Below are 127,797 nucleotides of genomic sequence, written 5' to 3'. Positions count from 1 at the left end.
AGAGCATGGACAAAACAAAGTAGTGAATATAACAAAAAAGAAGCAGACTCACAGATACAGAGAATAAACTAGTGGTTACCAGCGGGGAGAGGGAAAGGGGGAGGAGCAATATAGGGATAGGGGAGTAAGAGGTACAAACTATTAGGTATAAAATAAGATACAAGGATGTATTGTACAACACAGGGAATATAGCCAGTATTTTATAATAACTATAAATGGAGTATAACCTTTAAAAATTATGAATCACTGTATTCTACACTGGTAACATATAAATATGTACAGCAACTATACTTCAATAAAAAATACTGTCAAGCATGGTTCTTAGTCACTGTTGCATAGAGCCAAAAAAGAAAAACTTTCTGAAAATAAACCATGATTCCTGCTGCAGCTACTCTGCTAGCCAGAGAGATCTATGGGTCTGTGGACAGATTAGGATGTACTTTCCCTCGACACATCTCTGGCCACCTCTCGACACCAGCAGCCTCAAAAAGCCTGCCTAACCAAAACCTCAGGACACTAGCCTGAGCCCTTGTTAGGTTGCCAATATTCTTGAAAGGATGGAAGGGTGAGAGGAAGGGAGAGAAGGAGGGAAGGGATCACACCTTTTAAATAAGAAAGAAAAATTATTTCAGAAAACAACGGCTTCCCTTAATTGGTACCTAAACTTTGGTTCTGTCATTCTAAGTGTCTATATTAACAGCAGTGATTGCTATGTGAGCTCTGTGCTGTCAATCTAGGGAAAAGAATCTTGCCCTAGGAGGAGGAATTTCAGAGTTATAGAGTTTGCTTTTGATACAAACATTTGATACAAAGTTGCACAAATACAGCAGAGGAGGGTGGGAAAGGAGCTGCAAGTGTCTGCTCCTGCCCCTGGGATGCTCTCAGTCTCACTTTCTGCAAATCCAACACTTGAGCCAAACTGGACCAAGGGCTGGTCCCCGAATACATACCCAGATCCCCACTTCCAGGCTTTTGCTCCTGTTTTTCCTTCCACTTAGAATTTCCCACCCTCACATCTTTCTTTTAAATTCCTACTTCTACTTCAAGGCTCCTTTTCAGACGCTTTAGCATTTTCTGTGATTCTAGTCCCATTTTTACTTTGTTTTAGTTGCATGTTTATTTGACATATTTTGTCCATGGAACACAGACTCCTTGAGGTCTGGCATCATTTCTTTCCTCATCCTTGAGTTCGCTGTGGGTCTAGGGCTGTGTGCTGAGCAAAGAAGTTACTCACTCAGTAGATGTTTGTTGAACTGGAAGCAAGGATTTCACTTAAAATAAAGGAGGCTGAGTTGACTCGTAACAAAAGTGCCCCAAATCTCCCTATTGTTTCAGTCTTCTGTTTTATCCCATCACCTGTGGGAACTCTGTCAGAAGTACTAAGCGCTAGCGTTCATCCACCAGCTAGTTGCTGGTGGTGGCCGTTAAGGTGCTGAGTTCGAATCCACCCCATCTCTTTGCTGCCAGCACCCCACTCCAGGTCACGGACATTTCTCTTCTGGACAGATGCAGTGTCTTCTTTACTGACTCCTCTCCTCACTTCCACCGACGCTGACACAGAACCGTTGGAGTCAACTTCTTAAATCACATACCAGATCATGTCGTTCCCCAGCCTAAAAGCTTTCTTCCTAGCTCTTACTGAACTTGTACATTATTCCGTTTGTTAGCTTGCCTCGTTTCTGTCCGTCTCCTCCACAAGCTGTGTGAGGCAAGAACCATCTCTGGTTCCCTGTCTGCCTGGGCTCTAGCATGGTGCTTGGAATATAGTAGATGCTCACAGACATTTGTTGAATGAATAGATAAAAAGCGCAGAGTTTTTATCATTCTCCTTCACTTTAGAAACCTTGCGCTACCTCGCATTTTCCTGGTTTCTGCACTTTGCCTGGGTCTCACTGGACAAATGAGCGTGGTATGGCTCTGGATCTGAGCCTTCCAGTGGAACCTCAGTTCTTAGTTTTGCTGTGGAATCAGCGAGCACATCCCTGTGCTCTGTGTGTGCCCCGCCCGTTGAGGACCAGCCAGCAATGATGGCACAGACCCACTCTGGGAACTTCAACTGCATCCCAACATCCCTTGTGAAACCAATCATGAGACGACATTCCAAGGCCCCAGAGAAGTGAGGAAGTTTCATTGCCTGCCAGATAGGATAGCATCCACTCCACTAAAAATATCATGGTAGAGTTTTGTGAGAAATTAATAATACACGGTTCCTCTTGTGTTTGGGGCAGACCTTAAAGATTTGCTGTAGGCAGATATTTTTGTTTTCTTAGCTTGATGAAATAGGGCACAAAAGAAGAAAGCGATATTGAACGAGAGAAGGGACATTTGTGCATGTGGCCAGGAATGATGCACATTTTGCCACTGATTTTATTTTTTACTCTTTTTTTGAAACACGGTCTAGTAAGTACACTTTCAGGGCATCCATATTTCCAAATGCCTCTTCCTTTACTCTTTTTTTTTTTTTTTTTTTGGCTGCATTGGGTCTTTGTTGCTGTGAGCGGGCTTCCTTTACTTGTGGCGAGCGGGGGCTGCTCTTTGTTGAGGTGCACGGGCTCATTGCAGTGGCTACTCTTGTTGCAGAGTACGGGCCCTAAGTCACGCGGGCTTCAGTCGTTGTGGCGCGTGGGCTCAGTATTTGTGACAAAATACTCAGTGGCTCAGTAGTTGTGGCACATGGGCTTAGTTGCTCCGCGGCATGTGGGATCTTCCCGGACCAGGGCTCGAACCCGTGTCCCCTGCATTGGCAGGCAGATTCTCAACCACTGCGCCACCAGGGAAGCCCCCTAGTTCATCTCGAGGAGACAGGATATAGCGACAGCATTTTATCATGGTTGTTGTGGCTTCTGAAAGCACAATTCCAAACCACAGGAGTATCCAATGGCCATTTGGAAGGAAGTGGGCTAGTTAGAAAGGTCTGGGGTCTCAGAAATAAATTCAGGTGATGCTAAGGCATATTTTTCAGATCTGATAGAATTTTGTGAGACTGACTGTGGTTGGGTGTAGTTTTGCCCACTGCTCACACAGCAGTGGAGTGCCTGTATTCCACCCCCTCCTCTCCTGGCCTCTTACCTTCACCCATTCTCACACTATCTCTGGTCATAAGTGTGGGCATTGTTTCCCCAAATGGACCATGCAGCAGAGTCATTGGAGGGACTTACTTTTTTTTTTTTTGATTCTCAGAGCTTGCTCTAGACTATTGAATCAAAATTTCCTGGGCTAAGGCCCAAGAATCTGTATTTTTACAACATTCTTCAATGATTCTGACAAGTAGCCTGGATTGGAAATCACTGGTCTGGCGGAAAGAATTCTATTTTCCCCTAAGCTCAACCACCAACTGCCTAACCAACTTTAGACAAGTCACCTCTAGGACTATCAGGAAAACAGAAGAAATGACACCTACATAACAAGGATGCACAGAATTAAAGGAAATTACATACGGGATCAATCCTCATGGGTATTTAATAGGCCAAGTTAGTTAATACTCTGCTGGTGACCTAGAGGCTTCCCAGAATCTTTTTCTGAAATAGTGTTTAGCTTCCTCTTCTGTGTTTAATTCCTTATGGAACTTCATTTCTCCCTTTGTCAGTCACTAAGAATAAGGCCATATGTAGATGAATCATAAGACCATTACGCCATGTGTTCTAAGAGCCTTCCAATTTCATTGCTGCAAGAAATGCTCAACATTTAATGCATATTGCTTCTCGCTATCTCATTCCAAATTGCCAGTACAGTTTCCATTTCTGGGAAATTACATAGACATGTTTGGATCCAACTCTTTTATCTTTGCATTTCCAACTGCTCTGTTTTCCTTCTTTCTTCCCATCAAATTCTCATATTTTGACAGTTTTAAGACCAGCTCTTCCTTGATCTTTTCCTTCCTATAATATATTGAATCGAAATGAGCCCATTCTCCTTGGTATGCCTTCTCTCCAAACACAAAATATTCTGAAGTTCAGATTCTCTGTCCGTGAGTGGGTTAACATCACAAAAAGTGTGGTTTCCTCCATCATAAACAAGAGTGTTTTAAATGAACTGTTTCTTTCCTTCCAAGCATCACAAAAAGGTTGGGACAAAATGAAATGAAGTTTCAGTAAGAAAAGTTACATGTTAAAAATAGTGACAAGAAAAGTATGTAAATTGATTCAGGAGAAAGAATTTGTAAAATGCTTTAACTTAAAAGGAAATACTCTGGTAGACATTCACAATGAATCAGGAGGAAAACACTCTAGCCTCTTGAAAAAAGCTGTTACACTGTTTAGTATTGACAAAATGTATCAAAAAAAAAAGCCCTTTCCTCTAATGATGTGAGGGAAGAAGACAAACTGCATGTGAGAGCATCTGATCATACATACTTCGTTGGGGAATGTATACCCACTTGATCTGAGCCTATTAACAAGCATAGTATTAGCTGCTGACAGTGTTTTGTATTGAACACACCCATTTGTAAAAATAAAAGAAATACTCTATTCACATTTTCAATTCTCCTCTTTATTAAAAAAAAACTGCAATGTGGTTTGAGTTGTGAATCTATTGAAGACAGCTTTGATGAATCAACAGTCAAGACATATGTAAAAAGTGATTTGGAAAATTTCTTCTGGGTTATGGGAGGGGTGGGTAGGACATTGGGGCATCTCTCCACACTCTTTCTGGCTTTTCCATTGGCCCCTTTCACTCTCTAAGTTCATCTGCTGTTACAATAAAAATAACTCCCTCCCTCCGTTGCTAAACTCAGAGTTTTCTGGGGGTATGATTGACTAATTGAAAAGTAATCTGACCATTTTGGATAATGGGTGTCACCTGGATATGATGATGATTCCCCATCAGACACTCTAAAATAGCATCATCCAATTTAAAAGCTTCCCAAAGCTGTGGAGGACAAATAAGGTAGCAGCCCAATCCAAATCTCAATCAAAAAAAGGACAAAGTATAGTGAAAAATGAAAAAGAAAACCCTCCATTTTTCACTTTTTTCATTCATACCATTGTACAAATGGGGGAGATGGCTCTTAGGTCAATACCAATGATAAAGCTTGAGTCTGATTACATCTTTGCTGCAATTACTCATTTTCTTTAGAATACATTTTTAAATTTTATTAAACAAGAATGTTGTTTTAAAAAAAATAGTAGTTGAAAATTCCACAGTCTTCTATTTGGCCAGACTTTCTCCTGTGGAGCTATTATAAAATGATGAACTGATGGCTAAACTGAGATCAGGTCAACGGGCTCTACTTGGACCTTTGACAGAGCATTCAACAGACCTGTGCTTCAGCCACTCCTAGATGGACAATATAGATTTCCTGATGATTTACTTGACAGAGTGGAGCAAGGAAATGTGATGTGGACTACCTTTACTTCTAAGAATAATAGCTTATGAATGCTGGCCTAAATTTGTATATCTATTAATCATGATGATTAACATTTAAGATCTCTTATGTCAACACTGTGCTAAGTAGTTGAAACATTGGATGTGGTCAACTGGCACACAGTATTTAGTCCCATCACCTTCCATGTGCCTTCTTGTATAGCAGGCACTGGAAACCTCAAAACTGCATTTGCTAACTTGTGGGCAGTGAGGATTCTGGAAGCAAAACAGAACACCAGATAGATGCACTCCCACAAGTTTTGGAAGAGGAGAGAGAACAACTATTTTTCTGCTGTTCTGCTATGAAAGACAGTAGCTGAAGGCAAACTCGGCACACCTGTGTCAAGACAGCTGCTTTGGGGGTGTCATAGCAGTGTGGTGTCGGCAGTTACAACAGTCACCGTTCCTGACCTCTGGATCCTGGTTATGCTGTTAACCTTGAACTGGCTAAGCCCAGCCATGGGCTCCTGCCTGCTCCTCCATATCTTCAAATAATTTTGTAAGCACCTAATTCTTTTCATTAAATTGCTTTCATCTGGAAATATCCAGAGTAGGGAATTCCCTGGTGGTCCAATGGTTAGGACTCCATGCTCTCACTGCCAAGGGCCTGGGTTTAATCCCTGGTCGGGGAACAAAGATCCCACAAGCTGCATGGCATGGCCAAAAATTAAAAAAAAGAAAATTTAAAAAATGGAAACATCCAGAGTAAAGACTTTGTTTCTCATACTTTAATCTGACTAATTCTGAATTTGGCACCCAAATCAAGGTTTAATACAGGTGTGGTATCACAAGGAATTTGTCCTCACATCAGTTTAATGATCTAAGTATTATATTTCCCATTTGACAGATGAAAGAATTAAAATTTGGTGAGATAAAATAACTTGGTCAACATTCGTTCAAGATGGCAGAGTAGAAGGACGTGCTCTCACTGCCTCTTGCAAGAGCACCAGAATCACAGCTAACTGCTGAACAGTCATCAACAGGAAGATACTGGAACTCACCAAAAAAGATACCCCATATCCAAAGACAGAGGAGAAGCCACAATGAAATGGTAGGATGGGCATAATCACAGTAAAATCAAATCCCATAACTGCTGGGTGGGTGACTCACAAAATGGAGAACATTTACACCACAGAAGTCCACCCATGGGAGTAAAGGTTCTGAGCCCCATGTCTGGCTTCCCAACCTGGTGGTCCAGCAACAGGAGGAAGAATTCCTAGAGAATCAGACTTTGAAGGCTAGTGGGATTTGATTGCAGGACTTCGACAGGACTGGGGGAAACAGAGACTCCACTCTTAGAGGGCACACACAATGTAGTGTGTGCATCGGGACCCAGGGGAAGGAGCAGTGACCCCATAGGAAACTGAACCAGACTTACCTGCTAGTGTTGGAGGGTCTCCTGCAGAGGTGGGGGGTGGCTGTGGCTCACCGTGGGGACAAGGACACTGGCAGCAGAAGTTCTGGGAAGTAATCCTTGGCATGAACCCTCCCAGAGTCCGCCATTAGCCCCACCAAAGAGCCCGGGTAGGCTCGAGGGTTGGGTTGCCTCAGGCCAAACAACCAACCCAGCCCCACCCATCAGCAGGCAAGCAGATTAAAGTTTTACTGAGCTTTGCCCACCAGAGCAACAGCCAGCTCTACCCACCACCAGACCCTCCTATCAGGAAGCTTGCACAAGTCTCTTAGGTGGCCTCATCCACCAGAGGGCAGACAGCAGAAGCAAGAAGAACTACAATCCTGCAGCCTGTGGAACAAAAATCACATTCACAGAAAGATAGACAAGATGAAAAGGCAGAGGGCTATGTACCAGATGAAGGAACAAGATAAAACCCCAGAAAAACAACTAAGTGAAATGGAGGTAGGCAACCTTCCAGAAAAAGAATTCAGAATAATGATAGTGAAGATGATCCAGGACCTCGGAAAAAGAATGGAGACAAAGATTGAGAAGATGCAAGAAATGTTTAACAAATACCTAGAAGAATTAAAGAACAAACACCTAGAAGAATTAAAGAACAAACAAACAGAGATGAACAATACAATAACTGAAATGAAAAATACACTAGAAGGAATCAGTAGCAGAATAACTGAAGCAGAAGAACAGATAAGTGACCTGGAAGACAGAATGGTGGAATTCACTGCTGCCAAACAGAATAAAGAAAAAAGAATGAAAAGAAATGAAGACAGCCTAAGAGACCACTGGACAACATTAAACGCAACAACATTTGCATTATAGAGGTCCCAGAAGGAGAAGAGAGAGAGAAAGGACCCAAGAAAATATTTGAAGAGATTATAGTCGAAAACTTCCCTAACATGGGAAAGGAAATAGCCACCCAACTCCAGGAAGTGCAGAGAGTCCCAGGCAGGATACACCCAAGGAGAAACATGGCGAGACACATAGTAATCAAATTGACAAAAATTAAAGACAAGCAAAAATTATTGAAAGCAACAAGGGAAAAATGACAAATAACATACAAGAGAACTCCCATAAGGTTAACAGCTGATTTCTCAGCAGAAACTCTACAAGCCAGAAAGGTGTGGCAGGACATATTTAAAGTAATGAAAGGGAAAAACCTACAACCAAGGTTACTCTACCCGGCAAGGATCTCATTCAGATTCGATGGAAAAATTAAAAGCTTTACAGACAAGCAAAAGCTAAGAGAATTCAGCACCACCAAACCAGCTCTACAACAAATGCTAAAGGAACTTCTCAGGGCAGGAAACACAAGAGAAGAAAAGGACCTACAAAAAGAAACCCATAACAATTAAGAAAATGGCAATAGGAACATACATATCAATAATTACCTTAAATGTGAATGCATTAAATGCTCCAACCAAAAGACACAGGCTCGCTGAATGGATACAAAAACAAGACCCATATATATGCTGTCTACAAGAGACCCACTTCAGACCTAGGGACACATACAGACTGAAAGTGAGGGGATGGAAAAAGATATTCCATGCAAATGGAAATCAAAAGAAAGCCGGAGTAGTAATACTCATATCAGATAAAATAGACTTTGAAATAAAGAATGTTACAAGAGACAAGGAAGGACACTACATAATGATCAAGGGATCAATCCAAGAAGAAGATATAACAATTATAAATATATATGCACCCAACATAGGAGCACCGCAATACATAAGGCAACTGCTAACAGCTATAAAAGAAGAAATTGACAGTAACACAATAATAGTGGGAGACTTTAACACCTCACTTACACCAATGGACAAATCATTAAGAGAGAAATTTAATAAGGAAACACAAGCTTTAAATGACACAATAGACCAGATAGATTTAATTGATATTTATAGGACATTCCATCCAAAAACTGCAGATTACACTTTCTTCCCAAGTGCGCACGGAACATTCTCCAGGATAGATCACATCCGGGGTCACAAATCAAGCCTCAGTAAATTTAAGAAAATTGAAATCATATCAAGCATCTTTTCTGACCACAACACTATGAGATTAGAAATCAATTACAGGGAAAAAAACGTAAGAAACACAAACACATGGAGGCTAAACAATACGTTACTAAATAACCAAGAGATCACTGAAGAAATCAAAGAGGAAATCAAAAAATACCTAGAGACAAATGACAATGAAAACACGACGATCCAAAACCTATGGGATGCAGCAAAAGCAGTTCTAAGAGGGAAGTTTATAGCAATACAAGCCTACCTCAAGAAACAAGAAAAATCTCAAATAAACAATCTAACCTTACACCTAAAGGAACTAGAGAAAGAAGAACAATCAAAACCGAAATTTAGCAGAAGGAAAGAAATCATAAAAATCAGACCAGAAATAAATAGAAACAAAGAAAACAACAGCAAAGATCAATAAAACTAAAAGCTGGTTCTTTGAGAAGATAAACAAAATTGATAAACCATGAGCCAGACTCATCAAGAAAAAAATGGAGAAGACTCAAATCAATAGAATTAGAAATGAAAAAGGAGAAGTAACAACTGACTACAGAAATACAAAGGATCATGAGAGATTACTACAAACAACTATATGCCAATAAAATGGACAACCTGGAAGAAATGGACAAATTCTTAGAAAAGCACAACCTTCCGAGACTGAATCAGGCAGAAATAGAAAATATAAACAGACCAACCACAAGCACTGAAATTGAGACTGCGATTAAAAATCTTCCAAAAAGCAAAAGCCCAGGACCAGATGGCTTCACAGGCAAATTCTATCAAACATTTAGAGAAGAGCTAACACCTATCCTTCTCAAACTCTTCCAAAATATAGCAGAGGGAGAAACACTCCCAAACTCATTCTACGAGACCACCATCACCCTGATAAAAAAAAAAAACCAGACAAAGATGCCACAAAAAAAGAAAACTACAGGCCAATATCACTGATGAACATAGATATAAAAATCCTCAACAAAATACTAGCAAACAGAATCCAACAACACATTAAAAGGATCATACACCATGATCAAGTGGGATTTATCCCAGGGATGCAAGGATTCTTCAATATACACAAATCAATCAATGTGATACACCATATTAACAAACTGAAGAATAAAAAACATATGATTATCTCAATAGATGCAGAAAAAGCTTCTGACAACATTCAACACTGATTTTTGATAAAAACTCTCTGGAAAGTGGGCACAGAGGGAACCTACCTCAACATAATAAAGGCCATATATGACAAACCCACAGCAAACATCATTCTCCATGGTGAAAAACTGAAAGCACTTCCTCTAAGATCAGGAACAAGACAAGGATGTCCACTGTCGCCACTATTATTCAACATAGTTTTGGAAGTCTTAGCCATGGCAATCAGAGAAGAAAAGGAAATAAAAGGAATACAAATTGGAAAAGAAGAAGTAAAACTGTCACTGTTTGCAGATGACATGATACTCTACATAGACAATCCTAAAGATGCCACCAGAAAACTTGTAGAGCTAATCAATGAATCTGGTAAAGTTGCAGGATGCAAAATTAATGCACAGAAATCTCTTGCATTCCTATACACTAATGATGAAAAATCTGAAAGAGAAATTAAGGAAACACTCCCATTTACCATTGCAACAAAAAGAATAAAATACCTAGGAATAAACCTACCTAAGGAGACAAAAGACCTGTATGCAGAAAACTATAAGACACTGATGAAAGAAATTAAAGATGATACAAACAGATGGAGAGATATACCATGTTCCTGGATTGGAAGAACCAATATTGTGAAAATGACTATACTACCCAAAGCAATCTACAGATTCAATGCAATCCCTATCAAATTACCAATGGCATTTTTTACAGAACTAGACAAAAAATCTTAAAATTTGTATGGCGACACAAAAACCCTGAATAGCCAAAGCAGCCCTGAGGGTAAAAAATGGAGCTGTAGGAATCAGGCTCTCTGACTTCAGACTATACTACAAAGCTACAGTAATCAAGACAGTATGGTATTGGCACAAAAACAGAAACATAGATCAATGGAACAGGATAGAAAGCCCAGAGATAAATCCATGCAGCATTGGTCAACTAATCTATGACAACGGAGGCAAGGATATATAATGGAGAAAAGACAGTCTCTTCAATAAGTGGTGCTGGGAAAACTGGACTGCTATATGTAAAAGAATGAAATTAGAACACTCCTTAACACCATACACAAAAATAAACTCAAAATGGATTTGAGACCTAAATGTAAGACTGGACACTATAAAACTGTTAGAGGAAACATAGGCAGAACACTCTTTGACATAAATCACAGCAAGATCTTTTTTGATCCACCTCCTAGAGTAAAGAATAAACAAATGAGACCTAATGAAACTTAAAAGCTTTTGCAAAGCAAAGGAAACTACAAACAAGACAAAAAGACAACCCTCAGAATGGGAGAAAATATTTGCAAACAAATCAATGGACAAAGGATTAATCTCCAAGATATACAAACAGCTCATGCAGCTCAATATTAGAAAAACAAATAACCCAATCCAAAAATGGGCAGAAAACCTAAATAGACAGTTCTCCAAAGAAGACATACAGATGACCAAGAAGCATATGAAAACCTGCTCAACATCACTAATTATTAGAGAAATGCAAACCAAAACTACGATGAGGTATCACTTCACACCAGTTAGAATGGGCATCATCAGAGAATCTACAAACAACAAATGCTGGAGAGGGTGTGGAGAAAAGGGAACCCTCTTGCACTGTTGGTGGGAATGTAAATTGATATAGCCACTATGGAGAACAGTATGGAAGTTCCTTAAAAAACTAAAAATAGAATTACCATATGACTCAGCAATCCCACTACTGGGCATATACCCAGAGAAAACCATAATTCAAAAAGACACATGCACCCCAATGTTCATTGCAGCATTATTTACAATAGCCAGGTCATGGAAGCAACCTAAATGCCCATCAACAGATGAATGGATAAAGAAGATGTGGCCCATATATACAATGGAATATTACTCAGCCATAAAAAGAAATGAAATTGGGACATTTGTAGAGACGTGGATGGATCTAGAGACTGTCATACAGAGTGAAGTAAGTCAGAAAGAGAAAAACAAATATCGTATATTAATGCATATATGTGGAACCTAGCAAAATGGTACAGATGAACTGGTTTGCAGGGCAGAAATAGAGACACAGATGTAGAGAACAAACGTATGGACACCAAGGGGGGAATGTGGCCGTGGGGGGGGAGGGTGATGGTGTGATGAATTGGGAGATTGGGATTGACATATATACGCTAATAAGTATAAAATGGATAACTAACAAGAACCTGCTGTATAAAAAAGTAAATAAAATAAAATTCAAATATTCAAAAAAAAAAACTTGGTCAAGGTCACTCAATATGAAAGTAGCAGAACCCAAGGTCAAATGCAAATTTAATTACAAAATTTTTGTGCCTAACTACTCTGATGAACTCTGATGGTACAGGGTCAAATACATAATAATAGTGTACAAATAGCTGAAGAGTTTTTATTATTTATTTGTTTATTTTGCTACAAAGTACATGAGGGAAGAGTCTACATCTTATACATCTTTGTATAAGAAGACTCCCAAATCCCAGAGCATGGCTCAGTATTTGGCACCTAGAATAGTTCCTTGATAAGTTACTGCTGAAAGAATAAAGGAATTAATAAATGAACGGTATTGTGATGAATACTACCAAGGAAAGTGACACCAAAAGATGACAATTCATATGATGGCCTGCTTGTGGTTTTATTAAGTTGTCAGACTGGTTTTATTAAGATGTTTCTCACTCCTCATGTGTTCAGTTGCCTCTACTAGGAGCTATTACAAATATTTTTCTCTTTCCTGTGTATATATTTTTAGTTTCTGTTGGGAGGAATAGCTAATCGACAAGCTCTCCTGCCTCATCAAAGGCATCAAACAATAGAACATTCAGTCTGTTAGTATGGACTCCCAGGTCTATTTATCTCATCCCATCCTGTAGCAGTTCTTTCCTAAAAAACCTCTTTTCAAGGACCTGTTTCTACTAGAACCTTTGCAAACACCTTGCCTTTGCTTCCGAAGCCAAAAGGTGACATCCACAAATCTCTTGCTAGTTTTCTCCAGTGTTTCCTCTGTGCCCATTAGCAATCCAGTTTTCTTTCACTAGTTATGGTAATTTTCAGAGGCCCCTGCCTTCTTTTAGGGCTGAGAGCTCCCAGATCTGCTATATTCTATACATGTTCTTTTCATTGCCAAACCCATGTGTATTGTAGGAGGAAATTTGATCCGTCTCTTTCTGATTCATCTACAACTCAGTCACCAAACTGGGGAGAGCAGCCTGACAGCCACAAAGTCCTGGTAGAGTCTCTTTTCTCCTTTAGAAACAGGAAGTTATGGATGTGAAGAGCGAGCCCTCCGAATCCTACTAGGCTCAGGCTGTTGGTAAAACCAAGGTTTCGGGAGGCTTCAGGGAATAATACTTTCTCAAAATATATGCCTCTTCAGAAGACCTAAATAGACATTTCTCCAAAGATATACATATTGCCAACAAACACATGAAAGGATGCTCAACATCACTAATCATTAGAGGAATGCAAATCAAAACTACAATGAGGTATCACCTCACACCGGTCAGAGTGGCCACCATCAAAAAATCTACAAACAACAAATGCTGGAGAGGGTGTGGAGAAAAGGGAACCCTCTTGCACTGTTGGTGGGAATGTAAATTGATACAGCCACTAAGGAGAACAGTATGAAGGTTCCTTAAAAAACTAAAAATAGAACTACCATACAACCCAGCAATCCCACTACTGGGCATATACCCTGAGAAAACCATAATTCAAAAAGAGTCATGTACCACAATGTTCATTGCAGCACTATTTACAACAGCCAGGACATGGAAGCAACCTAAGTGTCTATCAACAGATGAATGGATAAAGGAGATGTGGCACATATTTACAATCGACTATTACTCAGCCATACAAAGAAATGAAACTGAACTATTTGTAGTGAGGTGGACGGACCTAGAGTCTGTCATACAGAGTGAAGTAAGTCAGAAAGAGAAGAACATATATTGTATGCTAACACATATATATGGAATCTAAAAAAAAAATGTTCTGAAGAACCTAGGGGCAGGACAGGAATAAAGACACAGACATAGAGAATGGACTTGAGGACACGGGGTTGGGGGAAGGGTAAGCTGGGAAGAAGTGAGAGAGTAGAATTGACATATATACACTACCAAATGTAAAACAGATAGCTAGTGGGAAGCAGCCACATAGCACAGGGAGATCAGCTTGGTGCTCTGTGACCACCTAGAGAGGTGGGATAGGAAGGGTGGGAGGGAGACTCTAGAGGGAGGGGATATGGGGATATAAGTATACGTATAGCTGATTCACTCTGTCATACAGCAGAAACTAACACAACATTGTAAAGCAATTATACTCCAATAAAGATGTTAAAAAAAAAAGACACATGTACCCCAGTGTTCACTGCAGCACTATTTACAATAGCCAGGACATGGAAACAACCTAAATGTCCATTGACAGATGAATGGATAAAGAAGATGGGGTACATATATATTATGGAATATTACTCAGCCATAAAAAGAAATGCAATTGAGTCATTTGTAGAGATGTGGATGGACCTAGAGTCTGTCATACAGAGTGAAGTAAGTCAGAAAGAGAAAAACAAATACCGTATATTAATGCATATATGTGGGATCTAGAAAAATGGTACAGATGAAGCTATTTGCAGGGCAGGGATAGAAACGCAGAGGTAGAGAAAAAAAAGAAAAGAAAAAAAATATGCCTCTTTAAGTAGGGCTGGCTTTCATTATTTTTTGTGATGAATGTCCTGGGTGTTGCTTTTGAGGGGTGATGGAACTGACCCACCCTCCTGACTTCACCTTGGGGCTCCTCTGTGTGCTAAGCAAGCTTCCATGGATTGGCCAATGTTTCCCAAGGTCTCACTGTTCTAATTCCAAAAGCAGTTGCCATAGCACTTGATATAGTTAAAGGCTGACATATGCTCTGTGTGCTGTCCACATGGCTACTGGATATTCCCCTGGTCAGAGGAGCACCGGCAGTTGAAAGGCCATGGCATAACCTGATGCTGAGATCTGCCAGAGATCTGCCCTCGTGGTAAGCAGGACCACTACACTGGTCTCGTCTATTTCCCTGATGATTAAGTCATGCACAGCCATCGTTTGAGTACAGCAAATGGAGGTGCCTGACACTCCCCAGCTGTCGACATTTGGGCAGTGACTCAGGGAAGTAGGCAGCAGTCGTATCAGATGATTTTTAAAAGGACCTGACAATCGTATACACAGCTTATTGTCAGTCTGTCAACCAATGCAAAGTAAGAGGTAATGCCAGTAATACCTTTCCTTCTTTTTGTTTTTGTTTTTTTTTGGCCGCACCATGCAGCTTGCAGGATCTTAGTTCCCTGACCAGGGATTGAACCCGGGTCCCAGCAGTGAAAGCACCGAGTCCCAACGACTGGACCACCGGGGAATTCCCCCACCCTTCCTTCTTTATACATAGTCTAAAATATTCAACCTTATATGACTTTTAAAAACATTCCATAATATCCATTCATTCAGCAGTTATTGCATTTGTCAACACCTAGGTAAGTACCATGATAGAATGAAAAATAAGACATAGTCCATGGCCTCAAGGAGTTTATAACCCCGTAGAGTGAGGCAGACACATAACAAGCAGACAAGTATTGGGTAGCCGTGTGGTACAAGGAAAAGAGTATTAACTGTGGAGATCAAGAGACTAAAATTCAAGTTCCAACTCCGCCACTTACTAGTTGTAGAGTTTTGGCTAAATTATGTAACCTCTCTGCCTCAATTGCTTCATCTAGAAAATGTAAAGAGGGAGAATTAAATGAACCACGTATACATAAACTGCCCTACATATATAATAACTCTTATTATTATTATGCCCTGTTACAGGGACTGAGTGGAAGTATGTGTGAGGTCTCCTAGGAACACAAAGGGTTATAAAAGGGTCAACACTACTTGATGTTGGGGGGCAGAGTGACCCCTGACCTGACTGTATTTCCAGGTGAAAGTTGCTGGGAAGAAAATCTACCCAGTATGTTGGAGTTCATATCCTCTTAGAATGAGCCTTAACTATTCGGACATAGTGAGGTGGAGATGGTGCACTAGCCCAGCGCTGAGTCCACTTAGCTTTACAAATAGCTCCCAGGCATGACAAGACCTGGAATTTCTATTTGCCCTGACATTTCAGTATTTCTAGTTCCCTTACCCCCTTCTCCTGTTTTTTGTTGTCTAGATTATAAACTTGAACAGCCTTTGGCCTGGCCCATACACTATCACCAGCGATCTTTCTAAAACATGAACTTGGTAATATCCCTACCGCTTACGAAATCCTCCTGGGACTTTTCATCCTTCGGGATGAAATCCATACTCTTTAGTGTGGCCCATTTGGCTCTTCATGACAGTCTCTTCCTCCTCACCAGACTCCTCTCTTAGCTTTCCCCTCCGTGTTACCCTTAAAACTATCACCAGACTGGGCTCCCTCCACACGCTATTGTCTCTCTCTCCTCTGGAGTTTTGAACATGCACTCCCTTGCCTGAAACATTCTGCCTTCCATCTCCTTCCTGGCTTTGAAGAACTCTTTTGAGACTCAGCTCGGGTGTGACCTTCTGGCTTCCTTTCCTAACCCTTTCCCTCTGGGTCAGCTGCCCCACTTCTGGGTCCTTGTGTTACCTGCACGGATTCTGCCATGACTCCTGTCACCCTATCAGTCTCTCTACATGGAGAGTTCCTCGGGCTCATAAATCATTTCTGTCTCCCCACCTGGCTCAGTCCTGACGCATAAAATGCTTGTGACCGTATCACAGAACCTGAGAGAATCTCAGCCATCATCCTACCTGGAGGTGCAGGAATGCCCTCTCCAGAGATTAAACTGAGTGCCTAACGAAAGGGCTGCTTCAAATGTCAGCTTCTTCTGTGTTTAGGGGGAGAGTGTGAAGACTGTCTGGAGCAGAGACCAAAGATGAGAACCATCACGGGGAGAGAGGCCCTTGGCTCTTCTTGAGTATCTAAGGGTCCCGGGAAAGGGTGTAACTGGACCTGCTCTTTGTTAGCGTGGTCCTTGGAGATCGGGCGGGGGAGAGGGTGATGGGGTGGCACGTGTTGGAGCAGCTCCACATGCTCCTGGACTGTGCTGTAGAAAGCAGCTGTTGACTGTGAATTGAGAGTATTTAACTCCATCGCCCAATCATGGAGCCCCATATCAGCCATCCTGTGGCCTGAGACCAGCATCCCACTAGGCAAGTGTCTATGCATTAGGCAAGACCAAAGGTTTACCAACAAGGCTGTGGGGTAGCAAGATGCGTGCGGTAGCGGACAAGGATCCAGAAATCCCACCCCACCCCACTGCAGACGGAGGAAGCACCCTGGGGTTCTTAAACTGTTGTTTGGAGGGGCCCAGAGGAAGGAGATTGTGGACTACTTGCTAGGTATGTGCTTGAATGGTTACTGAACATATAAAAGAACTCTGGAGTTGATAGAGAGTTCATGTTGATTGCACAGTGGTGAGGAACCCAGTAGCCCACCGGGTGCCCCTTGCAGATCTGATGCTCTGATAGCGCATCTTTCCCTCTGAAATAGGTGTTCACTGACTCCCAAAGGGCTCCAGGTGAGTTTTGGCTAAACAGGATACAGCTAAACTTAGAGTTCTTAGGTGTCAGAGGAAGGGCAGTATCTATTTTCTTTCGGTTTGCTTTAATTTTGTGGGAATCATGAGATTACTAGAGTCTAGAAGTGAGGGCTTTTGCAGATATGGAATGAACCAGGCTCTGAACTGCAGCTGCTACAACATCCTGCCCAATCCCCGCCCCCCACCCTCAGCCCCAGCTCGGCTCCAAGACTCCATCATCTTTATTCACTGTTCCACTTGACTCTGCAATGTCACCCCGATAGGTGGGTGTGGGCTTGTCTGAACCCTCACGTGCCTTTGCACTCTGCATTGGCTTTATTGCTTTAGTTTTACTGCTGCTACCTTCCCACCTTTTAGTAGTGTTCCTCTCCACCCCACACACGTTATATCTAGATCGGTATTTTCTGTAAGTCATTTAATGGAGAATCCCCAGAAACAGGGCTTCTCAATCTTTTTCAACCCACACCCCCTCCTATGTTTTCTCACTCTCTCTTCTGTGCATGCCCGCCTGCCAAGTAGTAGGTATCTTGCTCTCCTTGTGAGTGTGTTGGGGGAGAGGGTGGGGATCTACAACCACCTTCCTTTTTTTTAAGATCCTTGGCTGAAGCATTGTGGAAAAATTGATGGACCTCAGAGGTGAGGTAAAGACCCTTCCAGCACCCAGAAAATTTAGTATTTCTGCTGTAGATGCAGCCCAAACTCCACCAGGAGGAAATGGTCTTTCTGAGTCTGTCATTCTGATGGAGGGTCCCTTTCCTTCCTGCCTCAAGTCGTCATCCTCTTTCCAGGAGGATCTCTTCTCCTCCCAGGGACTCTGACCCCTCACCATCCAGCTCACTGCCACCACCAGATTCTGTCTCCTAGGAAACCCCCTGCTACTTCCTTCCCCAGCACCCCAGGGAAACATCAGTCTCCGTTTTTGCTTCCTCACATTTTCCACAGCCTTACCCAGTAAAGCTTTATACCTTGTCCGACATTGCTATTTTACCATTAATTGTGGTTTTATTGTGGAAAATTTCAAATATACCCAAATGTAGAGACAGAAGTTCAATGAACCACCATGTGCCCATGACCCAGCTTCAACAATTATCAATTTATGGCCAATCTTGATTTATCTATACCCCCAATTCCCTCCTTCACTATCACTACCACTGGATTATTTTAAAGCAACTCCAAGATATCTTATCATTTTATCTGTAAATAATTCAATATTTATCCCTAGGAGAATTGTTTTAAAAAATATAGCCATATACAGAAGTAGACACATGGAGCAATGGAACAGAGTAGAGAGTCTAGAAGAAAACCCATATACCTACAGTCAATTAATCTATGACAAAGGTGGCAAGAATATACAATGGAGAAAAGACAGTCTCTCTAGCAAGTGGTGTTGGGAAAACTGGACAGTCACATGTACATTAATGAAGTCAGAACACTCCTTCTCAATATACACAAAAATAAACTCAAAGTGGCTTAAAGATATGACATGATACCATAAAACGTCTAGAAGGGAACATAGGCAAAACATTCTATGACATAAATCATAGTAATTTTTTTTAGGTCAGTCTCCCAAGGCAAAAGAAATAAAAGCAAAAATAAATTAATGGGACCTAATCAAACTTAAAAGCTTTTTTACAGCAAAGGAAACCATAAACAAAATGAAAAGACAACCTACAAAATGGGAGAAAATATTTGCAAATGATGTGACCAACAAGGGCTTAATTTCCCAAATATACAAACAGCTCATACAGCTCAATATCAAAAAATCAAACAACCCAATCAAAAAATGGGCAAAAGGGCTAAACAGACATTTCACCAAAGGAGACATACAGATGGCCAACAGGCACATGAAAAAATGCTCAACATTGCTAATTATGTGAGAAATCAAAACTACAATGAAGTATGGTATCACCTCACACTAGTCAGAAGGGCTATCATAAAAAAATCTACAAACAATAAATGCTGGACAGGGTGTGGAGAAAAGGGAACCCTCCTACACTGTTGGTGGGAATGTAAATTTGTACAGCCACTATGGAGAACAATATGGACGTCCTTTAAAAAACTAAAAATAGAGCCATCATGTGATCCAGCAATCCCACTATTGGGCATATATCGGAGAAAACCATACTTTGGAAAGATACATGCACCTCAGTGTTCATTGCAGAACTACTTATTATACAATAGCCAAGACATGGAAGCAACCTAAATGTCCATCAACAGACAAATGGATAAAGAAGATGTGGTACACATATACAATGGAATATTATTCAGCTATAAAAAAGAATGCAATAATGTCATTTGCAGCAACATGAATGGACCTAGAGATTATCATACTAAGTGAAGTAAGTCAGAGAAAGACAAATGTCATATGATTTCACTTATATGTGGAAACTAAAAAAAATGATACAAGTGAACTTATTTGCAAAACAGAAACAGACTCACAGACATAGAAAACAAACTTATGGTTTCCAAAGTGGAAAGGGGAGATGGATAAATTAGGAGTTTGGGATTAATAGATACACACTATTATACATAAAATAAACCACAAGGTCCTACTGTATAGCCCAGGGAACTATATTCAATACCTTGTAATAACTTATAATGGAAAAGAATCTGAAAAAGAATATATATATGTATAACGAAATCCTTTGCTGTATACCAGAAAGCAACACAACATTGTAAATAAACTGTACTTCAATAAAATAAATAATAAAAAATTAAAATCTCATAGTATCTCATAACACTTAAATACCACCAAATATCCAGTCATTACTCAAATTTCCCCAGTTGTCTGATCAGTGTCTTTTTCATTTGAGTCAGGATACAATTAAGACTCACACATTGCATTTGGATTGTATGTCTCTTAAGTCATTCTAAATCTATAATAATAGTTCCCCATCTATTTTTTTATTCCTGCCATTTATTTGTTGAAAAATGCTGGGTCGCTTGTCCTGTAGAGTCTCCCCCATTCTGGATTTTGGTGATTGCTTCCTAGTGTTGTGTTTAACCTGTTTCTATTAGCAGGGAGTTAAACCCAGTGGTTCAGGTAAGATTGTTTGGGCAAGAGTATTTCATTGACAGTGCTTCATATTAATCACACCAGGAGGCACATAATATCTGTCTCTTGTTTGATCTGATTGACTAGTGGGTTCAGGTGCTGCTGGCCTGGTTGATCTATTAGCAAATAACTCTTTGGTCTTTCACCTGGTGGTTAGAAGCCATTGACGATTATTGGCTCTGACAATTTTCTTTTGAAATCCACATAAGAGAAGTTACTCTACCCTCTTCTTTCTTTCTCAAGGGCCCCTCACGACAAACTTTACTGTTCCTCAGTGACGACCAACATGGCTCACACTACTACTCTCAGCAGTGATTTCTAAACTTTTGTGGGGTCACAGATCCCTTTGAGAATCTGGAACTTCTAAAGAAAAAAAAAAAACCCACCAGGTATGCATAGGCACACAGAATGCCAGTGTCAGAGGCTCTTGGACCCCAGATTCAGCCTGCACTCTACAAGCCTTGTGTGCAGCTTTGACCTCATACGGAATCTTACTCCCCTGACCTCCCCCTCTAACTCGAAGACTTTACCTCTCGCATTAGTGATCCTGTCTTTTGTTCTCTGACTTTACAGTTTTTCTACTTCCTCAAGCCCATTGATCTTCAGCTCCACTCAACTCTGTCTCCTGTAGCTGTCACAACGGAGATGTCATTCATCGTTGCTCGAAATTTTTCCTTTGCCGAGAATCCAAACTCAGCTTCCCTCAGGTAACCAACTCTTTACCTTTCCCTCTTGTTTTCTTTTGTCCCTATTGAAGCTTATTTCAAGTCACATCATTTCCGCTAATCTTTTGACCTTTCTCAGATCATTGATCCAACCCGACCCATTACAGAGCCTCATGTCTATAATGGGGCATCTCAGGGTTGCTTTCCCTCATGTTTTAGAATCTTGACTCCTTGACGTTCTACCATGTGCCAATCTGTGGGGCTCACTCTCACGTCTGCCCTGTCTGCTCTTCCTCCCAAGATACTGACAGTGGCTGGAGAAGGTTACTAAACAATGTTGGCAGGGTCCTTACGAATTCAGACTAAGTTATTAACTGGGCTCTCAGAGCAGTTCATGCACTTTCATCCATCCTCTCCTAATTCCCTATTTCTGTGCAACTCAAGGTGTTGCCCATGGACCAGGAGTACCAGCATCACCTATGAACTTATAAGAAATGCAAAATCTAAGGCCCTTCCTGGAACTACTGTGTCAGAGCGTGCATGTTTAACAATATCCCCATGTGAATCATATTACATTAATGATCGAGGGGCACTGTCCTCTTCGTTCTCCACAATGCTTGTCCTCAATTTTTCTCAGAATACTTAAACTTAATTCTTGATTTCCCCTATGGATGACTGCATCAGTCAGGGGCCAACCAGGAAAACAGAAAACACTCTAACGCCTTCAAACAGAAATAATTCAATGTAGAAAATGGGTTATACAGGTGATAGAAAGGCCAGGAAGCCAAACAGGAGTTGGTGAAATAACCCAGAGATTAACAATATGACAGAAGCCATGGCCTCCTTAGGCTGCAGGGACCAGTGGAAGAGGTGACATGACCGGGGCCCAGGGGCCGGGCTTACCTGGCAGGAGATGGAGCCTCAGAGAAGATGCAGCGACTGGGAGCAAAAATGAATTACCTTGTTTTCTCCCATTTTCTCACCTTCTACTCCGCCCTCAGCGACCTCACATTAAACCCAGCCTGAAGTCAGCTGACGAGGCAGCCTGCGAAACAGGGGAGGGCAGAAAAGGCATTGGAAGGCGAACAAGCCTAACCCAGGCACAATGACCTCCCCTTCTCCTGCTTCACTTCTACTTCCTTCCTCATGACCTCAAAGCATGTCTTTAGCCATTTTCCTTCCTTCTGTCCAATCTTGGAGAAAGAGATGTCCTTTGTTTTTTCTAAGACTGGAACTGGTATAAAATGTAATTAAAATGCCTACAAAACACAGAATCCATAAAGGAGACCCTCCCAGCTCTATATGTCTCTAGGACGTGAGGGAACTCTCTCTTAAGATCAGGTTATAATGATGCTTCTGAAATGACACTATGGGTTGTGGAGAAATTGCCTGGTGAAGCCCTCTAGGAAAAATGTCTCCTGCCGTAAAACAGGGGCCAATACCTTTCTTGATTTGTATAAGTAATAACAGACTCACATGCTAACTAGATATGGACAAGCTATTTCTATTAGACAAGTCACTGACATTTGGATTTGATATGCAGTTATTAAAATTAAAATCAAGAATGATCTTTCTCCCTGGGTCCTTTCTCACTGCCGTCTCCCTCTTATAGACAACGAAATTGAGGCCAATGATATCAAAGCCTGAAACCATCATCTCTTTTACAGTGAGGAGGTATAAAGAGCACGAAAATAATCTCACCAGTGAACCGATTCCTGCCAGCCTTTCACTGATTTTTCTGACTTGGGAGGACTCGGCTGAAAGAAAATTGCCTGCCTCTTCAGAAGCATGTAGGAGAGCACGTCTGCATCTGCCATTCCAAGCTTTGAAAGCAGCATGGAGCTGACTGACCTACTCAGACTCATGGATTGGATGCTTTGCTGCCTGAGGACCTGGCTGGAGTCAGTGTGAGGCCCCAGGGCGCCCCCCAGAGCCCAGCCCTGTGCCTGGCACATGGTAGAAACAACGTTTGCTGAATAAAAAGTCAGAGTCAGCAGACCTTATTCCCTGAGTACTGACTGTGCCACTTTCAGCTTTTCGTGGAAGCTGAGTCTCAGTCCCACCATCTGTAAAATGGGAATAATAATCCCCCTCATTTACTTCACCGTATTATTGTTAAGATCAGATAAGATCATATTTGTGAGTGTGTTCTAGTAAGCAAAGAAAGTGTTTTTATAATGCTCTAAATTAAAAAGAAATTCACATACTCATGCTTGCATACACATTTATTAAGATGCAGCCAAGCGAAATGTGTCAGCTCCTCCTGGGTACAATCTTCTTTATTGGTGTGTAATAATGCCCAAGGGCTGGATTAACTACATAATCAAAATCAAATGCCAGCCTTTTACAGACTTGGCCAAAACAGTGCCACCCGAAACACCATTTTAAACCGTAAGAAATCGCAGGACATTTCATTCATTTGCTTTTTATTGTTATTGACACATACATTTTAATTTTAATGCTCACTGCAGCTCCACATTTAAAGAAAAAAAAGCTCTTACCCTAATTTAGCAGAAAGCAGAGCTATCGGTGTGAAGGACAATAGGATATCAAAATACAGCTGCTTTTCATCCATGCTTGTCTAAATTAGAAACATGCTGCCATTCACAGGGGCTCTAACAACGCGTGCACATAAGCAACACCAAGGAGGTCTAACAGGTCGTGTGGGTTTTCACTCAGCATCTTCACTTTACTCTGGGTCCTTATCCTCATCTGAAAAATGAGGGACTGACTTCTTCGCCACAACATTGTCCAGTCTCTGTCCTTGCAGATATGGATTGACACTCTGAAAAAGGTACATGGTTTGGAGTCATACGTGAACATCGGATACAGACATCACACAGAAGAAGTGAATGAGAATTGTTTCTGGCCTATTGGGTTAACAAGGTAACAGTGGTGCCTACTACCTACCAGACGATTACGCCGGTGCACTAATCACTACCTCAGTGGCCAGAGAAACATTGACTGACAGATGTGTCTCTGTCTTTCACACAACTATTTCACACAGCTAATTATCAGATACAATTTGGCTCCATCCCCTTTTTTGGCATAAAGATTTGAAGTGAACCAGCTAAGAAACCCTCACTATTAACTTAGATACAAAGCCTCACATGAAACAGAATTACTATCCTATGGCCTTATTTTAGGGAAGAGAGAATGTGAACTGCATTAAATCATTTTACAAGAAGAATGTTCTAAAGACGATGATAGAGCAGGGGCAAACGGGAATTAGTATCTGCAGAGTGGTCACAGATCACCTGTTGCTGTGACTGATTCTTTCAAAGCAGTATTCTACTTAAAGAGGACGCATCAGGGGCTCTAGCAATCATTTTCACCTTCCCTCAGTCAGATTCAAAACGCGAAGAAAAGAAGGAAGTTATACAGAAAGCTCCTTTATTTTTGACTCAAGACTCCACCACCTGAAATCCTTTTCAGCTGTTGGTATTCTGAATGAGTCAAGGTTTTTTCCATTCTTTCTCTAATTCATATCTATTCTTTGAGGTTTGGATTTGAACTAGTAACTGGAGCTTTACAACATAGTATTTAGCAAGCAGAAAAAATTCAGAAGTTTTGGACGGTATTTGTTTATTGAAGTTGCCTGCCAATAATTGAACAAAAACATAAGAAGCTGTAGTTACAAATAATCAGCAATCCCATCACACCTCTAGGTCCCATTGATGAATGCAGGCATTTTGCAGGGGGTCTCTCTTGCCCAGGGGACATTGTCTGCCATAACTTTCAAAGGGTGAGCAGACACTCTCCAAAAGAGAAGGCCTGGAATCTGAGTTTAGTATTTATGAATGTCCTTCCTTCCACATTCTGACAGGTAAAAGCATGAATGATGAAAGGTCCCACACATTCTGCAAAAATGCATCACCAACAAGCTGAGAGTTACAAAGTATGCAATGTCCTCATATATCTGAAAAGTGATATGTCACCAAATAACAGTACTTTGCTGGGAAGCATCTTTAAAATATTTTAAATAACTAAAATACCTTTTTATATCAGGAATTGTCAACTGGAATGGCCTGGCCTATCCCAGGGAATCGTATCAGAATCTCTGGCTAAAAAAAAAAAAGAAAAAAAAAAAAAAAAAAAAAAAAAAAAAGAATCTCTGGCTAGGTGGAGCATGTGTGGACTGAAAAAGTGTATTCAGTATTATAAATATTTTGATTGTTTTTTAGTAAAAATATATTTTACTAAAAATTCTAATATATTTTAAAAGGATATGAGATATTCATGTTATCAAATATGGGAATAAAGGGTTGATAAACTCTTTAAATAATAGTAGATCTCAAATATCAACAAGATACATCTTAAGAGTTAAACAGTTTGCGAAGTCATTTAAAAGGTGAATTGACCTTTTACTCTGGAAGCAACTAGGAATTCAACCAGATTTGAGCAAGTATAGAAATTTGCATAAAACCACCTGAGGCTCTGTTGTAACTCTGGGGAGAATCCTTCCTGGTAAGGGACTGTCATGGCAGCAAGTCCTTCGGCCCAGACCCGGAACATGACAAATGACAGAGGGCAGGGGAAGTGAATTAATGAGGAAGTAACAGGAGCAATCACTTGAACTTTTTCTTTTTTTAATTTAAACTACAATAGTATTTTTTTTTAATATTTATTTATTTATTTGGCTGCACTGGGTCTTAGTTGCAGCATGCAGGGCTTGAACTTTTTTGATAAATGTCTATGAGTATTGAATCCTACACATAAGAGTAATAATAATGATGATACTTGGTTTTAATTATCCTCTGAAAAACTCAAGGCACTTAGATATTTACCTTCTCCCTTGGGTGAGAGACTGGCTAGGTTACACAGAGAACATTATTGCCACTTCACAACCGCCAGAACCACTGGGATGGGATCCCTGCTTTTAGTGACCTCTGGAAACCACAGCAGATGCTGAGCTTCGTTGGAGAAAGCCTTGATTTTTCACAAAAGCCCATAATTTCTTTATATTGATTCGCGCAAATGAGGGAGTCGTTTAAAGTCTTCAGTTAAGGTGGGAACACCACCCGAGGCCTGATGACAGGGAAGGCAAGTTCTGTTTCTCCACCAGACCTGAAAGGCCCCTGGTTTATGGCATGAGCATGGATCTTTGTATCAATAGATGCCTGAGAGTAGGAAGAACTTGATACCTCTGGATCAAAGTGATCTTTATTTTCATAAACTCTAAGCCTCTCCCATGTGGAGGAAGTTGAAGCCAAAGTAAAATCCTTTATAACATGTGTTCTAGCCAGAATCCTGAGTTTTGGTAATCACTGGTCTCATGGAAAAATGACCTAAATCATGACCCACAGTCATTAACTGAGTCAGGGCAGAAGGAATAGTGAGTCAGGACGTAGAGGCGATTAAAGCTTCATGCTAAGTTATTCATTTTGGTACAGTCATTGGTCTGATTTGGAAATGTCCTTGTTGTGCCATGGGGAGATGCTCAAGCCATCTTACTGGTAAATTATGGGTATTCTGAGCTCTTGGAATAGAATTTCTTGATGTTCTCTCAAGACCGCATTATACCCTTTGGACCCTTCCTGCCATCATCTGCCACTAGAAACTGTAATCACCCAAGAAAAACCCCTAATAACCCCATTAACTCTCTGAAGATCTGTTTACAAGCAAAACTTTGCTTCTCAAATAGAAAACCGGCCATGGGTCGTCTGTATTTTGTCAGGCAGCACAGGGGCTTGGAACTTTCTGTTTCAGGGACCTGAGGAATTAATGTTGAGTCCAGCAAATCTGCACCTCTTAAAGCATTCTCTGCCTGGATTCGGCAAAACTATTCAGAATGGCCACAGTTACCACTGTCCAGATTCCCAAATTTTGCCAGGATCCAGGCACTTGCTATTCTAAATAAACAGTCAGTAGCCTTGGGTATACAGTTTGGTTTGTATATTTTAACTAAAACGGTTACTCCCTGGCAGCACTTTGCTATGGAATAAGCAGGACTTTTAACTTTTTCCTCCATCTGATCCAAAACAAATGGCAGGTGGTTTTGTCTAGGAAGGCACCAACCACTGACCACTTGTTCAGTCTCAACACCATAAAATGCATTGGAAACCCAAAGCAAATTGACATCAGCTTTACAAGAGACATCACTGTAGTGGGTAAATGCACAGCACCTTGGGCAGCTCAGAGACGGTTAATAACTAAGCCTGCAGTAAATTCACCAGTCAGCGAACAAATATAATGGATCTAGTGAATTTTTACATCAATCTGGCTAGAGCAAGGGAAAAAAGTATGTAGAAGGAATGAGGTTTGTTCATCTCATCTTCTGCCCCTACATTCCTTCAAAATTATTGCCTGGAGCAGGCAGTTCAACAGTTCCTGGCTCCTGTCCCGAGTTTTTATATAATTGATGCAGAGGTGTGAGCAGTTTCCCCCAGTGGCCTGCAGACCCTTTGAGGAAAGACATACCCTCCTGTACTCCCCGCATCCCTACACCATGGATGCAATTGACATTTTGTGAGTGCAATGGAGCTGGTGGAATTGCCACAGAACTTAGCATGCCACTAAAAATCACATGCTAAAGCTTGGGGAAGACATCGCAGAAAACAAGGGCAGACTTTTTAGGCATGGCCCTTGTCTCTCGGGACTACTGTTCAGCACGTGAAAGGATTCTGCTGCTTTCCAACCACTGAGGCTAATGGCCTGTCAACTGCCCCCGCTCAGAAAGCTCCAGGCATCCCCACAGCCCGCCAGCCAGCCAGGCGTTACCCTCCGCTTGCGTCTCTGTCCTCCTTTCATCTTCTCATAAAGGAGCTTCTTGTTCTAGAGTGGGGAGAAAAGAAAACACAAATGCAGAAGTATGGATCACATTTGGTCAACATCTATTTTACACCTTGTGTGTCCCCCTGGATATTTGCATACACATAGTTTGGAAACGAAGCCAGATGAAAGGAATGTCGTGGCAGAAAGATAGACCACAAGAGAAAAGCCGGTGGTTGTACAGCTTTTAATAAAGTGCTCTGCAATGCCCCGAGGCACCCCAGTGACATCAACAATCACATAAACAAGAAAATACGACATTCTAACACACAAGGGGCACTGGAGACCCATCTCCTCACTTTGAACAGGCTTTGTTTAAAACAAACAACTTTATCTTATTTTACTTTGGTATCTAACTCCCTTTTTATGAGCTGTACACATAAATTGTTCTCTAGAGTAGGGTATGACTATTAGTAACAGTCCTCTGTGTAAGCAAACGAGACACCTGACTTCTGTGACCCTTCCTCTTGTGGCTTGAGTCAGTGCCCCCAGTCAAGGCAATTGGAAAAACATTCGGTCTATAACATTTTTAATAGAGTGAACCTTTTAAAAACTGCCAAAAAACTTCTTGGCAGAAGGAAAGTTGTGTTGGGGCTGGGTGGTGGGGACAGGGTCCGTTACCACAGTTTGGGTAAGTGTTTCCTCATATTGCTGGATTTCAAACACGTAGTGGACTTAAATGAGCTCTAGAATATCAGGCGCATGCTGAATAGATTTCCATTCTGTTGGGATTACAAGAGACAGAACACTTAACCTGAGGGAGAACGGGAGAAGGGGAATTGGGGGCTTTCTTAGGTTTTTGTTTTATTGGATTTTTTAATCAGAAGGGAGATAATGTATAAAAGAGGTGATTCATCTTACTCTAAATAAAATACCCTGACATTGATTGAAAAAAAAAAAAAGGAGATGACAGAGGTCTGGTAAGGAACAAGTTTCTACAATCCTAGTATCTCCTGAGCTGTCTGGATATCAAATTTTTTTTCATGATAGATTTGCAAATGAAAATGACAAATGCCAAGAACGAGCTTCATAGTTTTCATGTTCATTAAAATCTACTCCACCCACAATTTACAATGTGCATCTCTTGCCCAACCTCAGCTATGCATGGAGGCCGTGCCAGGGCGTCAAGGAGCCTCCACAGCCCCAAAGGCCAGTCCTGGCCGCAGCCTCCATCTCATGCTCATTTGGAGAACTGATCAGTTTAATCTCAGAAGGGAGAAAAGACGGACTTGCAGATCATTCACTCGAGGAATGAGGATATTGCTGTGAAGCTCATTCCCATTGTCTGTACTTGCCTTTCTGTGGATGAAACACTTCCTGATGCAAGAGAATGTCCTGGGAGTTCGTGCTAAAGCTGGGGAAGGGGGTTGGGAGATAGGGGGCCAGGAAAGAGGCTTGTTCATGGGCATCACCGGGATCAGGTGCCTGAGTGGGAGGGAGGGCACAGGGGCCCTCGAGCTGGTACCATGGGGTGGGACAGACAATCAGCCATGGCAGAGGTCCACCGTGCCGCCAGCAGGGTTAAAGACAGCAGCATTTTAGTAACTCCCCTTTAGAAGGTCGTGGGACAGGTTATAAGAGACTTCATTCAAAAAGAAATGCAGGGCTTCCCTGGTGGCGCAGTGGTTGAGAATCTGCCTGCCAATGCAGAGAACGCGGGTTCGAGCCCTGGTCTGGGAAGATCCCACGTGCCGCGGAGCGACTCGGCCCGTGAGCCACAATTGCTGAGCCTGCGCGTCTGGAGCCTGTGCGCGGCAACGAGAGGCCGCGATGGTGAGAGGCCCGCGCACCGCGATGAAGAGTGGCCCCCGCTTGCCACAACTAGAGAAAGCCCTCGCACAGAAACGAAGACCCAACACAGCCATACATACATACATACATACATACATAAAAAAAAGAATGTAAGCAGACAAGAATATCATTAAAAAAAAAAATACTCCCTCCTTTCTGAACCTTTAAAAAAAAAAAAAAAAAAAAAAAAAAAAAAAAAGAAATGCAGGGCTTCCCTAGTGGCGCAGTGGTTGGAAATCTGCCTGCCAATGCAGGAGACATGGGTTCCAGCCCTGGTCTGGGAAGATCCCACGTGCCGCGGAGCAGCTGGGCCCGTGCGCCACAGCTGCTGAGCCTGCGCTCTGGAGCCTTCGAGCCACAGCTACTGAGGCCCGAGAGCCTGGAGCCCGTGCTCCGCAATAGGAGAGGCCACTGCAATGGGAGGCCCGTACACCGCAGCGAGTGGCCCCCGATCGCCGACAACGGGGAGAAGTCCGCGCAGCGGCGAAGACCCAACGCAGCCAAAAATAAATAAATTAATTAAAAAAAAAAAAAAAAAAAAAGAAATGCAAAGGTCTGTCAAGTCTTCCTCTCAAGGATGGTCCCTATGTTTCCCTAAGAGCACAGGTTAGGATTAGCAGGATGCTTTCCAACCCCTGCCTGACAGTGGCCTTGGCATTCGCGATTAGCCCCGCTATCCTATGGATTTAAAGGCAGGGACTGGCAGGTGGGTGAAAGAAGTATACAAAAACGAATGAGAAGAAACCAGCCCCTCTCCTGACACCCATTCCCTATAGGTGGGGTGGGGAGGGGGGAGCAGTGAGCCTGGTTTCCAGGTGAGTAGCAGGTTTGAGTTCAAGGAGAGAGCTTTCCATGTTGCCATCAAGATTTTGGACAACTGCCCAGATCTTGGCTTCAAATTCCATTCCTAAATGGAACCAGAGAGGCTTCTTAGAGAAATGTCTGATTCTAGGGCTAGGGCAGGGAAAGTACAAGGATGAATGAAGTTGGGATATCTAATTAGGCCAGAAAGTAAGGAAGTACTCAAAAAGTGATGAGACATAGTGAAAGGAAAGAAAAGCCAGCCTGCAGAGACTCCCACTGGCTAAATCTAGGACAGTTTGAACAGCAAAATAAATAATAATAGGAAACAATGAATCTATACTGATAATAAATTTTTTTTTTACACAATCTATGCTCTATTAGGCTTTTAATAAATAGTAGATATTGCATTTTATTCCTTGTACCTCAGGTAAACTGATGGTAGAAAGTCTAAATATTGTGTTTAAGAGAATTCAGTTATAAGCCTCCCTTTTTTTTTATGTATACTATACAACTCCTTCAGTCAAATACACACTTCTTTAAAAATTTTATTTCTCCATTGCCTGTTTATGTAATGACCTTTCTCATTCTCTGTGAAGACAGACATTAATACAAAAGTCTTAAATTTTAAAACAAATAAATAAATGGGGGAGCAGGGAAAAAATCTTGCTGAGAAGAGAATGCCAACCAAGAAATGCCGAAAGAATAGTAGAGTTTTAAAAAAATCACCATTTTACAACTACCATAGTTATCATTGATTCTGGTGAGTGTCATCAATGGATACTGAAATTGTTAGTTGAAAGTTTAATGGATACAGAATATTTATACAGTCTTGAAGTAAATCCCCATAGATCAATGATTAATTTCGAAGGGAAAGATACTAATTTTACACTGGAGAAACTTGGCAGTCACCACGTTGCCCAAGTCACCACCAATTCTGGGACAAACTGGCTTCATGGGCCTCCCGAGGGAAATACTAAGAACATATCAGAAAGGCATAGCTCATGTCTAATGACATGGAAACATGAGAGAAACCCAAATTGAAGAGCATGCGACTCTTCAGACACATTGAGGGCATGAAAGATAAAGAAAGGCAGAGGGTCCTGTGTCTCATTTCTCCTATGGCTCAGGTTCACGGCTCCATTCAAGTGCATCCGATTAAAGACCTGAGCTGCTGATGAAAAGATGTGGAAAGCACTTGGAAAGGAGAAACATTTGCTTTCGAGACAACTTTTTCCTAAGTGAGTAACACTCAGCAATGAATGTGTGGAGGGGGAGATAGCTGACATCTATGGTAGCCAGCCTTTGGTTATGGCCGCTCAATGCTGTGGATACACACATCGTCTGAAAGACAACCAGTCCTAGATAGGACTCGACAGGACCGCTGTACAGGACACACTATGAGCGATGAGCCAAGAAAAGATAAGGAATTTATCTAGTTTTTACAGAACTCTCAGAGTTGAATGGTCCTGTTCAAATCCAAGCTCTGCCAATCATCAGCTCTCTGGTATTGGGCACGCTATTCAAACTCCCTAAGCCTGTATTTTCTCATCTATAAAATGAGCATGATAGGGAAGGGCAGACTGAATGAAATAATTCATGTAAAGTATTTAGCATAGTGTCTGCCTCACAGTATGTGCTCAACAAATAGGACTATTTACTATCTTATTATAAAATACAATGACTATTATCATCATCTTTGTATTTGCATCACCTAACACAGGGCCTGGAAGGCATATGATGTACATTTAATAAATGTATCTTGATGTATTAACAAAGAGAGAGGAATGCAGGAAATTAGACAGACACTGATATTTATAATATGTGAATCACTGCTCAAAATCCAGCTGAGCTCCAGCTAATATCAAAGACAGGGAAACATTACTAGCAAGTAAGGAATCAGGGTCTTGTGTGCAGGTCTCTTGTGAAAGATAATTCCTTTGTTAACTTAAAGGGTAGTGGAGCTTAAGACAAGCTTGAGACCATCATTCTTTATAAACACTAAGGAAAGCTTCGGGACCCCAGCTTGCAAAAGCAAGACATACTCAATTCACACTTCCATGCGAAGATCAAGCAAATCATGTTTGACTGCTGGGTGGTAATGAGAAAATAAATGAAGGAAACTTAAGTTTAAACAGACACATAATTACAGATGAGAAAGGTGTGTAAACATTGTTCCTGGTCATTGATCTGTAATAGTCCTAACTTCTAGTCTTTAGCTCTGATATAGACAAAGAATGGGAGTGACTGAGAGAAAACAAATCAGTATTTAGAGAAGGAAGCAAAAAAGAATGAGAGATGGAGACTGGCCTTGTACTGGAGTGCTGGGAGTGAGTGGAATATGATGAGAGAAATCTGTAAAGGTTTTCAAGAAGAGGTGAGGAAAGTTGGCAACAGAGAAGTCTCCATCTCTCCCACTTCCTCAGTTGGGCTCTCTGTCCTCACTCAGACTGTTCTCCATTTCCCCCTTGCATCCTTTCCCTCATTTCCAGCCAACCAGTCATGTGAGGTAGACATGTCACCCTAGAATTCAGTGCTGCCCTTTTTAGTGTCTTTGACGTCCTCAATTGTTATCATACAATTGACCACGTGAGTCCTCAGTCCTGGGTCTTCCTCTACCCTTCTCTTCCATTTTCCCCACTAATTTAACCTGGTATACTCATGGTATAGCTGGATCAGGAAGCTGAACAGTGCTAAGTTGGGTTCATTTTATTTTCATGCAATTCATCACAAGATGGTAAGCTCATCGAAGACCACTACCATGTTGTTGACTACTGTATATCAAGCACCTAGCACAGTGCCTGGAACAAAGCAGGTTCCATCCTGGCCCTTGCTTCAGTTTGGCAATACTTTTGCCCATCTCTTATGGATTGCTTCCCAGTGCTCTGCTGTGGTCTTCTACTTTTTCCTACCCTGTCTCTGCTTCCTTCTTTCTCTCCTACCTCCCTCTCTTCTTCCTTTCTGTTTTTTTTTTAATCCCCTCAGAGGAAAAGTTCATACCTTCCATTTCTTATAAACCTGATATAGCTCTTTTTTCCTCCTCATGCTATGTATATGCCATATACCAATTCTAGTCAGTTCCCTGGCCCCCTTGGAAATGTCTTGGATTCTCATCGTGTTGGTGAGATTCACTTAAATTCTCTATGTTCACAGCCTTCATAACTAGAATTACCTTCTCTATTTTTTTCCTGCCTTTAGTCTCTTCTCTCTCTATTTCATCATTCCCTATGCCACCCTAATAACTTTTATAGAAGACTTTCATGATTTCAGTCTCCTATTCAAGAACCTATAGATGATTGCCTATGTAATTCAACATATTTAAACACTGCTAGCGGGCTTCAGGATGGCTCTACAAGTTCTCCCTAACAGAACTGCTTATGAAAAAGAAGAGAAATAGAATAACGCATAATGGAAGAAGCAAAATTAACTTAGAGTGTATTGTTGCTTTGTTGTTTTAAGACAGGAAACATGTGCATGTTGACAGGAGAGGGAATCAAACTGCTTGGATGATAGAAAAGATGATGGAAAAATGAAAGTGGTTATTAATGAGGAAGGACCTCTCTCTCTGAAACAATGTAAAAGGAAGCGAGAGAATTTAGTCCTGAGATCACAGTATTCCTAGTAAAGTAGGCAGCAAGCCGGCTGCCAGTAATGAGCTGAGAAGAGACCTATAATTTTAGAGGGGCTTAGGCTATTAGGAGTATCTCCTCATTCCTCATTCACTCACTCCTTCCACAGATGTATTGACCACCTATGTATATGTGAACTAACACTTCTTAGTATTTTTCCACTTTGCTCACATGGCTTCAGCATTTGATTACATCATCCAAGCCACAGGAAGATAGATCTCTCTCCATTCAATTGTGATCTTGTTCAATTCATTGTTCCAGCTTGTTAGGATCTTCTTGAATCCCAACTCTGTCATTCAGTGCTCTCCCTTCCAACTTCGTGTCTTTCTGAAGAATCTGATAAGTTCATGTTCTATAGTTTTTATTACAAACATTTATAAAAATGTGGAGTGGGATAGCACTAAGACACACAGGATACCATGTGAAATCGCTCTCCCTCTTGACATGGACTCTTTAAGAAGCTCCCTTCTGGTAATGTTCTCCTGCCTAGGTTGTATCCCTCCACTTCTTCAAACAGGAGATCATGAAAGAGCTCATCAAACACTTTGCTGAAGTCCAAATGCACCACGCTCACATCATTTCCCTCAACAAGCTGGCAAGTAAATGAATAATGCTGGCAAGCAGAAGAATACAATTAGATTGACAAAACTTGTTTTTTAGCAAACCTATGCCAAATGGTCATGATTTCTCTTCTAAGTGCTTATAAACAATTTCCTTAACTGGCAGTTACAGATTCTTGCCTGGTATTGACAGCAAGTTCACTGCTACACATTTTGGAATTTATCTTCTCTTTCCATAGAGCAGAATTACATGTCTGTTTCTCAGCTTCTGGCATGGTCTTCCCTTAGTTCTGCAGAGATCATCTGCCTCAGTCTAGAGATAAAACTTGCAAATTTTCTTAGTATCCTTTTTTTTTTTAAACAAAAATATCATATACTTTCTATAAGAGCTGCATGAAACACTGGTGAGAATTTAGGACGTGTTGTGACACAGGCTATGGAATAGACCAGAGTAGAAGCCTCTGGGACTACAGCCGATGAGACTGGTTCAGGTCCCTAACTCTTCGGATGGATTGGTGTATTGAGCCCTAGACAGTGAGTGTGGTTTGGAATTAAAGTCCCTCTCAACCAGAGATTTCTGGAAAAAATCAGCTTCTAAGCAATTTTCCTTCTCTCTCCCCACCCGTGTTGCTCATCTCTGCCATCAGTACCTTCAGAGTACCAGAGCATAAGACCTATTAGCAATTAAGATTGGACTTACCCACTTGCCCAAGCCTGGATAGTCATGTTCTGGATCAAAAAGGTGCTGGTGTAACTGGAATTCTCGACTGAACTCTGCTGTGTCAGGGGTGTTTTCTAGACATCCATCATCTACTGCAAAAAACAAAAGGTTTTTGAGGAACAGCCACGACATCTATTGTTATTCTAAGAGTTAATTTATTAAAAACAACTAGGCATCCAAAGGTCAGAATCTATTCACATCAGTCACTCTAAGTCACTTTCCTTCTGGGATTTGCTCACCCCAGACTCCCACTCCTCTCCTACCCATGGCCGACACTGGTCAGCTGCTCCCCAAACCCACTTCCTATTCCCCGTCGGCACACGGCTAATTTCCCAGCCTTGCTATGCAATCAGGTGGAGTCATATGCCTGGGTTTGGGCCAATGGAAAGTGGGCAGAAGTGATGTACTCCACCTCCAGGCCTGGCCCATAGAAACCTTCTATATGACCCCCTCTCCTTCTCTCCCCAACCCCCCGCCATCTGTCGGTCTGCTTGCTACATGTTTCCGACCAGGGCAACTGTAGATGTCAAGTGCAAAGATGAAAGATGGCAGTCTGCATTGCTGAACCATCCACCCCTACCACACCCTCACCCACCTTTGGCAGGATTTCACACAAACGAGAAATAAACTTCTATTGTGTTAAGCCACTATTATTTTTTATCTGTCATAACGGCAAGTATTTCCTTCACTGGTATACTTCCATTCCACATGACTCACTCTGTTTTCTCTTGGGTGGGCTCTTTAGAAATGATTCTGGTTTCTTGGAGAAATTCCATTATATAAGAACAATAATTATTAGACAGTACTTGATATTGTGTGTTGTAGTGGTAACAGGGTAAGCTTGGAGTCAGAAAGATAGACCCAAGCTCAGGGTTCAAATCCTAGCTCATGAGTGATAGATGGGTTTAGTTTCTTGGGAAAGTTAACTTAGTCTAAGTCCATTTATTCACCTATGAGATGGGAATAATCAAATCCTTACCTTACAGGGTAGCTATGAGGAATAGAGATGATCATATATAGAGCATCTGGCACATAATAGGTTTCCTCCATGTTTTAGTTCCCTTCTCACCACCTTTCTTTAAACGACAGTTCATATTATCAATGCTCTTTGAAATAAAGCATGTCTTCCATTCAAACCCAAGGAAGGTTATCCCTCTTGGCTGCTGCTTTTACCTAAGCCCTATCATTACTAGACACAATACTCTGAAAATAAGCCATTTTTTTTCTGTCTCTAATGTGTTTTAGACAACAGCTTTAAAAAGGGGGGCTGGGGAGGGATGTGAATTTTGTGCAGGACTAGAATGAAAGAGACTTCCTTTTGAAGGGATAGTGAGGCATCAAAGTCAGTACTAAAGGGGGTCTAATACAATCAGCCAGGTAGTCTGGTCTCTTGAGACTGCTCTGACGCCTTCCAGCAGCTTTAAGCATCCAGTCTCTCAGCCCTTAACAGCATGAAGCCCCTGAGGAAGGCACTAGCATTTGGAACAAATCCCTAGTGTGGCTCTGACGTAGCTCCCCACTTCTCACTGAACTATTTATCTAACTTCATTTAGAGCAATTAACATGGAGGAAAGGGATAACAAAGCAAGAGAGGTCAGGCAGTCTGCATATGGCAGCGTATGTTAGCTTAATGAAAAGACAGGGAAGGAAATGGCAGGTAATCTCGGACAAGAAAGGTCCTGGGAGCTGGGTCCTTTTATCCAACTCTATCAGCCCACCCTGATTGTTCCATCTCGGAGCTCCTAAGTGCTCCTAATTATTGCTTGATCACATAGATCTATATATTGCTTTTTTTTCAGGATAAGCTAGGACTACATTGAATTTTTTTTAAGGCATTAAAATTTTTTTTAATAAATAAAAATTAAAATTTTTATTTTAATAAAAAGGGGGTCCAGGGAAGTAAACTGACGTATTATGATTAGGACAAGAACTCAGATCTCTTGGCTCAACCTCTGGTTCTCTTTCCATTCTCCAACAACAGTTCTCAAAACTTTGGTATGCTCCAGAATCACATGAAAGGCAGGTTAGAATATGAATTTCTGGGTCCTACCCCCAGAGCTTCTGATTCAATAGGTCTGGAGTAGGGCCTGAAAATCTGCATTTCCAGTAAGTTTCAGGTAATGCTGATATTGCTGGGACTATATATTAAGAACCACTGTATTACATGATATCGAATCAATTTAACCAAATCCCCATGGAGCCTGAACTGGCCTTTCTTCCTTCCCATCCAAAGTCCCACAAGCAAGTAAAAGGTGGCTGATTCAGATTTTCCTGTGGTCCTGGGCCTGCGTCCCCGCATTAGCTTGGCCACATCCAAATACTCTGGTTGTCCCATCCCAGGATGAAGCCTCTGTCCCCCATGGAAAACAGAGACCTCGCCCTAAATGAAAAGAGGAATATCTTTCAGAGAGAGCCTGTATTGTGTTTCAGAAAAGCTGAGGGGCCAATACTGACAGAATTTTCTGAGCAAGGCAGCATGACATGGTGGTTGCATGCACAGTCCTGAATCAGGTAGATCCGGGTTTGAGCCTTGGCTCAACTACTTGCTACATGGATAACCTTGGTGAAGTTACTTTCTAAGTTTCCTTATATGTAAATTAGGGATAATAAATACTACCTAGTATTATTATTAGGTTGTGGGGAAAAGACTACTCTGTTGCTGGAAGTGAGTACAAGCCCAAGGAAAGAGATTCATTTCTTACTAGTGGCAAAGCTATTTATAATCAGGATGACATTTAATGAGTCCTTACTCTGTGCTGGGTGCTGTACCAAGTGTTTAACATGGATAATTTCATTTAATTCCCTAATAACCCCCATTTTGCAAATAAGGAAACTGAGGTGCAAGTGGTTCACTAACGTGTTCGAGGTCACACATCTTGATCTTGGGTTTGAATTCAGGTAGTCGTCAGTCTAGAGCCACTACTCTGAACCACCAAGGTAAGCTGCTCAAAGCCCAGCATAAGTGTAGCACACTCACCATTCATTCTCTTTGGAACTGGGTGGTAGGGAAGTGGGAGCGATACATGAGGAGCAAGGAAAGTTTCAACCTTCTCCCTTAACCAACTTCTTCCCTTCCGGGGCCCCCTCTCTCTCATGACACCTCCCAGCCCCCAAAGAAAAATTTCAGGATAGATGCTCACTGGTTGCAACATAGTTGAAATATCGATTGTCAAGAGAAGGTAAGGAAAACAAATGAGCATGGATCATCCACATACTAAAAAGTTCCAAAGACACTAAAAGTGGGCAGTGATTGTATCATAGAAGAGGCAAAAAAAAAAGAGAAAATCCGTCTCCCTTTTTATTAAAAATGGAGCAAGTGCAGAAAAGAGCATCAATTCCCAAAGAGGGAGAGAGACAGAAGATAAAGCCTTGGCTAGGGGAGTCCTCTGTGAGTGTATCGGAACACCAGAACTCACCAAGGGTTCTAGAGTCAACTTCCCTTTCCAACCCACATACAAATACACAGGGGCTCATCGGAATAGAAATACTATTTCTCTGAACATGTGCAGCCAATGTTAGAATTTTTAATTTCCTCCCAAAGGCTCTACATTTCATGAGAACCCAAGGGCATGCCCACTACCTGTTTTTCCAACGGGACAGGGATTTGGAGGGTCTGGGTAGCCCTGATCTTCACTGAAGTCCTTGGGAATGTTGTCACCGGTCAACTCTGCCACAATGTTTGGGATGTTGCCAAAGGGACCCAAGTGCTGAAGACCTTCATGAGCTCCACCTGCCAGGGAATCAGAAGTAGTTCATTTCAGTGCAATGACATTCATTTCAGCTAATATTTATTCAGGCATACCATACAGACAAAGCACTGTGCCCTATGCTGTGGAAAGAAAAAAAGGAAATCCAACAGTTCCTACCCTCTAGGGGGTTAAAATCTTAGTTGTGGAAACAGACACATACTGCACATATATCATTTCCACACAGGGCACACTGTATATGTGCTATAATAGACATGTTAAAATATAGCATTGGGAGCAGAGTAAAGGGAGAGTTTCATTTGGCTGATAGGATGGGGAGGGCTTCTTGAATGAGTTGGAGCTTGAGTGGCACTGACACGGATGGGCTGGGGTTTGGAAGCTGGGCATGGAGCTCAGGGAAGAGAAAAGGATGCAACTGGCATCCAGGTAAAAGAACAGGCTGAATGACAACCAATTACCACAAAAAAGGGAGATGAAGAAAAAGGTCTTTGTCCTCCTGCCATTCTAGACCAACCACTTAAAACTGGGTGTATTTACTTCAATTTTCTTCTCTGCACATCTTTTTATATCTAAGTGTTTATTGGTTTTCCACTTACTATTAAAGCATGTGGCTGCATGGCCTCTATCCCCTTGATTATAAATGAATATGTAGTCTTCTATCCAGTGGCTCTACCACATTTTAATCATTCCCACTTTGTGGGATGTTTAGTGTTTCCCAATTTACTCTTGGGCATTTAATTTTTTCCATATTTTGGATTAGTTTTCCTCAGGAGAGACTCCCAGAAGTCAAATTACTGGGTCAAAGGCTATAAATATTTTATGGCTCTTTATATTGCCAAACTGTTTTCCAAAAAGGAGGTACCAATTAATAAAATATCATCAACAAAATCTGAGAATACCATTTTTATAACATCTTAACCAGCATTGGGTTCTACAAAAATAAAGTTTTATGTTGTCTTTGTTAATTTAAAATCTTTTAGAAGAATTACTGTTTTATTTTGAATGTCTTTGATTACTAGCTCAAATATTTTTCCATGTGTTTATTTACTAGCTTTAATTTCTTTTCTGTGAGTTGTCTGTTTACGCTCTTGGAATTTTAGTGTTTCTCTTATCAATTTGCATGAACATTTTACGTAATAAAGATATCAGGCCTTTGGCCATTACATTTCCTGCAAACACTTCCCCATGTTGTCTGATTGAATTCTGGTTATTAGATTTGTAATATCGATAGTTTGCTAACATAAGTTTTTAATATTTATGCAGTCAGACTTGTTGTTGTTACCCTTTGCGATTTCTTCTCACCTTCTAAACTTACAAAACTATTGCCACTTCAAAAGTACTATCAACATTTAGATATTTCTTTCAGTTTTTCTATTTTTAAAATTAACCCTTTGGTACAGCCACTATGAAAACAGGGTGGAGGTTCCTCAAAAAATGAAAAATAGAACTACCATAGGATCCAGCAATTCCACTCCTGGGTATTTATCCAAAGAAACTGAAAACACTAATTCAAAAAGATATATGCAGCCCAATATTCATTGCAGCATTATTTACAATAGCCAAGATATGAAAGCAACCTAAGTGTCCATCAACAGATGAATGGATAAAGAAGATATATATATATATATATAAATAAAGAAGATATCTATATATCTATATCTATCTATCTATCTATCTATTGAGAGTCAGTGGAATATTACTCAGCCATAAAAAAGAATGAAATCTTGCCACTTATGACAACATGGATGGACCTGGAGGGTATTAAGCTAAGTGAAATACTGTATGTTTTCACTTATATATGGCATCTAAAAAACAAAACAAATGAACAAATATAACAAAACAGAAACAGATTTGCAGATACAGAGAACAAACTAGTAGTTGCCAGAGAGGAATGGGGGTGGCAGGGGGTTGGGTGAAATAAATGAAGGAGATTAAGAGGCACAAGCTTGAGGTTATAAAATAAATAAGTCACAGGGATGTAATGGGCAGCACAGGGAATATATGCAATGATATTATAATAAATTAGTACATTACATAATCTATAAAAATATTGAATCACTGGGACTCTCCTGGTGGTCCAGTGGTAAAGAATCTGCCTTCCAATGCAGGGGATGTGGTTTCGATCCCTGGTCAGGGAACTAAGATCCCACATGCTGCAGGGCAACTAAGCCCGCGTGCAAACTACAGAGCCCATGTGCTCTGGAGACTGCACCACAACTAGATAGAAACTCAAGCAGACTGCACGCTGTAATGAAAAAGATCCTACATGCCTCAACAAAGATTCCATGTGCTGCAACTAAGACCCGACGTAGCCAAAAAAAAAGGAAAATAAATAAATATTTTAAAAAAACATCGAATCACTATGTTGTGCACCTGAAACTAATATAATATTGCAAGTCAACTATACTTCAAAAAAAGAAAAGAAAGAATTAACTCTGTAATCTATACGCTATGTGTTTTAGTGCATGTAAAATAATTAACCATTTTCCCATTTGTTAAGTAATTGTTCTTCCCCACATATTTCATTCCTTCAACAAATATTTAGGTGCCCCACAGATACCAAAACCTGCTCTGAATACCAAGGCACAGCAGTGAATAAGAGCAACTTATGTTGTGTAACTTGCTTTACTTAAATATAATGCATGTCAACTTCCGGAGTCTTCTCTTGTAGCCTTAATATCCTATAAGGTTCAGGAACCTTACTTTTCCAACCCTAGAGCAGCCATTTCACAAATGAATTCCTATTTATTAACCTTATTGTGACACAGCTCCCTTGATGCACAATCACCCTGTACATAGACCTATACACAAAGGGCCAAATCAAAAGGTGCTTGCTTGATGTGCATGAAATTAGAACAAAATCAGGCAAAGGTAACCATACTTCCACCTTCATGAGAAGAATGGTCTTGCCAATAGTTTATATTACTTAAGTCTAGCTGGGTGAGGCTCTATTTTTCCCTGGATGAGCTGAGCCAAGGTGTTCCCTCTGACACTTGCTTTATATTTTTCTCTTTTTTGGTTGAACTAGCTCCCCTTTGGATCAACACAATTTTTCTTTGGAAATATTAATATATTCAGTAGGATCATGGCTAGCTCTTAGTGTCCTGGGAATCATATTGTCTCTTTGAAGTGACATTGCATCTTTTTGTCTTAATTTATTATGTTTGATTAACACTTATTCTTTTTTGTTTGTTTCTTTGTTTTTTTGACCTCACAGCGTGGCATGTGGGATCTTAGCTCCCCAACCAGGGATCGAACCTGTATCCCCTGCACTGGAAGTGCGGAGTCTTAACCACTGGACCACTGGGGAAGTCCTGACTAACACTTATTCTTAAAAGGATAATTGTACCTCCTTTAATTCCAAATTCCTCTATCTTCCAAATGTAGACACTGTAAAGTAACTGGGTTGTTTTGTTTACATTTATACAATATTTCACTGCTTTGTGAGTGAGCCTGCAAAATTTCTACACTTCAAGAAAAAGATATTATTTTTATAAATTTTCCTTGTGAGTATTTAAGATGTATTTTTATATAATCCATAAACATCTAAATATAGCCAAGGGCTTCCCTGGTGGCGCAGTAGTTAAGAATCCGCCTGCCGATGCAGGGGACACGGGTTCGAGCCCTGGTCTGGGAAGATCCCACATGCCAAGGAGCAACTAAACCCGTGCGCCACAACTACTGAGCCTGCGAGCCACAACTACCCGCGCACCTAGAGCCTGTGCTCTGCAAGAGAGAAGCTACCGCAATGAGAAGCCTGTGCACCGCAACAAAGAGTAGCCCGTGCTCGCTGCAACTAGAGAAAGCCCGCGCACAGCAGTGAAGACCCAACACAGCCAAAAATAAATAAATACATAAAATAAATAAATTTAAAAATATATATAGCCAATTATTCAACATTCTTAATCATATTCTTTTATGTCCTTATTCATATTTTATCTCTTTATCATAATCTGATGGCTATGTGTTAAAATCTGTTACTACCAAAAAGTGTCTGTCAGTATCTTTTATTTCTCACCGTTTTTGCTTTAGCATTTTGATGCTATGCTAATTGGCATGTCCAAGAGTACAAATTCTTCATTTTAATTGTGTTATTAATTTGCAAAGTAAAAAATTAATTGACAAATCATATCTTTTTTTTTAAACATCTTTATTGGAGTATAATTGGTTTACAATGGTGTGCTAGTTTCTGCTTTATAACAAAGTGAATCAGCTATACATATACATATATCTCCATATCTCCTCCCTCTTGGGTCTCCCTCCCACCCTCCCTATCCCACACCTCTAGGGGGTCACAAAGCACCGAGCTGATCTCCCTGTGCTATGTGGCTGCTTCCCACTAGCTATCTATTTTACATTTGGTAGTGTATATATGTCCATACCACTCTCTCACTTCATCCCAGCTTACCCTTCCCCCTCCTTGTGTCCTCAAGTCCATTCCCTATATCTGCGTCATTATTCCTGTCCTGCTCCTAGGTTCTTCATAACTTTTTTTTTTTTTTTTTTTAGATTTCATACATATGTGTTAGCATATGGTATTTGTTTTTCTCTTTCTGACTTACTTCACTCTGTATGACATACTCTAGGTCCATCCCCCTCACTACAAATAACTCAATTTCGTTTCTTTTTATGGCTGAGTAATATTCCATTGTATATATGTGCCACATCTTCTTTATCCATTCATCTGTCGATGGACACTTAGGTTGCTTCCACGTCCTGGTTATTGTAAATAGAGCTGCAATGAACATTGTGGTACATGACTCTTTTGGAATTATGGTTTTCTCAGGGTATATGCCCAGTAGTGGGACTGCTGGGTCGTATGGTAGTTCTATTTTTAGTTTTTTAAGGAACCTCCATACTGTTCTCCATAGTGGCTGTATCAATTTACATTCCCACCAACAGTGCAAGAGGGTTCCCTTTTCTCCACACCCTCTCCAGCATTTATTGTTTGTAGATTTTTTGATGATGGCCATTCTGACTGGTGTGAGGTGATACCTCATTGTAGTTTTGATTTGCATTTCTCTAATTAGTGATGTTGAGCATCCTTTCATGTGTTTGTTGGCAATCTGTATATCTTCTTTGGAGAAATGTCTGTTTAGGTCTTCTGCCCATTTTTGGATTGGGTTGTTTGTTTTTTGGATATTGAGCTGCATGAGCTGCTTGTAAATTTTGGAGATTAATCCTTTGTCAGTTGCTTCATTTGCAAATATTTTCTCCTATTCTGAGGGTTGACTTTTCATCTTGTTTATGGTTTCCTTTGCTGTGCAGAAGCTTTTAAGTTTCATTAGGTCCCATTTGTTTATTTGTGTTTTTATTTCCATTTCTCTAGGAGGTGGGTCAAAAAGATCTTGCTGTGATTTATGTCATAGAGTATTCTGCCTATGTTTTCCTCTAAGAGTTTTATAGTGTCTGGCCTTACATTTAGGTCTTTAATCTATTTTGAGTTTATTTTTGTGTATGGTGTTAGGGAGTGTTCTAATTTCATTCTTTTACATGTAGCTGTCCAGTTTTCCCAGCACCACTTATTGAAGAGGCTGTCTTTTCTCCATTGTATATTCTTGTCTCCTTTATCAAAAGTAAGGTGACCATATGTGCGTGGGTTTATCTCTGGGTTTTCTATCCTGTTCCATTGATGTATATTTCTGTTTTTGTGCCAGTACCGTACTGTCCTGATTACTGTAGCTCTGTAGTATAGTGAAGTCTGGGAGCCTGATTCCTCCAGCTCTGTGACAAATCATATCTTGATACATATTTCTTCTATTAGCTTTGCCACTCTCATTCTGTTGTTTTGTCTGGTGAATCTTTGATCATTCTTTTATATTTAACCTTTCTGTATCTCTCTGATGATTTTTCCAATTCATACTGAGGTGCTTGCCTTCAGAGACATTCTAGAAACTCACATTTATTAACTCACATTAACCCAAGACCTGCAAAAAGTTAGAGAGACAGATCAGTACAGTTGGTACTGATATATTCGAAGTTGTGTACAATCTTGGCATTAGAGCCACCACTGTGCTTGCTATAGGGCATGCCTTCTGGTGTGTCAATACATGTCTCAACTTTTGAAAGCACCCTAGCCTTAAGTGCCAGGAATTATCCAACTTGGCTTCAGGGAGAGTGCATGTCTTAATGCTCCGTTAGTAATTAATGAAAGAAGCAAACACAGTTTCCTTTATGGAAGACCTGCCAAGGCTCTGTTTACCTCTGTGTACCAGTGCCATTAGAATGAATGGCACTCTTGTTAGGAAGCAACAGATGTTTAGCACCAGGCAGATACATTATAACACAGGCTCTTTTAAAACTATATTTAATGACATCAAATCAAGAAATACTGAGGAATTATGGGAGATAGATAGAAGTAAAAAAAAAAAAAAGCTATCCTTCACTCTCCAAGAGCTTGAATTTTATAGACAAGTAACCACATATAGAAATTAATTAGAAACAGATATAATTGAGTATACAATCAAATGCTAGTTATCTGGTTCAGTATAATGTTTAGATTATGCTGATCTATTGCACTTGAAACCAAGTCAACCAAACTGTTAGGATGTCATGGATGCTATTTGGTCCATTCGTCTCATACTCAACCAAACATATTTTAAAATCATTATTCAGTCAGCTTAAAAAAATATGTGGGCTTCCCTGGTGGTGCAGTGGGTGAGAATCCGCCTGCCAATGCAGGGGACACGGGTTCGAGCCCTGGTCCCGGAAGATCCCACATGCCGTTTAGCGGCTGGGCCCGTGAGCCACAATTGCTGAGCCTGCGCGTCTGGAGCCTGTGCTCCGCAACAAGAGAGGCCGCGATAGCGAGAGGCCCGCGCACCGCGATGAAGAGTGGCCCCTGCTTGCCACAACTGGAGAAAGCCCTCGCACAGAAACGAAGACCCAACACAGCCATAAATTAAATTAAAAAAAAAAAAAAAAAAAAAGATGGCTAGCAGGACATCAGAGCCATTTAAAAAAAAAAAAATGTACTGAGTACATACTACGCATCAAGACGTGGACGAGAGGGTCAGTGATGAACCAGGTAAATATGGGCCCTGCTCCCACAGAGCTTACAGTCTATAAGAGATACATAATGAAACACATATTTAATGGTACTGATGAACTTATTTACAAAACAGAAATAGACTCACAGACATAGAAAACAAACTTATAGTTACCAAAGGGGAAAGGGTAGCAGGGGGAGGGATAAATTAGGAGTTTGGGATTAACATATACACACTAATATATATAAAATAGGTTACTCTATAGCACAGGGAACGATACTCGATATTTTGTAATAACCTATAATGGAAAAGAATCTGAAAAAGAATATATATATATTATATATATATATATAGGTATATAACTGAGTCACTTTGCTATACACTTGAAATTAACACAACATTGTAAATTAACTATAACTCAATAAAAAAAAAAGAAGCGCAGATTTAAGATGCAGAGTTGTGATGCACTTATAGTGTAACTGGGATACAGTGAGATGTCACAGGTGTGTAGAGAAGAAACATCTAACCCAGATCTAGGATGTGGAGGACTGCCTGCGGGAAGCAATGTACCAATGATTATGTGCAGCGCTGTAGAAGACACAAACGTAAAAGACACGATTCCTGCTCTCTACTTGGTTCTTCATTCCAGTTGGTTGTTTAGCACCAACACAATAAGCCAGTGGTATGTGATAAGATACATTCCCTGATATAATTCATTATGGCATAGACTATAAATGATGTAGAAATTCAGGAAATAGGGGACCTTCCAGGAAAAATTCCATGGAAGAGGTGACACTTGAGTTGAATCATGAAAGGCAGGATCCATCCTTATAGGTGGCAAAGGAAAAACCACACGTGAGGGCACAGAGGTAGGTGTGAGCATGGGATATTTGAGCACCAGCGATGAGCACTGCTGGGGGAGAAGATGGCTGGGAAAGGAGAAGGCCAATGCCAAGCCAAAAAGTATGAACTGATATAATAACAAATAGCAACCAAAGCTTTCTGGGCAGGAGAGTGATATAATAATTGGATGTTGTATAGAACATTAATTTATCAACAGTTTAAAGCCTCCTTTCCTACCTCGGGGTGCACATCAGTATCACTTGTGGAGTTTTTCAAAATTCCAATGCCCTCTAGTCCAGATCCACTGTACCCAAGCATCTTTCTGAAGACCACTTTACATAGGTAGATTGGAAGGAAGTTAAGACCTAATAAAAGGCTATTGCTAAAACTCAGGGGAGAAGCGATAAGGATTGGGGCTGGGGTGGCCACAGCACGAGTAGAAATAAGAGAAATTTCAAAGAGCGCACAAGGGAGAGATGAGTCAAGAGTCCATGAGGGGCTTCCCTGGTGGCGCAGTGGTTGAGAATCTGCCTGCCAATGCAGGGGACACGGGTTCGAGCCTTGGTCTGGGAAGATCCCACATGCCGCGGAGCAACTAGGCTCGAGAGCCACAACTACTGAGCCTGCGCGTCTGGAGCCTGTGCTCCGCAACAAGAGAGGCCGCGATAGTGAGAGGCCTGCGCACCGCGATGAAGAGTGGCCCCCACTTGCCACAACTAGAGAAAGCCCTCGCACAGAAACGAAGACCCAACACAGCCAAAAATAAATAAATAAATAATAAATAAATAAATAAAGTCCATGAGGTTTCCAAAGTCTAGAGTCTCCTTGATTTGGGAAAATAATGCCATTGGCAAAGACAGGATCTTTCACTACAGCTTTTAAATTATTTCAGGCAATTAATTATTTCTATCCTGTGATGATGCTTTGTTTCCGTCACAGCCACACATGTTTCTAGAATAGATAGAAAATATTTAATTCTTGCCAAATAAGTTATAAGCCCTTTTGCTTATATAAACCTTGCTTTATACAATAAAACTGGTACCACCCAGCTGTTTATTTTCAAATTCTAGACATCAAGTCATTGGTAGGTTTTCTCTGCATTGTTATGGCAATAAAGTGCCAGTCAGTTGTGATGTTCAGAGGCAAGGGAGAGCAGGAAAGGGGAAGAAGGGAAAGAGACCTGGGTTGGTCTGACCTAGGCCAAGGCCCTTAAATCTCCTTCTTGGCCTGCACTGGAGCCCTCCATAAAAATCTGCCAAGGCTTTTTCCACATGTTGGGGAATTTCTCCAACATCTCTCAGCTCTTTCCTGCACTCTCATTCCTGCTTTGTGCTGGCATTCTCCCTCCTCTGCGTGTCCTTTTAGTTTGGCAATTCTAATGGGTGGTTGATCTTGCTGGTTTCAGACAGCTATCTGGTCAGCCTCAGCTCCATGCTTTGCCACCTGTAGCCTTGGCCGGTCTCAACATGGCAGCTCCCAGCAAGACTACAGAGGACCACCAGCTGGGAACCAGCACCACCAATACTCACTTATCCAGAAAAAGGCACTCACTTTTCTGGTTAATTAAAAACTCCATTCAGTTTCAAATCCATTTTCCTGCCTTAGTGATTCTGAAGATCAGTTGTCATTATCTAGTAAATGAAAATATGAAAACTGAATACTATTTACTGACCCCTAAAATTTTACCCGGCTCTGGACAGTCATGGGTTTTTTTTTTTTGTTATAACAGTTGAATTTTTTAGTTAGGCAGTAAATCTCCTGTATCACACCTTATCTTGATGTCATCTAACTCTCCTAAATGTAGTGCCTAAAAAACAAAATCTGAATAAGAACGTGCTGTGTAAAGAAATAAATAAAATTCTAAAATTCAAAACAAAAACAAAAACAACAAAATCTGAGTGAACTGGGGTTTCCAATTATAGTAACATCTCACTTATCTCTTTACTGGAGAATGTGGTTTTCCGCATAGTATCCAGATCACTGAAACATGCCCATTAATATCAATATTCATTTATTTAACCACTTTAAGGGAAAATTTTCACCATGAATTTTAGGTAAATACTCTAAACAGCAGCTTTGGAATATGGCTTTACCTCTCCTTGGTAACTTGGGCCTAGTATTGGGAATATCCGTGACTATATAGTGTTGTAGCAGTGTGTTCTCAGAGCATGAAAACGTATACAGCAATACAACCGTATTAAGTGGTCCCAGCTGCTAGGGCTTTTAAAGTTCTTTGTCTCCTCCCTCTTTGTAAGCTATTAATCCCAGTCATCCCCAGTGCTTTTCATAATAAAGCTCAGTGCATAAATAAATAAACTGAGAGTGGGTCAAGGCCCTGTAAGTCCTGTCTTCAAATTTGCTTTACCACACACATACGCATCACATGAGGATCTCGTCAAAATGCAGAGTCTGATCAAAAGGTGGGGTGGACCTGCCTCTGCATTTCTCACGAGCCCCCAGGTGATGCTGATGATATTGTTCCATTAACCACACTTTCAGCAGCAAGGGCTCGAAAACCAGAGGGCCAGGCTTATTCGAATTATATGCAAAATAAGAGTCAATTAGCACTGAGAGAGACCTTGGAGTGACCATCCTGGTTCATGGAGTTTGTGACATGCAGCATGGCTGCTGAGAGGCTTTTGAAAAGTCACTTGAGGTTTCAGATAAGGGAGCTCTAGCTACAGCTGAAGTCCCTTTATTTAAGGTTGTATTTTAATTATAGAGGCACTCGCACACATGTCACAAGAAAAGGAGCCCACTGCACCCTTTCCCATTCAGATTAATTCCGTGGGGAATGGAAGTAAAGACCTGCTCATGAAGCATGAAGGTACGTTCTCACGGAATAAGCGATGTCCTCCGCGGAGCCCGTTGGGTCGCGCCATGATGCAAGAGCCCGGGGCTGAGGGGGATGGTTTTGGTGGAAGTCAAGGTTGGTCCGAAAAGGAAAAAATGAACAGGGGCTGCACCACTCCCCCGCCTTTTTGTAACGCTATGATTTCAACACTTTCCAAGTACTTTCATCTCCTTATTAAAACCATTTTAGTGAGGTCAGTAGGACGAGAGTTACTACTCATAACTGCGAGAAAGTGAGTCCTAGGAGATCGTTACTTGCCTAAAGCCGCTCAGCAAGTCAGTGCTACTGGGAGCCTGGGATCCCAGCGCTGTGTCCAGGCACCAGGAGAGCCCCCCCGGGGGCCTCCTGCAGTCCATCCAGAGCCTTTCCAGCCGTGTCCATCATCCAAAGATCAGCTCGTGCTCCCGAGCAACAGTTGGTAGGACGGCCTATCAGCATAAAAGGGGCCTCTCTCGTATTTTCTAGCTCACTCTGAGGCTCCAGAGTGTCAGCGACCAGGGCGGGGTCGACGGCCCCCTCGAGCCAGGCACCAGCGGGGTGACTCTAAGACAGGGCTGCGGCCGCGGGCCTCACCACCGTGGGTCCCGCGTGTCTGAGCGCCAGCCCCACGCCCCAAGGTTGAGGTCGGCCGGGCACAGCCCCTGCCCTGCAGACTCGGCTTCACAATCCGGCAGCACCCGGCCAGTCTCGCAGCCAGGAGTCTCACCCGCAGCCCCGCGCTGGGGCCGCCGGGGGAACCGTGCGGCGGGGCAGTCTGGTGCCAGGGAGCCGGTCCCCCACCTCCTAAAGAGGGAGTTCCGTGAGGAGAGGTTGGCAGGCAGCGGGCACACTCGCCTGAATACCAGCCCTTCAGCTGAAGGGAACGGATCCAGCAGTTTTCACTTATGTTACCACAAACAGCAGATGCTAAAAATACACTGCGGTCTGGGCCTTCATTCCAACCGCATGTCTCCATACATCATTTATAAAGCGATGTCCAGCTTTCCTTTTGTTCACGGTCTGGGAGACTGAAGCAGTCGGAGAGGGGATTCCAACGAATGCTGCCCTCTTTTGGTTTCTCCCTTTGAAGGGACAAAGGAGGGGGCAGCTGAGAAAGAGGAAAGAAAGCCGAAAGACAGCAAAGGCCCCCGGCCGGCGCTGAGGAGGAAAGAAAAGTGAGGCAGGCGGGGCCCCTGATACTGGTTTCCGAGGCCACAGGGCAGGTGGGGACGCTGTGATCACGCAGCCCCGGCTGGACATGAGGGGACAGAGGGGGCCTTAAGGAGGAAGGGCTGGCTGGCCCCAAAAATTTGCAGGTTTTTTCCCCACAACCTGTAAACCCATACACTTTTACAAAAAGTGCCGTCACTTCTCAGCTTGGAGGACAACAGGCGGGCCTTGGGGATGTGGCGGGTTCGGTTCCAGACCACCACAATCAAGCAAATATCACAATAAAGCCAGTCACACAAATGCGTGGGTTTCCCAGCGCATATAAAAGTTATGTTCCCCCTATACTGTAGTCTATTAGGTGTGCAATAGCATCATGCCTAAAAAAAAAATGTGCATACCTTCATTAAAAAATACCGTCTTGCTAAAAAGTGCTAACCATCCTCCAAGCCTTCAGCAAGTTGTAGCAGTAACATCAAAGATCACTGATCACAGATCACCATAACAAATACAATAATAATAAAAAAGTTGGACTTATTGCGAGAATTACCAAAATGTGACACAGACACAAAGTGAGCCAATGCTGTTGGGAAAATGGCGCCGATAGACTTGCTCGTCACAGGGTTGCCACAGACCTTCAATTTGTCAAAAACGCAACATCTGTGCAGTGCAATAAAATGAGATATGCCTGTAACCTGTCACCTCCTGGACAGCCATGGGTTTCTCCTTAGCGCAGCATTCAGGCAAGTTTCAGTGCACACGACTGTCTGCACTGGAGCAAAGACAGAAGCAAGGAGAAAGGGCTGGAAAGAGACAAACAACTTAGTCCTTATTAACGGGGGAAAAACACCTGAAAGAAACGGCCAACTTAAGGGGTGGGATTTTTAAATTTTTGATGTCTGACATTTGTTTCTTCTTCCTTCAAGCCCAATAATTTAAGTGGGCTAAAAGGAAGAAATGAAAACAAGAGTAGATTCTGCAGATTCACAGACATAGAGAACAGACTTGTGGTTGCCAAGGAGGAGGTGGGGTGGGGGAAGGAAGGATTGGGAGTTTGGGATTAGCAGATGCAAACTATTATACATAGGATGGATAAACAACAAGGTCCTACTGTATAGCACAGGGAACTATATTCAATATCCTGTAATAAACCATAATGGAAAAGAATAGGAAAAAGAGTATATGTGTATATGTATAACTGAATCACTCTGCTGTACAGCAGAAATTAACACAACATAGTAAATCAACTATACTTCAATAAAATTTTTTTTTAAAAAAGTAGTTTTCTGTACATGTCCATTCTCAAAACTAACTCTGTGCATTAAGGCCTTTTTTGCCTTGATTCCTGGTGAGAAATGAGAGTCCTAAAATTCAAACATAGTTATGAAAAGCAACGAATTTTCATTTACTGAAGACCCACAGACAAGAGAGCACCTTTTATATAAAGAACCTTTATAGCCTCCCTTTGTTCGGGCCCTGGGTTCAAATCCACATGCTGTCGCACATCTGATGACATCCCAAGCCCTTTTTAACTTGGGCATAGTTTGCTACATGAATAGCTAAGCGCCTGGAATGTAGTAAGAACTCAATAAATGTTAACTGCTTTCATTATCCAATCAATGTTTCCTAACAGCACAATTAACAGAGCCCAAATTCACGATCCTACATATTTTTCATTCTGATGCCCACAGTTCTATACTTGGGGCAGTGAGAAACAGGGGCTCGAAAACAGTTGAACTTTTTATTTACAGCAGCGCCTCCTCATCCACTTAAAACTAAAAAATTAATGCTTGAACTCATTCTACTCATTTTTTTCAGGGCAGGCACCCCCCTGCCTCAACCAGGCAGCATAATCTCTTTCTCAAGGCTTTGCCATCCACTTACAGGGGACAAAACACATCCACATAAACACATATAAGTGCCAATTTCATGGAACAGACCATGAGCACAGTGGGGGAAAAGAAATACGTATCCTAGAATGAGAAAATGAGCATCTGATCATGTACAATTAGAGATGGATGTTATGTCCTCAACTCTCCTCCTCCCTAGTAACAGAATGTAGTTTAGGCTGTTTAGAATGGTGAGGACTTATGTTGCAACATTCACATTCTCTAAACTCATGACAAGTGACCCCAAAGCACACAACATTTGGTAATTGAGAAAAACAAAGGAATGATTCTATCTATGCTGAACTGGCTTATTCATCGATTTGCCCCAGGGCAGGGGGCTGGTCCAGGCGGCTTGTTAAAGCTATCCTAGTGCTCTGAGTGCCAGCCTGGTCCCTCAACAGGGACTTACCCAGGTAGCCTGCATCACTGGCAAATGCACCCCATTTCAGCGGCATCATCCTATACATGCCGGACAGATCTGAATTGAGTTGCGCCTGCTGGCAAGTAAGCAAAAATGAAACTCACTGTTCAGATATTTTGTCTTGAAAGGCATTTGTTTTCATGGCTTTTCTTTCTTCTTTTGCTTCCTCCCTCATCCTAGGATCTAAAAGACTCAGGCTCCTTTGGGACCAAAGGCAACATTATCAGCTTCTACTCGGAGGCACGCAAACAGTGAAGGCAGAAAGTCGGAGTTGAAGTGTACTGCATTTGTAGCTTTCACATCTCCATATGGTCCCAATTTAGGATCACAAGCAGAGTTGTTTATTTTAGAAAAGCTTTTTAGTTCACTTTTAAGGTATTTTGCTTAGGCATTGCTTGCTTTTCAAAAGTAGAAAATGTGTATTTTTTTCCAAAGTGGTGTTTGTTTTGGCTGTTTACTCATTTGCAAAAGTTCAGATTCTATTCTGTGAATTTAACTCATTTTCCTGCAGCCACAAGCCCCGCCCCTGCCCAACACATACACCCAAAACTCCAAATTAAAGCAAAATACATTAGTTTGAAAATGAGGCATTTTTAGGGTAGCTGTGAATTTTGTGGGTTTTGAAAAAATCATTTTAACAGGTAATTTACAGTAGCGTTTTCAGTCCCTTCATGTAACTTCATTTGCTGCCTGAAATGAAGTCTCTATTTGGCAATTTGTATCGAGGCCAGGTATGTTTTTGTACTGAGGTTAAAACCCATTTAGGGTCCTTTAAAACCTGTAGTCTATGATTCTTGCTGAAATTATATGACTTAACTGGGAGGCAGTGGAGCTTAAGTTGAGGTATCAACTAATGTTGAAAAAATGGGCCATACAGACAAAATCGTGGTGGGGATTGGTATTAGGTGAGGATATTGGTAAAAAAGTCAAACTATGAACTTGGACCCTCTAGCACCTGGTTCCATCCAGGAGTCCTGCTGTCTCCAACTATTCAAAGCCCCCAACTGCATCTTCCCTTCTGAAACTTCACTTACTGATGACATCCTCTGTCCAGAGCTTGGGCGTCATTCCTGACACAAATCCTGGGTGTCATTCCTCTCCTAAGAAGTATGAATTAACACGTGGTACTCTGCTCCTGTATAATATATTTGCACCTTAGAGAATTCTTGGGATAATTATTTTAACTTAAAGTCATGACTTCACTAACAGGAGTTCCAGGCCCCCTGGTGGACCAGCTAAAGAGACAAGCAGGCTATGTCAGGTTCTCAGGTCAGGAGAAAGGACAATGGCAGTGACGATCCTGATAGGCAGGCAGAAATCAACGTAAGGAGGACATCAGAGGCCAAACCGGAGCCAAGCGAATGGCTGCAAGGTTCATGATTAGTGATCAAGCATCCAAGGAAATAGCTTCCAACACAAAGGAAAAAAAAGGAGGTCTGCAGAAGTGTAGAAAATAGGGAAGCAATGACTGGGTGAGCCGACAGGTGACGTCAACAACAAGCCATTTGGGATCATGGAGGTGGTCCTCTGCTCCAGACTTAAAGCTCTTTGATAATTTCTTTCCCACCAGCTTGAGTGTTACAGGGGCAGCAGGTCACTAGGAACACAGGGCTGAGAAGGAGGCGTGAATAAGGGGTAGCAGAGGCCATGGCGGGTTCATTCTGGATGGGATGGAGATGGGAGGTGACAGGGCTTGGCAGTCCTGTGCTTGGTGTCAAGAGTCTCCTTTATGAGGTTCTGCACTGGCCAGAGGAGCAGCAACCTAGCCCAGAAGGCACATGCCCAGGAATCATTTCCTATGGCAGTCCCCTTGTCTGTAGATTAAGACAAAGGGACTCAATTCCGGTCAGGGAAGGCCTCTGGGCCGTGACAAAGAACGTTCCCACCTGGTCTTACCAATTGGTATCTGCATTATTGATCCCCTATTTCCCTTTCTCCATCCAAAACTGCTGTAAGTAACTAAGCATCTTCTAAAGAGCTAGCATAAACATTTGTTTTGGACAAACAGTGATCTCCTTATAGCACATTCTTTTCTGAGTTTCTAGCAGTTATTACCTTTTTTCTTTCTTTCTTTTTTGTTTTTGAATTGCAGCCTTGGGAGGAGAGGGCAGGTGGTGTGTGTGTTGGAGGGTTGGTGGGCAGGGGGGACACTGGGACTAAATCCTCCACAAACATTTGGTATAGTTTTTCTGGCCTGTAGTTTTCCCATCTCACACACATATTCCCAACTTCTTCCTTTTGTAGCCATGTAATCTCTGCCTGGCAACGTTATTAAGAATAAAACAACATCCTCGCACACTGTGGATGGGAATGTACTAGGATACAGCTGCTTCGGGAAACAATCTGGCAGCTCTTCAAACGGTTCAACAGAGCTATCATATGACCCAGCAATTCCAGGTCTAGGTATATACCCAAGAGAAATTAAAACATACACCCACACAAAACTCGTACTCAATGTTCATAGCCACATTATCCATAATAGCCAAAAAATGGAAATAAACTAAATGTCCATCAATTTTAAAAAGGAATAAGACAACGTCAAAACCAACAAAAAATGCTTAGCTACTTACTGGGTATAAACTAAGTGCCAGCACCATACCCGGAGCTAGGGGCCCATGGCATGCTGGAGGAGACACGAAGTTGGTTGTCACAAAGCTGTGTGGAAAGTGGAAGCAGCTCCCCACCAGGGAGGACAGAAGAAGGGCATATGCCATGCAACACTGAAGTCATAACTCACGTGTTTCTTCTGAACCTTAAAAATGGCAATCTTTCTTACCCACCAATGGTAATGGGAGTGAAGAAAGCATAATTCAAATTCATTCATAAATCCAGACTTACATTTTAAAATAGCCTTAAAAATAATTTTAAAAAGTTTTAAATGGCTTCAGCCTCCCCACCCACCCTACCAACCAAAATTTTAACTAGAACTACTGATGAGAAACAATTAAATTTCATAGTCTCTCTTTACTTGCAATAGTAGATAGCAGCTCTGTCCTATAGAAATATAATGAAAGCTACATAGGTAATTTTAAATTGTCTGGTAGTCTCATTTCAAAAAAATAAAGAGGAACAGATGAAGTTAAATTTAATAATTTTAAAAATTTATCTCAAACTATGCAAATTGCTATCATATCAACATGTAATCAATATAAAAAATGACTGATGAGATATTTTGCGTTCTTTCTTTTTTTTTTTGGTACTGCCTTCAAAATCTGGTGTGTAGTGTATATTTAGAGTATATCGCAATTCCAAACAGCCATATGTCAAGTGTGTAGTAGTCACCCATGGCTGGGGTCTGTGTGGACAGCTCAAGTTCACAGAGGAGGTGAGGCATGGTGTGCAAAAGCAGAGGCTCTGAAGTCTGAATGCATGAGTTTGAATCTTGGCTCCGTCACACTGCTGTATGACCTCATCTGTAAAATGAGAATACAAATAATGCCAATTTGAAGGGGTTGGTATGAGGATAAAATAAAAATAAAATAAATAAATAAAATAGATTTTAAAATAACAAAATAATTTTAAAAATTCAATTTAAAAATAAAAAATTAAAAAATTAAAAATAAAACAAATAATAAAAATATAAAAACTAAAAAGATAAAATAAAATAAAATAGACCTTGTGAGGTTTTTTGCATGGATCTTGGCAAATATTAAGTTGTTGTAATTTTACGATGCATGTGCTCCCTACTTAAAAACTTAATGTGATCCTGGACAAGTTATCTTACCCCTTTAAATATTCATTTTCCTTTTCTGTAAAACAGAGGTGATAATAATACGTCATTAAGAAGATTAACTTGTACAAACATAGCACTTAATAAATGTTCGCTTCTTTCCCCTTGGATTCAGGTGTCAACAAACAGAGAAATAGCCAAAGGGCCAGCAGAGTTGGAACAGAGGTAAATGGGCCTGGGTAATTGGCAAACTGGATCGTCACAAGGTAACTGTGCGACAGGCAAGCATCTAGATGGTTCCAACCTACCTCGGGCAGTTTGAGAGTGCCCACGAGAAGTGCTTCTTTTGTAGTCCCTGTACTAGAAGCCATCTAACGACAAGCAGACTCACTGTTTCATAGGCTGATGGAGGATGGATTTGCATCTTATATGATACCTCCCTATGTATGCCCAATTCAACAGGCAGCCATTCAGTATTTTAAAGCTACAGCCATGACTTGATTCTCTTGGTGTTAATAAGAAGAAAAACAAATAAACTATTCATTTACTACGTAATTCAAAATCTCTAATGGTAACGGCCTTGACTGCTTTCCTACACCGAGGCTTGTTTTTTTTTCATATTTAATGCCTTATACAAGATTTTGAGAAGGAAAACTTAAAAATTTTAATTAGAACCATATTCTAAATATCCTCTGCTCCTCTGCATATTTGTTTATTTTTTCTTAGGATTGATTTGTTAAGAGTTTTGGAATTACCGGAGAAGAGCTTTTGAGAATGTTTGAAATCCATGATTCAAAACAGGGAAGGTCACAAGAGTGATGGGATTGGTTATGACACCAGAAGGATCCAGCCATTCCTCAAACCAGGGGCTCAGAACGCTCCACCCTGCACTTCAAGGAGATGTTGTAAACCCTCCCAAGGTTTTAATGCCCCTTCGTGCTTTAACGTTCCAGAAGGCTCATTTCTGAATAATAATAAAACTGCCACGAAAAACAAAGTGAGCTTTAGATGATACCAAGGGCTCAGCCATTCCTCCCACCAATGGAAAGGGAAATTTCGATAAGACACGAACAGTACTTGATTTTACCTAAAGGGACTCACAGCTCTGACTCCTCACTTCTCCAAGGAATTCAATAAAACTAAGTGTAACAATAAAAAATGAAATAAAACAAACATCACAAAAACACCCTCCGCTAAACGAGGTCCCCTCTTGAGCCTAGATTTATCTCTGTAGCCATGTTATATTTTTCAGAAAGTGGCAAAAACCACTCTTTTTTTTAAAATACAGGAGTTAATGCTGATATGATCAATTAAATAAAACAGAATTGGGCACAGACAGATGCCTTACCAAAATGGAAATAAATATCCTGAGAATCTGCATAGAGATTATTCGGGATACTCAAGTTATTCTAACTACTTCAGTGGCATCAGGCACAGTTTTAGGGAAAAGGGGCCCTGATGAATAAATGTACTTTTAATTCATTTAAAGGCAGTGATTTGAGATTTAAGGGACTTTGGGGTGGGTTGGGGAGGGGTGTGCAACCACAGAAATGTCATTTAAACCATGAAAAGTTTTTCATCCAGAAATCCCAAGGGTTTTACTTATGTTGATGTCTATTCCCCACCTGATAAAGGGAGAGGAATGATTATGAGAGGAAGAAGGGTCTCTGAGACCAAAATTGGAGGCACAGATAGAGGCTGGGTTTCCTTAGGCATCCCTGGCCCAGCCCACAGTTGTGAAGAAATTATTATGGATTTATTATTATGCTTTGGAGGCTCATCTCCTAAGTGAGACTGTAGCCTCCTTACCCCTCTCTGTCCCCTTCAGTATTTTTTTTTTTTTTTTTTTTTTTTTTGGCCACACGGCTTGTGGGATCTCAGTTCCCTGACCAGGGGTTGAACCCAGGCCATGGCAGTGAAAGCCCAGAATCCTAACCACTTAGCCACCAGGGAACTCACCCCTTCAGTATTCTTTACGTACAGCAGCTATTCAAGACATATTCGTTGATGGAACGGCCTCCGTTCTGTGAGACTGGAGGTAACTAAACGGTTCTCAGCAGGTTATGTGTTATTTATACAAACAAAAAATTCTAGCAGAACACACATGACTAGTTGCTATAACTGCTCCTAGAGGTGGATTTACAGTGAAGTGAACGCAGCTGAAGATTCAAAACCTCTCATTTGCGTAGACTGCTTCCAAGGCCCTGGACCTAATTTTGTAATTTGGTGTTACTTGCCTTAAAGAGGGTTTCCAAATTACATAAGCTTCAGGCCTCACAAAGCTTGGATCTGCTCTGGGCTGTTCTTAAAAGCCATCCATGAATACCATCGTGGAGTTTTTATCTGCCATTATTTTAACTCCTACTTATCCAAAGCAAATATAAATCAATTAGTTCTGGAACCATGGACAAATTAGGCCTGGGTTTCCTCGCTTCTGAAAATGACAAGCAACTGCATAGGATTCCTCAAGTCCCAAAAGAGAGAGATGCGGAGAAGTAAGATACAGTGGGAAAAGAAGGCAGCAAAGGACCTGAGCCCCCAGCCCCAGTCCTGGCTGCACTGCTAACAGCTGGTATGTGACCTTCAGTGAGGAACTTCACCTCTCCAGGCCACACTTTTCTCTACTGTGAAACGAGTCAGGTGGACAAGATGCTCTCTGAAGCCCCATCTCGTCCTGTGCTTCCAATACCCTAATTTATGCCGTAGGCCACACCTCTCACCTACTCTCACCAGATGCTCACAAGAGCCCCAGGGAGTATTCAGTGGGGTATTCTGGTGAGCTTCTGGCTTCTAATTCAGTGTTCTTTCTGCTATACCCCACTGCAGACATTTGCCAGCCGAACAGTAAATAAGGCTGATGTCACTGGCTTTGATGGCCTTCAAAAAATGCTCTGTTGTCATGCCGAGTCAAAGATGACGCTCTGACATGAACCAGCCTTGTAGCGTGTGGACGTGGTGATCACAAGCGTGCAGCTCCCTTCCCACGAGAGGCAGTGGGTTTGAAGCTGCAGCTGGTACAGCTGGTCTGCAGGGAAACGTCATTTTTTTCTCATGCCTCCATTCCAAACCAGGTTTCCTTTTCTCCATTACTTGACTGGCCATTGTTGACAGCTAGACAATCATTGGAATCACCTGGGGCACCAAAAAAAAAAAAAAAAATCCTCAGCAGCCCCAACTCCCCAGAACTACCAAATTTACATTCCTGGAGATATTGGGGGCCAGGGATCTTTAATTCTAAAAGCTTCCCAGCTGATTCTGATTACCCAGCGGGTGAGAATATCGCTGTTCTCGGTAGTTTTCTCTATCTTAACAGGCCTGGAAATGCCACAGCACTTGAAACAGTCTATCCCGCTACTCTGATGCCTCTTGTTACAAAGTCAGCTGGGGCAGTGTTGGCTGGGACAAGTAATAACAGACAGAGAACACCCCTATCACAAAAGACCGTGCGTTGTACGATCCCGTTATATGAAGTGTCCAGAGTAGACAAATCCATAGAGTAGATTGGTGGTTGCCAGGGGTTGGGAAAGGGGAATAGGAAGTAAAGGGAGGGGACGAGGGGGCAGAGATGGAAGGGGTGGTGATGGCTAAGGGGAATGGGGTTTCTTCTGGGGATGATAAAAAATGGTCTAAAGTTGACTGTGGTGATGTGAATATGCTGAAAACCATTAAAATGTATGCCAGAAATGGGTGAATTGTATGGTATGTGAATTATATCTCAATAAATATATAAGTAAATAACCAGCCCTAACCTTCCCTTCCTCCTCTGCACACACACATAAACACACACCCACACACGTACCATGCCAACTTGTGATCGCTGGCAGGTTAATTACAAACACCCAACAAGTGAATGTCCTCCGTGTTTGGCATTCAGCCTCTTTATCACCTCACTCACCTGTGACCACTTGTTATGACCCTCCTCCCACCCTCCCAGACCAGATCCCAAATTGTCCCAGGCCAATGGCACCACCTGGTGGCCAATCCAGGAACTCTCTGACTAGGTATTTCTGCACTACCTCCTCTCTCCCTGTCTGAGGACCTCAGGCATAAGCCATTCTCTCCTTTTTTCTTCTGCCAGCTTCAGGGTTCAGTTAATTCTCATTTAGGTAATCTCCAATTTATACACAAGCATTCCCTTCCATCTCTTCTCCCAACCCTTTCCCAGAGTCCAACCTGTCAACTGCTGCTAAAAAGCTTAAGGAACTTCAGTTATAAGCCTGCGCTGTGAAGAAGGCAAAATCTGAAAGTGGTTAGTCACAATCCGATCTACTAAAGAACAACGCACCTTATTAACAAATATTTTGGAGAATAAGAAAAGCAAATAGCTACATAATAGATGGAAAGATGGTCAGTTTTGCTGGTAATCAAATAAATACAAGCTGAAACAATGAGTGTCATTTTTGCCTGTCAAAAGATTTTAAAAGGTAATACTAATAGTTAACAAGGGAGACAAGATTCCTACAAACAGAGGAAGACAGAGCAGCCCTATTACTCCAACATTTACAGAAATCAATCTGACAGTAGGTAGGAAATGGAGCCTAAAAATATGCATGGAGCTTGACCCAATTTTTGTTTTCATAGAAATATATACTCTAGAGAATTTCTCAGGAGTCTACACAAAGATTCATATGCAAATATGATCACTGAAGCAATGTTTTTGATGGGGACAAACTGGAACAACTCTAAATGTCCTGTATTTGGGGAATACTTAACTGAACGTGGGATAAACATATAATAGAATATAATTCAGTTACTAAGAATAATTACAGTGATTTTTAAAAATGATAAACAAAAAGGCTCTTGATATCATATTAAGTATAAAAATCCAGATTAAAATATTTACAGTATGGGGGGGAGGGATAAATTAGGAGGTTAGCATTAATACATACACACTATTACATATAAACTAGATAACCAACAAGTACTTGCTGTATAGCACAGGGAACTATACTCAGTATTTTGTAATAACCTATAAGGGAAAAGAATCTGAAAAAAAAAAATATATGTATGTATAACTGAATCACTGTGCTGTACACCTGAAACTAACACGACATTGTAAATCAACTATACTTCAATAAAAAAATATTTACAGTATGATTTTTTAAAATTACATATATATGCATAGAAAAAGAGATTGGAAAGAAGCACAATAAATGTTGAAAGTAGGTATCTCTCTGTGGTAAGACTGTAAATAATTTATTTTCCAAATCATCCACAGTGGCCTTTATTACTTTTATAATAAGAAAAATTACTATAAATATAAGTAGTCCATACCACCTAGAGTCTTTAAAGGTACCCCAAATTTCCTTCTGAAGTGTGCTGCTCCAGGAAAAATAAAGCCTGCAGAGTAGTGGTTCTCCACAGGGGGCGATGTTGACCCACAGATGACATTAGTTCTGGTTGTCACAAGTCAGGGAGTTCTGCCGGCATGTAGAGGGCGGGTGCCAGAGATGGAACCCTCACAGCAGAGAAGTCTCTGGCCCAATGTCACGGGTGCTGAGAGTGAAAACCCTGCTCTCAAGTCAAACTCACACGATTTGAATCCAGACCTGTATCTGTATCCCCCTTAGCTGGTCAGTCCTGGCCAATTACTCACCGACTCTGCAGGTCAACTTGCCCTTGTGAGAGAGAAGCATCTGCATAGGATTTCTGAGGGCAAAAGTAACCATATATATATATATATATATATATATATATATATGGTGTCTGGCACATAGTAGATGCAAAATAAACATTAGTTCTCTTCCCCTAGAACCACATTTAAGGAAAAAATACTATTACGTATTCAATCTTGTGTTTCCTTTTGTTAGGTATTATAAAAAGAGAGCTTCTTAACCTTTTAACTAACCTCAATTACCCTTTTCAAACGTACATTTGGAGTCAAGTCAGCTTTGATGTGCTCTCCCCAGATTCTAGAGCTTTAATATCAGGTTGATAGGATATAAAAAAGTGAATTCTTGAATCTACCAAAAACTCATGGAGGCAAATGTTCTAAGTACTGGGGCTAATGTAGGTGAAAAGCTGATCTTCTGTCCTGACACTGCCCACTGGGTCCACCCTGGGCTCTGGAGGGGGACACAGGGCACCAAAGGACACACAGGTGTTGTGTGTGCATCTCTGCTTAAATCGGAGGGAGGCTGACGGTCATCACATGCTCTCCTCGGTGCTGTAACTGGGGGTGAGGGATGAGATCCGTCTCGTCTTGGACCACAGATGAAGGCACTGAAGCAGGGTGGCGAGGCCTGGGTGGGTAGGCGGGCTGCAGAGAGAGTTGCGTGGGTACCAGGTACCGATCACTTACTCTGCTCAAGGATCTGGAGAGCTGGGAGGAGCTGACCACTCCCTGCCTGCAGGCACGTCTTGCACAGCCCAGACCCCTGGGCTCCACAACTCTGCCTGTAAAAAAAGAGCCAGAGGCGCTGACCTGGCTCCAGCGTGCTGTATACAGGCCCAGTTCAATGAGAACCAACTGCCCAAAATTCTCTTCACTGACCCCATGCGAAGAAAAAGAATCCTTCTGATATTTGTATAATGCATCATTTACCGTCAGAAGAACTGCTCTTTTTCCCATCCCTTCGGAAACATTTTCAGGCAATAGCACCTGCACTGTTGCCATATTTTTGCACACTCCAGCGACCAAGGACTATTCAGAGTCTGGACAAACTCAACAAGTGGTCCTTCCCATCATCTGCTGAAGGATTAAAAAAAGAAGAAGGCAGGCAAGCAAGAGTCAGGAGAAGCGACCCGCTGGTTCAGTTCAGGAGACGGGCGTCTCCGGTAGTTTACAGCAAAGGGGCTCCTCCCAGCAGGCCCATCCACTCCTGCTGCTCAGGTGGAAAACGTGAGTCACCCACATCTCGTCCAAAACGTGCCGAGCTTGTCGACACAGGCCTGCTGAGCTCTCGGACCAGGAAGGTCCCCTGGGCCTCTACAGGGCAGGCCACTCTACTGGACTGACCGTCTCCTCAGCCACAATCTGTCTCATGCAAAGATAAACTCGGACAGGCCACCGGGGGAGATGGCCAGTAGCGCCCCGAGCCTGTCACGGATCCCTGCTGGAAGGGCCCGTCACCTTGGTTGTTTCCAGCCCTGGGGGAGTATCACTCTGCCTTGCTCAGGCCAAACACCCTGCCAAAGTTCTCACTGCACGCTGTGCCACACCCACTGGGCACCGGCGTCCTCTGAAGTGCTGGGAGGGGTCAGTCTCTGGCCCCCTGAGAGCTTACGATCCAGGGTGTCCAACACAGAACAGGTGGAGCGGCTAGAGGAAAGAGCCGGTCCACAGACCATCCAGCCCGTGCTGCGCATGGCGGGAGGCACGCTCCCTCGATTCTCTCTCTGAGGTCCACACGCGCTGAGCGACGGAAGCAACACCCGCCTCCGTCCCCCGAGATCCCGATGGGGTTGGTGCCTAATGCGCACGTATCTGACCGAGACACAAAGAAATACCGCACCCACCTCCCACCGAAAACCACCACCGCCGCCGCTGCCGGCCAGGCTCGGGGCAGCGTTTTTACCTGCAAGGAGGCAGAGGAGGTGCAGGACACTCTGTAAACAAGGGGACAGGCAGAGCCACACGCACCATGTACCCCTGTCCCTGGATGCTGTTAAGTAGAAGAACTCGGTGACAACCCTCAAAGTGACCAGCTTTCCTGCCACCTCCCCTCCACCCCTAACCACCCTGCACTCAACACATTCTGGATAAAATGTCTATTTCTTCCCGCCTCCTCCTGCCTGAACCTGAGGCCCCATGATCCGCAAGATCCTTCCTCAAGGAAGCCCGGCTCAAGTTCAACTGACCTGCGGCGTGTTTTTTTTTGGGGGGGGGGGTGCTTAGGGCAACGCCTTACCTCCCCTCATAGCTCCTGTCGTGGTGACTGCGAGAGCCACATTCTGGACTCTCAGCTCCTATCCCAGCGTGTGGAAAGTGTGCATTTCTATTTTTATGTTCCTTTCCCTCACCTAGACTTCAAGCTCCTCAGACAAGGGCTGCTAGAGTCACAGTAAGAGAACACGGCCCGTTCGCTCCCCTGCAGCTCCGCGGATACCCGTCTGTATCACACCCATTTAACTGACCCACTCCACTGGAGCGAGGGGGTGTATGAAAACACAGTTTATCATTCCTGATCTTGCGTTGTGTTTTCTCATTCTTCCCCCTCTGGAGCACCGATGGAAAACGCATCCGGGGATGGGGTGAGGCGAAAGGCAGTCCAGTCCTGCTCCGTCCCCGATCCTCAGGAAAACTACTCAATTCCTCAGGTCGGAGTTTAACTTTTACTAACAGGTTAAGAGAAGATAATGACTGACTCTTATTTCACAAAGATCCTATGTAAAAAAATTAGATGTGTGTTGGTTGGTTTGAAAATGTATCAAGGTTACAGCTCGTGGCATGTGGTAGGCACTCAGTAATTACTTATGGAGTCAATAAAAATGGAAATGTGTTAGATGATATTTTGATAGGATGCATGGCTCAGGGGAAGCGTACTGAGCACGCCCTGCCAGTCACGCCAGCACGTGGACAGTCTGCTCTCAAGCGACTGAGAACACGCTTTCCAACGCATCTGCACACCATTCTCACACCAGCATCTCCTAACATGCACATGAGCATGCTTCGCTCTTGGCTCGGCAGCTGACTAAACAGTCAGTCTTCTTGACTTTTAAGATGTTTCTATAACCCATGTCATGGCCAAACACAAGACGTATAGCCATAAGGATAAGAAATAGAACAGAGCACGGTTGGGTATGGAAAAATTGCTATTTCCTGGTTTTCAGGAAGCATCTCTCTTCACTATAGTCACATGTTCCTAACTCCTAAGGTCAACACTAGCTAGAGCACTTCATAAGACTGGGGGTGGGGGGATGGGTACTGGTTCCTCCAAAGTCTAACATGCAACTATGGTGGGCAGTTTCCCCAGTCCAAGCCTAGGAGGACACAGGGAACAGGGAACATAGGATATGACCATAGACATGACCATCTTCCAGCCCTGAAGCCATTTATACCTAGAAATATATATGGTAGAATGAAACAGGTAATGACCATGACAATGCTTCCCATATGAGTAACATCTCATATTGTCCCAAACGCTTTTATATGTATGATTTAACTTGACTGCTATATCAACCCTGGGAGATGGCCTGGGTAGCTTACCTCCATCTTCAGACTGGGAAACTAAACTTCATAGAGTTTAAGGGACTTGCTTAGTGCCACAATGGTGGGTCTGAGCCAGGACTCAAACCCCTGGGCTTCGAGCCTCGGTGCTTTTCCTGCTACGCCACATGATCATCACCTCCCCCACCATCCACACCACGTGCCCCTTCTGCCACTCCAGTCCCATGACACACCACGGGTAAAAGTCACACTTAGTTTTAATCGTGGTGCCAAGCTGTGGTCTGCTAAACCCTCCCAGCCGGCTTCCACAGCTTTCTTTACGAACCGTGGTGCCCAAGGTATTTGCACCAATTTGTTGCAAGAGGGCAGTTTGTCGGAAAATTTGCTTTCTGAAGCTTCACGTCCCTGAAACACCATCTGCCCCAATCCGCCTGTGGTTTACCACGACTCCCAGCATCATTACAGCTTCTCAGCTAAATATCACAGGATTAGCCAAGTCTACGGGGATGGAAGACAGCTGGTTGGAGAAATTCAGTCAAACCTAACACAGCTGGCTTGCCAACTAGATCGAAAAGCTCAAGCTGTGCGATTGTGGGCAACTTGACACTTTTTTTGTCACTGTTAGAAAGGTTATATCAAACGAGACAGGGTTTGGGAAAGTAGTTTTGCAAACCATAAAGTATTATATAAGATTTTGTTACCACTATTCCATTTCCCATATGTGTGTGATCTGCTTTGTCCATTATCTGTGGAAATCATGTCCTGTGGTGACTCAGAACGCCGCTGTTGCCGTGCCCTGTCTCCAGATGGCAAGTCTCAGGTGACGAGGTCCCAGCTTGAACCTGCTCTGGGCTTCAGATAGGACAGCTGTGTCTGGGAGGACACCAGCCAGAAGCTATTTGCACGAGGAACTGAGATGCCTCCTGGGGAAAAGCTCAAACGAAAGGAAGGAGTCTGGCCAGCAGACCCTGAGGCAGGGATAAGTCCTGCCTTTGTGGTTAGTGGGCGGGGTGGGGGAGGGATTGTTAACCCCTACGGCACCCGATGCCTAGTTAGGTTTCTCTCCCTGTGCACCCTCTCCTGTGATCTATGGAGAGCAAGGTGGGGGGCTGGCTGTTGCTGGGGACAGTGAGAAATAAAATGGAAAGCTGTCTTCCTAAAACTCTCCAGGGTTTAGGGGCACAAGGTACACTGACGGGTCTCCCCCTGCCCTCGCCACCCAACACTTTACGACAGGCTCCCTGAGGTTGTAACAGCTCAGTGGCGGGAGTCTGGAGGATGAGGTGGTGCACAGCTGAAGGGGACAAGGAGAGGAAGAAGGGAAACATGGGTAAGTGCTCCATGGTAGGGGCCAATGCACTGTGGTCAGAATCACACGTGGGTTTAGGGCACTTTGCAGGAGCTGAGGTCCTACGTGAGCAGATGGGAGAAGAGCCAGAGAATTTTGAATTATTAGGGTTAAAATGCTCGAAATAGGGACTTCCTGGCGGTCCCGTGCGTCCACTGCAGAGGGCAGGGGTTCAATCTCTGGCTGGGGAACTAAGATCCCACAAGCCGCGTGGTGCAGCCAAAGAAATAAAAAATAAAAATAAAATAAAATGCTCGAAATATAGTTACAGGCTGGATGATCTTGACTGATCTAACACTGGTTTCACCTGCTGGCATCTCAGAGGTCAATGTTGTTTCCAAAGACCAAATACAGTGAGAGGTTCTTTCAAAAGATATTTTGTGGGCATCTATTATGCGCCTGGCCCTGTCTAGGCCCTGCAGATACAAAAAGCAGGGCAGACATTGTGTCTGCTCCTGCAGATCTTACAGTCTGGTGAGGAAGGCAAGCAGCACCTCATCATAAATGCCAATTCACAGGCGTTCTATATAGAGCAGCAAATTCAAAGAAAGATCAATAATGAGCCCAGGAACAAGGATCATGCTTAAAGATAAACCTATTTCCCCAGTTTGGTCCAAGATCAAGCCTGTCCTCAACCACACCATTAATCAACTAGCGTAAGCAGCAGCATGCTCTGTTGGACAGAACAGAACAAAAGAAGGGTACACCAGGGTCCAGCTCAGGCTCTGAAACACATTCAAATACTAGCTGCATCCCTGGACAAGTCACTTCTCTGACCTTCTGCTTCCACATCTGTAAAATGTGGCAAAGAGTACCTGCCCTCCTTGCCTGAATCAAGGAAGCAATTGTGAGGGGCAAGCATGAACTTCACGGCATCCCGACATACTCCTGCCTCTTCCCTTTTTTCCCAGCTGAGGAAAGACCTATATCCAGGCCTCCATCTGAGCTCCCGGTTTCATCTCCTCCCACCTCCTCAGGAATGTTCACCCCTCAGTCATCTGCTCTTCATCCCACATCTTTAACTCTCTATGGGGTCTTGCCAATTAGCACTTCAACAAGTTCAAATCTCTAAAACGACCACCTACACAAAAACCTTCCTCATCTCTACATCACCAGCCCCCCATCCTTCCACAACTGTTACTCAGACTTCTCCCCACTACCCGACATTCTGGAACAGATGTTTACATCGTGTCTTCTCTCCTGTTTCCTGCACTGTGGTTTCTGGCCCCACTACTCCGCAGAACCCGTTCTGCCCAGAGACCCCCGGGAACTTCAGTGTTGCTACACTCAGTGTACACTTTACACCCAATGGTCCTTATTTCACACAACCTTTCTGCTGATTTTGACAAAGGTGACCACTGCCCCTTCCTGAAACACTCTTTCCTTGTTTACACTGCACCTTTCTGGTCCTCCTTAATGCCCAATCTTTCTTGGTTTCCTTCTACCTGGCCCTGCAGACTGAGTCGTCCGGGCCTTTTCTCAGGTGTCTGCTCTTCTTACTTGATACTCACCCAGGTAATCTCATCCATTTCTATGGCATCAGCTGCCACTAATATGGGGATGACTCCCAAACCCCTTCCTTTAACCCAGACAGCTCTCCTGTGTCAGATACATCTGAGTGCCTTCTGGACACCTGCACCTGGATGTCCCAGGGCACCTTAAACACAACGAAGTCATCATTTTCATCTCCTTATCCTCCCCCGCCACCAGAAAAAAACCCGACCTCCCCCTATTCCTTTTCAATTTCTTATCACTATCTGTCCAATTGCCTAAGACAAAAAACTGGAAATCATCCAGGGAAATTTTAAGGATTTGAGTTCAGTGTGGTCTCAACGGAACCCCAAAGGACATGGGCCAAACTGGAGGCCCTGGTCCACTCAAAGACAACCCTTCAAGCCCATTGCTCTCATTGGCTCTCCCAGGATGAGGATAACCTAGAAAGAGATTTTAGTCAGGATACCTGGGTCAAGAGTCAGCCCCACCCCTTCCTCCAAATGCAGAGAAAAGCTAGACTGAAACTTTGAGAGGCCCAGGTCGGTTGTTCAATGTTAACACTCCTCCCTCCAACCTTCAAATGGGAAGCAACTATTGCCACCCCGTGGCCAAGTGGAGGCACTGCGGCTCCTTTACGCGGCCAAAGGTTGGCCAAGTAGAGACTCCTTAGGATCTGCCCCTTCAAATAGACCTTATCTTACAAAGACTCTCCCCCTGATATTTATTAAGAAAATAATCTTGGTTCTCTTTATTTTAAAATAAGAAAGATGAAGCCCAAAATTTAGTGTTATAAAAAGGAATTTTGGTATTTTTAGGTTTGGCAATACTGGTTTAAATTTAATCGGGATCCATCAAGTGCCAGTATTTATACATTTCCCAGTGGCTTGGTATCTGAGGTTATCACGTGGTCTAGAATGGTGGGGAAAATGAACCAGTGGTATTGAGGAGACCCTCTTTTACCTGAGGCTGCTATTCTGAAGACTGAAGCACGTTTTCTGGTTGGATTCATCAAAAGCTAACATTAGTGTCAGCTGGCAGAGCCACTTCTGATTCCCACGCATCTCTATCCCATAGCTAATGGCTCTCTGAATAAATCCCTTGGACAGCTGGTGGCTTTATTTGTTTCTGGGGGTAATATAACAGCAGTAGCCATTTAGCTATGTCATAGGGACCAATGAGCCACTTTGAGCTTGGAGGGAGGTGGGCACTGCTGAGATACAAGGTGCACTGAAACGCAGCTGAACTGTACTGCTAACTGTGTGAGTCATCCAAAATAATATCAGGGAAAGCCATTAAACACTGGACGCGTGTTCCTGATATCCACAAAGTGAGAGGAGGCAGGTCTACATTCAGTTACTAATGGAACCCACTTGTGAGAGCGGGCTGAAGCCCCACTGTATGAGAAAACCAGGTTTCAGAACAGTCGCTGAGATCACACACAGCTAGTAAATAGTATGGTTAAGACTCAACCCGTGACCACCTAGAGGGGTGGGATAGGGAGGGTGGGAGGGAGGCTCAAGAGGGAGGGGATATGGGGATATATGTATATGTATAGCTGATTCACTTTGTGATACAGCAGAAACTAACACACCATTGTAAAGCAATTATACTCCAATAAAGATGTATTTTTAAAAAAAAAAAAGACTCAACCCGGCTTTTCCTTACCATCAAAGTGTGTTTTCTTCTCTATAAAACAAGTTGGTGCCTGTTTGTCTTTACTTTGTATTTTTGTTTTGCTTTGGGTTAAGAATTTACACATTTGATGGCCATCCTTTAATAATACAGTCTCTCTTTTTCCCCAGACAGAAGATGAGCACAAACCACAACTCTCCATTAATTACTTAATGGTTAGCAATTCTCATGCTAGAAGATGTTTCTCATACAAATTTTTAAACTCCATGTTATTTTCTCTACACTATATGCAAGGCTTTGTAAAATCAGTTAATTTGGAGGCAAAGTATGATTAATCCTCACAATGTTTATAACATCATAAAAAATCTTTACAATTGTAATTAAAGGAATACATTTATTCATGAAGTTTCGAAAAAAGAAAAAAAAGAATTTACACATTTGAAAGATGCTCCTTACCAAGTCATGTTTAAGGTACCCATGGAGAAGTGAAAAATAACCTCCAACCTCAGGATGTTTTGGGCAAATGCTTCCTCCCCAGGGACCACTTAGAGCAGGTCAACCAGGAGGCTGGCTTAAGAACCGGTGACTTAACAACCAGGAGGCTGGGTACCAGGTTTCAGGAATCCTCTATCTATTGCCTCAAGTCTAGTTGGCCCCCTGCTGGTTTCATTCCATAACTGCAAAAAGCCTTTCCCATTTCTCAATAGGTGCCTGTACAGAAGGTTCAAACCTTGCACCCTGGTGATCAGTCATAGTCAAAGTAAATAGACCTTTTGCCAAGCACATTATCACTGAGTTCCTGGCAAAAACTTCTAGGTAGATTTTTTAAAACACAGAACAGAAATGGAATATTTTCCTTGAACTGAAAGGAATAAAGTCTCAAAAGATCCAGAAGTCAAATAGAATTTATATACTTATTGCTGCCAGATATACTTATTTTTAAAATATTTACTCAAATATATATTCATTCTTCAAATATTTACCAAGTGCCTACTATGTGTCTGGGTATAAAGCAGTAAATAAAATAGATATTGCCTCATGGAACTGCCGTTCCAGTGGGGAGACAGACAATAAATAAGCAAGGAAACAAACATTCATTATAAATTTTTAAAATGCTATAGAGTTTTAAAAAAACAAAAGGGCACTGTGGCAGAGAAGGGGGGGCTACTCAGAGAAGCCGGGTAGGCCTCTCTGAGAGGATGACTTTGAAGCTGAGCCCTGCAGAGGAGGACAGGTGTACGCAGACTGGAAAGAACAGGTGAGCGCCTGGAGGAGGGAAGACACTGGTGTGGGTGTGGGGCTGCAGGGAGGTTGGGAGGGATGAAGGCAGAGTGCAGGTGAAACGGGCAAGGAAGTTGTTGGCCTTCACAAGCACAGCCTAAAAGGCATCTCAAGATTAACACATGCAGGGCTTCCCTGGTGGTGCAGTGGTTAAGAATCCGCCTGCTAATGCAGGGGGCACAGGTTCGAGCCCTGGTCCAGGAAGATCCCACATGCTGCAGAGCAACTAAGCCCGTGTGCCGCAACTACTGAGCCTGTTCTCTAGAGCCAGCGAGCCACAACTACTGAGCCCGCGTGCCACAACTACTGAGCCCACACACCACAACTACTGAAGCCCACGTGCCTAGAGCCCGTGCTCTGCAACAAGAGAAGCCACCGCAATGAGAAGCCTGCACACTGCAACGAAGAGTAGCCCCCGCTTGCCGCAACTAGAGAAAGCCCGTGCACAGCAACGAAGACCCAACACAGCCAAAAATAAGAAACAAAAAAAACAAAGAAAGTTCCTTTCCAGGATATCATGCCAATATTCTGGCATCACCCCTGGTTCCTCACTGTTTTTCAGTTCCTACCTCCAACCCACCAGCAAATCCTATTGGCTCCAACTTCAAATACACCCATCCTCCGACCATGCCTCGCCACTTCTCTAGCTGCCATGCTAGTACACCCCTCACCTGGATTATTACCTTAGTCTCCTAACTCATCTCCCCCATTTCAGTCCTCCCTCCCTACAGAGTATTTTCAAGACAGCAGTTGGAGTGGTCCTTTTCAAAGGAAGGCGGATCACATCACTGTCCAAAGTCTCCAATGGCCTCAGATACACGCTCAAAGAAAAAGCCAAAGTCGCTGTAGGACTGTAAGACCCTATGACACGATCTGTCCCCACACACCACCTCCCACCTCCCCTTCCTGCCCTTACCCCAGTCTCATGTCTTCCTGCGCTCCTGAGTCCTGGGCTACAGCCACACTAGCCTCCTTGCTCTAACCTTATGGCTTTCGCATTTGCAGCCCTCTCCATCTGGAAGGTCACGGATCACACAGCTGACTCTCTCAACTCTTATTTTTGCCTGTCTTCCCAGTGAGGAGTCCCCTGCCCCTATTTTGTTTCCTCCATCCCCCTCTTCTGCTTTATATTTTTATAGCACTTATGACCATTTGACTTATTACACATTTTACTTATTTCTTTATGTAATGACTCTATCTCCCCTGTCCTGCCAATCTTTCAGGTTCATGTTCATTTCTTCAGTACCTAAAACAGTGCCTGGCATTCAAAAAATGCTTGTTGACTTGACAAATGAGTGATGAGAACAGTGGACTACAATGGACTAGGAGAGAACAGGAGGTGAGGAAGTACATTAGCATGTGTGGAAAGGCTGCTGTGGAAGAAAATTGGTAGAGTAACTTGAAGGGATATGGGATCAAAGGAGGAAATATATTTTTAGTGGGATATATGACCCCAGTGACCTAATAGTAATTTACACTAATACCACATCCTATTTTAAAAGGAGAGTTTATAATGTTATGTTTGAGAGCTTATATACATCTTCAATAGTGAGATTAATCTAAGGATTATACAATTAATTAATCAGGGTAGACACAATAAGAGGAAATTGTCTTCCATGTGCCACTTATTAGACAATGAACAGCCCTGCATGCAAAGAATTGAAGAGTCCAGTAATTGTCACCTAAAATGACAATGATGATTCCTTTAGAAATGATTTCATGGTAGAATAGTTGGAGTATGCTAAAACTTTATTTTTGTTTCTCTGAACTGGAATATTACCTGCTTGCAGGTGAATAAATTTAAATCCTACCCCCAAGCTAAATGGAAGCTTCAAGAAGTAATTCACTCAAGGTCACATTACTGATAAATGATGGAGCTGCCGGTTAAATCCAGATATCTTTGGGAACAGTTTATGTTAAATGTGCATTAAAATTCACACCAGAATATATGTATGTGTATGTGTGTATATATATATATATATATATATATATCGTATTGTTTCTATAAAAATTGGAAAGAAAAACTTTCTAACTTGGTCCTTCATAACAAAATACTAAAATAAATGTTGAAGGGGTATGGAAGATACCCCATGTATCTGTCAGACACCTGGGAATTAGCATGAATGAATGTCAGCAGAGACAATGCAAATAAACGGATGAGTTGAAACAATCCTACACTCACATGAGAAGATATTAGACCACCCAATAAATTAAATGCCAAAGTCCAGGACAGGGAAAAATCCCAGGCTTCTTATTTCGTTTCCCTCTTAGCTTGCACCCAAGCTGTCACAGGCAGAATCTAAGATGACCCCCAAGATTCCCACCTACCGGTGTACATGCCCTGCATAATCCTCTGCCTTTGAGTGTGGGTAGGACCTGTGGGTTATCACTCCCTTGATAAATGACAAAAGTAATGAGATAGTCCCTCCTATAATTATATTGTATTATGATTAGCAGACTAAAGGGATATTCTCCTTCCGGATTTGAGGAAGTAAGCTGCCATGTTGTGAGAGGGCCAGTGGCTTACAACCAACCTGAGAGTGGCCTCTGAGAGCTGAAAGGGACCCTGCTGACAGCCAGCAAGAGAAAGGGGACCTTGATCCCACAACAGCAAAAAACTGAATTCTGCCAACAACCTAGATGAGTCTGGAAGAGGACCCCAAGCTCCAGCCAAGACTGCATCTCCTGTCAGCACTGTGATTTCAGCCTGATGAGACTGAGCAGAGGCCCCAGCTAACCCATGCCTGACTCCTGACCAAAGGACACTGTGAGCTGATCAATGGGTATTGTGTTAAGCTGCTAAATGTGTGGTCATGGGAAACCAAAACACAAGCCGATATTCATCCCTTCCACAGACACTGTTAGAGGAGACCCAGCATGGCTATGACGTCACATTACCCCAAGGGTAATAATGAAAGCAGAGTTTTAAATTCTGAATTGTTCTAATCCGTGCTCTTTCACACCTCCAATGCCTTTTCACTTGACATTCCCTGATGAATTCCTATTCAAACTTCAAGACCCAGGTCAAATGTTGCTTCTTCAAAACAGCATTTCCTTACAGACACCCCCATCCACTCCCAAGCAGAATAAATTACTCTGTTCTTTACTTCCATGGCAGCAGCTTGCCTGTCCATCTATCAAAACACTGGCCATGATGCACTGTAATAACCTCTCCCGGCTCCTACCCCCCAGACTGAGAATCTTTTAGGGCAGAGCTGCCTCAGTCTCCTGCACGGTGGCCGGCACAGAGCGGGTACTGAATAGCTGGCTACTGAGTGAAGGAAAGGAGGCTGTGGATACACATAGGCTGTTGATGTTCAGGGAGTTGCTGTTTCTTTTCCACACAGATGATCAGGCCTCCAGTATTAATGGAAACCTGGAAAGCCGTCTCCATGACAACAGCTAGGTGACTAATCAAGCACTTTTACTGGTTAAAAGGGTAGATATTTACTATCTTGAAAGAGCTGGTCTGAAATGGGTAGGTGTACTTGAAGCCAGAGTTGGCAGCAGATGCTGGAAAGGATTTAGATTCACCTCAGAAGGGGTGGCGTGAAGCTCTGTCTGATTTGTTCTGCCTCAAGCCCTGTGCTAGATTTGCATGCTTCTGATTCAAATCATCTGTGTTAATCCATTCCTGAAATCAAATGTCAGCCTAAATAGACAACAACTCCACAGAGTTAGTTTTACTCAATGGTTTAAAACTATGGGTAACAAGACAGAAATGAGACTCATATATCAACAATATCCATGGCATTCCTAGGACCCCCAAAGCAGATAGCTGTTTTAGGAAATTATAGACTCAGGCAAAATTATACAAAATCAATGCACAGGAAATAGTATTTGCTGGGTGTGTGTTTTGACAAAACTCAGAGAAAGAATTCATGTTTTTCCTTAGGACCCACTCCCGTGGGCAAACACTTGAAGTGCTCTTTTGTGTTCAGACTAAATTAACCATGCTACTGCTTTAGGGCTCCACCTCGGTGGAGAAAGACAGCATTCAGAATTAGAGGGATACAAAGCAAGGCATGGAAATAAGGCACCTCCTCTTAAGAGCTGCTCATCACCACCTCATAAGAGCGAGATTCCAATTCTCTCTATAAGAAAATCACTAAACAAAAGAAGTATCACTTTCTAATAAAAGGATTACAATCATATTGCCAGAAACTTAGAAGAATTCAGGTGGGAAATGGTCTTACCACCCTAAAACAGTTAAATTAACATCTGTTATATTAAAAACAATTTTTTTTAAAGTTATTGACATAAACTCTTAATATCAGTACCTCTTTTGGCTCCCTTGGGTTTATCTGACATCATCCCTAAGAATCAAATCAGATCCTTTAGGTCCTATATTTTGAAGATCTTTTACAAATACTGGCTGGCAGTGGCTCAGAGACAGCCAGCTGGGGACACAATTTCCCAAAGATCAGTTTGGGAGAAGACACGGGGTCTGGGTTCTAATCTTTTTTTAGGGATAACGCTAGATGCTCCTTCATTCACTTACTAAATATTAATGTACCAGATTTTGTGCTAGATGCTAGGGCTACAGCTGTGAATTAGATAAGGTCCCTGCTCTCACAGGATTTGTATTCTCATGTGTATGTATGTATCTATATACTGTGGTAGTATAAGAAGAAAGGGAAAACAGAAGGAGGAAGTAGAGTTTCTTCAATATGCATTAATTATTTTACTGCTAATGGAAACTGCAAACTGGCAGAACACAGTCAATACCTTCGATGCTCTGTGGGCCCACAAGGTTCATGGCCTGGTGAGCTGGATACTCTACCCGTGGCCTGGCAATGCCCAGCTGCTCCATCACACCATGCAGCAGCCTCTGGATATCTGTTTCTGAGACCCGGTCAGGGGTTCTCGGGCTATAAGCAGCTGTTGGAGTCCATCCAAATGTCAGCCAAAACACTAGGCCAGACAGCATGGTAGAAACCATCCTGGCAACCATTTTTAACCTGCAGGAAAAAGACCAAACATATATCGATTGGCCACAACTGGCAATTGTGATGATGCAATCATGTAATCACTCCAGGGAGTGATTCAAGGACCGCCCAGGAAGGGACTGCAATGAAAAATTCTTAAGGATTTGCTTAGGCCTTATGTGTCCACCTTAGCCAGGACATCAGCTGTGAGAAGGTATTAAAGAAACAGAAATAGTCTGTCTGAGATAGCAGCCAATTCCCTCTGTCCTCACATTCTTGGGAAGACTAGACTATAATGGCACTTCTGACTCATTTTTTATTGTCCTTACAGCTCCCTGGAAGCTCTGCATTATGTACACCTAACCCACCACTCTCTCCCTCCCTTAAACAAACAAAAACAAACAACAACAAAAATTTGCCTCAATTTTGAGAAAGGGAGAGGGAGAGTGACATCTTGACTTTTCTAGTGCTGGTGAAGAAAAGGCTCAGGGGAAGGAGTTGGAAGACACAAATGGTAAAGAAGCACAGAAAGCTTAGGAGTGGTACAAGGGAACATCAATACACACAACTCAGGCCTGCCCTCTAATCTGGGAAGGAAGATGAAGGATGCTTGCTGCACCACATGCTAGCAGGGCGAACTTGGGCAAATGCCTCAACTTCCTTCTTTGCAAAAAGGGATGAGAAAAGCATCCGTCTTATAGGGTTACTGTGAGGTAAGTTTGAGGGCACACGTAAGAGGACTGAAAACAATGCCAGACACAGAGCCCCCCAGATTGTTATTATTATGTTGGCAATATTGCCTTACTGTTCCGGAGGTTCGAATTTGGGGAATCGAAGGGTGATGAGAGAGAAAACAGAACAGGTGAAGGAGACTGAAGAAAGCTAGTCTGGGGAGTCAACCTGTCCTGAATGTTGGCTTCCACGCAACCAGAAGCCTGCAGAACAAGAGAACAAATATTCACGCAAATTCCCTCTGCAGCTGCTGAACCTTAGGGCGGAGACTGCAGGCAGTGGCCATGCAAACCCTCTTTTGACCATCCTTCTATGCGAGCGCGCGGGGTGGGGGTGGGGGGGCGGAGTAGGTGGTGGCGGCATGCATTTCTTCCCTGAAACTGAAATATTCATAATCCCCAATATCTACTTCTGTAAAGGAAAGGCTTTTCAAAAAGCCACTCAGATGTAAAACCCTGTACTACAAAGAGCTGAGACAGCAAAGCCTGCAAAATCTGACGAACAAGGCCAGAGGCAGACACCAGCCTCTCCGGCCATCTCCATCTTTCCCTCCTCCGCTCTGAATGCGGGATGTCTTTGTTTCATTTACACCCCCAGCCAACAGCGTTCTGATTTTTTCTCCTTCCTCGGTACTCTTTCCCTCTCATTTAGAGCCGAACCTCCGATTCCCGCACCCATCCTTTGTCTGCCCCCAGCCTCCAGCTCAAGGATTTCAGCACGACGCCCTCCCCCACTCCCGATCGTGAAGAGCCTGTTGGTCTGGGTGGGCGTCAGGAGGTCGAGCCGGCCTCAGCGCAGCACTCACCGAGCGGCAGCCGGAGGAGCCTGCTGCGGTCTGGGCCTCGGTGGGGGTCGGGCGCGAAGCGGGGAGATCTGGGTCGCTGGTGCGTCACCTCCCTCCTCATCTTAGCCCCGCCCCGTCCCTCCTCCAGCAGGTGGAGGTCGCCTGGCCAGGACTCCCCAGAGCTCAACTCAGATGCTGGGGCCTTCCGCCCACGCATTCCACATACACATCTCCCAGAGACCCTCTTCCTCTATCGACCCCTGTGTAAGTAATTAAGCTTTTCTCAAGCAGTTATCCAAACAATGTGCCAGATCGCCTCGCCATTTCTGTCTTTCGTTCTCAATAGCACACCTTCAACTTTGCCACCTTCCAGCTTTTTAAAAGTCTTTTAGCTTGAAGAGAAAAGAGGCACTGGGGCAATAGGAGAGAAAAACAAAAGTTGAAGAGGCCTTAAGAGCTTTTAATGATGGCAATGATTAGGCAAATCATGAGTGCTTTCAGAAGCCTTTTCATTGAGCAGGAAACCTATGGGGATATTTAATACAAGATAGAAATTTTTGTTAAAGTGATAAACCAAAACCACGTGAAAACCTCTAGGAATATTAGTTCTAAGAGCTACTTCTAAACTTCCACACCAACTATCGAGTAAGATTCCTTTTGCCGGAAGAGAAACCATACTCCCTGCACATTGCGGAAATGTATCCAGGTAGATCCAGAATACCTTCTGTAAAAGATTTATAGGGCAACTTTGAACATTTGAATTTTGTTCAAACACAAGAATTGAAATAGAAAACCATACAATGAATATAAGTATTTAAATTTCTTTCGTCAAGACGGGGGATTGAGGGACTTCCCTGGCGGTCCAGTAGTTAAGACTCCCCCTTCCAATGCAGGGGGTGTGGGTTCAATCCCTGGTTGGGGAGCTAAGATCCCACACGTTTCTGTGGCCAAAAAACCAAAACATAAAACAGAAGCAATATTGTAACAAATTCAATAAAGACTTTAAAAATGGTCCACATCAAAGAAAAAATCTTAAAAAAAAAAAAAAGACTGGGGATGAGTAAAGTACCTGGAGGTCCAAGAATAAGTACCTTGAGGTTAGAATCCAGAACTCTGTACATACCCTAGCTCTGTTCCCCCAATCCATTACCATCTACAGCAATTTTATGCAGTGAAGAGGGGGCCTGCAAAATTCATCCATGGCCTTTTGGTCCTTCCTAGCACCTTTTCTTCCATGGATGCTCTTCGGTGTCCAGCTTTTTGTCTCAGTGCATGCTAAATCAACCGGACAAATATTGTCTATTGGTTCTAGGCTCAAAAGACCATTGCTGGGGTTTAATATTTATTATTCACACATACTGAGGTTTTATTCAATTCTGAATTTTACATTAATGTTGTTTCACTGTTATCTTCATTTTGTGCTTGGAAAAATGGAGAAGCCATTACAACTTACCGCCTTTGTGCTGAATGGAAATTTGACTGAAATACACTAAATTGTTTATGCTTCATATGAAATTTGATTTTCTAAAAACAAAACATCTATTATATGTCCTGGGCTTGATGATTTTCAAAATCCTATACCAAATTTTTAGTGATTTTAGAATAATGCCAAGCAGTCTATTAAGTTCTATGTATAATTGTATTGTTTGTTGCTCATAATAATCAAATTAATATTATTAATTTATTTACTTGTAAGAACAAAGTGAAAATAGTTCTTGGAGTTACTGCACATGTCCAGACACTTTAACTTTGTTAAGTATGTTTGTATATCATTTGATCAAATATCCCCATGAGATTGGTAACATTATCTCTATTTTTTATAAGAAAAAATGAAAGCAGGAATATTAAATCAAGTCTAAAACTCAGCTTTCCCGACTCTCCAATTACCACATCTCCAAAGTTTGAACCTTCATAATCCTTTACTCTGTATCGCAGCTTTCAGCTAACAAAAAATGGGAGTGACATGTGGATAGTTTTCTTTTTTAAATAAATATCTTTTATTATTGATTAATGATTAATCTCTCAGAAAATCCACTAATTCAGGTAATTTGTACAGTTAATTTCCTATGACTTCTTACTGAATTAGTGTTCCAGTTCAACATTTCACCTACCCCCGTGGATATAAAAGGACACTGATGCATTTTTAAAAGTTTAAAAGTAAAGTTTAAAAAAACTCTTTGAACCAGACAACAAATATCTCAGAATTTATAAATATTTTCTATATCCACTTACTCTTAGAAATACCATAAACATCTGAAATGCATACCCAGTCTATAGTAAAAACCTGTTTTGATGTCAGATAAACATGATGTTTATATCTACAGATTTTTAGTCTTTATGTAAGTAAATACTTACTAATTCTGAGAAAGGGTTGATTCCTAGGTAGTGAATATAGAAGCAGGAAATAGCTTTGAAATAAAACAGATGTACTGCTATCAGGGAGACCTTGGTAGAGCAAACCTCTGACGACTTTAAATTCCTCACACAAATTCACGCTGCCTGGTCGCTCCGAATGGGGTGCAGTGTGGTTCTATTCTGCCCCAAGCTTGAATGTGGCACCCTAACAACTGACCTGCAAAAGTGTCTTTAGTGCTTGAGTCTGCCTGCATATTCCTTCCTCCAAAACTCAGAGAATACCCTCTAATGTTGATATTATTCTTTCCTTAAAGATTTGTTATTTCTAATAATTTAAAATATAAATTTAGATAGATTTGCTTGACAATTTGGGTCAAATTCTAAAAGGTTATTTTGAATTTCATTAGAGTCTCAGGCAAGTCATTTTCCAGAAAGTTATCTTTAATGTCTTTGCTAAATAAATAACATTTACACACACGACAAAACCATCACAGGCTCCTGTAGGAATCCAAAGTGTAAGAATCCAAGGTAAATGTACAGAGGTGCATCAACTATTTCAAAGTCTAAAATCAAGCATCTGTATATAAGCAATCACTTTGATTAAAATCTTCCAAGCTTAATTACTCCCTCTTAAAACATTTTAAATTCTATACTGGACAAAACAGATATAAATGTACTTGTGCAAATTAACTTTAAAAAACATAGTATGGCTTTAAAGTCACAGTTACTTCTGCAGCATCATACTATATGAGCACACTTGAGTCGTCATTCTGCATTAGCCATTATTCTTAGTTCAAGTGAACACACTGTCACATCTATAGACAATATATGTCTAATTACTCTGCACCCAAAAGGAATAAAGGATTAAGATGCTATTGAAACAAATTAATGTCTGGGGACTTTGATAAAGACAATAAACATTAATGGAATTTGGGAATTAAGATATGCAGGGCTTATCTCTCTCTCTTCTCTGTGTGTTAGACATTTCTTAGAGAAACCTCATCTGACTTAGGAGTAACATGAAATAGGCACAACTCATTCCATTCTTCCTATCGCACGTTAAAAAATAAAATTCAAGCAATTTTCAAAAATTAACTTCTTATAAACCCAGTCAACAATTTCTTTAAAAAAGTAAAGTGTAACCTCTGCTTTGAGAGATGACAATAAACTTAATAAGCTTAAATATTGCCATAATTAAGAAAACCACAGTCATCATTTATACAAGCTTAAGAATTCAAGTTGCTTGTTCAATGAAATTAAAATTTATCACATACCAATCATTCTGAGCTACAAACTAACACGTAGATTACCTTGCAAGTCATATCACCAATTGCTAATTTTATTTACATTAATGACAAGTAGTATAACATTTACCAATTACAAGTCTACAGGTCTACTTGTTGGTAGTAGCTGAGCTTTTCCAATAGGATTTTTTGGAGAACCTTTATACCAGACCCTCTCTTTTTCTGATGGTCTTCTAAGGACCCTGTTATTTATGCCACGAGAAAAGCCCATATCATTATTTACAACAGATTTTACTATATCATGATTTGTCAGATCATCCAAGGGAACCTTAATTTGGCCATTAGATATCACTTCCTGCTTACAAACTCTGGTGGACCCAAGAGAAGCATTCCCAGAGTTTGGGTGCCTTTTCATTTGTGAGAAAGATGTAGAAGTTACCTCCATGCTTGATTTTGAAATCGTATCAACATTCGACTGTTTGCATGACGTAGACTTCTGTTCTTTAGGACTCCATCTGGTACATGGAATAGAAGAATCTTTTGGCGCACACTCTACACGCGAGGGAAGAGCACTATCGCAGCTCACTGATTTAACCAGAGGAGAAGCAGCTTCACCAAGACTTGCTAATTTATGTCTTGGAGGTTGTCCACCATACAACAACAAAGAATTAATTCTTCTGACAGACTGACGGACAGGCATACGCTGAAACTTAAGAGGTGACTTAACTTTTGTCCTATTTGGTTCATTTAAAGAAAGATTGTTAAACCACTGTATGTGGTCTGAAACCTTTCCATGCTCTGTCATTTGTAAATGTTCAGAAACCGTTTTATCACATGTTTCCACCAGTGACTGCTGCTTAACAACTCTCACAGGCCTAGGTTTTGACAGGTTTGCGCTATCACACGTAATCTGCTCTGAGGAAGAGGCGCTAGCCACGTACTCTCTAGAAGCTGCACATTTCAGTAAGTTCTCTTCAATCATATTTTCATTCTCCTTTAATTTAGTATTTAGTGTATCCCTTGGGGACTCTTGTTTCTTTATTTGTTCATCACTGGGCAATTCCTGCTTGCTTAAATAATCTTTTGGTATATTCGAATGAATGTTGTCTTCTAGTTCTATCTTCATCTGAGTTGAGTAACATTTTATAGTGGCTTCTCTACCCAATTTTTGAGTTTGATGTAGTGAGAAGTCTCTTTCTGAAAAACTATTTTCATCTTTACTAGTGTGGTGTTCATCGGATTCTATCACAGGGAAATTATTAGTTTCAAATAGATTTTCTTCTGGGCTACATTTGATAGAAGATGTTTCATTAAATTTTACTTTCCCTACATTAGTTAATGATGACTGCCTGTGATTTATCAATGCATGAAGATTACTTCCAGATTCAGAAAATGCTTTCTGAATTTTCACCACAGTCTCTGTGGTCAGGTTATTTTCATCCCCACTAAGAGAGCTGCCAGTTACGTTGTTATTATGCCTACTGTGTACATTAGAAGGGGCAAACTCATATGACATAACAGGTGACTTTTCAACCATCATATTGGGCTCCAAGGAAGAGTTTTCCACCTCAAGAATTGCATCTATTGGAGAAGCTTCATTTCCATCTATTTCTTGAAAACTTGAATTACTAGGTCCTGTCCAAGACATCCGGTAATTTCTTCCACCTAGTTGCTCTGGAGTTAATAAGTTTTCCTCAGACTTACTGATCTTTTTTGAACCTAAAATAAAGCAGTTCAGTGTTTTTAATCATTTATATCTGACCTAGTTTTGAAATGTTATTCAAATACATGACAAATTAAATACTAAGCATTTAATTCTGATAAACTAGATTTGTGTTAAAAGAGATAATTTTTATCTATAAATATGTCAAACATCTTTATATTTACATTTGTAAAGATCCTCCAATTAGTCATAGAAAAATACATTGCAATTCCAATATTTTCACTATTCAAACACGAATTTTCAATTTCTAGAACAGTAAATTACTTAATATATTTTATCATTAAAAACAACTAAAGGTTATATGTCAGTTATATCTCACTAAAATGGGAAGAAAATTTTTAAAAAAACAACTAAAGTAGGCTTTTGGGGTAAAACTCCAACAATATCATGTAAATGTACCTTTTTTTGTTAATCTTTCATCAATATATGGGCTAAAAAGCAGACCTGTTTTTACAGATTCAATCCTATTTTTTAAACTTTGTTGATTTGCAAGTCGTCGACCAACATTTTCAGATCTATCGACACCAGAACACACATTCTGTACAGAACAAATTGAAGAAGTTTTGGTTAAGAAATAAACCTAGTTAATTCAAAATATTACTTTGTAGTTATCAGAATCCTCTACAGCTGATTTTAAAAGGTGTGTATATAATTGAGGAACAATTTTATAGCAAACACAATATACTTGCATGCATGCTGATGAAAATTATAAGCATTTGACTTGGCTATTAGTGGATATTTTATGATCTAAAATAAAAACAGCCTCACACATTAACTTAAAAAAAATTTTTTGTGTGTGATGACTCTGTGCCAGTGCCTGTTCACACAGTGAAAGAGAACAGAAAACAAAAAAACACAAAAAAACAGAACAAAATCTTACCTCATGGAATGTACATTCTTGATGGGCAGATTTAGACCAGAAGAAGACAGACAATAAACTATAAAGTATAATATACAATACATAAGGTGAAAAGTGCCAAGGACAAAAGCAAAGCAGGGTAAGGAGGATACGGAGTGGTGAAGGGTAGGGGGTATAATTTTAAATACAGTGAACAGAAGATGATTTGTGAGTAAAGAAAAATGAGAGCGACAATCATGAAGGTATGAGGGGGAAGAACATTCCAGGAGAGGAAAATGCCAGTGCAGTCTCTAAGGCTGAAGCAAGGTCTGGCACATTTGAGAAACTGCAGGAGGCAAAAGTGAATGAAGCCAAGTGAGCAAGGGAGGGTGGCAGGAGGAGAGCTCCAAGAGGGAGGCCAGGAACAGATCATGCGGGGCACTGCAGATCAGTGTAAGAACTTCGGCTTTTCTTTTTTTCCCCTCAGAGTGAAGCAAGGAGTCACTGAAGGGTTCTGAGCAGAGGAGTGACATGAGTGACATGATTTAACTCTGGTTTTTAGAGGATAATTTTGGCTCTAGTACTGCAGCAAGGTAGAAGCAGGTAGACCTACTAGTAGGAACTTGTAGTAATCCAAGTTCCAGATGACATAACTTAGAGAAGGTTAGAAATGTAGTACTGGTGAGAAATGGTCAGCCTGGATAGACTGAAAGCAGAAGTTAGACAGGATTCCCTAATGGTTTCGACGGTACATGTGAGAGAAAGTGAGGGGTCAAGAATGTCTGCATGCTGTTGGTGGGAATGTAAATTGATACAGCCACTATGGAGAACAGTATGGAGGTTCCTTAAAAAACTAAATACAGAACTACCAAATGACCCAGCAATCCCACTACTGGTCATATACCCTGAGAAAACCATAATTCAAAAAGAGTCATGTACCACAGTGTTCATTGCAGCACTATTTACAATAGCCAGGACGTGGAAGCTACCTCAATCTCCATCGACAGATGAATGGATAAAGAAGATGTGGCACATATATACAATGGAATATTACTCAGCCATAAAAAGAAACGAAATTGAGTTATTTGTAGTGAGGTGGATGGACCTAGAGTCTGTCATACAGAGTGAAGTAAGTCAGAAAGAGAAAAACAAATACTGTATGCTAACACATATATATGGAATCTAAACTTTAAAAAAATGGTTCTGAAGAACGTAGGGGCAGGACAGGAATAAAGACACAAACATAGAGAATGGACTTGAGGACATGGGGAGGGGGAAGGGTAAGCTGGGATGAAGTGAGAGAGTGGCATGGACATATACACACTACCAAATGTAAAATAGATAGCTAGTGGGAAGCAGCCGCATAGCAAAGGGAGATCAGCTTGGTGCTTTGTGACCACCTAGAGGGGTGGGATAGGGAAGGTGGGAGGGAGAAGCAAGAGGGAGGGGATGTGGGGATATATGTATATGTATAGCTGATTCACTTTGTTATACAGCAGCAACTAACACAACAATGTAAAGCAATTATACTCCAATAAAGATGTTAAAAAAAAAAAAGAATGCCTGCATGGTTTTTGGCCTAAGTGATTAGAAGAATGAGTTGCCATAAGTGAGATGGTGAAGACTGCAGGTAGAAGTGTGGGTGGAGGAGACGGGGAGGAGTGGAGAAATAGCAACAGTGGAGAAATGCATCTTGGGAGCTCTATTTGGGGCAGGTTACACTTGAGATGTCAACACCTCCCTACTTGGGATCAACACCCAAGTAGGGAGGTCAAGTAGGTACGTGTTAAACAGTCAAGTTGTTCAGGAGAGCATTTTGGGCTAGAGATATAAACTTGAAGTCGTAAGTATATACATGATGTTTAGAGCTGATGATCACCCTGAGTGAGTAGAGTGAGAAAAGAGAAACCCAAGGGCAAAGCTTTGGGCACTCCAATGTAAAGGAATTAGAAAATTAACTGACAAAGAAGGAAGAAAATCATGAGACTATATGTCCCTGAAGCAAGGAAAGAAAGTATGCCAGAGAGGAGCAAGTCATCAGCCAGGTTACATGCTGCTGACATATCAAGGCTAACAAGGATTGGTATTTGTCCACCTGTTTGAGCAATGCTGAATTCATGAGTGATCTTATGAGAGCTGTTTCAGTGAGTGTTGGGGATGAAAGCTTCACTGGAATTGATTTCAGCAGAATAGAAAAGGAGGAACTGGAGATAACAACTCAAGTGTAAGGGCTGGTATAAAGAAGAGCAGCGAATGGGACAGTAGATGGAAGAGAGGCAGGGTTGAGAGAGTCTTTTAGCATCAAGTCTTCAGCTTTATCCTAATATAAACTTGAATGAAATGGTGAAAGACACTTACTCCATCTTTGCTACTTTTCCCTAGATTAAATTTCAAACGAAGAGATCTTCGAACCTTTTCTTTACGGCTGATTTTAGGAGAGAAGCAGTCTGCTTTTCCTGATTCCACCCTAGAAAGAGTCAAATTAAAAACATCAGTTTATAGCATAAGAACTGGAATTCCTACAAAATAAAGTTTGAAAGTCCAGAGCAAATCACACATTGTTAGTAATTGAATAGAGTAATAATTTTTTAGGTTTAAGATACCATATATGAACACATTGCATTTGCATAAAAAATACAAATATTTTATAAAATAAACTTTCCTGTTTATCACAAGAGTTTAGTCACTTATAAACCAGAATCATTAGGGTAGACTAGCTTTTTATATTAACAGGAAATTTAAAAATTACAGACATCAACATAAAATAGGATTTTAAGCAAGCAAAATGGATTCAAATTAGGAATCTTTCTCTAGAGGATATGCACTTGATTCATAAGACTATAAAGGCTAAAGGGATTTTGAAAAATTATGATTCAATTATGATTCTCAGTAGAAAGACACAAAGTATTTTATTAACCGTATATACCAAATTTTTATCCAACCTGGATAAATTACCTGCAAACTTTTTTGCTTGCAAGCCTTTTACTTCGCCTTAGCACACCTGTACTGATCAAATGGTTTCCATTGACGGCGACAGGAGAAAGTGAACTCTGAGATGACCCTTCTGGGCTTGTATCAAAGTGAACTACAAAAATAACCACACGTGATAGACCACACATACTCATTTTCTTTTCAAAGTATAAAATATTAATAGCAACTAGATTTAAAGTCTTAATTTCCATCCCTAAACAACCGCAAAATCACATAATTTCTGGTTAGAATCTTCAGGGGTCAAATAACCCAAGTCAACTAAAAAAATAAAAAAAAATAAATAAATTTCTTACTTTTTAGTTACCAATTAAAGGTCAGATTAAACATTATTTTTATATTAGAGTTTTGCTTTAATACTACAAGGGAGAGGTGGGCACTGTTGCAGATTGGAGAAAGAGCAAGCTTTCGAGACAGACTTGAGTTTGTCCACCACTTACTAAATGGCTTTAGGCTCTAAAATTGGACTTCTATGCTGAATATAAATATTACTGTAACGTATATAAGATGTCTAGCACAGTATCTGGTACATAAGATTAATTAATGCTGTTATCAAAAATAAACTACTGAAAAACAATTTAGTATCTGAGTATCCAGTATGCACCTGCTAGCCAACTTGCGGTCTACCTGACTCTGGAGTGCAATTTGTCCAAAATTTTTGGCAAACAAACAAAAACTGATGATCTATAACATACACCTAACCACTTGGCTACTGCCATGTTCCATGATAACAACTGGAGGTTACAACAGCTCATTTTGATTAAGTTATTTAACACTATACCATGAAACCAACTATAATAAAAAATTAGGGAAAAGTATAGTTATGAGCAAAGGCTCCATATACATTTGACTTGTATTTGAATATTGCCCAGGATACACTCAACAAACATGAACCCTCTCAACTTATCATTGGTATTGATAAAGAATTCACACAGGTCCCCAAACAGAGATATTCATGTTTTTTCAATTATAAAAACAGAAAATAATACAACCATTACAGTGACTTTTGGGGTGCATTTGGCTAAAAAAAAAGCTTGGAGGCAATATGATATATCCAATGTGACACAGGTAGCTTTATTCTAGGGCTGCAGTCTAGTTATCTTGAAAATGTATCAGTGGTGACAAGGAGGCACAGTCAGAATAGATGGAATAACACACAGTTACAACACATATTAGAAAAAAATTAAAAATAAGTACATTATGTACTGTAGATTAATAATGTTGCCTACATATATTAAAGAAAAGCATCATATCTGTTATAATACAAACTTAGAAACCAACTCATTTTCAATTTTGCAGATGCAATTTATTGAATTGTGGCTGAGAAAGTAGGGTCAAAGAAAAATGGTGAGTAAAAATAATAGAATTACTGCTGAACTTGTTAATTTTTTTATAAAAAAAGTTTCGCTGGTTAAGCAGGCGCATACTAATGTTACAGTAACATAATGTTTAATCTATTTTTTGGGAGCTTGGAGAGAAGGAACCAGCAGGTTCATTTCCTGGGGAAGATGATGTATTGCTAATAAACAAAGGCAGGTAGAACTATGATTCACATCTGTCATTTGGAAGTAGTCCTCCAAAGCAGAAAACCTTTAAATACTAAAAACACACTAAGTTACTTTAAAGGAGTTTAAGTCTCCAGCCTGTGAATACTGATAGAACTACAGACAGAGCTTCAGAGTTCTTATCATTACACTTTAATGAACCACAGAGAACCTGAAGGACCACAGAGAACAAGTTGCTATTCTGTTCACCTTTTTAATAAAACAAACAAGGAAAATGTAAACCTTTCGGATACCAAAAGCGAAAGAGAGGCTTTTGGGAAGAAAACCTCATAACCCAGCTAACAAATTCAAATTGAAACTCTTAACATTGTCTGAAACCAAAGAAAATCTAAAAGAATCAGAGGCTACTCACATTTTGTCTAAATGTGACACAAATATGAGATGGAAGACTCTGGGCTTAGAGTTTCAATTCATTTTGGGTTGACCATAGGTTAATACGAGCCAACTTGTATTCTACACATGCTAAAGGAGCCAACTCAATCCAAGATCACACTAACAAAAATTTGGTATTCAAATTAGCATGATTATATTTTTCTCTGGAGGCTCTGGTTGGCCACACTAGGAACTTATATTTCATTTGGAATAAAATGGCTGGGCGGGTAAGGGATGTGGAAACCATGCCATAAGGATGGCTTTTTATAAAAGCCACTTGAGTATAAAACTTTAAAAATACTGCCCCTCCTTGGGGCTTCCCTAGTGGCGCAGTGGTTGAGAGTCTGCCTGCCAATGCAGGGGACATGGGTTTGAGCCCTGGTCTGGGAAGATCCCACATGCCGCGGAGCAACTAGGCCCGTGAGCCACAACTACTGAGCCTGCGCGTCTGGAGCCTGTGCTCCGCAACAAGAGAGGCCGCAACAGTGAGAGGCGCGCACCGCGATGAAGAGTGGCCCCTGCTTGCCACAACTAGAGAAAGCCCTCACACAGAAACGAAGACCCAACACAGCCAAAAATAAATAAAATAAATAAATAAATTAAAAAAAAAATATCACCCCTCAAATTAACCCACAATGGTACTTCAATGGTAACACCCCTACTCTGGATTCAGAGATGCTCAAACGCTGGTGACCTCAACTCAACAAAAGACAGCAATCCAGCCACAGCTACAGATCCAGAAGTAACTAAAGTAGAATTTAGGATGTTCAATCACGTAAAACCTGAGCACAGGGGCTTCCCTGGCGGCGCAGTGGTTGAGAATCTGCCTGCCAATGCAGGGGACACGGGTTCGAGCCGTGGTCTGGGAAGATCCCACATGCCGCGGAGCAACTGTGCCCGTGAGCCACAACTACTGAGCCTGCGCGTCTGGAGCCTGTGCTCCGCAACAAGAGAGGCTGCGATAGTGAGAGGCCTGCGCACTGCGATGAAGAGTGGGCCCCGCTCGCTGCAACTAGAGAAAGCCCACGCACAGAAATGAGGACCCAACACAGCCAAAAATAAATTAATTAATTAATTAATTAAAAAAAAAAAAAAAACCTGAGCACAAGTGCTATCCTATCCACAGTGACCCATAACTTTCAATAGGCATGGCAGTAAAACACACACACACACACACACACACACACACACACGCTAATTATACTGAACCACTGTCTATTTTAAAAGTTAGGGGACTTTATAAAATTCAGAGATTTGATAAAACAGAGAATAAAACTCTGGCTCCTAAAGGGTCATATTAATATGAAATAGCACTTTGCCCAGAATAGGCACTCATGTTAATGTTTATAACCCAATTATATAAATTCTATTTGTTACCTGATACTGGTGTAGAAGTGCTACTGAAGAGATTACCTGGCAACAACTCAAAGTTAAAATTGTGCTTGATGGACTTCCTTTTCTTACTTGAGAAACCATGGGAATCTACCGGTAGTTTACGCTTAGCATTTGGTGTAAGAATCATTGGTGAAATGGATAGCTGGGCTGAAAAAAAGAAAACTTGTTTTTTCTCCCACAAAGTTGATAAAATATAAACACTTTATATAATTTCTTCTTATAAAGCTATTTCTTAGAACCAAAAATGGGGGGATATGTTTACATTAACATTATCAAATATATATTATAAAACTAAATTAACACTATGCAATTACTTAAAATAAAAAGTGAAGTTGCAAAGAGGCAAGATTCTTAGTAACTTCAACACCAAATAGACTAAAAGATGCATATAATTCACATTAAAGAGTATTAAATAGGCATGAAAAATTATAATCAAGGTGTTGAAACAAAAACTGATCTAAATATTTTTGCTTTTCATCATAACTGAGTATTAACCAGTTAATGTCTTCAATCTAGAAAACAAAACAAGTAATCAAATTTTCTATTGCTGGGTTGAATAATTTCAGCCACAAGCAAACCAAAAAAAAAAAAATTGGAACAAATACTAATAAACTTCTGGTTCTAAAATAAAAATGAGATTGAGTTATTTTCACATGTTCAATATCATCCAACTTACAAATGGAAGAACGTGATTCAGAAGATCAAAGATATAACGATAGACTAAAATAAATTCATACCTACAATTTTAGGTTCATTATATCCAATGTAATTATATATTATGTATTACATATATATATCCAATGTCATAATATTATAGTACAATATCTCCACTGAAAATTACATTTGGAATTGATTAAACAAAATAAGTTAGGTAATCATTATCGTAATTTTTGTATAATATATATAAATGCCCACTTAAATAAATATATATAATACCTACCAGTTCTTTCCTGTTGAGGTGTAATAGAGGGTGTCCTGTTAGATTTAAGTTTATTTAATGCTCCACTAACAAAATCTGAAATGCAAGGCATATTTATAATCATATAATCAATTATAACAACATTTACCTAACTTTCATCAATAATTCGTATTGCTATTTGTGGTCTTTTAGCATCTAACTTTATATCAGCTTATATGTTTTAAAGTCACTTAAGGTCATTTAAAAGGAATTATTTCAAAATAGGGGAAAAAACTAAAGGATATATTTGTATTCCATTCCCCTCTTATACTCCCATATCTCTCAAAAAATAAATAAATAAATAGGAAGACATTAAATACAGAATGAGGGACTTCCCTGGTGGTCCAGTGGTTAAGACTTTGTCTTCCAATGCATGGGGTGTGGGTTCGATCCCAGGTCGGGGAGCTAAGATCCCACATGTCTCACAGTCAAAAAACTAAAACATAACTTTAAAAATGGTCCACATCAAAAAACAAAAACAAAACAAAAAAAAATACAAGTAAATAAATACAGAATGAATTGTAAAACAAGTATCTATAATGTATAGAAAGAGTATGGAAGAGGAAATCATTACTTTTTGAGGAAGGAAAGAAATGGCATTAAGAGAGGAAGCTTTGCAAAGGAAATAAAACCTGGACAGTGTTCTGAAGGATTTGTAGGTGTTGATTAGGGTGGAAGGTAGAATTCAGGCAAGGTGACTAGTATATGCAAAGGTATGTAAGAAAAAACAGAATTTATGTATACTAGAAACCAGGAGTTTGATACCGCTAGAGCAAATAGTGAACAGTGGATATCGTAAGAGATAAGTCTTGTGTATTAGGCAGAACAGGGCTGTGTGTCATTTTGAAGAACTTGAACTTCTCCAAAGGCAAAAAGGAACAAAGTCATCATTTCTGCACTTTAGGAAAATCACTTTGGCAGCAGTATGACAGATTTATTGGGGGGTAAGCCTCCTTGGATGGAGACAGGCAAACTAGCTAAAGGTTCTTCTAAGTATGCTATTCAGTCATTCAACAAATATCTATTTTGTACCTATTATGTGTCAGACACAATGAAGATACAACAGTGGCCAAAATATGAAACAGTGACCTTTACAAAACTTATTCTATTGGAGGCAACAAACATTAAATATACTAAGGAAATAAATACCTATTGACAAATGGGTAAATAGTGTGAAGTACAAATATAACAACGGATTTAGATTGTGCAGTTAGAGGAGGTATCCTGGAGGAACTGGTATTTAAGCTGAGACCTGAAGGAAGAGTGGGAATTAGCCAGGCAAGAGAAGAAGGTCTGAACTGAGGTAGGAGCTGTGGAAATGGAGGCAGTATTAAAGGTATTTAAGAGATCAAAGTGATAAAACTTGGTAGACAGTGGGATGTGCAAATGAGGAAAGAGCAGATAAGGACGTCTAGAATTCTGATTTTGATGACTGAGGAGACAATGGTGCCATCCAAAGAAACTCAACAGGCCAGGAAAGAATGGAATGACATACTCAAAATATTTAAAGATAAAAACTGTCAGCTATATCATTCAGATATGAAGGAGAAATAAAGGGTTTCCCAGATGGACAGAAGCTGAGGGACTTCATCAGTGCTAGACCTGCCTTACAAGAAATGCTGGAAGGAGCTCTTCTACCAGAAACAAAAAGGCAAAAGTAAACAAAATTTTGACTAAGATGATTAACAGAATCAGAAAATTGCAACTCTATATCAAAATAAGTTGTCAAACAATTCTATAATAAAGGTTAAAGGGAAAAAAGCAGTAAAACTATAGCTACTTCAATTTGGTAGAGAACACAAAACATAAAGAGACAATTTGAGACAACAAAAACATAAAAGGTAAAAGGAAAAGGATGAAACTCATATAGGCAAATGAAGGTAGTAAGATGCTATTGGCAGAAAAAGGACTTTTATCTATAAGACAATTTATACAAACCTCATAGTAATCACAAAATATAAATCTAGAGGGACTTCCCTGGTGGTGCAGTGGTTAAGAATCCACCTGCTAATGAAGGGGACATGGGTTCGAGCCCTGGTCTGGGAAGATCCCACATGCTACGGAGTAACAAAGCCTGTGCGCCACAACTATTGAGGCTGCGCTCTAGAGCCCACACGCCACACTACTGAAGCCCGCATGCCTAGAGCCTGTGCTCCGCAACAAGAGAAGCCACCGCAATGAGAAGCCCACGCATAACGAAGAGTAGCCCCTGCTTGCTGCAATTAGAGAAAGCCCTCGTGCAACAATGAAGACCCAACACAGCCAAAACTAAACAAACAAAATAAATAAATTTATTTTAAAAAAAAATATATATATATAAATCTAGAGCAGAGACACAGAACATAAAAGAGAAAACTGAGAAAAACATCATAGAAAACCACCAAACCAAAATGGCAGACAGAAACACAAAGAAAAAAGAAACAATGGAGATACAGAACAACCAGAAAACAAAAGATAAAATGGCAGTACTAAGTCTTCATCTATCAATAATCATCCTAAATGTAAATGGATTGAATTCACCAATCGAAAGACAGAGTGGTTGGATGGATTAAAAAACAAGACCCACCTATATGTTGCCTCCAGGAGACTTACTTCAGCTCTAAAGACAAACATAGGCTCAAAGTGAAGGGATGGAAGATGATACTCCAAGCAAATGGCAGCCAAAAGAAAGTGGGTATAGCCATACTCATATTAGACAAAAATGACTTCAAGCTAAAAAAGTTAACAAGAGACAAAGGTGGACATTATATAATGATAAAGGGGGCAATTCACCAAGAAGAAACAACAGTTAATATATATGCACCTAACATATGAGTGCCCAAATATATAAAGCAAGTATTAACAGACCTAAAGGGAGAAACTGACAACACAATAACGGTAGGGACTTTAACACCCCACTTACACAATGGATAGTTCATCCAGAAAGAAAGTAGCAGTTTTAAATGAAACATCAGACCAGATGAACTCAATAGATTTATAAAGAACATCCCATCCAAATACAGCAGCAGACACATTCTTCTCAAGAGCACATGGGACATTCTCGTGGATCGACCATAATTTGCGACACAAGTCTCAATAAGTTTAAGAAGACTGATATCATATCAAGCATCTTTTCTGATCATAATGGTATGAAACTAGAAATCAACTACAAGAAGAAAGCTTGAAAAATCAGAAATATGTGAAGACTAAACAACATGTTACTGAACTACTAGGTCAATCAAGAAATCAAAGGCAAAAACCAAAACAAAACAGGTGAATCCTACCAAACATTCAAAACAGATTTAACACCTATCCTTCTCGAATGCTTCCAAAAGACTGAAGAGGAGGGAGCACGTGCTAACTCATTTTATAAGGCCAAATTTCCCTGACACCAAAACCAGGCAAGACAATGCAAAAAAAAGAAAATTATAGGCCAGTATCTCTGATGAACATAGATGCAAAAATCCTCAACAAAATATTGGCAAACTGAATACAACACTACATTAAAAGGATCAAACACCCGCAAATCAATCAACATGATACACCGCATTAATAAAATGAAAGATAAAAATCATATGATCATCTCAATAGATGTAAAAAGCATTTGACAAGATTCAACATCCATCTGTGACAAAAACTTTCAATAAAATGGGTATAAAAGGGAAGTACCGGGGCTTCCCTGGTGGCGCAGTGGTTGAGAATCTGCCTGCTAATGCAGGGGACACGGGTTCGAGCCCTGGTCTGGGAGGATCCCACATGCCACGGAGCACCTGGGCCCGTGAGCCACAACTACTGAGCCTGCGCGTCTGGAGCCTGTGCCCCGCAACGGGAGGGGCCGCGATAGTGAAAGGCCCGCGCACCGCGATGAAGAGCGGTCCCCGCACCGCGATGAAGAGTGGCCCCCACTTGCCGCAACTAGAGAAAGCCCTCGCACGAACCGAAGACCCAACACAGCCAAAAAAAATAAAATAAAATAAATAAAAGGGAAGTACCTCAACATAATAAAGGCCATATATGATAAACCCACAATCAACCTTATACTCAATAGCAAAAAGGTGAAAGCTTTCCCTCTAATATCAGGAACAAGATAAGGATGCCCACTGTCACCCCTCTTATTCAATATAGTATGGAAAGTCCTAACCAGAGCAAATAGGAAAGGAAAAAATAAATACATAAAAGATATCCAAATTGAAAGGAAGAAGTAAAACTGTAACTATTTGTAGAGGACATATTTTATATATATATATATATATATATATATATATATAAAACCCTGAAGACTCCACTAAAAACCTATTTGAAATAATAAGAAAACAATCCCATTTTACAATCACAACAAAAGGAATAAAGTATCTAGGAGCAAATTTAACCAAGGAAGTAAAAGACCTGTACATTGAAAATGCTAAGACACTGTTGAAAGAAACTGAAGAAGACACAAAGAAATGGAAAGATACTCTGTGTTCATACATTAGAAGAATTAACACTATTAAAATGTCCATAGTACCTAAAGCAACCGAAAGACTCAATGCAATCCGTCAAAATCCTAATGACATTTTTCATGTCAACAGAATTAAAAATCCTAAACTTTATATGGAAACAAAAATTCCTGAAAAGCCAAAGCAATCCTCAGAAAAAAGAACAAAGCTGAAGGTATCGCACTCCCAGATTTCAAATTATATTACAAAGCTATATAGCATTCAGAACAGCCTGGCATTGGCAGAAAAACAGACACATATCAACGGAACAAAATTCAAAGCCCAGAAATAAATTCATACATATATGAACAATTAATTTATGACAAAGATGGCCAACAGGCCACATGAAAAGATGTCCAACATTACTAATGATTAGGGAAATGCAAATCAAAACCACAATGAGATACCATCTTACACCTGTTAGAATGGCTATTATCAAAAAGGCAAGAAATAACAAGTGTTGGACAGGGTGTGGAGAAAAGGGAACCCCCGCACACTGTTGGTGGGAGTGTAAATTGGTGCAGCCACTGTGGAAAACATTATGGAGATTCCTCAAAAAATTAAGACTAGAACCACCTTATGATCCAACCATTCCATATGAGGGTATTTATCCAAAGAATATGAAAACACTAATTCGAGAAGACACATGCACCCCTATGTTCATCGCAGAATTATTTTCAATAGCCACGATAGGGAAACAACCTAAGTGTCCATCAATGGATGAATAGATAAAGAAGATGTGGTATATATATACACAATGAATACTACTCAGCCATAAAAAAGGACAAAATCTTGCCATTTGTGACAATATGGGTGGACCTTGAGGGTATTATGCTAACTGAAATAAGTCAGACAAAGACAGACAAACACCGTATGCTTCCACTCATATGTGGAATAAAAATCCCAAACAAACTAAAACAACCAAAATAAATGAACAAATCAAATAAGCCAAAACAAACACATAGATACAGAGAACTGAGTTATGGTTACCAGAGGGAAAGAGAGGTGTGGGAAGGGCGAAACGGGTAAAGGGGGTCAACTGTATGGTGATGGATGGAAATGAAACTTTTGGTGGTGAGCACACCATAGTGTATACATAAGTCGAAATTTAATGTCCACATGAAACTTACAATAATGTTATAGACCAATGTCAGATCAATAAAAATACATAAACAGTAAATTTTTAAAAGGGAGGCGGGAAGCTTGCTGGATAAGACATTTAGGCTGGGTTTTGACAAGTGGATATTATTTGAACAGTAAAGGTAGATGTAAGTAAAAAATTATATCAATAAAAAGTATAAGCAAAAGAACAAAGTGTCTAAAAAACAATGAATAAAGAAAGCAGTTTGACTAAAGTGTAGACTGCATAAAGGAGAGACAGGATACAGTAGAAAGGCATGGTAAAGCAATCCTATGAAAGATCTTTAATGTCAGGCTACAAATATCAGTATTAATGAAAGTTTCTGAAGGGTATGCATGTGAGATCCATGATTAGAGTTATATATTAAGAATATCAGCCTTGACAGCAATAAGCAGGGCAGATTCAAGGAGGAGGCACAAAGACCAAGAAGGAAATTCTTACAGTAAACACTGCAGATAGAATCTTACAGAACCTGAAAACTGTATGAATATAGATGGTAAAGTAAGAGTTAGGCAACTATGGCTTAAAGCTGTGACTAGACAATGGTGGTACCATTAATAGAAGAAAGAATTCAAGAAGAACCAGTTTAAAGAAGGTGAAGATGATCATTTCAAAATGCTGAGCTCAAGCACCAAGGAAAAGCAGAAGTGTGATGTCTGCCTAGTAGAGACTTTTACTAAAGTGGTTTGACATTTGTGAGATAACAGTGGTAGAGATTTAAGTGTTCATCTATTTAGATGCAATAAGTGAAACTTACAGGAGTGAATGAAATCACAAAGGGAAAAGGGTAATAAAGATGATCTGTATCCAAGAATATCTGAATTTGGGGTAGGGAGTTTTATGGGTTGAATTGTATGCTCCAAAAAGATATGTTTAAGTCCTAACTCCCAGTACTTGTGAATGTGACCTCATTTAGAATTAGGGTCTATGCAGATGAACTCAAGTTAAGATGAGGTCATTAGTACACCCACTGGTGCCGTGACAGTTCAGAGGCCGATCATAAGAGGCCAAAAAGTGGGTGGTACTCCAACTCCTGGAAATCCCCACCCCTCCTCCAAGATAGAATATTCCTCTCACTTGTTAGCCTATGAAATTACCCAGCCCATAAAAACTAACGACCCTTACACCTCAGGGCCACCGCGCTCGCCCTTGGAGACAGTCTACCTATTGCCTTCTGAGATGGCCCACACTCTGTCTGTGGAGTGTGTATCTCTAAAATAAACCTGCTTTCACTTAAAAAAAAAAAAAAAAAAAAAAGATGAGGTCATTAGGGTAGGCCCTAATTCAATGTGATTGGTGTCACTACAGGAAAAGTTGGACAGAGAGACACCTAGGGAGTTCGCCATATGACAACACAGGCAGAGACTGGAGTGATGCAGCTGCAAATCAAAGAATGGCAAGAACCGATAGCCACCACCAGAAGCCCGAAGAGGCATGAAAAGATTCTCCCTTAAAGGTTTCAGAGGGAGCATGGCCCAGGCAACACCTTGATTTCAGACTTCTAGCTTCCAGAACTGTAAGACAATAAATTTTGATTGTTTTAAGCCACCCAGTTTGTGGCACTTTGTGGTACTTTGTTACAGTACCGTACTGTACTGTACAGTACGGTACTGTACAGTACAGTACTTTGTTACAGAACAAAGAAGGTATAAGGGAAATCTACAAAGGAGGCAAAAAAAACCAGAAGGAGGCAAATCCATACAAGCCAAAAGATTCAAAAAGGCATCGGACAGTTAATAGCAATTGGTTCTGATACTCAAAAGATAAGAAATTTCCCAAGGCAACTGGAGGAATAGCCTGTCTTCCGGATCAAGAAGATTAAGAAGTCTCATGATTGATTCCACCATGAGGAAACTTTGGTTCTTTTTGATTCTTCCTTGGTAACATTTCCTTCATTATTTAGTTCATACTGCTAATTCATATTATTGTTTCAAATCATGATCTCACACATGGGCTATTGCCACACATTTCTGACTATTCTCCGTACCTCCAAGTCTCAATTCTCCAAACCAGATGATTTTCTAAAATAGTGTAATCATGTTATGCCTCTCTCCAAACCTTCAATGGTTCTCCAATACCCAGTTTAATGTTCTAATTCTTTAGTGTGAGTTCAAGCTTATCATAATACCATCCTAATCCCTAGGATGAGCCACTCAAGTCATGCAGACATAGATTACTTCTAGCTTACAGACACAGACATAGATTACTTCTAGCTTACAAAAATCTTTCTTCATAGCATCCTCGAATAGGATACAAATATTCTGACCCTCCACCCAGTTCTCCTAGATTCTACCCATTCTTCAAAAAGGTTCAGTTTAACTTTCTTTTTATAGTGTCCCTGGTCATTACAACCAGGGAACTTTTCTCCCTGGAATGCAGTTTATGTTTGTGCTAAACATCTAGCACATAATATTAGATTATATTGTCATTTTTATTTTTCACATGCATTATATCATGCTTCTCCAACTATGCTGTAAGCATCAAAAAGGCATACACCATAGTTTATGCTTTTTTATGTTCAAACACATTTCAGGCAAAAGCAAATTGCTGTACGTCCACAAACAGGACTGCCACGACCACTTACCTCCTACACTTTGTCTTCGCTTTCTCTTATAGTCACCAGGAGTTTCATAATCACCTTCTTCAAAGCCTTCTAGTGATGGAGTAGCACAGAGATCATCAATACCCAACATAGCTGGTATCTTTCCTAGGATAAAATCTGGAACATGCCCTAAACGAAAATGTTCACAATTAAGATTTTTCCTCTACTCTCCCTCAGAACATTTCAATAGTATATAGCCACTTTCTAACAGTTGTCTTCATAGTTCACTTAGAAAAAGCTGGGATCTCCCTCATTTAAACAAATCCCATTATTTAATAATGCAACTACATCTTACCAATATCTGATGCATAATCAATAAGAGTTTGTACTACTGCAGCCTGTAATCGTAGCTTCTTTTCTGTGTTAGCAGACATTTTCTCATGCCCTTCACTTGTCTGAAGAAGATTTGGTGCAAATATCACAGCTAGATTGCTGCTATCCATCTTATTCTCACTGCACCTTAAAGGAAAAAAGGTTTTATGAGATGGAGCTAAAGATAAAAATACAGAGTTAAAATAACTTATTGGGCACATTTTGAAGACCTCTTATTTTATCAATTAAACACAAATCAAGATACAGTTACCCTTCATCTACCCATGTACATGACTGGCTTGAAATAAGACAGAACCAGAAATACACAGCCTCTCTATGCTTAAATATATGTCATAAAAACATTGCTACCCATAGAGTTCACGCTTTGTTTTTCCACACAAATTGAACACATTTCTTTGATTTTTCAAACCCACACACAGAAAATTCAAAGTACTGAAGGCAGCAAGTATGTCTAAAACAAGCAGGCTCAATGACAGCAGGGAGAAGGGACAAATTTGAAAAGCAAATCGCAAATATTTTAGAAACACAATAATCTGAAGCCATTCAATGGACTAAGAAGCCTATAAACACCAATAAGCCATTAAGGCATTCAGCAGGACAACCCTAAGACAGCAAGGAAATATTATATTTGGTATATCGTTTTTTAAAATTATACAGGGTACACCTCTTATAGTAAGGAAAAATATAATATTTTTAAGAAAAATTTCCATGCCAAATGAAATTTAATTTCTTATCATAAGGGTAAATCTAGCTAGTTGAGAAATTAAACTACCATCTCCCAAAACTTTTACTTACTACTCACCTAAGAGAAACTTTCCTGAGAAAATTAAAGAAGTATCTTAATATATCAATTGTGTGGTCAGCCATAAGACAGGAAAGCAACAATGTAGCTTTATTCTTCTCCTCCGTTCTTAATTGTTGAGCTTTGAAAAGTGCTTCATGCAAATCAGCTGGGAGAATGGGCTCTGGCAATTCCCTAAAAAACTGCTTAAGAAGCCCTGCAATATCACAAGGAGGTGCAGAAGACAGGCATCTTTCACCATGATCCAGTTTATTCTGAAATAAATACAACAATCTTGAGCGTTCGGGGGCTTAAGGGTTGAATGCAAATAAAGTATCTATCCTTTCTTATACTCTAAAGAGCTTTCTTTAATAAATTTCTCTTAACTCTTGTTTTAGTATTTATCACTTCTCTTTAGAAGGCTAAAAACAAAATTAAAAAAAATTTTCATTTCATATAGTACATTATAGGAACAAGGAACATGAATTTGGAAGTACTCTGTAAACTTTTAAAGCATTATATAAATAGCTTGATTGTGACAATCATTTCACAACATATACATATATCAAAACATCAGGTTGTACACCTTAAATGTATTTGTCAATTATACCTCAATTTTTTAAAAAAAGCATTATATAAATGATATACATTTTGGAAAAAAGAAAAAGGGTTCTTCTGCCGTGAAAAAAAGCTATCTGCAAACTCAATTTCTGTCCATAATTCATGTAATAGTTCTAAATATTTCAATCCTAAAAACCAAATTAAAAAGTGGTACAAATGAAAAATTATAGTTCAAGAATATGCTTACCTTTAGTGCTTTTAGACGAATAACAGATCCTGATTTCCTAAAAAGCCCTTCTGTATGAATATGTTCTTCTAAAGATGTGCAAGCATCAACAAGAAAACTGAAAGAGAGAACTCTTTTCAGGTGGTAAGACACACATCTCACTAAATCCTATTCTCCTGCCCGAGACTACACCCCTTTCAGCTCTGATGCTACAAATCCCTTTAATCTCTGTGATAGAAGGTTACTTTTAGTTTTCCTTCTTGCTTCCTAAATTCTTCTCTAAAGCCCATCTTTTTACCCATGACAACTTCAGTGAGCCCGCTCAATCCTTGATCCTTGCCAATCTTAATCCATTTCTCTGCTTCTGCTCAGAGCACAAGATTTGTCTTTTTTTTTTACTGCCTTCACTTCTTCATATCCCAGTCTTTGCTCAACCCTCTGCAATCAGACTCTTCCCCATTACTCCATCAAGATCACTAATGGTCTCTGCCTTGCCAAATCCACGGTCAATTCACTGTCTTCATCTTGCTTGTCCTACCAGCAGTTGATACACTCGACCACTCCGTGATGATCCTGAAAATACTCTTCTTCACTACACTTCTGGAATTTCTGCTGTCTCCCTGACTGCTCTTTCTCAAACTTCTTTTCTGGCTCCTCTTTTTCTGCCAGACTTCTCCATCCTAGGATCACCCAGGGCTCTAAGGCCTTCTCCATTTCTTTACCTATTCTCTCTCCACAGGTGATCTTGCACAGCACACATAGCTTAAAAAACCTACCATCAACTACATCTGCCCAAAAATAAGGCAAGGCTTATTTTTTTTCTCACCAACATTACCGGTCAGAAAGTCAGATACATCCATCCCAGTCCTTACAATCCTTCTCACATCTAGAGGTGTGTGCTCAATTTCTTTATACTGAATAATTTTTAACAATCAATACTGGCTTTAGATGCTTAGGTAACAGCTGGTAACAAAAAATTTGAATGGATGTCAGCTGAAAGCAAATGAAAGCATTGTACTGGTGCATAGTGGCTGAATGTTGCAGAGTAACTGACAGAACAATTTTCTTTTTAAAAAAGCAGACAAAGAAACGACAACAAAAATTTAGTCATTATTACTAGAGATATGACTGCAATTCTAAACGTTGAAAATCATCATTAAAAAAAAACCTTTCATAGGCCATTTAAAAAAGCAAAATAGTAAGTGGTTACCTCATGAAGATTGTGAATCTGTATCTATAGGGTGAGTGAGGGAAAATTGTTCTAAGAGCAGCAAGGTGTTCAACAAATACTTTTGGACAATGCACCAATTAAAAACCTAAGTTATTAGACTAGAGTAGCCAGAATGAACCTTACTTTGGATAGAGGGGAAATGAATTAGTAAGAGCTAAGGTAGTATCTTTCTACTACGCATTTTTAAACTATTTTCTTAAGCCGTTAAACTTCCCTAGCAACTTCTGATGCAGTCAGTCCAAAAGGTTATTTACAAATAGTGACACAGAAAAGCTCAAGTGTTAAATAATTCATATTCACAAATACTCCAATAGTTAAATATTCTTTTGTCCAACATTTCTAAGACAAAAAATATTAAAATTATAAATGAATTGGTAGTTTAGTATATTACTGAGTATCATCAAAACAGCAATGAAAAAATTGGTACAGAACGGAAAACTCTGCCTTAATAGAACAAAAATAATTTGCTTTCTAACATTTATTCATCACTAAACCTTAAAATTCAATCCTGAAAATGAGTACAAATTAAAAAGTTAAAATATGTAAAAGTTTAAAAAACAACTTTTAACATTAGTTAATGTTGAGAAATAAAATCATTTGCTAGTTCCAACTAATTGTGTGCGTCATTCAACTATTTATTTTTAAACATTCCAATACCAGTTTGAAATATTTACTCTTCATTTCAAAGTTTGCTCACCTAGGAATATGTCCATATTCTGGAACAACAGACTGGGGCAATGCATTAAAAGGTACTCCAAATATTTTACCCTAAAATGACAAAGTCAGTTACTCTAACACAAATATTAGGCTCAATATAAGTTTTCTTAAACATTAGGCAAATTAAAAACCTCACAAAATAAAACAAGATAGCAGAAATAAACTATTGGTCAAGACACAAAAAACAATTACATCAAGTATACTTGTTAAAAAGTAACTACTCTATACTAGATATTATGCTAGGTGCTGGGAGCACAAAAATGGTCAAGATGGAGTCACTGCCCTTAAGCAACGCAGCAAATTCCCTCAGTTTCCAATCCCACAACAGAAAATCAATCCATTTAGTGTTCAGTAAGGAAATTCTTAAACAGAATTTGGCCCAATATGCTAACATTTCTGGAAAATACTATAAGCTCCTTTAGTAACTATATAAATACCAACCTTAAACTTTCTGTTGGTCACCTTATAAATACTAACTTGAACAGAAGGCCAAATTGGCCGATAACAGTAATTCCTGTCACTCAGTGAGTACTTCCTAAAATTATATCAGGGTGGTTACTTTTAGACCTGATTATCTTTTCCACACTCTATGGGAGAGTACTAATCAAACTGTTCTGAGGTATCCAAGGAAGGGAATTCTGCAAACAATTTAAATTTCATGTCGTACTTTCAAAACCAATTTTAAAAAGTCAGAGTCGAATGTATTACTCGCATTCAAATTTTAATACATTTGAAGATCCCAAGAGTACATTTGTATGTTGGTTAACTTGAGTGTTTGTGCACACCTCTGAATAAAGAATCTGCCACTATCTTTGGGCATATATTCAAACTTCTTAAAAACGAGTCACTGATTAAGAAGGTTGTAGCTTTGCCTTGAACTTAAAAGTAAATTCAAGGGATTTCCTTGGTGGCTCAGTGGTTAAGAATCCGCCTGCCAATGCAGGGCACACGGGTTCGAGCCCTGGTCCGGGAAGATCCCACATGCCCGCGAGTGGAGCAACTAAGCCTGTGCGCCACAGCTACTAAGCCTGTGCTCTAGAGCCCACGAGCCACAACTACTGAAGCCCGAGCGCCTAGAGCCCGTGCTCTGCAACAAGAGAAGCCACCCCAAATGAGAAGTCCGCGCACCACAGCTAAGAGTAGCCCCTTCTTGCCGCAACTAGAGAGAGCCCGCACCCAGCAACAAAGACCCAACGCAGCCAAAAATAAATAAATAAATAAAAATTCAAGCCTGTATATGTCTGCTTATATGAAATTAGATTAAGTGGGCATACCTAATCACTCATATGTTAATTTAGTTTAGATACATCTGCTCTCCATGAATGCTCTTGAAGCACTTGTGTTGTAAGAGCACCTTATTTAACCTGTTATTTATAATAAGAAATCATTCAGGGAATTCCCTGGCGGTCCAGTGGTTAGGACTCCACGCTTTCACTGCTGTGAGCCTGGGTTCCATCCCTGGTCGGGGAACTAAGATCCCGCAAACCACGGTGCAGCCAAAATCATTCAGCATTCTTAATGATTTGACAAAATCTTACTAGTCCTTTTTCAAGTAGCTGGCTCAATTTAATTGACGAATATAGAAAAGACTGTGTAGCACAGTGCTTAAGTGAGCAGGCTCCTAGAGGCAGGACTGCCAAGTTTTAAATCCTGGCTCTTCCACTTACTAGCTGAGTGACCTGGATTAAATGATCATTCTCTGTGCCTCAGTATCCTTATATAGGTCTTAAGTCATAGAGTTGCAGAGAGAATTAAATGAATTAAAAGATGTAAAACATCAGTGTCTGACAAAGCAAACATTCAAAGAATATTTGTTGTTGTTACAATTATCATTTCAAGGTGAGCTATTAAAAAAAAAAAGTTAGGGGGTCTTCCCTGGTGGTCCAGTAGTTAAGACTCCGTGCTTTCACTGCAGGGGGCACGGGTTTGATCCCAGGTTGGGGAACTAAGATCCCGCATGCCGCATGGTGCAGCCAAAAAAAAAAATTAAATTAAAAAAAAAAAGTTAGTATGGGCAACCCCTTATTTGGGTAAATCAGAATTTTCTTGATACTGTGCAACCAAACAAAATGCAAAAATAAATCAGATGCTGAAGCTGACTGTAAGTTTACAAATGTCTTACATAACCAGAATTCAGGGTTGGTTTTTTTTTTTCAAGTCTCATTATGCTCAATAACTGGCTTCACAAGTTAGTGCTATAATTTAATCTCATAAAATAAAACTAATAACATGCTTTTCAAATTTTATGTATTAGAACATCACTTACAATATCATCTTTAAAAAGATGTCTGTCTAGCACGTTTCTTAAAGAGCTCAAAATTATCATTAGGTAACAAACACCAAAGAGCTAAAGAAATCTAGTATTCAAATAATTACCTAACATGTTAGATCTCGTTCGTGTTAACACAGTGATCTTCTGTATTTCTCTATTAGAATATTTTTATTAGGGTTTCTAGCATGACTACCAATTAGGATGAGGACCTCTGATTATCATAACAACTCGCTGAATAAGTGGCATGTGACAGGCATTGTGTGCTAGTTTCATCTACAGATCTTATAATTTTTTTAAATCCCCTAAACAACTCAACGAGAGATACCATTCCCATTTTATAGAGTAGGAAACTAAAGCTTAGGACAAGCAGCCCAAGATCACACCCCAAGTAGGGGTAGAGCAGGAATCAAACTCAGGTCTATCTGACTCTAAAGGCCAAGTGTCAGTTTTTCTTGAGGGGTAAGAAAAAAATCTGCATACAAATTCTTTCATATACTTACAAAACCTACTATATTTGAGATCTTGGAAAGCCAGTTTTACAATCAGAAGAAACCACTTAGTTTTTAAATATAAACAAGTGTGTTGCCAATAAGTTGCAAACAACAAAAATAATTTCTCCAGAATTTATAAGCTGTTAAGAGGAATATAAATTGTCAGTTTTCTTCTCCAAGTACTTATTTTCTTTCAGACATTATAAACTATAAGAGTTATGAAAATTAATTTTTAGTTTTCATCTGTAAGTATTTAGAAAGCACCATATAATTAGGCAAGTAAATCTAAAACGAAATGCTTTATATTCAACTTATTTTTCACAATGAAATTCTTGATGATTCTGTAGAGATATTAAAATCTCATTCGAAATCCCCTAATCTCAACCACCCAAAAATCAACAGCTTCTGAATCATTCCACTGTGGTTTCTCAATTTACTCGTTAAAAAAAAAAACCTTTATGTCTCAAAAATATGATACAGCCAAGGAGCAAGCATGTTCTTTTCAAATCGGTGAATATAGGGCTTCCCTGGTGGCGCAGTGGTTGAGAATCTGCCTGCCAATGCAGGGGACACGGGTTCGAGCCCTGGTCTGGGAAGATCCCACATGCCGCGGAGCAACTACGCCCGTGAGCCACAATTACTGAGCCTGCGCGTCTGGAGCCTGTGCTCCGCAACAAGAGAGGCCGCTACAGTGAGAGGCCCGCGCACCGTGATGAAGAGTGGCCCCCACTTGCCACAACTAGAGAAAGCCCTCGCACAGAAACGAAGACCCAACACAGCCATAAATGAATGAATAAATAAATGAATAAATAAAAATTTGAAAAAAAAAAATGGTTAAGATGGTAAATTAAAAAAAAAAAAATCGGTGAATATAAAGTCATTATCTAAAGCCTATTTCTAATACCGTCACACCTCATCTACTGATTCGTTTAGAAAATGTACTGGTACCCCTTGTCCCTCTCCAAATATTACTCAAACAGTGGTGGTGGGGTAGTGTTTGTCTCCCTTCCCACGTGCAACTTGTTCAAAATATTTACAATAACTTAGCAGTATCTGGAGACATTTTTAATTGTCACAATTGGAACACGCTACGGGCATCTAGTGCCTAGAAGCCAGAGATGCTGCTAAACATCCTATAATGCACAGAACAGCTAACCCCAAAGTCCCCCAAAGAATTATCTAGTTCAAAATGTCAGTGTTGCTGAAGTTGACACATTTAAACATATTCTCTTTTGGATCCATACAGAATGAACATTTTAGCATGACCTGGTAATAAGTGATGGTAGGGAATACGTCCGCCTCCCCCCTTTTTTAACCTAAACCTCTTTCCTCAGAACTTACCACGATTTCCGTGGCTGCTGTCTCCGGTCTCCTGCGATCGCACTGCCCACGGCCACCCTTGACCTTAATGCCATAAACAGCCCGAAGCTGCTGTACAACGGCCAACCGCACCAGCCTCTGATCCCACATCCCGGACACGTCGCCCACTCTCCGAGGTGGGATCTGAGTCCTGACCCTCTTTCGCCACCAAGTCTTCCAATTTCCGAACACTCTCAGTTTTGCGCTCAGCTCCGCTGCCTTCCGGCCACGTCTGGCACTCTTCCGACCCCGGACCCCAGCCACCTCCACGGCTTTTTCCTTGCTCCACCAACCGTCTTCTCTTAGCCCTTTGACCTAACCACACCTCACGTTTCCTTCACTTACACCGGCATTCTTTCTTATCACTTAATCCTTTCAGCTACTTACACAGACCTCCCTTGCAGATCCTTTCAGTTCCTTGTACCACGCCCGTTACCAGCTTCTCACTATTTCAGGCCACCTTCCTCCAAACCTCCCTTCGCCCTCGTCTCTCTCCGAACTGTAAAGACAACCCTTCTCCTCGCCCCTCCAGCCCCCCCACCCGCAGACTCAGCTGGGCGTTAGTCCCTGCGGCCCCGAGTCCCCCACCCTAGCCCAGTCGCCGGACCAGCCGGCTGTTCAGGGGCCTCTTCCAGTCCCGGTCCCCGCCCGGGCTGGTGGCCGCCGTCACCCCGTTTCACAGGCTGCTCCTTCCCTCCTCCATCAACCTGACTGCCGCCCCCGGCCAGCACATCCGGGTGCGCTCACTGAAGTCAAGTGTCCCTCCTCATGCCTCCGCCCCACCGCCTCGACAGACAACCGGAGCCACCGCGGCCGGCCCACCTTCAGTTCCAGTCCAGCCTCAAACGGCAGCGCCAAAAAACGTTCCACACTCTGATTGGCCCGCTCCTCTTTTCAAAATCAGGACCCCCGGAAGGTGGCCAGGAACTGCCTGTCTAGTGAGTTACGGGCAAAGGGGCGGGACCACGAAGGGTGTGGCGGGCAAAACTAAGAAACACGAAAAGACGAGTTACACTTGCTCCTTCTTAGCCATATGTTGGAGAAAAATACTGTTAATCGTGTATTTTAAAACACCCGGCCTGCGCCTGAGACAATATATTCGGGGATATGTAATAGACACCTCATTCTCATTTTTTTCAGAACTTGGCTGAGGCTGAAGGCCCTTTTACGGGGAAACCTGTTCTACGGAACCGGAGGGGAGACAATTTGGGTCAGAATTCACAAACGCTGATTTTAGTAACCCTCAGCCGGGGCGGGGCGTTTGGTGGGAACTTCTGCTATGGCAACTGGTCCATACTTGGCGGGGGGCTGATGTGACGCCCAAATCTTAGCTCTTAGGTAGTTAAATACAACAAAGAAAACCTGTCATGAGAGAGTATAGCGTGCGGGAGGAATGCGAAGTCCGCGGAAGGCGGCAGCTGCAGAAGCTTCATTTGGTGGGATATGGATTTAGGACACCAGGGAGGAGCCTGGCTCCGGGCCCACACAGTGCAGAAACCTTGCTTATCTTGTTGACAGACAAGATTGCACATACTCGGCCCTAGTTCCCGGGCTGCTTTTCCATTCTCAAACATCAGCAATCCCATCAGGGTGTTTTCTGTTTTTTGGGGTTGTAATTTGTTTAGGGCTGGAGACTTGGACTCAAATACTACAGACAATACAGCATACATTTACTACTACCCTTGCCTCACGCCCATGTAAACTTGGTAAGAGTATCAACAGAACTTTATCTGCGTTATCCACTTGTGTGCCTATTACCTAACTGTGCCAGGGGCCAAATGCCTATTTAAGGACATGAACGGATTTAAGTGGGAAACAGTTTTCTTAGAACCATTTTGCTCCTTTTGGAGTTCAGGTCCTTAGGTGTGCTACCCTTCTCAATCTAAAGAGGATTCTCTGAAGAAGTGGGAACAAAATGGAAGTTAAACATTTTGCTTTATTTTAACAGTTGTTTATTGAGCCCCTATTATGCAGTTTGGTATAGGATGATGAGCAAAACCAGACACAATTTTGGCCCTCGAAGGGAGCGGGGAAGAATATCAACCAAGTAACTATATGAATGGGGGCATAATTATTAACTGAGAGGCGTGCACTAGGAAAGGAATATTATTCCATGACAGGGTACAATGAAAGATCCTTGATGGGGTAGGGGCAGTGTTCCAATTGACTGATCTGAAGAATCAGCAGAAATTAACTTAGTAAAAAGTGAAGGTGGGATGGTGGACTGGGACCAGCATTTAGGAGACAAAGGCACTGCAGAAAAAGCCATCAGTTTTAACAGGAACCAGTGCATCAGAGGCTGTGCTGAACCCACTTCTCCTCTTTTCTTCTTGCTTCAGACATAACTATAAAAAATTACTTATGCTATCTTTAGCCTCCTCCTGTCCCCAAACTTCACACTTATTTGGGCTTTAGGACCCCCTATGTCTCTTAATATTCATTTTTCTATGTCTTAACGCTCTTTTAAAGCTGAGCTCTTTGATTTTGTGTTTTGTCCTTTCTCTTAAGATGAAAATATTAGTTCTTAATGATATTAACAATTACTTATTTGCTTTCTCCATGTATATATATACACACATATACATATATAAAACAGAATAGGAATAGTAATATTGCTAACATAAGACTGCTGAATGAAGTTTAAATTTGTATTTGTTTTTTTTTTCCTTCACATTATATCCCATTGGAAATGTACAGACAAAATACTGTGTTTTTTTTTTTTTTTTTTTTTTAGAAATTCACGTTCATTTATTTATTTATTTATGTATGACTGTGTTGCGTCTTCATTTCTGTGCGAGGGCTTTCTCTAGTTGTGGCAAGTGGGGACCACTCTTCATCGCGGTGCGCGGGCCTCTCACTGTCGCGGCCTCTCTTGTTGCGGAGCACAGGCTCCAGACGCGCAGGCTCAGTAATTGTGGCTCACGGGCCCAGTTGCTCCGTGGCATGTGGGATCTTCCCAGACCAGGGCTCGAACCCGTGTCCCCTGCATTGGCAGGCAGATTCTCAACCACTGCGCCACCAGGGAAGCCCAATATTGTGTTTTAAATGAACTGGACATACATCTTCTCTTTGGTTATTATGAATGTACCGTAGTTTAATCAACCAGACCTATATTGATGGATACATGGGCTATTTCCAGTCTTTGCTATCACAAAAAGTTACTTGCTAATGGATCTTTAGCATAGATTGGGACAAATGGGATACTAGGTTAGAAAGTAAAAGAATGTTATTTTCTTTATTATTCCCAAATTCACCTTCATAGAAGTGGTGTGATTTTATATTCATACTAGGAATATATGAGTTCCTGTTTCCCCACATCCTCTCCCATAGACTGGATTGTCAAAGTCCTAGATTTTTGCTAATATGATAGGTGAGAAATGGTATCTCAGTATAGTTTTGCATTGATCTTTTTATGAATGAGATGGAGCATCTTTTTGAATGAATAAAATGAATGCATATAACGAAATGTGAGGATGAATCTGTTAAGGAATATGGAAGATACACAGCTATGAAGTGGAAAAAGCAAGGCACAGAAGACCATGTGCAGTATGTATGTAAGAAGGGGTAGAAATACATACACAAATGTAAACTTGCTTATATTTTAAAAAATAAACAATGGAGGTGACTTCCCCGGCAGTCCAGTGATTAAGATTCCACGCTTCCACTGCAGGGGCCACAGGTTCGATCCCTGGTCGGGGAACTAAGATCCTGCGTGATCCCACATGCTGCATGGTGCAGCCAAAAAAAAAAAAAAAAGATTAAAAAAATGGAGGGGCTTCCCTGGTGGCGCAGTGGTTGAGAGTCTGCCTGCTAATGCAGGGGACACGGGTTCGAGCCCTGGTCTGGGAAGATCCCACATGCCACGGAGCAGCTGGGCCCGTGAGCCATAACTGCTGAGCCTGCGCGTCTGGAGCCTGTGCCCCGCGACGGGAGGGGCCGCGATAGAGAAAGGCCCGCGCACCGCGATGAAGAGCGGTCCCCGCACCGCGATGAAGAGTGGCCCCCGCTTGCCGCAACTGGAGAAAGCCCTCGCACGAACCGAAGACCCAACACAGCCAAAAATAAATAAATAAATAAATAAATAAATAAGAAAATCCTTTAAAAAAAAAAAAAATGGAAACGTAAATCAAAATCTAATAAAAATGGGAACCAATAGGGGAAGAGCAAGGGGAGGGAGATAGCAGGAATGGAAGCTAGATTTCTGAATATATCTTGTCTTATAGTTTGACCTTGGAGTCATGTAAATGGTTAACATGTTTAGAATATAAAATAAAGTTTAAAAGCAACCACTGAGTGGAAAACAAACTGAAATAAGTGAATCAACCTTTTCATCTGTTTCTATTTGAATTTTATTTCTTTTTATTTGACTTGTCCATCGATTACCTATTTTCCATCAAGATGGCCTTCTTTTTTAAAAAAAAATTTAGAAACTTTTTATATATTAGCCCTATGTGATATGGCTTGCACTTTTAAAAACCAACCTTTATTGGACTTTTTGCTTTGCTTGTTTAAATTATAGTTAAAATAATCAACCTCGTCCCTCACTGAGACTCTGAATGATAGGAATGTTTTCTCCACTCCCAAGTTATAAAATAATTCATTTATTCTGTTTTAAAAAATGCCAGTTTTTAAATGCCAGGTTGGTTTGTTTCTTCTTCTTTTAAAATATTTAGACCTCTGATCCATTTGGAATTTATCCAGTGTAGAATAAAGAATGGATCACATTTTATCATTTTCCATATGGCTACCCAGTCCTAGACATTTTAATTTTATCTCACTTCAGCAACCCCCCCCCCACACCTGCCTCTGAAAGTAGCAAAACACTACTATTGAATGCCCATAGTGTACCTTGATAGGTAAGGGGAAATCGCTTTTACTTGAACATTAGATTATGCTTTTATTATTTTAGTTTCATTTTTATTTTTGGCTGTGCTGCGTGGCTTACGGGATCTTAGTTCCCCTACCAGGGATCGAACCTGTGTCCCCAGCAGTGGCAGCATGGAGGCCTAACTACCGGACCACCAGGGAATCACCTAGACTTTGCTTTTAGTTAGTGCCACTAGATGGCACACATCTTTTTCTTTAGATATCTCACTGAGCTCTCTTTTCCATGAAATCAATCACGTATCTGCCAGGGGGCCTCCCTAAATTTTCTTCTTGCACCCCTGCTTGGGAAAAGGTGACTCGGGTAGCTTTTCAAGTCAGATACAGAGCGTTCCTCTGTAAAGCTAAAGTGATTGTCCTTGAAATCACTGCCTCCAAGGCCTGGCACATTGCACAGACACAATTTCATGGATGAATAAACCCAAAACCTTTGGGGAAACGTCTAAAATTCAGACTTGACTAAAATAGAAAATACTACAATGATTTTCTCAGGTCACTGGAGCTCTCACCAGAATAATGGACACAGCGACGCCTCACCTGGATCCCCCTCCAGGGCTGAGGTGCTTGCTTTCCCTGCTCGCAGGAATGTTGGCTACAGATGGCTCACAGCCAAGTCCCCTGTGAGAAGTGAGAGCTGCTCTCACAGAAGGGAGCTGCCCCACCCCAGATGATGCCTCCTGGGGGCGGTCTGCAGTGTGCTCACCGTGTCTGGTTTACGTGGGGGTCCGTTGGCCTGGCCCCTTGCCTCAATTCAGGACAACTGAAGGGCCTCCCAGCTCCGGAGCTTCCTGTGGGACGGGCTGAGGCCTATGTGGCAACCGTTTCACAGCTCAGCCTTCCCATCTGTCCAGCCCTACTCTCTTCACTCCTTTACTCTTGTTATTCCAAGGGTTTGACCCACTAAGACTCCTGCTCACAAATCTCCACCTCAGTGTCTGTTGTTCAGGCAGCCCAACTTAAGATACAGGGTGGATGGTTTTCCCTAACCAGTGCTCTCAACTAGAGTCTTGCTACCAAAATGTGGCCCGTGGACCAGCAGCATTGTTGTCAACACGGAGAAGTTAGAAAAGGAGGAACTCGGGTCTCACTCAGACCTACTGAATCAGAACCTGCCTTTTTCTAAGGTTCCCAGATGATCTGTCTGTACACTAAAGTTTACGAATCTGTGGACTAGGTTCAAAGGACAATGGTCTAAGTTCAGAAATGCTTCTTCCTCTGGGTTATTAGGTGGGAAAACCAAACAAAATGTTTTGTTGTATCTTGTATTACACAAATTAAACAAATAAAAGTGGGGGGGCATCCAGAGAGTAAATGTCATCAACTGACTAGTCAATTTTAGGTCTTTTAGTCTCAGGTCACAGGGTTTTCTCTTGCCTTTAAGATTGCCTTGTGTGGTGTTCCGATATCCAAAAGAATAGTCCAGGACTTGTGCCAACCCTGAAACGACTGACAAAAAATGTCAAACAGAGAATAATAGCCTTCTGAGACTTGTGAGTGGAAGAGACACATACAAATTTCTGTTCTGTTCTAGAGCAAGAAATTCAAGCTGCTTTTTTGGGGGGGAAGGGGGAGCGTGGGGGAAGGTAGGAAAAATGAGATGGAAAAAGATAATGATAGGTAAGCCAAAATGATAAAATAAAAACTGTAAGTACAGAAAAGCTTAAGAATTTTTCTGTCTTCGACAAAACTACGAAATGGACAGTTTAATAGTGCCATCAACCACAGTACAGGCTTGATTAGATAAGTTATTGTGCACCAATTACATAGATGATATATTTATATTGATTGATTTGGAGGGTGTCCAGGATATAATTTGAGAAAAGGAAGTCACAAAGTTGTGTGTATAATATGATTGTTGTTCTTTATATGTGTATATGCAAAGAAAAATGGAAAGATATTAACAGTAGTTATGTCTGAGTGGTAACTTTGCAAGTGACTTTTGCATTCTTCTTTGTGATTTTCTGCTATTATCATTTGAATATTTCATAATGGGTTTATTGTTAGGGGTTGAATTGTGTCCCCCCCCAAAAGATGTGTTGATTTCTTAACCCCCAGTATCTAAAAATGGGACCTTATTAGCAGATGTACTTAGTTAAGATGAGGTCATACCAAAGTAGGGTGACCCCTTAATCCAATATAACTAATATCCTTGTAAGAAGAGAAGAGACACAGCCATGCGAGGTGAGAACGCATTTGATGATGGAGAGAGAGACTGAAGTGCTGCATCTGCACACCAAGAAACACCAAAGATTGGTGGCCACCGCCAGAAGCTAGGAGGAGGCGAAGAAGGGTTCTCCCCTACGAGTTTCAGAGGGAGCACTGCCCTACCAACCTTGACTTCTAGTTTCCAGAATTGTGAGAAAATAAATTTCTGTTGTTTGAAGGCACCCAGCTTGTGGTACTTTGTTAAGGTAGCCCTAAGTGACTAATACACATGTTACTTGATGATCATTAAAAAGTAAAGTCATTGCCATTTTGAGAATTAAATGGAGCTATAATTGAGGTGAAGGAAGATGACACTTGTCAGCCAGCACAAAGGTGACTTCTCTCACAGAACGTTCCCTGACAGTTCAGAGGGCAACACCAGAGTCCTTGTCTGGAGCAGCTATTTGCACACCTTACATTTTCTCCTCCAGGTCTAAGTCCCACAGGTGGGCAGGGGCCAGGTTCACATTCACTTCCCATGAAGTGTAGCCCTGAATTTTGAATAAAGATCTCAATGAATGCTCTTTGAATTACTGAATGAGGAATTCCTATTAGCAAGAAAAGCTTTCCCTCCCACTCTTACAGAGTAGGATAAACAAACAAACAAAAGCAACAAAACACCTAAAGGATGAAAATTGAAAGACTCTAGATTTGGGAAGAGAGGAAGGCAGGGGAACCAACATGTCTATGGGCACAGACTCCAGATTCCTAGTTGTGTGGAATGTTAAAAAGATCTCCTGTCAAATAAATGTGGGGATTTAAACCAGTTTCCTTACCATAGGGTCTCTAGGGGCCTTTAATACACCATTGTGCATTGGGACTTTCCAATAAGAGGAGGGAGTTGGACTGCACTTCCTAGTATTTTACTGTTAAATTATTCCTTTACTCATTATTTCAAAGTGCTTGGTGGTTAGTGTTTGAGGAGTGAGGTTTGGTGCCCTGTGCACCATGTTCATGTAAACCCATTGAGACACCCTTCAGCAATGCTCTTCTCATTATTGGTGGGCTTTCCTATCTCTATACCCACACTGGGTCTGCAAGCTTTAGTCAAATGTTTATGTGGTCTCTCAGATCTAAGAAGTTTGGACATAGTTGTAGATCATATATGTTTCCCATTAAAGGAAGGAGAAAATAGAGTGGGTATGAGGAAAGTAACAGTTTGAAATCATCAAAAGCCTTTCAAAGACAGACGTTCCATCAATCTAAATATCCCTGGCAATTCTTGCTTGACCCTTGGAGTAAGCAGACAAGGATAGGGAGGTTGATGCTACTCTTCAGAGTAAGACCCGGGTAACGTATTCTTTGGGTCCTCTAAGAAACTGATGCCAAGACATGATTAGATGTGCAAGAGAATTATTGGGGGAAGTGCTTGTGAAGGATAAAGGAGAGGAAGCAGGAGCAGACAGGGAGAGCCTTTAGATCCTGAGGCAGTTCTGACACCCATGAATGTGGAAGGGGAAGGAAGGAGGATTGGGTAAGAACCACCTCCAACCACAGCACGGTTCTAAGAAATTTTGGCCAGGCTGATGGGGAGTTCTTCCCTTAAAGTCACATGTTAGAGGAGTCCTGTGTCCCACAGGAATGGGCCAGCACTTGTAACCCTCAGTCATTGGCTGGGAGCAGCCCGTGGTGCTAATGCTGTGGTGGATCCAGAGGGCCCGGGGCAGGGGCTGTCCCTCAGCTATCCTCCTCCCAGCAGGAAATCTGAGGGCTGAATCTTTATGGCCACCAGGGAGAGTGAAGTCAGATGACCAGAGTTTGAATTCCAGCTCTACCACTTAATTATGGGAAAGTTACCTAACTTGTTTGAACTCCAAATTCCTCATCTGTAAAATGGAAATTATTAGAGTATCCATGTCATTGGGTCCTTATGAGACATTTACATGACTCATGAAATTCTTAGTATTTTGCCCAGTGCCATTGAAGACCTCAATAAATGTTAACTATTATTATTACAGGTACTTGTAGCTGATACAAACTCAGAACTCTCAGCCCTCAGGGAATTCTGACAGCTGGAGGAAATGCTGAAAGGCAGGAGAAGTCTCTACCCTGTGTGCCATTCTGTGTGTAGAACTCTTCTCCAGGATCTTTCGAATGTGATCCTTTCTCTCTGCTCCTTAGAACAAAGGCGTTCACTTCCAAATGCTTAAAATGAGGGAGAAGGACAGCATCCCCATTTCCCTGCTAGACTGACATGGCTGGTGTGAGGCTCCCCCTTTGCAAGATTCCCTTGAAGAGTTTAGTGTGTTTATCTATTTATTCTGTCTGCCTCATGCAGAGGTCAATAATGCTGTAAACAGAGAAGAGCTCCAGGTTCAGTTAAGCAAATTACAGAATATTGAAAAAGTCATGGCAGTAAAGTACATTACTATAATCCACAGAATATATGAGGCATTAAAATCCTAATGCCTTGACTCTTGATCAGAATTTATTGGAGATGGGAAGAACAAACTACCTCAGTGCCTTTTTATGGCCAAAATTAAAACAGGGGTGGATTCACTTAACCCCTGCCAGCAGTCTTAAATTCATTGAACCACCTTCTGTGTTCATAGAATTCTGTCTCTATGGAACTTGGTGTGATGGGGAACTGTTATTGCTTTGGAACTTTCCCTGAAGGTGAAAGGTGAGGTAAGTGATAGGTGATAATAGGACCAGCTGGTGAGACATGTTCACACATTTGAAACCAGGATGATGGTTAAGGGGATGCTGATGGTTTCTCAAGGGTGCTGGGCACCTGACACCCCTGTGTCTATGATGCTGACCGGCCTAAATTCATGACCGATTCTTCCATTGACCAGGCAGCAGGGTCAGCTCTGCATGCTGCCCCTCTGCACCACACCAAACAGAAGTGGTTGATAACTAAAGACAGTAGCTTCACAGACCAGAAAGAATGTACAGAAAGAAACATGAAGCTTGTGGATATCTCATATCCAGAAGAGAGTCCTTGATACCTATAGAAATTCTGGGTGAAGCAGCTATGGGGCCTGATTAGTAAATATTTCTAGGAAATATTTCCTATGAAAAGTTCCTGGGAAAGAGCTTATCCACCTGCACAACCTCATAACTGAAATTATTAGTGGTGTTACTGTCTAACCTTTTGCAAAACTTAAATTACTCTGCCATCTGAGAAGCTCCACCAAGGGAAGAGGCAGAAGGAACTAGCATTTATTGTATACAACATGCCAGGCGTTAATTCTCAGGGCCACCCTAAGAAGTAGGTATTATCCCCGTTTTACGAATGAGAAAAATGAGGCTTAGAGAGGTTAAGAAAATTGTACGAGGTCCTAAACTGTTAAATGGCGGAGCTGAGATTCCAATCTGGATCTGCCTGGCTCCAAAATCCATGCTCAGTCTAATACACACACAACTCGATTGCAACACCTTTCCTGTGGGGATGCCGGTGAACTTGGGAGCAGCCTTGATTCAAAAACCACTACACATTTGATTTGAGCAGCAACTGAAAACCTTTCTGTTGGGTTGGCCAAAAAGTGCCTTTGGTTTTTTGTTGTTTTTTAATAAATTTATTTTATTTATTTATTTTTGGCTGCGTTGGGTCTTCGTTGCTGTGCGCGTGCTTTCCCTAGTTGGGCGAGTGGGGTCTACTCTTCGTTGCGGTGCACGGGCTTCTCATGACCGTGGCTTCTCTTGTTGCGGAGCACGAGCTCTAGGCACATGGGCTTCAGTAGTTGTGGCTCACAGGCTCAGTAGTTGTGGTGCATGGGTTTAGCTGCTCCACAGCATGTGGGATTTTCCTGGACCAGGGCTCAAACCCATGTCCCCTGCATTGGCAGGTGGATTCCTAACCACTGCACCACCAAGGAAGCCAGTGCCTTCGGTTTTTAAATAAAAATGAAAGACACATTTTTCATTTTCACCAAGAACTTTATTGAACAACGTATTCATCCTTTTGTTCCACTGCCTTCTGCCATTTTTCAGGCAACTTCATAATTCTATCTTCCCAAAACTTTTTATCTTTTCGAGCAAAGAACTGTTCCAGGTGCCTTTTACAGTCTTCCAGGTAATTGAAATTTTTTCCATTAAAGACTGAAATAAATGGAAATCCGAAGGTGCAATGTCTGGTGAATACGGCGGATGAATCAGAACTTCCCAGCCAAGCTGTTAACAGTTTTTGCCTGGTCATTTAAGAAACATGCGGTCTTGCGTTTTCCTGATGGAAGATGATGCGTTTTCTGTTGACTAATTCTGGGCGCTTTTCATTGATCGCTGCTTTCAGTTGGTCTAATTGGGAGCAGTACTTGTTGGAATTAATCGTTTGGTTTTCCGGAAGGAGCTCATAATAGAGAACTCCTTTCCAATCCCACCATATACACAACATCACCTTCTTTGGATGAAGACTGGCCTTTAGTGTGGTTGGTCGTGGATCATTTGCTTGCCCCGCGATCTCTTCCTTTCCACATTATTGTACAGTATCCACTTTTCATCGCCCATCACAATTTGTTTTAAAAACGGAACATTTTCGTTATGTTTAAGTGAGAATCGCACGTGGAAATACGGTCAAGAAGGTTTTTTTCACTTAACTTATGTGGAACCCAAACATCAAAGCGATTTACATAACCAAGCTGGTGCAAATGATTTTCAATGCTTGATTTGGATATTTTAAGTATGCCGGCTATCTCCCGCGTGGTGTAACATTGATTGTTCTCAATTAATGTCTCAATTTGATCGCCATGAACTTCAACTGGTCTACCCGACCGTGGAGCGTTGTCCAGTGAGAAATCTCCAGCATGAAACTTCACAAACCACTTTTGACATGTGTGATCAGTCACAGCACCTTCTCCATACACTGCACAAATCTTTTTTTGCGTTTCAGTTTTGTTTTTACCTTTCTTGAAATAATAAAGCATAATATGCTGAAAACGTTGCTTTTTTCCTTCCATCTTCAATATTAAAATGGCTACACAAAAATTCACCAATTTTGATAAGCCTTTTTTTTAAATGCTGATATGACAGCTGTCACACACAATCTAACAAAATTGTTTCGAATGAAGTTAAAGACAACTAAGTGCTACTAGAGCCATCTTATGGAAAAAACTGAACGAACCTTTTGGCCAACCCAATATCTAGTCTCTGTAATTTCCTGTTAGTGGCTAGTTGCTGTGGCTTTCCTTCTGACTTTCTTTTAAAACTCAAATTATGTTGAGAGACAAGACACTTACTGTGAATAAATGTTTCAGATACTTTATTTCCTAAAGGAAGACCTTGATAGTATTAGACCATGGGTCACCTGGGGAAGAAACAGAGGGCTTTATAAAGGAAATGGCAAAAAAGGGAGCAGTTGGAGGTGCCAAGTACTTGAGTCTACTTCAGAAGTTTACCTGTGGCTGACCCCAGTGATCCTTTTTGCTTTTTAGGAAAAGTAAGTTCTATATTTTAGAATGTGCATATCTATCTCATGCCATTGTGAGAAATAAATGAGACAGACACGAGAATGTTTTGTAAAGTAAATGGCTTATACAAACAAGGTGTGGTACTATTTCAACTTGTGAATGAACTCAGTCATGGCTAAATGCCCTCTTCCTGTTCCATGTGGTCCATTCTCTTGACCATGCATCAGATATAAGTGGGGGGAAAAGCCATATTTGGACACTAGAAACAAATGATATAGACCAATGGTTTATTCTAGAAAATAATGTTTAATAATTCAAACTGAAAGAATTGCATTGTAGAAAATCTTTTCATGATTTTCAACATTATTTTCTCTTATAGTTTTAAAAACACAATTAATGTTTCCAACAACTTTTTAAAAATTAAGCACTATATTAGAACTTACCAGCAGAGGGGAGTAAAGGAACACAAAACACCTTTCAGTTTTAGGCTAATTTTTGTGCATAAACAGGGCAGAAAAGTCCTCAAATCCATGCTTTTTTTTTTTATTAGCCAGTGGATCCACATGAACACATTAAATTTTATGAACAGCCCAGTCTCTGACAGAGGCAGACAAACAGATCTGTAGGGCACAAAGGCATTGACTTTTGATAAAATGTTATGGTTGATGAGAAGAATGAACTACCAAGTTTCTTAGAACTGTGGTAAAATAGATTTTACTGTATTAAAATCAATTTCTTTTCTTAATTTTGCATGCCTAGTTTTGAATACTCATTTAGAATGAAATTCCAGTGAAATGCACTTTTCAAGGCAGCTCTGTGTTATTGTGGGTGTTAATCTGACTCTCACAGACTGTATCTCAGACATATACAGTCTTTATTCAGATGAAGAGGGGATGTGGGAACACAATCTGATGCCTGTTCAAAGTGTACCAGAAGCACATATGCAGACACACCTTTGAGAAGCCAGTTATTTACCTCCAGATGGATGGTAGTTAATGTTCCAAAATCTTGTTCTCTAGATCTTGAAGGAAGGTGACTATAGATTACAAGGTCTGAACCCTTTCCTAGAGGGAAGAGATCTCAGGGATCATTGTCAGCAACCCGACATATACACTGAGCGATTCCCGTGCTAGGCATTAGAGACACAGCAATACTGAAGAGGCCATTACCTTGAGAGGGAACATCTAGTTGAGGAGGCAGACCAGAGTATATTTTGCAGTGAGATATCCCTTGAAGGAAAGAGAAGACCAATCACCAATAGGTGAGAATTGCAAAAGCAAACCAAGGTATTATTCACCAAGTTTTCCCCTCACGTTCATTCAGTCCATAGTTTTCATAGAGTGGTGTTAACAGATGAACTGAGGCGTATTAAAAAAAAACTTAAGAGTTTATCTGAGCAAAAATATATTTGAATCAGACAGTGCCAAACCAGAAGTGGTTAGGAGTGTTCCACTAACAGGAGCTCAGGGAAAGACTTCTATAGAGAAAGGGCGGAGCAAAGCAAGGAAATTATTGATCAGGTATAGTTTAAACCTAGTTGGCTGTCTGTGACTAGTTGTCCTTAGGCTTCAATTTTGCAACCTGGAGGCATTTATAGGCTAAGACTGCAGTGTGCTTATGTGGGCCACAACAGCAGTAGAGCCACCTCGGCCTCATGGTCTCCTTGTTCAATTAATTTAACAGTGGTAACCAGAGTTTTGTGCTCTTACCAGAGAGTTCTAATCTGGTAGGTGAGAGATGGAAAGTGATAGCTTTAGATTTCATCTCAAGAAATGTCCACTCACCAGTTTCATCTTCATTGGTTATTTTTTTATACAGGATCTAGAAGTAATACCATCCTCTTTCCTTTAATGAGTATACAGTACACATTGTTATTTACCTGTTTAGCAGCTTTGAAGTTCTTCTATTCATATTGATATTTTCCAGTCCCAGAACATCAAGTCTTGATAGAGGTCTTGATAGAAGACTTGATATTTAATGATCCATCATGGTTCCAGCATGTGTTGTCAGTTGATAAGATAGGCTTGATTTGTTAGTGGCCTTAGTGAGGGCCTTAGTCAGCACACCAGACAATCAAAGAATTCTGGGACTGTTGGGGAGGTCCTGATAAGAAAATGGAATGATAGCAGGCTTCAAAGATAAGGTAAGAATAAGAGCATTAAAGAAGGAGTAAAAAACTCAGTCCAGGGAGGAGAGTGCTTGGTAAGTAAGAAAGCAGTTATATATCAGGTGAGTTATAAAAAATGATGAGTATGAGAGGGTTCAAGTAGTAGAGATCACTTAATCTTCTGGAGTTTAAGAGATGCCCTACCTGGAAAAAAGAGAGGAGACTGTCCTGGATCTAACACATACACCTGGGAGCAACTCCAGTAGGTTAAGTAGATAAGGATAATAACTATTTCACAGGTTTGGGAGATAAATGAGATTGTGTGCCCAAGGTTCCCAGCCTACGAGTGGGACCTAATCAATATTAGCTCCCTTTCCATTCTCCCAGTCATCATAATTCATCTTAGAAATACAATTCTCCTCAAAAAATGACAGTTGGTAAGCATTAAATGTTATCTCAGTATTACACAAAATACATTATTATCAAGAATTTTAATAATAAATATAAGCATAAATAAGAACTATTGTATTTCTCTACCACCTTCTTGTGCTCTATGCTCAAGAAAATAGTACCTTGAAGCTCATAAAAAATGTTCATACTTAAATCCTATCTATAATTCTTTATGGCAGATCTTTTCTATTTTTCCCTAGCAGCAAACATGATGCAACTGTACAATGCACGGGAGTGTTTCTAAATGAAGTCACTAACAACTCTTAAGGATTTCCCTGGTTTCTGTTCTGGAATGGACATAGGCACTATTTTTGCATCGTGGGCTAAATGAATGCTGAAATTCCAGTTAAAGAAACAAATACCCTTTGTGTTTTATGGCAAATATCCCCTTTCAATAAAGACCACCAAATTTATGGGGGAGGGGGAGAGAGCAAAATGCAGTAGGGAGTTACGTTCGCATTTAAAGTCAGGTTATTTTCTGTGTCAGGCCATTGTGGTAGATAATATTAGATAGTGACATGGTTGCTTAGCAACCTTGCCATCAATGAACTTGGGATCCCTCTTTGCTGGGAATTCCTAAAGAGTAATGCCTAGGAGAGTCCTTCTATTGTTTTTGGATCATTCAAACCAAAGGTGATTTTTACAAAAGATTTAACTGTAGTTCAAATGACTAAGAGAGGAGTAGAAATTTAGATAGTAGGATTTGTATTTCTGTTGTTACTTTAATAATGGAGAAAGATATTGATCCATTTTCCATCTTTGCTGAGAATAAAGAGACTTGCTGTAAAGAATAAGGAATGATCTCACTTACATATAGAGATGTGTACCCCAGAACATCTGTTTTCATCTTCTTGTAAAGAAGGGACCCTTCTTTTGTCCAATGCTAATGTCTTCACTTGCACTTTTGAGCCCATCCAACTTTTCACTTTAGCATCTTGTTCCATCAGTTTTCCCCCTTCTCTTCCATTGCCAATTTTTCTTTCTCCACTGGTTCCTTTCTCCCAGCCTAAAAACATATTCATCTCAGAAAAACAACAAAAAAAGTGAAAAATAAAACCTTTCTTTCAGTTCTCCAGCTACGCCTCCTACCCTCTCTCCTCTTCTCTTTACAAAAACCTTGAAAGAGTATTCTACATTTATGGTTTTCAGTCCTCACCTCCCTCAGGTCACTGTAATCTGAGTTCTATGACTATTAATCCACTGAAAATGCTCTTGCCAAGGTGACAATAACCTGGTTGCCAAATTCACTGGACAATTTTCAGTCATTATGTCACTCCTCTGGCCAACCAGAGAACCCTTTTCTTCTGGCTCTTCTGAAGTCCTCCCATGTCTCTCACCCTGTGAAGTCTGGGCTCCCCGGAGTTTTGTAGTCAACCTTCTCCTGTTCTGCGTGGTCTGCCTGAATAATGGCATCCCTTCCCATGGCTTTACTAACTTATCAGTAGTGACCTCCAAATCTACGCTATTCTGGCTCAGACCTCATTCTGGGACTCCAGGCTCATTTTTCCAATTACCCCTTTAAACATCTCTCTATCTGTATCCTACAGGTGTTTCTTGCCTCTTTATCTCCTTGTCATCCTCCTAGAGTCCCACCCCAACAAACACCAAACAGCCTGCTTGGCCTTCTTCCTATATTCTCATCTCAGTTAATGCCATCACCATCCACCCAAATCAGAAATATGAGCCATCCTGGATTCCTCACCTTCCATTATGTACCACATCAAGAGACTCATCAGAGCCCATATATTCAACCAATAAGTATCCTTTGAATCTGGTCCAACATTAACATCTCTATTTAATTTAACCTGTATAGGACAACTGAAGTTTCTAAATTGTCTTCCTATCTTCAGTCTTATCCTCCCCACTGATCCTCCAACCCCATTACATTTTGCATCCATGTCACTTCCCTGCTCATGGAAGTGACATCCTCTTCTACAGTATGACACACAAGACTCTTCACATCTGGCTCTTGCCTACATTTTAGCATCAACTCTGCCACTTCCTTTGTCACACTCCTTTGTGCCTTTGTCACATTCCACCACATATCCTATGCTCTGACCATATCCAGAGAAACAACTGGTGGTTTCCTAAACTTGAATGTTCTTCCATTCCTTTGTACCTCTGCAAATGCAAACTCCCTAAGCCTTTCCTTTCTCCTTCTCTGTCTAATGCTTCAAGAATCAGCTCAACCATCATTTCCTTGGGGTTCTCTTCCCAAGTAGTTAAGTACTCACTCCTTAGTACTGTCTTGAAACATTGTACCTGAGTATATTTTGACACTTAACACACTGCTTATGTGATATAAATGTACCATGTTGTATCACATGTAAATACATGATTATCTACAGATCTGTCCCTGATGAGACTGTCAGCTCTCTGATGGCATGCAAGATGTCTTTTTAAAAAGTCTTTGTATCCCCTATCCCTAGCACAAAGTAGGCACTAAATAAAGGCTGAGTGAACAATTGCAAACCAAGGTATTTCAATAGTGAAGATTATAGGACACTGAAACAGACCCTAATAGAAGTCATGGAACCTGTTAGTCAAAAGTCAATAAGACTCATACCCATTAGGATGGCTACTATCAGAAAAACAGGAAATAACAAGTGTTGATGAGGATGTGGAGAAACTGGAACCCTTCTGCACTGTTGGGTAGTACTGTAAAAAGGTTCAATCACTATGGAAAACAGTATGGTGGTTCCTCAAAAAATTAAAAATACAACTACAGTATGATCCAGCATTCTCACTTCTAGGTATGTATCCAAAAGAATTGATATCAGGATCTCAAAGAGATATCTGCATGCCTATCTATGTCCACAGCAGCACTATTTATAACAGCCAAGAGGTAGAAGCATTCAAATGTCCATGATGAATGAATGGATAAACAGAATGTGATATATACACTCAATGGAATATTATTCAGCCTTAAAAAAGGGAGGAAATCCTGTCAGATGCTATGACATTTGAGAACATTATGCTAAATGAAATAAGCCGGCCACAAAAAAGACAAATATTGTATTATTCCACTTATATGAGATATCTAAAGTAGTCAAATTCTTAGAAATAGAAAGTAGAATGGTAGTTACCAGGGGCTGAGGAAAAGGGGAAAGGGGGATTGTTGTTTAATGGGTATAGACTTTCAATTCTACAGGATGAAAAAGTTCTTCAGATCCTTTGCACAACAATGGGAATATACTTAACCCAACTAAACTGTACACTTAAAAATGGTTAACATGGTAAATTTTATGTTTTGTGGTTTTTGCCACAATAAAACAAATCAATAAAAACACAATAGACAGTGCATTTGACATGAAACAGATGCTGCCTGGAGGCCAAGTGTTTGATAGGAAGACCAAACATTCATGACTTCTGTTTTTATAGGTCACATCAGGCTGACTGTCTTTATCTCATCTATCCTGAATGCATTTTATTTTGGCAAAAAAGGCAATACTAAAAAAAAATAGTATTTTAATATAATAAAATATGACAATGTGCATTGAAAATATGAATTATAATATGATATGAATAACCAAGAAAATCCAATTCCCTTTTCAGGGAAGGTCCTCTGTCTTACACTATCTCTATTATGCTTATGTTTTAAGCATCATATAATAATATAATTCAATACTCACAGACCTAGGAGTAGTCCTCTTAGAGCTTATGATTCAAAGAATATGACCCCAATGCCGACAATTATCTAGAAAACTTAGAGAGTTGTCCAAAGAGAGCACATGAAAATATACACACGTGCATGTGAGCACGCATGCGCACACACACACACACACCACACCACTTGCTGGCTGTAGCTCATGAAGCATTCATGAGTCAGGTTTTTGAATAATTAAGTAATGTTGAGAAAATAATTAAATAATTCCATAAAAGGCATATGTTGAGAAAATGTTTCTAAAGAAGAAAGTGGAGCTGGAACTTCAAAATGTCTCTACCAATCTTCATTGACTTAAACAGGTTGACATAAAGTCTCTAAGTAGCAATCACCAGTCATCCAAAAAGTGGACCTCAGTTTGAGCTGATTGTTTAGTCTTTAACAATCCATTAGCAGCAGGAAACATCTCAAACTTTCCCATTAGGGTTTCAGAAATTTCCTTTTTCTGAATATACACATTTTTATCTCTCCCATGGAAAACATAAACACCAGGGGTGAAATGGAATTTAGGATTCTTAAATGATCCTCTACTCTAATATGGCTCATCTTCCATCATTGAACCTCTGGGGTTACTTTAATAAAAGAGCCTGTTAGCCACTGAAATTGGGTAGCTGATTCAAACTGGTTAAACTGACAAGGAGAAGGCCTGTGAAAATTGCCATGTGTCTAGGGTGCAGTAGAAAATCCCTGATATAATACTACTTTCCTCTATATCTACTGACTGGAGACTCAGCACAACCCCCAGGCCTGGCTTCTCACCCCTTCCAAATCTGCATGAAGTGCATCTCTGCTAGTCTGAGCCCTGCCATTTCTGAGTTGCCTGGGAGCTATAGGAAAACATCATTAACTCAATCTGTGTTAACCTGAAATGCTGAAAATACAAATAGCATCTAGGAGGCCACTTCCCTAGATTCCTGTTATTTCATATAAAGATTTTATTTTTCCTTAAGCTACTGTTGCTTGCTAGCTATCTTCCTTGTTATAGCTGCTCTTTTATTTTTCCAGCTTTATTGAGATATAATTGACATATAACATTGTGTAAATTTAAGATGTACAAGGGGATGATTTGATACAGGTACGTATTATGAAATGATTACCACACTAAGGTTAATTAACACATCCATCACATCACATAATTACAATTGTGTGTGTGTGTGCACTGAGAACATTTAGGATCTACTTTCTTTGCAGCTACTCTTTTAAAATTTCATTTGCATCCAATTCTGCCT

At 40.9% G+C, this 127,797-nt stretch overlaps 2 protein-coding genes across 5 annotated transcripts; both read right to left on the bottom strand.

The window, feature by feature from the left end:
• Positions 1-23,428: 23,428 nt before the first annotated feature.
• On the bottom strand, positions 23,429-78,444 carry SCG5 (secretogranin V). Of its 2 annotated transcripts, none has more exons than XM_007180448.2 (6): positions 78,326-78,444; positions 76,589-76,821; positions 39,058-39,207; positions 35,457-35,566; positions 27,925-27,978; positions 23,429-23,989 (listed from the first exon to the last, which is right to left on the bottom strand). In XM_007180448.2, the coding sequence occupies exons 2-6, from the start codon at positions 76,812-76,814 to the stop codon at positions 23,894-23,896; spliced, it is 636 nt and encodes a 211-aa protein (XP_007180510.1). In that variant the 5' UTR covers positions 76,815-76,821; positions 78,326-78,444; the 3' UTR covers positions 23,429-23,893. The 2 variants fall into 2 exon arrangements, with proteins under 2 accessions (XP_007180510.1, XP_007180509.1); XM_007180447.3 differs by having other exon boundaries at positions 23,431-23,989; positions 35,457-35,569.
• A 2,291-nt stretch (positions 78,445-80,735) lies between these two features.
• ARHGAP11A (Rho GTPase activating protein 11A) lies at positions 80,736-108,735 on the bottom strand. Of its 3 annotated transcripts, none has more exons than XM_057543918.1 (12): positions 107,893-108,735; positions 103,769-103,839; positions 101,862-101,958; positions 101,075-101,328; positions 100,235-100,392; positions 99,922-100,068; positions 91,725-91,799; positions 90,767-90,931; positions 87,420-87,549; positions 86,823-86,931; positions 84,026-84,164; positions 80,736-83,622 (listed from the first exon to the last, which is right to left on the bottom strand). In XM_057543918.1, the coding sequence occupies exons 1-12, from the start codon at positions 108,019-108,021 to the stop codon at positions 82,037-82,039; spliced, it is 3,060 nt and encodes a 1,019-aa protein (XP_057399901.1). In that variant the 5' UTR covers positions 108,022-108,735; the 3' UTR covers positions 80,736-82,036. The 3 variants fall into 3 exon arrangements, with proteins under 3 accessions (XP_057399901.1, XP_057399902.1, XP_007180508.2); XM_057543919.1 differs by having other exon boundaries at positions 80,737-83,622; positions 90,803-90,931; positions 100,235-100,398; XM_007180446.3 differs by having other exon boundaries at positions 80,738-83,622; positions 100,235-100,398; positions 107,893-108,734.
• Positions 108,736-127,797: the final 19,062 nt, after the last annotated feature.

Source organism: Balaenoptera acutorostrata, chromosome 3, assembly GCF_949987535.1.
Source record: "Balaenoptera acutorostrata chromosome 3, mBalAcu1.1, whole genome shotgun sequence".
Classification (NCBI taxonomy): Eukaryota; Metazoa; Chordata; class Mammalia; order Artiodactyla; family Balaenopteridae; genus Balaenoptera; species Balaenoptera acutorostrata.
This window is presented reverse-complemented; position numbering and strand designations above follow the sequence as displayed.

Coding starts and splice junctions, on each gene's coding strand:
- ARHGAP11A (XM_007180446.3), bottom strand. CDS start 108,021: ATGTGGGATCAGAGGCTGGTGCGGTTGGCCGTTGTACAGCAGCTTCGG. Junction 101,959..103,768: donor GAATATGGACATATTCCTAG/GTGAGCAAACTT, acceptor TCTCTCTTTCAG/TTTTCTTGTTGATGCTTGCA. Junction 90,932..91,724: donor ACCTCAACAGGAAAGAACTG/GTAGGTATTATA, acceptor TCTTTTTTTCAG/CCCAGCTATCCATTTCACCA.
- SCG5 (XM_007180447.3), bottom strand. CDS start 76,814: ATGGTTGCCAGGATGGTTTCTACCATGCTGTCTGGCCTAGTGTTTTGG. Junction 39,208..76,588: donor GGGCCCACAGAGCATCGAAG/GTATTGACTGTG, acceptor ATTCCCTGGCAG/GTGGAGCTCATGAAGGTCTT. Junction 27,979..35,456: donor ATCCAGGCTTGGGCAAGTGG/GTAAGTCCAATC, acceptor TCCCCACTCTAG/AACAAGAAGCTCCTTTATGA.